At 38.8% G+C, this 144,179-nt stretch overlaps 1 protein-coding gene and 1 non-coding gene across 2 annotated transcripts; both read right to left on the bottom strand.

Annotated features, from left to right (window-relative positions):
• Positions 1-38,490: 38,490 nt before the first annotated feature.
• On the bottom strand, positions 38,491-112,648 carry LOC134534408 (caldesmon-like). The gene is made up of 8 exons (XM_063372873.1): positions 112,461-112,648; positions 92,476-92,860; positions 91,123-92,391; positions 90,646-91,035; positions 89,848-90,614; positions 69,690-69,860; positions 68,097-68,328; positions 38,491-38,886 (listed from the first exon to the last, which is right to left on the bottom strand). Exons 1-8 carry the CDS (start codon positions 112,646-112,648, stop codon positions 38,491-38,493), a joined length of 3,798 nt encoding a protein of 1,265 aa, XP_063228943.1.
• On the bottom strand, positions 57,799-57,871 carry Trnak-cuu (transfer RNA lysine (anticodon CUU)). The gene has a single exon. It is a non-coding gene; the product is annotated as a tRNA-Lys (tRNA).
• Positions 112,649-144,179: the final 31,531 nt, after the last annotated feature.

Genomic DNA, 144,179 nt, shown 5'->3' with positions numbered 1-144,179 from the left:
TACCACTGTTTTTTCCACTAAAAATATTTGACAACATAATGATATAATATAAGTTATTTATGTACAAACACATTATTATTTATATTTTGGCATTATGATATATCTAGGGTGCCAGGGAAAAAGAGTATAATTCAAAAATACACATTTTTCAGGAAACAAGTATTATTGATTATTTTGGTTAAATTTATAACAATAGCATTACTAACTGTATTAATAGCATTGTTTATAGGCCACATGATTGTACCTGCAATATATATTTTTACAGTTACATATTCTAATAGAAATGTGACTTGTACTGTTTGGACCATGTTCAGAGCACGACTTATACTACTTTTACCAACAATAATATGCACAATAAAAATACACGTACCATGCCACAAGACATATTATTCATAGGAAACAACTGTTTTTTAGTAACAATAAATGTTCTACCCGATAAACATTTCATATATTATTCAACACACGTTAACATTTACTACTCCCCGGGAAATTCATCTATGTCAGGATAGTTGTCTTTCGCAGCATCATTGGTTTTTAGTTCTTTATAAAATTTATGGAATACCGGTGGAATGAGTGGTAGTAATTCCAGTAGGTCCTTCTTCTTTGCTTTTGTGATTGCAAGAGGGCTATTGTAGCAATTTTTAGGCTTCAGATAAACACCTTCTTTCCCTCTACGAATGAAGCTTAATGCCTTAAATGGCTCATCCTCCTCAAGACTGTTCTTGTACAACACTGTCCCATATTCCTTTGTGAATCTAAACTATCTAACATTGTGCCAGTTGACTTGATTCCCTTCTGTGTCTTTCTTTCGAAGTTGCAAGGTATCTTTAAGCAAGCCTGCAAAATCCAAGAAGTCAGTATGTGACAGTTCTACAACTGTAAATTTATTTTTCTTGCCAACAGAACGTACTAGCTGATACCAGTCATGTGGATGTGTGACAGGAACTTGCATCTTCTTTTTTTGTTTTTCTATCATTCCATGATCAACATCACACCACTTACCAAGAATTTATGATCAACACTGTTCAAGTTCTTGTTTTCCTGCATGACAAATAGAAACATTGCAGCTACATGTGAATTTTTATTCTGTCCTCCGCATGTGTCAGAGTACAAAGTCACGTTTTTTACATTAAAAGGAAGTGATACCAGTTCTTTGAAAACACATGTTGCTATCTGATTTCCACCACGAGCACCCTCTGCCTCATGCCACATATAGCATGCCACGCGTCCTGTACTTGTTTCATGCATAGTCAAGTTGTATGTCCATAGAGACCGTTTATAAAATGACACTGAAGTGTTTAAATATGGTGTCGGAAGACATTGCTGTAAGTCAAATGTATAACATAGCATGGATTCATCTAAAGAAGAACATTTCTTATCTTTGTCTTTTTCAAGATATGCTTTATCTGCCTCCGCATGATGAGCCGCTAAAACATCATCAATGTCATCCTTTTCTGTGTTGATAGCTGCAAATTTCGATTTGGCTTGGAGAACATCACATTTGTGGTATGTGTCTACCTTTGGCTGTTTAAAAGAGAGGTTCATCTTATGGAATTCCCTTTCGTATATTCCTCTGGAAACTGGCCTTTCCTTACCTTCACAATACATGTTATACATAACTTGTAAGTTTAGGTAAGATGGCAAAAATATTCTGCTACTTTCTCTGCGTGTGTAATGTGATTTATAGTGAGGAAATGATGAAATATGATCTTTGATTTCTTGTAGTTTCTCCAGAGAATGTTTGTTACTTGGTGGTGTCTTTCCTCTCTTATCATCATATGATAATCCAGAAACATTTCCATGATGATTCATTAAAGCAAGTGTAATGTACATCTGAGATTCATCGAGGGTCTTCATGAAACATCTCCTACAAACTCTAAACCGTTCTCCATTTACTCGAAAATGGAATATATGTGTTACCATCCTGAATTTTTCCTTGTCCGGATCCACAGTTCTCTTCCTTGTTGTTGCTGGTGTCTTTGAATCAACTAGGCTGACTACATAGGCTACTCTTTTGTTCCGATCTCCAAGTGCCCAGTATTCGTTAAAAATTTTCTCCCTGACTGTATGCTGTTCGTCTATAATTTTGTCAAGTTTTTCCTTACATTTCATGCGACACATGCATATGGGTTTTGGAGTTATAGCTGCAACTTCCTTACCTTTTGCTGTGGTGTACGTTCGCCCCGTGTTTCGTTTGGATTTCCTTTCTGCCCTGGCTTTTCGAGAATGTGCACCAGTCCATGGAGAAGCACTGGCACGCTCCTTTTCAGTGGCAACTGTATTTTTCTTTGTTAAAGGTATCGCAACATTTGTTAACTTACACACATTTGTGCTTTCGTCTTCACTTGATTCACTTTCTTTTGGTTCATAGTCTTTATCAATGTCACTGTCATCGCCACTCATATTACTGTCACTATTCTCCTTAGTTATGTAATGTGGTACATCAGACATAGAACTAGCTGGTTTGTCATGGTTTCTGATTCCTAAGTTTCTTCATGGCCTGAAACACAAAAACAATTCACGCATTTAATGTATACTAAATATTATCCTCCACTCCATACCTTAAACACAAGAGCTACATTAATAAGTTACCTATTTCGTCAGTAGGCTCAGAAACATCTCGTTCATCAAGGTTATGTACTCTCTTTATTGGCAAAATTTCTTCAAGAACTGAAACACGTTAATTATTCACGCAATTAATGTATTATAAATATAACCTTCCCCCACACCTCAGACACAACAGCAAGGTACATTAATAAATCACATGTTTAGCCAGTTGTCACAATAACATTGCGTAAACATTGCGTTCGTCTAAGTTATAAGCTCTGTTTTTGTCCGAATTTCTTTATTAACTGAAACACAATAACAATTCACACGATTAATGTATGTTAGATACTATCCTCCACGCGATATAAATTAGACACAACTACATTAATAAGTTACCTTTTTCGTCAGTAGAAACAGAAACGTCTGGTTCATCTAGGTTATGTGCTCTTTTTTTGGTCCGAATTTCTTCATTAACTAGAACACAAAACATATTCGTGTAGTTAATGTAGGTATGCTAGAAATTATCTCCCCCTCTCATCATGTAAGAAACAACAGCATTAACTAGTTACCTGTTTTTTTTTGCCTTCTGTTAATGACTTCTTGGCAAGTTTCAGTATCTTCATTGATCTTGTAGACATCTTGAATGTTATTAACTGTACTTTTCAAATTGTCCTATGTCATTGCAATGAAATAAACAGTATAACAACAGAACATTATACAAGCCTGAAGTGTTGAGTAGATCTTACATATCCATAGAGTTTGAAGCTATGCATAGAGAGTGGAATAGTCCATTCATATTGCAATATATAGAAGTTAATTCATGTGAGTTTTTAATAAGTTGGATAATCTGATGCCATATTGAGTTTTAAATCTTTCTACCACTGTTTTATTTTTAATTGTTTGTATGTTTTTTCCAATATTATAAAGTATACCTACTTAAAGCTAACAAAAAAAAATTGTCCCAGTGAAAAAACATGTTTACATTAAATTCAGCTGTATAATTTGGCGATATTTCTGTTTTTTTTTTTTTTTTTTAGTTTGGCAAAGATAGTATAAGTTGACTTGCACTCTCATTTCAGTTTGGCATAAATAGCATAAGTTGACTTGTACTACTATTTCACTTTGGCACGGATAGTATAAGTTGACTTATACTGTTTTTCTCAAACTGTATACTCGTCAATTGACTTATACTCCTGAGATCAAAAGCAACACATTAGACGTTTTGCAGTGCTGACTTATACTACTTAGACCACATGTGCGGAACCTTCCTATGAGTAGCCTGCTGACTTATCTCATTTTCCCCAAAACGTGACTTATACTCTTTTTCCCTGGCACCCTAGATATATACAATATAAATGTATTATGTATAAAAATGTGCATAAATATAAATTATGTATTATATTATATATTATGTAGACATTAAGTTTAATATATATATAGTTATCTTTAGTTTATTGAGAACTTATTACTGGCACATACTCTTTACATACAGAGGTAGTGAAAAGTTTTTTTTATAAATAGGTTACATGATCTAGCACCAATTTATTCAACATCACGTTCAATCATTACAACATTTGTTATAAAACAGGAAGAGGTAATGTCCATATTTCCTTCTTAATATTATGTTTTTCATCATAGCCCATCAGTAGTATATAATAGGGCATCCGAGATCAGGCGCCAGGCGGTGGAGCCAGGAGCCGGTCAGCCATATTGGATGGTGTCGTCACGGCGGCCATCTTGGATGGTTGTGACCTTGACCTTTGACCTTGACCTTGACATTTGTCCTTCAAAACGTACCAAAAATGACCAAAATTTGGCAAAAATTGCCCAAAATTCCTCAAAAATCGCCAAAATTTACATTTCTGTGGGAAAAATTTCCGCCAAAAAATCTCAAAAAATTCCACAATCCAAAAATTAGGATTTCAAAAATCCTCAAATGTTAATTTGTCTTAGAAAACACCCAAATGCCTGAAAGCGGTTTTAAACTCCTAAGAGATAGCCGCTTATAAGCCGCCAACCTTGAAAAAAAGGATGTCAAGGCAGCCATTGTGAAATATGACGTCATAGTTGCAATTTCTGTTACGGCCGCCATCTTCAACTTTTCTATTTATTATCCGATTTTAATGAAATTTTTTTTAAAATTTTAAACAAAATTTAAATAATAAAATTTTAATAAATTATTTATAAAAAATTGTACTTTTACGACACGGAGTTCGGAGTCCGCGGTTCGAACCCGGTGAGGCCAAGAAAATTAAAAAATGGCGACCGAACCTTCCCCCGCGGTGGCTGCTGGCATACTGACCCCCACCACTTTTTTTTTCAAAGCATATATAACGTCAGGTAACATGATGTCACGTCCGCCATCTTGTCTTCGATGCTGGAAGCAATCATCATTGTACCGTCGGCGAGAGTGCGCTGATGACATTTAGTTTAGTTCTTATCCGCTAGAGTGCAGTAATCATTTATTACTGTGACACCCGCCATCTTGAAATTGGCCGCCATCTTGAAAATCCGTAATTATTTAGCTAGAAATTCGGGAAAAATTTCAAAATTCATTAAATAAATCACTCATTAATTTAAATATTGATTCGATTGATTCCTGTCCTCGTTTCGATACCCGATCGATGCAATAATGTTTAATTTTATGTAAAAAAAAATTAATAATTTCAATAAACCAAGTTTAACATTCGTAAAGAGACTTTAAATCCTCTACTACCATCATCTTATCAGACATCAAGACCACCATATTGGAAATTCGTAATTTTAATGCTAGAGATTCGGGAAAAAGTTTAAAATTCATTAAATAAATTTCCAATCAATATACTGATTGATAAGGTCGACTAAGGTCCTTGGTTCGATCCCTGGCCGATACAAAAAAAATTAAATATAACATCAATTTAACATAATAGTAACAGGTTCGAGGAATTAAACACCGCAAGTTCTTTTACAAACATAATATTTATTACATAATTTCTGTTCTACTACAGGATCACTTACGAAAGCTAGCATATTTATAATCAATAATTTAGTTCCGCATCGGTGTGAAATGACTAATTCTTAGCTCCAATCGGTTTATACTAGACAGAGTCCCACCAGAACCTTTACTGACATAGTTCTCCTCTTCTTGACAGAGTTTCCGGACACCGTGTTTAACAGTTTGCTTCACATCGTTAGAACTGTAAATTACTGCAGCCGATGTCTTGAATGCACACTTATTCACTTTGTCATCGAACGGATATGGCTTTCCATATAGACAGTAAACCACAAGTTATATTTTAATGGACCGTTTGTTGCTACGTCATCAGTAAGCTGATGGATTATGTCTTGTCTGATATCATCAAGAAAAGTACAAATGTCCTTCGACTCACCGAACGTATTTAGATAATAGTAGTCCTTCAATGTTCCACGAAACGCAGTCTGCGCCAAGTAGAAGCCATTATCGTTCACTTGAATAGTTCCAAACACAGTCTTAGGTTTAGGTCTATGTTCAGACGTCATAGCAATCGTTTGCTGCAGATCTGTTTTTTTGATTGTACGCTCACGAGCCTTCAATCTAAATCGAGGAGTCGAAATGTCTGCAGGTAGTTCAGCAGTAGGCACACGGACTTCACCTCTTCATATTTTCGCATGTCGTCGCAAACTATCAATTCGAGTAAACCATTCATGACAATCATCACATCAAAATTTATACGAGAAGGAATCTTTTTGCATTTGCTCCGCTCATGTCTTCGTGCATCATGCGAAAATGTGAACGACATATCACAGTAGCTGCAAGGATACCGTGCTGATGTAGACGAACCTTTCAGACCCGATCCAGATATGGACGTTGCAACAGTAGTACCATTTCCAGGCATACTCTTATGAACATCGATGCATCGCTGTTGCACCGAAACCTTTACTTTCTGCCGCACAGCAGGACCTTTACATGTCTTCATGTGCGTTTTCATATTATCTTTTCTGGCAAACTGCTTATGACATTTCTCACAAACAAACATTTTACGATATAGGTTCTTGGCACATTCTCTCTTCTCGTGACGTCGAGCATTGCTGCTGTTTGAGAAAATCTTGTCACAGTAAAAGCACCGATGTTCGTTAGTTGTTGTCGATTCGGCATCCGTTGAAGTCTCCATCGAGGGCGAAACGAAGTTCGTCGAGTTTTCCTGCACAGCCAGCACTACCGGCATTAAAGTCTCTTCTGCTGGTAGAATCGTGTCTGATGAAGTCTCCTCCAGTGTTGTCGCCATGGTTGTCAACGGAATCTGCTTCTTCTCCATCGTAGCTGTCGTCAAGGTTCCCGTAGACGATGGTACAACCTCCATCGAGTTCGACGTTAAAGTCGGTAAAGATGCCATCGAGTTCGTAAGAACAGGTAATTACGTGATTAATGCACAAGAAGAAACAAACTAGGTGATCCGTACACCGTCGTCGTCAGTTACAAACTGAGCGACCTGCTGTCTAGGACTCGCTTATATACATGCACCGGATGGAATAATACGCTAGTCAAATCAAGAAAAATTTATTATAATACTAGAGTCAAAACAACATTAAAAATAGAAGCACCTTTAACAAAAACGAAGCACATTCTGGAAGCACAATTAAAAAAAGGCAGCACATTTGGAAGCACCGACAACGAAATGACAGCACATTTGGAGCACCACCAACGAAAAGGCAGCACATTTGGAAGCACCGACAACGAAAAGGCAGCACATTTGGAAGCACCACCAACGAAAATGCAGCACATTTGGAAGCACCGACAACGAAAAGGCAGCACATTAGGAAGCACCGACAACATTAAGGCAGCACATTTGGAAGCACCGTCATCGAAAAGAGAGCACATTTAAAAGCACCGCCAACGAAAAGGCAGCACATTTGGAAGCACCGACAACGAAAAGGCAGCACATTTGGAAGCCCCGACAACGAAAAGGCAGCATATTTGGAAGCACCGACAACGAAAAGGCAGCACATTTGGAAACACCGACAACGAAAAAGCAGCACATTTGGAAGCACCGACAACGAAAAAGCAGCACATTTGGAAGCACCGACAACGAAAAGGCAGCACCATCAACGAAAATGCAGCACTATTGTCATTGACTCCAATATTCATTGGCTCCAATATTCATTGGCTCCAATATTCATTGGCTCCAATAATTCGCTCGCTCCAATATTACATTGGCTCCAATATTCATCGGCTCCAATATTCATGGGCTCCAATATTCATTGGCTCCATCAGTCATTGACACCAACAGTCTTTTGGTTCCAAAAGTCTTTTGGCTCAAAATATATTTGGCTAGAATACTTCGAGTCTAAGAGACTATGAGGCCACATGGCTTCGAGTCTTAAATGATCTAGCTGGTTACGAGTTATACATGGCTTGCGAGACTACAGAGCTACGAAGCCTCTAGTACACAAGTTTACGTGACTGCGAGGATAGAGGTCTACAAGTCTGCATGAGTACTTGACTACGAAGCTACTCGCCTAAAAGGCTCCAATTGCCGCATCTGTCTTCGTCGGAATTTTCTCTTTTGCTACATCTGCACCATCAGCATTATGTGATAAGATTACAAGGCTGCTTGCTTACGTAGCTTTAAGTCTACGAGGCTCCAATGCATAATAACTACGAGACTACGAGCAATGATATTACGAGACTATGCGATTGCAAGTCTTCAAGGTTACGTGATCGCGAGGCTATAGGACTACGAAGCTTCCAGAACGCATGGTTACGAGACTGCATTACTAATTGACCGCGTGGTTACGAAACTTCATGTCTCTAACTGACTACAATAGCACTATTCAGTGGTGAGAGTTAATTTATCTCATGCAAAGGTACTTGCTGCAAGTAGTTCCGCTTTTCAACATCAGATGACGTCAGTGTTGCTTGCAGGTAAATAATATTTATTTCTTTTATGCGGGATGCGGGATGCTCACTATCGAACGCATAAGAAGGATGGCTTCGATAGTCTCCAAGGAGAAAAAAGTTCCTCCTTCCTGCTAGTGCTTCTCAGATTTCTCACGGTCCGCCATCTTGGATTGCGACGTCATGGCGGCCATCTTGGATGGGTGTGATTTTGACCTTTGACCAAAACCGCAGGAATAATCGCAAGCACACGGATTTAACATCAAAATATTGATAAGAATAATTAGGAGCACACGGAGAAAACCATCATAATATTGGCAAGAATAATCAGGAGCACACGGAGGAAACCACCATAATATTGACAAGAATAATCAGAAGCACACGGAGAAAAACGACTAACGTTTTCTTTGATATTATAAAATTACAGGTAAAAAATATTTAAAAATAAAAATAATAAAAAAAATACATAAAATCCTGGCTTGTACTAGAACTCTTTCATTGCACAACAATGATAAGTTTACAAGCTAGCAGAATTAGTTCATGTATTTTTTTATTATTTTTTTTTAATTTTTTTTCCCTGTAATTTTATAATATCAAAGAAAACGTTAGTCGTTTTTCTCCGTGTGCTTCTGATTATTCTTGTCAATATTATGGTGGTTTTCTCCGTGTGCTCCTGATTATTCTTGCAAATATTATAATGGTTTTCTCCGTGTGCTCCTGATTATTCTTATCAATATTTTGATGGTAAATCCGTGTGATTGCGATCATTCCTGCGGTTTTGGTCAAACGTCAAGGTCACACCCATCCAAGATGGCCGCCGTGGCGTCGCAATCCAAGATGGCGGACCGTGAGAAATCTGAAAAGCACTAGCAGGAAGGAGGAACTTTTTTCTCCTTGGAGACTATCGAAGCCATCCTTCTTATGCGTTCGATAGTGAGCATCCCGCATCCCGCATAAAAGAAATAAATATTATTTACCTGCAAGCAACACTGACGTCATTTGATGTTGAAAAGCGGAACTACTTGCAGCAAGTACCTTTGCATGAGATAAATTAACTCTCACCACTGAATAGTGCTATTGTAGTCAGTTAGACACATGAAGTTTCGTAGCCACGCGGTCAATTAGTAATGCAGTCTCGTAACCATGCGTTCTGGAAGCTTCGTAGTCCTATAGCCTCGCGATCACGTAACCTTGAAGACTTGCAATCGCATAGTCTCGTAATATCATTGCTCGTAGTCTTGTAGTTATTATGCATTGGAGCCTCGTAGACTTGAAGCTACGTAAGCAAGCAGCCTTGTAATCTTATCACATAATGCTGATGGTGCAGATGTAGCAAAAGAGAAAATTCCGACGAAGACAGATGCGGCAATTGCAGCCTTTTAAGCGAGTAGCTTCGTAGTCAAGTACTCATGCAGACTTGTAGACCTCTATCCTCGCAGTCACGTAAACTTGTGTACTAGAGGCTTCGTAGCTCTGTAGTCTCGCAAGCCATGTAAAACTCGTAACCAGCTAGATCATTTAAGACTCGAAGCCATGTGGCCTCATAGTCTCTTAGACTCGAAGTATTCTAGCCAAATATATTTTGAGCCAAAAGACTTTTGGAACCAAAAGACTGTTGGTGTCAATGACTGATGGAGCCAATGAATATTGGAGCCAATGTAATATTGGAGCGAGCGAATTAATGGAGCCAATGAATATTGGAGTCAATGAATATTGGAGTCAATGACAAATGTGCTGCATTTTCGTTGATTGTGCTGCATTTTCGTTGTCGGTGCTTCCAAATGTGCTGCTTTTTCGTTGTCGGTGCTTCCAAATGTGCTGCCTTTTCGTTGTTGGTGCTTCCAAATGTGCTGCCTTTTCGTTGTCGGGGCTTCCAAATGTGCTGCCTTTTTGTTGTCAGTGCTTCCAAATGTGCTGCCTTTTCGATGTCGGTGCTTCCAAATGTGCTGCCTTTTCGTTTGCGGTGCTTCCAAATGTGCTGCCTTTTCGTTGTCGGTGCTTCCAAAAGTACTGCCTTTTCGTTGTCGGTGCTTCCAAATGTGCTGCCTTTTCGTTGTCGGTGCTTCCAAATGTGCTGCCTTTTCGTTGGTGGTGCTTCCAAATGTGCTGTCTTTTCGTTGTCGGTGCTTCCAAATGTGCTGCCTTTTTTTAGTTGTGCTTCCAGAATGTGCTTCCTTTTTGTTGATGGTGCTTTTTTTTTAATGTTGTTTTGACTCTAGTATTATAATAAATTGTTCTTGATTTGACTAGCGTATTATTCCATCCGGTGCACGTATATAAGCGAGTCCTAGACAGCAGGTGGCTCAGTTTGTAACTGACGACGACGGTGTATGGATCATCTAGTTTGTTTCTTCTTGTGCATTAATCACGTAATTACCTGTTCTTGCGAACTCGATGGCATCTTTACCGACTTTAACGTCGAACTCGATGGAGGTTGTACCATAGTCTACGGGAACCTTGACGAAAGCTACGATGGAGAAGGAGCAGAATACGTTGACAACCACGGCGACAACACTGGAGGAGACTTCATCAGACGCGATACCACCAGCAGAAGAGACTTTAATGCCGGTAGTGCTGGCTGTGCAGGAAAACTCGACGAACTTCGTTTCGCCCTCGATGGAGACTTCAACGGATGCCGAATCGACAACAACTAACGAACATCGGTGCTGTTACTGTGACAAGATTTTCTCAAACAGCAGCAATGCTCGACGGCATGAGAAGAGAGAATGTGCCAAGAACCTATATCGTAAAATGTTTGTTTGTGAGAAATGTCATAAGCAGTTTGCCAGAAAAGATAATATGAAAACGCACATGAAGACATGTAAAGGTCCTGCTGTGCGGCAGGAAGTAAAGGTTTCGGTGCAACAGCGATGCATCGATTATCATAAGAGTATGCCTGGAAATGGTACTACTGTTGCAACGTCCATATCTGGATCGGGTCTGAAAGGTTCGTCTACATCAGCACGGTATCCTTGCAGCTACTGTGATATGTCGTTCACATTTTCACATGATGCAGGAAGACATGAGCGGAGCAAATGCAAAAAGAATCCTTCTTGTATAAAGTTTCGATGTGATGATTGTCATGAATGGTTTACTCGAATTGATAGTTTGCGACGACATGCGAAAATATAGAAAGGTGAAGTCCGTGTGCCTACTGCTGAACTACCTGCAGACATTTCGACTCCTAGATTTAGATTGAAGGCTCGTGAGCGTACAATCAAAAAAACAGATGCGCAGCTACCGATTGCTATGACGTCTGAACATAGACCTAAACCTAAGACTGTGTTCGGAGCATTACAAGTGAACGATAATGGCTTCTACTTGGCGCAGACTGCGTTTCGTGGAACATTGAAGGACTACTATTATCTAAATACATTCGGTGAGTCGAAGGACATTTGTACTTTTCTTGATGATATCAGACAGGACATAATCAATCAGCTTACTGATGACGTAGCAACAAACGGTCCATTAAAATATAACTTGTGGTTGGACTGTCTATATGGAAAGCCATATCCGTTCGATGACAAAGTGGAAAAAGTGTGCATTTAAGACATCGGCTGCAGTAATTTACATTTCTAAAGATATGAAGCAAACTGTTAAACTCGGTGTCCGAAAACTCTGTCAAGAAGAGGAGAACTATGTCAGTAAAGGTTCTGGTTGGACTCTGTCTAGTATAAACCGATTGGAGCTAAGAATTAGTCATTTCACACCGATGCGGAACTAAATTATTGATTATAAATTTGCTAGCTTTCGTAAGTGATCCTGTAGTAGAATAGAAATTATGTAATAAATATTATGTTTGTAAAAGAACTTGCGGTGTTTAATTCCTCGAACCTGTTACTTTTATGTTAAATTGATGTTATATTTAATTTTTTTGTATCGGCCAGGGATCGAACCAAGGACCTTAGTCGACCTAATCAATCAGTATATTGATTGGAAATTTATTTAATGAATTTTTAACTTTTTCCCGAATCAATAGCATTAAAATTACGAATTTCCAATATGGTGGTCTTGATGTCTGAAAGGATGATGGTAGTAGAGGATTTAAAGTCTATTTTCGAATGTTAAACATGGTTTATTGAAATTATTATTTGTTTTACATAAAATTAAACATTATTGCATCGATCGGGTATCGAAATGAGGACAGGAATCGATCGAATCAATATTTAAATTAATGAGTGATTTATTTAATGAATTTTGAAATTTTTCCCGAATTTCTAGCTAAATAATTACAGATTTTCAAGATGGCGGCCAATTTTCAAGATGGCGGGTGTCACAGTAATAAATGATTACTGCACTCTAGCGGATAAGAACTAAACTAAATGTCATCAGCGCACTCTCGCCGACGGTACAATGATGATTGCTTCCAGCATCGAAGACAAGATGGTGGACGTGACATCATGTTACCTGACGTTATATATGCTTTGAAAAAAAAAGTGGTGGGAGTCAGTATGCCAGCAGCCACCGCGGGGGAAGGTTTGGTCGCTATTTATTAATTTTCTTGCCCTCACCGGGTTCGAACCGCGGACTCCGAACTCCGTGTCGTAAAAGTACAATTTTTTATAAATAATTTATTAAAAATTTTTTATTTAAATTTTGTTTAAAATTTTAAAAAAATTTCATTAAAATCGGATAATAAATAGAAAAGTTAAAGATGGCGGCCGTAACGGAAATTGCAACTATGACGTTATCTTTCAAAATTGCTGCCGTGACATCCTTATTTTCAAGGTTGGCGGCTTATAAGCGGCTATCTCTTAGGAGTTTAAAACCGCTTTCAGGCATTTGGGTGCTTTCTAAGACAAATTAACATTGGAGGATTTTTGAAATCCTAATTTTTGGATTGTGGAATTTTTTGAGATTTTTTGGCGGAAATTTTTTCCACAGAAATGTAAATGTTGGCGATTTTTGAGGAATTTTGGGCAATTTTTGCTCAATTTTGGTCATTTTTGGTACGTTTTGAAGGACAAATGTCAAGGTCAAGGTCAAAGGTCAAGGTCACAACCATCCAAGATGGCAGCCGTGACGGCACAATCCAATATGGCTGACCGGCTCCCGGCTCCACCGCCTGGCGCCTGATCTCGGATGCCCTATTATATACTACTCCCATCTTGCCATGTTGTAACTGGGAGATGAAGTCCCCAGTAAATATGGCTCCGGAGTTGTGAGCACTAAATCAATTAAGTTTGTTATGAGCTACACTGCTGCACTTCTCTTCACAGAAGAAAATGTCACTATATCAAGGTATCACATCCTGTCTGTGCACACATCTCTCAGTGGCATACACAGAAGTCTTCCAAGTGTTCGTTGACAGTACTCCCACAGTGGACGCGAGAAGGAGCAGTCATACACTCGATGTATCGCCGTGTCGCGATAGCTACAGAGTTCACACTTTTCGTCCTGGGTTAGCGCGATTCGTTTCCGTCGATATTTGGTGTGAGGTCGTTCACGAAAGCAAAGTCTATTTATGGAAATGACTGGGTAATTCTGGTTCGGAATTATTTTTTTCCATATTTGCTTCCACCGTAGTTTGAGGATCTTGGTCTGGATTGAAGGCATGCCGCTTGATGTCCGGGCCGGTGCAAGGTCAATTGGCGCCTTAGGCGAAAACCTTAATGCCCCCCCCCCCCCCCCAACCCACCACCGGTCACCCCAAAAAAATTTTCCTTGCCTCAAAATACATCACGTAAGCATAAGATTTTGTCAACAATCAAATGTAAGCAGGCTTGTGTTTTTTTTTTACTTTTTTACTTATTACAAATCATAAACAGGTCACCGTGGACTTTAAATAATTACTTATATCAATATAAACATTCCAAACTGTTACAAAAATCCATTTTTATCTAGTTTCAATAATCGTTAAACATATTATATCAGCTGTTATGTGTCGTGCTGCGCCGCTCCCAGCTACTTGGCGCCCTAGGCGGTTGCCTAGTTCGCCTATATGGACGCGCCTGCCCTGGCTCCTTCGATGAAAATCATAGAGATGACGAGTTGACTCTTTCGTTCCATCTGGGAGTTCTGAAATTATAGCACTCAGATTTTCGGCGGCTGTCCTGTAGTGCCGAGGGAACCTCCCTCCCCATTGCGCCTCCTGCTTCCCATGCTGCGGTGTACAAGATTGATGAACATCCACCCTTGGAGACACGCTGCATGATGGACTTCTGGAATAAAGCTCTTTTTTTCTCTGTCCTTGTTCTGTAAGCCCGAGACCCTCTTTAACGACAAGCATCGTTAGTTGATCCCTGCCGACCTTGAAAAGGAAGCCTTTCCAAATGAACCATCCTACGTATTGCCTGATACGAGCTGCTACTGCTGCTGGCATTGGGAACACTTGTGCCATATACCATAACTGGGATAGTGAGTAGATGTTGATAATAGTAGGTGTATTTGGTTCATATGGGGACAGGGGAGGGGGGAGGGGGATTCGGGGATTCGAGGCGGCCATCTTGGATGACGTCACTTCCAGCGGCCATCTTGGATGACGTCACTTCCGGCGGCCATCTTGGATTACTTCACTTCCGGCGGCCATCTTAGATTGCGTCACTTCCGGCGGCCATCTTAGATTGCGTCCCTTCCTGCGACCATCTTGGATTACGTCACTTCCGGCGACCATCTTGGATTACATCAAGTCCGGTGGCCATTTTGTTTTCTACAACATTCCTCTATTTTGAGTTTCGTCCGCCATCTTGAAAATCTTTATTTATTATCCGATTTTAATGAAAAAAATTTAAATTTTAAAAAATTAAATAATCAAAATTTTAAAATAAAATTAAAAAAATATTATTTAATAAAATTTTAATTAAAAACCTACATATCGAACACCCCACTCCTCTAAATTACAAGTACATCATCTAGCACCCCCACCCCTCTGTTACAATGGCATCGTCATCGAACACCCCACTCATTCATGTTACAATTTTTCGTGACATCCACCATCTTGGAAAATCATAATTATTAACTTAGAAAATCAGGGAAAAAAATATATACCATCGTTGTCTGCTGGAGGGACCATCTTATTTAGTGGAGACTGCCATCTTGATTTCATCTGATGGATGTCGTCATCGGCTGTAGGTTTATAAAGTATGTTAGTGTATGTAAGGTCGAGTTACAATTCTCTACCAACATTGTTATGAACCTTATAGACCAAAATCCACAGAATCCACAAAATCCACAAAATCCACAGTCATTTTGTTGTTGTAACCGACAGTTTTTTCTTAAAGTCTTATCACTTATAGGTTTTAACTAAAATATATGTTATCAATACTATCGTTGTAGATGCGTTAGTTAAAGTAATGATAATTTAAAAAAACATTTATTACTCCATCTTAGCTGGCCAAAAAATTTTCAGAGTCCTAACTCACAAGTAATAATCTCTTCTCATGTTTGCGTACACGTGTTTTAAAGCTGCATGGAAGCAGATATTTTTAATGTCTGCGTTCAATTTCACTTTTATAAACAAGTTCATGTTTGCGTACATGTGTTTAAAAGCTGCATGGAAGCAGATATTTTTAATGTCTGTGTTCAATTTCACTTTTATAAACAAGTTCATGTTTGCGTACTCGTGTTTTAAAGCTGCACGGAAGCAGATATTTGTAATGTCTGCGTTCAATTTCACTTTTATAAACAAGTTCATGTTTGCGTACTCGTGTTTTAAAAGCTGCATGGAAGCAGATATTTTAATGTTTGTGTATAATTACATTTCACCATTCTGTAAGACATTTATAAGTATCAGTACCTCGTGGGATATAGGTTCTATATTAAAAATAATAAACAATATGTAGGTAAAATTGTATTTATTAAATTAAGAACATATTTTACACAACAAAAATGGAGCAAAAACAAAAACTACACATAAAAAAACTGAAACTTTACAACAAAAATGGAAACTATAAATCAAAAACATAAACTGTACAGCAAAAACAGAAAAACTATACAACAAATGGAAACAACTACCAAACTGCCAAACTATTTAAATCAAAAACTATTTACAGAAAAAAAATTATTCGCCGCCTCCAACATATCCGTGGGGTACTGTGTGGATACCATCTTCGCAGATCAGCCGTTTGTCGTCCTCCCACGTTATGGCCAGCTTATTGCTGTACTCAGTATAGAGTATGTGCTGATGGGAGCGAATTGCTCTAACGCCTGCCCTCATTGTGCGGTGGTCTTGCAGGGCTTCCAGGTAGTCATCGAATGTTATGTGGTTTTTGACCACACATCGCTGGATGCCCTTGGCCTTTTTCTCGCTCTTACCACCACACCTGTAGGCGTAGAGTTTGGCCCGTAGGCTTACAAACTCCTCCATCACTTCTCCCCCACATTCATCTTTGAATTTACCGACAACTTTCTTGTTGATGGGGGAGAAGCATGGGTGGTCGGAAGGGTAGCAGCTGGTGTCGAATTTAGCCATCAGTGTAGGGTCGGCTTTGAGGTCTGAGTAAAAGTCTGTTGTCTGGATCTCATACACAAAACTGTCTGTATCCATATACATCAGGTGAATATTGTCATGGTAACGGGGTTTCATGGTATTGTAGTGGAAGTCGTACATGAGAGTCTTTGAAAGATCTAGTACGGCCAGTCCAGCATAGATCGGCTTGTCGAAAATGATGGTCTCGTGATTAAGGTGGACTAGAGACAAATTCGGTTCGTACATTGTACGGTCCTTGAAGGACGGACGACACACCAACTTCTTGAACCTCTTCTCAGAGCACACCAACTCCATTTTGAGCCTCCGCCTTTTATTTTCCATCAGTTTACCAAATGACGAGTTCACAGCGAGCTTAAAGAACTCCTTCTCGAACTCGTTGGCTGCTGCTTTCCGCTTGTTGGTATTCAGCCGAATATAGGGCTCCAACCATGCCGACTGCTCAAACTGCAGGACTCGATGTATCTTAGTCACTCTCAGCCCATGAGATACCGCTTGCTGGAGGTTTTTGTAGTGGACAATGTAGTGCTTTTTATTTTCAAGTGTTGTCATCAACTTTGATTGATTTGAGCCGGGCGGACACTGATTTATGGGGAGAAATGGCAGGTCTTTATGACTTTCATGGAGCTCGGGAGGGTACTCCACATCACACTCAATAATGTAGCCTGTAGGAGAATCATCTGGGACAGACACGACATCAATTGATGTGTCTGCCCATTGGAAATGCCGAATTGGAAGCGGCAGAGACATCGCCCACCCGTACAAATTATTTGCATCAATGTACTCCAGGAATGTGGATGGCTTGGATGCATCATATGTCTCAGGTATGTAGGAGTTATTGGCTACGCAATGACGTTTAATGCTTTGCGCTACTCCCCCCCTAATACCAGCCTCCACAAACATGTACATATCATAATCGGTAAGAAGCTCTAGCTGTACGCCTGTGGTTCGAAGCATCGCATCGAAAGCGAACCCTGGACAAGAAACATAGTGAGACGGATCTAGGCTGTATGTCTCCAAACATATGGAACGGAAATTCTCGAATACATCCGCCAAAATCAGGACATCTGTCTTTAGATACAAGTCAGCGTACTCCCCCAAAGTAGCACACTGAAACTTGTCCCAGACTTTCACTGCATGAGCGTACTCCATCTCTGAAATCATGGAATCAGTCAGACTATTGTAGAAATCATCGATGGATGGAAGACGAGTATCATCTAGTCGAGCAAAAGAATCCACAAAATCATACGGGAAGACACCCTTGCGGGTAACCAACTCCAACTCATCAGGCGCGAAAAACTCAGTAGTACTTATAAACTTGTCTGCAGGCAAGAACTCAGCGAGCGAAGCAAGACCCTGACTCATAAAACGGAACGTATCGACAAACTGAATGCTGAACTTATCATGTAACTTCTTGGAAAAAGTTATCAGCTTCTCCTCTGAATTCGGAATGATGAAGATGTCTTTACTATCATACCCCAACTTCCTGATAATGAAGTTCTGATCGTATGCCAGGTTGTGGAAGAACACAATTAACTTTTTCGGTCTGCGCCTGAGAAGGTTGCAGTCATTACATGCAGGCCCAATAAATTCGCCGGTGAAGTGATTGTGGTCACGAACTTTCTTTACAGTTCCTCCGAACTTTCCTCCACAGTAGCAACAACACCTTGCTTGCAGAAAAGCAGTGTTTTGTGCATGTGTGAGCGGAGTCATAGGAACAGACGTAGAAAATATTTTCTGTACGTCATGTCCAATCTCCACAATGCGGGATATGAACTTATCCTCTGCGTCACAACCGCGATACAATTCAGGCTCTGATGGAAGTGCTGAAGTGAGGTGTGCAGGAATGATGGTATTATCAGCTTTCACGTAAATACAGTAGCTGTATGCTTTATGCTTTTGGTACTGCAGCGTGTATGACTCATCAGTATTCGGGTGACATGTATGGATTTTCTCTAGAATAGCTTCAAAGTCGCAATATAACACGATGGGCATCTTATCACTGTGATGGAAGTTTTTGAACTTCAGAACAGGTGGCTGGCCGTTTTGATCGGGCGATGGCATCTCCATCCTAACAGCAGCATGCTGTTTGCAGAGCTCACGGTGTTTTTCCAAACACTGAAGACCAGTGAGCCCGCTAACCCTACCCCGATCATCGTAATGCTTGAAGCATCTTTTACAAACATGAATAGCATCATGATGTGTAGTGATTTGGGACCGAACCAGAGCAGAAAAATTAGTGATGTAGGTGAAATGGGATGAATCGTCATTGACCAAGAGCAGAAGATCGAAATGATGTTCTTTTTCTTCAGGAGCGACTCGTGCAGGAACAACATTCAGATTCTCGTCGATACTGTAGATGTTGATGGAGACTCCGGGGTTCTGTTTTTCAAACAGTGGTATTTGCTTGATTGGAGTAGGGAAGTCAGTGTTGTTGAAGTTGAACTTCCCCTCCAAGTCATGGTAGCGCTGGTTGACACGTTCAGGATGCTCACCTTCCACGTACTTCACAAGAATCGACCACTTAAAGCACATGTGGTCTTCGAGGTTTTGCGGATTTATCACTGCGTATTTGTCTTTGATGGAAGTAGGTAATTCGATGTAGGAGCTGGCACGGAGTGGATCGAGCTTGTTGATTCTCAACTGTAGTCGCTTAACGGCCGACAAAGTCCATCCGGACCCCTTACCCATGTAGTCTTCCTCCTCCTTGCAGATCTTAGAGATGGACTCGGTAACTGCCTCCTCCACCTCATGAACTGCGTAGAGGGGGACATTCATGGTTTTGAAGGCCCTCTTGTCTTCACAGGCATCTACGGGTTTTTTGTAGGCGCACTCGAGCACGATATTGAATTTGAGAGGTCCGTTCTCTTCAATCTCCTCCACAAGTTGGTTGATTATTTTGTTCTTGATGGAGTCCAGGTACGTACAAATATCCTTGGCAGAACTTGACGTATTTTCTGCCACGTACGTCTTCAAGTTACCCTTGAAACCCACTTCGGCGCTGATGAAGCCGTGGGTATTGGCCAAACCAGTCCCGGTCACCACCTTTGTTCGGCTGGTCGAAGGCTTGGGCGTAACTGCAGGCTTAACTGCTACCATCCTCTGCTTCTTTGTTGGAGGCGGAGCAGGCCCCTTGCATACCTTGATGTGGGCTTTTAACTTATCAGCCCTGGCGAACTCCTTAGCACAGTTGTCGCAGGTATGTGATATGCGGTTTGGGTTAAGACCGCAAGCCGACTTCTCATGGCGTCTTGCAAAATCAGCACGGGCGAAGGCCTTGTAGCAGAAGCTACACCGCATGCCTGATGTCGTAGCGACAGCTCCAGCACATGATGCAAGGTGCTGCTGCATCTTATCGCTGCGTGCGACCATCTTTCCACATAGGTGGCACTGTTGGTGGTCACGATGCTGGTTCTCAGCACACTGACGCTCGTGCCGGTAGCGGTTGTGGCCTGCCGTGAATGTAGCAGAGCAGAAACGGCATTTCTGAACGGTAGACGCCATCATCACGACACTCGGTAGACTGGTCTCAACGTACGGAACACACAACGGTAGCTCGACGCACGGAGAACTATAACAAAAGAATTAAGAATACAATGTAGCTAGATGTTAACACGAAAAAGTTGCAAACATAACCTCAAAACTCTATCCCTCAAGCTTATTAACCTAAACTGATAGCAATGTAACTAAATAAAAAAGTTACAAACATAACCTTAAAGCTCTAGCACTCAAGCTTACTAACCTAAACTACTAGTAATGTTACTAAATAAAAAAAGTTGCAAACATAACCTCAAAGCTATTCCTTCATGTACAATCCTAAAAATGGTAGAATATTTAAAGTACCTACTCATAAAAGTTAAAGCTGAAAAAGTATTCAATGTTAACTCAAAATGATTGATTACATAACCTCAAAACTACACTAATGCACAACTCAAAAATGCTAGAATATTTAAAGTACTGTTAAAAGTTTAAGCTAAACAATTCCTGGTTACCCATACATAAGTGTACAGAGAAAAAACTAGCTATCAGATAACCTACGAAAAAGCTGAGAAACATAAAAATATTAACGAAACATGTAGCATACCTCAGAAAACGATGAAGTGGAGCTGCAGAAGATGATGTATCGGTGGCGGTAGGAATCGTGGTAGCAGCGAAACTCACACACGAACTAGCTCACTCAAACTCCAAGAACACAATGAAGCTCCGACAGTTAATCCTGGCCTTTTATAGCCTCGGACCTGCCTGTTCTTGGAAAAACATTAGGAACAGAGTATTTCTGTTGTATCCGCCAATAGGAATGTAGTACATGGAAGTACCATTGTCTTCGGAAAAACACAGCATGACTCATGTGCATGTCGTAGCAGGTCTGTGAGTGGTGGTGGTAGAAATGTAACCTGACAGCCAAACATGGGAAACCACACTCGGGTAAAACCACGAATGACCTAGGTGATTAGAGATTAGGGCGCGAGGCACTGCCTGCATCGTGACTCATCACTCAGGAATGTCGTCTCACAGTGTCCAGGGGACCCAAACAATAGACTTGACCGTGCATGTCACAACTGGTACATTAGTCCGCGACTTTGTGGCGCCATGAGGCGCTCATGAATGTCTGAGCCTGCCACCAACAGCTCGTCAAAGTGTCATCACGAAGCACTCGAGCTGCAGTCATGACGCGCATGCTACAACAGGCCCGTTAGTCACCGACTTCGTGGCGCCAAGCTGACACTCGGGTAGACAGGTAGCTAAATGATAATACTAGTAATGCAAGGAAATAAAAAAAAATCGGGTATGTTTAATACATTTATTAAAAGTAAGAACACATTACAAAACTAAAACATTTACAATTTATTCTACATTTATTATGACCAACATTCGTTTATAAATTTTTAGCATTTCATTGCGAACAATCAGTTGAACATCCACAGAATGACACATTTTGCTGATGTTCCAGGAACAAACCCTTTTCACAAACATTTAAGGAGACTTACCTTAAGCTTTCTTTTCATTGGTCAAATAAAACATCTCCCTCTCTTCCCCTTTTACAATGATGCTGCTTCACCATTACGCTAAAATTCTGTAAGACCAAAAAAAAATATACTTCCCTTAAACCTTACGGTAGAAATTTCATCCTAGGATGCTGTTACTGCATCTAGAAATTAAAAATTATATTATCTCATACAGGTTTTATTTACATGTTAGACTTAACCATCCTACCACACACACACACACACACATGCGTGCGCATGCGTGCACTGAGATGAAATACATACTTGCCCAAATAATGTACTTTTATTTACAAAGGCAACATATTAAAACACATAATATTTAAATTTTGTGTAGATTGGATGGTACCAGAAACCATACTACAAAACGAGCGGACAACACTTGATTCTTTACTATGATTGGGCTGACGGATTGCCTCTGGAATGCCCTTGTTACCTTCAACGACTCAGAATTAATACTTTTATCCATCAAAAAACAGCAACAGTTTAACTAAGCAAACATACACCCCACACCCCTCAAAAAATTGTTATTACACAAGGCATTATTTACATGGTAGGAGACCGCACATACGAAGTGCGAAGCTTCAGGTTAGAAATATTGATTAAAATAACTACTAAAGATGCTAATTTGTTTATGAAAAAATTGCACATGAAATACAGACACTTGCTTATTTACACACACATACATACATACATACATACATACATACATACACCCTGCATGGCTTCAGAAGTAAGTACGATATTTTGAAAACCACTCAAGACTTACATCTGTTTATGAAAAGGAGCTAAATATTAAAAAAAATTCAAAGTTAATTTTAGAGATGAAATATCATGTGCAAGTCCTTGCATGCGAGAAGATTTTATTACGCAATTATCTTCATTTTCCCCAAACCATAGGTCTGATGTCTGGATACCACACAAATCCCACACCTAACATATGCAATACGAGATGACTGCACGCCAGTCCAAGCCCCTGCGCTTAGAGACGAATCTGCACTAGAAGCGTTAGCAAGCATTGCAATTATCTCGCTTCACTAATGCAGATTCACCTCTGACTAGGTAGACCTCCTGAAACAGTAAACATAGGACGGTGAAACACGTTAAAATAATGCATTTTAAAATAATTGAATAATATAAAACACTGCATATTTCACGAAAATCACCACGCAATTGACAGCCCTTTCAGTCACAATTCTGCGAATGCTATCACAGAATGCTAGATTTAGAAAGAAAGGATCATTCATTCCTTCATTATGGAACAAAGTAATACATCACATGAAGAGAAACAAAAAAGGCACACACTTCGTTCTTAGACTCGTGCCGCCTCCTTGACAGAGAGAAAAGATTGTACACATAAAATAGTATATATTTCATTTCCAGCGATGAAGCTGTACTAATATCACCTTGACAAGCTTAGATGATCTAGGGAGAGATAAAGTAAATATATTAACAAAAAAAGTCGACTAAAATTCATTTACAAACAAAATACTTAACATTCCTTCGATTACATATTTTTCTCAATTTAATAAATGAGAGAACACAAACATTTGCTTAAATCACTATTTATCAATTTTAAACTCTCTTGTACATCAGGAAAAAATATATTGTATCATTCATTATTAGTTGTAATGTAAAAAATGCAAAACAGTTTCTTTGTGGGATGTGGAATGCTCACTCACGATCGAAAAAAAGAGGGGCTTCGCTGTAACTCAAGGGGAGGGGGGGAAACCATCTTGAAAGTTGAAGTTTCTCATATATTTGGATGTAAAGTAATCAAGTAAGTAATAACATTTGGTGGTATAATATCCGTCTGATTAAAGTTTATTTGCTAACATGAATTCACAAATTAAACGAATCTCTGAGTACATTTGCTTATCTTTTTAAAAAAAAAAAAATGCACAGATTGATTGTTTTATCATGAATAACCAGGAGCACACTAAAAAAACAAACGAAATTCTCGCCAATAATAACCAACAGCACACAAACAATAAAAAAAAATCATGTGCTTCTGCTTTTTTTACCTGACGAGAATTTGATGATTTTCTCCGTGCACTTCAGCCTTTTTCATGTCAAGACTTTTTGGTATTCTACATGTACTGATGGTTATTCTTGACAATATTTTGGTGATTTTCTCCGCATGCTGCATGTTATTACTAACACATGATTTTTTTTTATTGTTTGTGTGCTGTTGGTTATTATTGGCGAGAATTTCGTTTGTTTTTTTAGTGTGCTCCTGGTTATTCATGATAAAACAATCAATCTGTGCATTTTTTTTTTTTAAAAAGATAAGCAAATGTACTCAGAGATTCGTTTAATTTGTGAATTCATGTTAGCAAATAAACTTTAATCAGACGGATATTATACCACCAAATGTTATTACTTACTTGATTACTTTACATCCAAATATATGAGAAACTTCAACTTTCAAGATGGTTTCCCCCCCTCCCCTTGAGTTACAGCGAAGCCCCTCTTTTTTTCGATCGTGAGTGAGCATTCCACATCCCACAAAGAAACTGTTTTGCATTTTTTACATTACAACTAATAATGAATGATACAATATATTTTTTCCTGATGTACAAGAGAGTTTAAAATTGATAAATAGTGATTTAAGCAAATGTTTGTGTTCTCTCATTTATTAAATTGAGAAAAATATGTAATCGAAGGAATGTTAAGTATTTTGTTTGTAAATGAATTTTAGTCGACTTTTTTTGTTAATATATTTACTTTATCTCTCCCTAGATCATCTAAGCTTGTCAAGGTGATATTAGTACAGCTTCATCGCTGGAAATGAAATATATACTATTTTATGTGTACAATCTTTTCTCTCTGTCAAGGAGGCGGCACGAGTCTAAGAACGAAGTGTGTGCCTTTTTTGTTTCTCTTCATGTGATGTATTACTTTGTTCCATAATGAAGGAATGAATGATCCTTTCTTTCTAAATCTAGCATTCTGTGATAGCATTCGCAGAATTGTGACTGAAAGGGCTGTCAATTGCGTGGTGATTTTCGTGAAATATGCAGTGTTTTATATTATTCAATTATTTTAAAATGCATTATTTTAACGTGTTTCACCGTCCTATGTTTACTGTTTCAGGAGGTCTACCTAGTCAGAGGTGAATCTGCATTAGTGAAGCGAGATAATTGCAATGCTTGCTAACGCTTCTAGTGCAGATTCGTCTCTAAGCGCAGGGGCTTGGACTGGCGTGCAGTCATCTCGTATTGCATATGTTAGGTGTGGGATTTGTGTGGTATCCAGACATCAGACCTATGGTTTGGGGAAAATGAAGATAATTGCGTAATAAAATCTTCTCGCATGCAAGGACTTGCACATGATATTTCATCTCTAAAATTAACTTTGAATTTTTTTTAATATTTAGCTCCTTTTCATAAACAGATGTAAGTCTTGAGTGGTTTTCAAAATATCGTACTTACTTCTGAAGCCATGCAGGGTGTATGTATGTATGTATGTATGTATGTATGTATGTGTGTGTAAATAAGCAAGTGTCTGTATTTCATGTGCAATTTTTTCATAAACAAATTAGCATCTTTAGTAGTTATTTTAATCAATATTTCTAACCTGAAGCTTCGCACTTCGTATGTGCGGTCTCCTACCATGTAAATAATGCCTTGTGTAATAACAATTTTTTGAGGGGTGTGGGGTGTATGTTTGCTTAGTTAAACTGTTGCTGTTTTTTGATGGATAAAAGTATTAATTCTGAGTCGTTGAAGGTAACAAGGGCATTCCAGAGGCAATCCGTCAGCCCAATCATAGTAAAGAATCAAGTGTTGTCCGCTCGTTTTGTAGTATGGTTTCTGGTACCATCCAATCTACACAAAATTTAAATATTATGTGTTTTAATATGTTGCCTTTGTAAATAAAAGTACATTATTTGGGCAAGTATGTATTTCATCTCAGTGCACGCATGCGCACGCATGTGTGTGTGTGTGTGTGTGGTAGGATGGTTAAGTCTAACATGTAAATAAAACCTGTATGAGATAATATAATTTTTAATTTCTAGATGCAGTAACAGCATCCTAGGATGAAATTTCTACCGTAAGGTTTAAGGGAAGTATATTTTTTTTTGGTCTTACAGAATTTTAGCGTAATGGTGAAGCAGCATCATTGTAAAAGGGGAAGAGAGGGAGATGTTTTATTTGACCAATGAAAAGAAAGCTTAAGGTAAGTCTCCTTAAATGTTTGTGAAAAGGGTTTGTTCCTGGAACATCAGCAAAATGTGTCATTCTGTGGATGTTCAACTGATTGTTCGCAATGAAATGCTAAAAATTTATAAACGAATGTTGGTCATAATAAATGTAGAATAAATTGTAAATGTTTTAGTTTTGTAATGTGTTCTTACTTTTAATAAATGTATTAAACATACCCGATTTTTTTTTATTTCCTTGCATTACTAGTATTATCATTTAGCTACCTGTCTACCCGAGTGTCAGCTTGGCGCCACGAAGTCGGTGACTAACGGGCCTGTTGTAGCATGCGCGTCATGACTGCAGCTCGAGTGCTTCGTGATGACACTTTGACGAGCTGTTGGTGGCAGGCTCAGACATTCATGAGCGCCTCATGGCGCCACAAAGTCGCGGACTAATGTACCAGTTGTGACATGCACGGTCAAGTCTATTGTTTGGGTCCCCTGGACACTGTGAGACGACATTCCTGAGTGATGAGTCACGATGCAGGCAGTGCCTCGCGCCCTAATCTCTAATCACCTAGGTCATTCGTGGTTTTACCCGAGTGTGGTTTCCCATGTTTGGCTGTCAGGTTACATTTCTACCACCACCACTCACAGACCTGCTACGACATGCACATGAGTCATGCTGTGTTTTTCCGAAGACAATGGTACTTCCATGTACTACATTCCTATTGGCGGATACAACAGAAATACTCTGTTCCTAATGTTTTTCCAAGAACAGGCAGGTCCGAGGCTATAAAAGGCCAGGATTAACTGTCGGAGCTTCATTGTGTTCTTGGAGTTTGAGTGAGCTAGTTCGTGTGTGAGTTTCGCTGCTACCACGATTCCTACCGCCACCGATACATCATCTTCTGCAGCTCCACTTCATCGTTTTCTGAGGTATGCTACATGTTTCGTTAATATTTTTATGTTTCTCAGCTTTTTCGTAGGTTATCTGATAGCTAGTTTTTTCTCTGTACACTTATGTATGGGTAACCAGGAATTGTTTAGCTTAAACTTTTAACAGTACTTTAAATATTCTAGCATTTTTGAGTTGTGCATTAGTGTAGTTTTGAGGTTATGTAATCAATCATTTTGAGTTAACATTGAATACTTTTTCAGCTTTAACTTTTATGAGTAGGTACTTTAAATATTCTACCATTTTTAGGATTGTACATGAAGGAATAGCTTTGAGGTTATGTTTGCAACTTTTTTTATTTAGTAACATTACTAGTAGTTTAGGTTAGTAAGCTTGAGTGCTAGAGCTTTAAGGTTATGTTTGTAACTTTTTTATTTAGTTACATTGCTATCAGTTTAGGTTAATAAGCTTGAGGGATAGAGTTTTGAGGTTATGTTTGCAACTTTTTCGTGTTAACATCTAGCTACATTGTATTCTTAATTCTTTTGTTATAGTTCTCCGTGCGTCGAGCTACCGTTGTGTGTTCCGTACGTTGAGACCAGTCTACCGAGTGTCGTGATGATGGCGTCTACCGTTCAGAAATGCCGTTTCTGCTCTGCTACATTCACGGCAGGCCACAACCGCTACCGGCACGAGCGTCAGTGTGCTGAGAACCAGCATCGTGACCACCAACAGTGCCACCTATGTGGAAAGATGGTCGCACGCAGCGATAAGATGCAGCAGCACCTTGCATCATGTGCTGGAGCTGTCGCTACGACATCAGGCATGCGGTGTAGCTTCTGCTACAAGGCCTTCGCCCGTGCTGATTTTGCAAGACGCCATGAGAAGTCGGCTTGCGGTCTTAACCCAAACCGCATATCACATACCTGCGACAACTGTGCTAAGGAGTTCGCCAGGGCTGATAAGTTAAAAGCCCACATCAAGGTATGCAAGGGGCCTGCTCCGCCTCCAACAAAGAAGCAGAGGATGGTAGCAGTTAAGCCTGCAGTTACGCCCAAGCCTTCGACCAGCCGAACAAAGGTGGTGACCGGGACTGGTTTGGCCAATACCCACGGCTTCATCAGCGCCGAAGTGGGTTTCAAGGGTAACTTGAAGACGTACGTGGCAGAAAATACGTCAAGTTCTGCCAAGGATATTTGTACGTACCTGGACTCCATCAAGAACAAAATAATCAACCAACTTGTGGAGGAGATTGAAGAGAACGGACCTCTCAAATTCAATATCGTGCTCGAGTGCGCCTACAAAAAACCCGTAGATGCCTGTGAAGACAAGAGGGCCTTCAAAACCATGAATGTCCCCCTCTACGCAGTTCATGAGGTGGAGGAGGCAGTTACCGAGTCCATCTCTAAGATCTGCAAGGAGGAGGAAGACTACATGGGTAAGGGGTCCGGATGGACTTTGTCGGCCGTTAAGCGACTACAGTTGAGAATCAACAAGCTCGATCCACTCCGTGCCAGCTCCTACATCGAATTACCTACTTCCATCAAAGACAAATACGCAGTGATAAATCCGCAAAACCTCGAAGACCACATGTGCTTTAAGTGGTCGATTCTTGTGAAGTACGTGGAAGGTGAGCATCCTGAACGTGTCAACCAGCGCTACCATGACTTGGAGGGGAAGTTCAACTTCAACAACACTGACTTCCCTACTCCAATCAAGCAAATACCACTGTTTGAAAAACAGAACCCCGGAGTCTCCATCAACATCTACAGTATCGACGAGAATCTGAATGTTGTTCCTGCACGAGTCGCTCCTGAAGAAAAAGAACATCATTTCGATCTTCTGCTCTTGGTCAATGACGATTCATCCCATTTCACCTACATCACTAATTTTTCTGCTCTGGTTCGGTCCCAAATCACTACACATCATGATGCTATTCATGTTTGTAAAAGATGCTTCAAGCATTACGATGATCGGGGTAGGGTTAGCGGGCTCACTGGTCTTCAGTGTTTGGAAAAACACCGTGAGCTCTGCAAACAGCATGCTGCTGTTAGGATGGAGATGCCATCGCCCGATCAAAACGGCCAGCCACCTGTTCTGAAGTTCAAAAACTTCCATCACAGTGATAAGATGCCCATCGTGGTATATTGCGACTTTAAAGCTATTCTAGAGAAAATCCATACATGTCACCCGAATACTGATGAGTCATACACGCTGCAGTACCAAAAGCATAAAGCATACAGCTACTGTATTTACGTGAAAGCTGATAATACCATCATTCCTGCACACCTCACTTCAGCACTTCCATCAGAGCCTGAATTGTATCGCGGTTGTGACGCAGAGGATAAGTTCATATCCCGCATTGTGGAGATTGGACATGACGTACAGAAAATATTTTCTACGTCTGTTCCTATGACTCCGCTCACACATGCACAAAACACTGCTTTTCTGCAAGCAAGGTGTTGTTGCTACTGTGGAGGAAAGTTCGGAGGAACTGTAAAGAAAGTTCGTGACCACAATCACTTCACCGGCGAATTTATTGGGCCTGCATGTAATGACTGCAACCTTCTCAGGCGCAGACCGAAAAAGTTAATTGTGTTCTTCCACAACCTGGCATACGATCAGAACTTCATTATCAGGAAGTTGGGGTATGATAGTAAAGACATCTTCATCATTCCGAATTCAGAGGAGAAGCTGATAACTTTTTCCAAGAAGTTACATGATAAGTTCAGCATTCAGTTTGTCGATACGTTCCGTTTTATGAGTCAGGGTCTTGCTTCGCTCGCTGAGTTCTTGCCTGCAGACAAGTTTATAAGTACTACTGAGTTTTTCGCGCCTGATGAGTTGGAGTTGGTTACCCGCAAGGGTGTCTTCCCGTATGATTTTGTGGATTCTTTTGCTCGACTAGATGATACTCGTCTTCCATCCATCGATGATTTCTACAATAGTCTGACTGATTCCATGATTTCAGAGATGGAGTACGCTCATGCAGTGAAAGTCTGGGACAAGTTTCAGTGTGCTACTTTGGGGGAGTACGCTGACTTGTATCTAAAGACAGATGTCCTGATTTTGGCGGATGTATTCGAGAATTTCCGTTCCATATGTTTGGAGACATACAGCCTAGATCCGTCTCACTATGTTTCTTGTCCAGGGTTCGCTTTCGATGCGATGCTTCGAACCACAGGCGTACAGCTAGAGCTTCTTACCGATTATGATATGTACATGTTTGTGGAGGCTGGTATTAGGGGGGGAGTAGCGCAAAGCATTAAACGTCATTGCGTAGCCAATAACTCCTACATACCTGAGACATATGATGCATCCAAGCCATCCACATTCCTGGAGTACATTGATGCAAATAATTTGTACGGGTGGGCGATGTCTCTGCCGCTTCCAATTCGGCATTTCCAATGGGCAGACACATCAATTGATGTCGTGTCTGTCCCAGATGATTCTCCTACAGGCTACATTATTGAGTGTGATGTGGAGTACCCTCCCGAGCTCCATGAAAGTCATAAAGACCTGCCATTTCTCCCCATAAATCAGTGTCCGCCCGGCTCAAATCAATCAAAGTTGATGACAACACTTGAAAATAAAGAGCACTACATTGTCCACTACAAAAACCTCCAGCAAGCGGTATCTCATGGGCTGAGAGTGACTAAGATACATCGAGTCCTGCAGTTTGAGCAGTCGGCATGGTTGGAGCCCTATATTCGGCTGAATACCAACAAGCGGAAAGCAGCAGCCAACGAGTTCGAGAAGGAGTTCTTTAAGCTCGCTGTGAACTCGTCATTTGGTAAACTGATGGAAAATAAAAGGCGGAGGCTCAAAATGGAGTTGGTGTGCTCTGAGAAGAGGTTCAAGAAGTTGGTGTGTCGTCCGTCCTTCAAGGACCGTACAATGTACGAACCGAATTTGTCTCTAGTCCACCTTAATCACGAGACCATCATTTTCGACAAGCCGATCTATGCTGGACTGGCCGTACTAGATCTTTCAAAGACTCTCATGTACGACTTCCACTACAATACCATGAAACCCCGTTACCATGACAATATTCACCTGATGTATATGGATACAGACAGTTTTGTGTATGAGATCCAGACAACAGACTTTTACTCAGACCTCAAAGCCGACCCTACACTGATGGCTAAATTCGACACCAGCTGCTACCCTTCCGACCACCCATGCTTCTCCCCCATCAACAAGAAAGTTGTCGGTAAATTCAAAGATGAATGTGGGGGAGAAGTGATGGAGGAGTTTGTAAGCCTACGGGCCAAACTCTACGCCTACAGGTGTGGTGGTAAGAGCGAGAAAAAGGCCAAGGGCATCCAGCGATGTGTGGTCAAAAACCACATAACATTCGATGACTACCTGGAAGCCCTGCAAGACCACCGCACAATGAGGGCAGGCGTTAGAGCAATTCGCTCCCATCAGCACATACTCTATACTGAGTACAGCAATAAGCTGGCCATAACGTGGGAGGACGACAAACGGCTGATCTGCGAAGATGGTATCCACACAGTACCCCACGGATATGTTGGAGGCGGCGAATAATTTTTTTTCTGTAAATAGTTTTTGATTTAAATAGTTTGGCAGTTTGGTAGTTGTTTCCATTTGTTGTATAGTTTTTCTGTTTTTGCTGTACAGTTTATGTTTTTGATTTATAGTTTCCATTTTTGTTGTAAAGTTTCAGTTTTTTTATGTGTAGTTTTTGTTTTTGCTCCATTTTTGTTGTGTAAAATATGTTCTTAATTTAATAAATACAATTTTACCTACATATTGTTTATTATTTTTAATATAGAACCTATATCCCACGAGGTACTGATACTTATAAATGTCTTACAGAATGGTGAAATGTAATTATACACAAACATTAAAATATCTGCTTCCATGCAGCTTTTAAAACACGAGTACGCAAACATGAACTTGTTTATAAAAGTGAAATTGAACGCAGACATTACAAATATCTGCTTCCGTGCAGCTTTAAAACACGAGTACGCAAACATGAACTTGTTTATAAAAGTGAAATTGAACACAGACATTAAAAATATCTGCTTCCATGCAGCTTTTAAACACATGTACGCAAACATGAACTTGTTTATAAAAGTGAAATTGAACGCAGACATTAAAAATATCTGCTTCCATGCAGCTTTAAAACACGTGTACGCAAACATGAGAAGAGATTATTACTTGTGAGTTAGGACTCTGAAAATTTTTTGGCCAGCTAAGATGGAGTAATAAATGTTTTTTTAAATTATCATTACTTTAACTAACGCATCTACAACGATAGTATTGATAACATATATTTTAGTTAAAACCTATAAGTGATAAGACTTTAAGAAAAAACTGTCGGTTACAACAACAAAATGACTGTGGATTTTGTGGATTTTGTGGATTCTGTGGATTTTGGTCTATAAGGTTCATAACAATGTTGGTAGAGAATTGTAACTCGACCTTACATACACTAACATACTTTATAAACCTACAGCCGATGACGACATCCATCAGATGAAATCAAGATGGCAGTCTCCACTAAATAAGATGGTCCCTCCAGCAGACAACGATGGTATATATTTTTTTCCCTGATTTTCTAAGTTAATAATTATGATTTTCCAAGATGGTGGATGTCACGAAAAATTGTAACATGAATGAGTGGGGTGTTCGATGACGATGCCATTGTAACAGAGGGGTGGGGGTGCTAGATGATGTACTTGTAATTTAGAGGAGTGGGGTGTTCGATACGTAGGTTTTTAATTAAAATTTTATTAAATAATATTTTTTAAATTTTATTTTAAAATTTTGATTATTTAATTTTTTAAAATTTAAATTTTTTTCATTAAAATCGGATAATAAATAAAGATTTTCAAGATGGCGGACGAAACTCAAAATAGAGGAATGTTGTAGAAAACAAAATGGCCACCGGACTTGATGTAATCCAAGATGGTCGCCGGAAGTGACGTAATCCAAGATGGTCGCAGGAAGGGACGCAATCTAAGATGGCCGCCGGAAGTGACGCAATCTAAGATGGCCGCCGGAAGTGAAGTAATCCAAGATGGCCGCCGGAAGTGACGTCATCCAAGATGGCCGCTGGAAGTGACGTCATCCAAGATGGCCGCCTCGAATCCCCGAATCCCCCTCCCCCCTCCCCTGTCCCCATATGAACCAAATACACCTACTGATAATGTATATTCTCAGAATAATGTCTAGGTTTCTGAGGTGTGATTCGAGCAGGCCACCACGTACCTTGTAAACAACTTTGCCCCAATTCTCTTGAATTTTTTGCTCGTTTTTCCTATTAAATATTATTCCAATTGTTCGTATCGCATCTGTGGATTCGATTGGGTGATCACGTCAGGTTATGCTTTCAAGTTAAGTAGTTTTAGTTTTTGTGAAGTTGGATTTCGCCTGCATTGCTTAGTGGTACGTGGGCAGACTATATATTATGAGCAACTATTATTTCCTGCTTACTATGCACAACATTGTCGGTGTAGCCAATGCATGTTAATTGGTTCCTATTAATACTGAGGCCTGAGAAAGTGGCATTAAAATTTATAATAAGGGTCTCAATGTATATTACTAAAAGCGTCATCGAAGGTCCTTGTCTGACCGCTAATAGGATAGGAAATTTGTCACCGAATCTGCCGTTGATCGACAACTTCAAAGTTATAATCCAACGGAACATACATAAGATGGCCAGGACCGGTTATGGAAAGCATATATACTCTAGCACCCCATACAGGAATGCCCAATTCACCCGGTTGAAGACATTGTCAAGATCAATGTTCAGAAAAGCCACAGCACCCTTTGTTTATTGTGCCATTATTTGTACGTCCCGAATTTCAGTGGTGCCATGTATTATAATGGATGTTCCCTGCACTGTACAGAGTTGATTACGACCGATGACATCCGAGAACACTTTTTAAAATTCGATCAGCATGCACACACAATTAGCTTCTAGTCAGCACAGAGGAATGTGTTCTCATTTAGTTCATGTTGCAAAAAGTTTTATGATTCGAAACTCGGACACGAAATTAAAAGTAGAATTCTTTAAAATAATGTCTAACATGATAAATATACTGATAAATAAAATATTCACTTTTCAAGAACTAAAATTTCTAGACGCATATCACACGCACACTTCTTGCGCTCGCAGCTAGAATTCGCTGCCTGAATCGCAAACGTTGCTTGACACCATCACCCGCAGATAGCAGCTAAGGATGCGCAAAATGGTTATTTTCCAGTAGACTACCAGTTGTGGAAGTTTAGGTTCCGATTGAATAACTGCTTATTTAGATAGTTAACATTATTAGTTATTGGGCATGAATTTTTTTTCGATCATAACACTATTCCAGTTACAAAGAGTGACTAAAAAATCATTACCGCCATAAATATTATGGCATCATTTTAACACTGGCATTGTAATTTTTTTCATTCAAAAGACAATAATATTTTTGGCGGTTCCAGATATAATTATTTATAATTTTATCCAAGCACCTTATTTCTTTTTCATAATTACGAATAAATTTCTCCTGACTGAATGAATGTCACATGTTATATAATTTAGCTCATATTTCGCTTAACTTTGACGTGCAGACACTATACCCTATTAAAATTCACTAAACATTTAATACTATAAAGTTTATGCACACGTTCGAATTTATACTTCTACAGCTTTACTAAAAAAAAATAACCTGAAACATTACAAAACTCATAACACCAAAGTGCCGCATTGTTTGTATATTTGTGTTTGCTTAAACGACTGAAATCAGTCTGATCAAACTTCCTAAACAAATTTTTATCTTTATTAAACTGAATCATAATTATTAAACTGTAATTAAAAATGATAAAAATAAATTTTCAAGTGACGAGATGTGAACCTCGCTCATTGGGATTAACAAGCGCGTGCTCTACTGCTGTGCTACTAAGCTCACTGGAATTTTGAAGGAGAATAGGTATTATAATCTGCGTAATTCCAGATTTCATAGGTACTTTAAACTTGTGATTTATTTTTACTATGACTATTTTAGGTGACCAAATACCTATATTCCCGCGAGTTTCACTGCCATAAAGTTTCATTTGACGCACCAAACGTTTGGTATGTACCCTGATGCTTACGAAAGCAATTATATACTGGTTTATGTTGCTACACGTAGCTTCGCCAACATTGTGTCACATTTACGTTCATCGAATTCCGTTCCATTTTCACGAAACTACTCCTACCAAATGCCGTATAGCGAGAGATAAGATGTTCACACATCAATAATGTCAGTTGACGCTATATTATAATCTCATAAAATCTCTCAAAGGGCGTTTTTTTGCCTTTTCAAAGTAAAATTTTCGGTATAAAAGATTTTAAAAAAATTTGTAGACAAAAATCTGTTGAAACCAAAATGCATGTTTCGGATCCTATCTCAATATTTAAATTTGAAAACAAATTTACCTGGTGACCAAATAAAAAAATGCTCATCCTTCCCGCCTGAAATCTTCGTGCACCACGACGACTGCTCATGACTCGAGAGTATTTCGAACCACGTGCGCGCCATGTTGTCCGGAAACAGAATGACGCAGCGCCTTCTTACTTCCCTGGATTCAGCTGCGGAACCACCCCCCCCCCCCCCCCCACGCTTAGAGGGCACGCAAGTGTTTTGTGGAACTGAGCCTCGGTTCGGTTCGAACTTCGCCTTACTCCCTCGCACTTCTTCCAAAAGCATATTTATTCCCACCATCGTCGGGTTCTGCTTTGTCTTCTGTCCCGGGCCATTGTTGGGCTTGTTTTATGCGCGCTATCTCGCCGCACAATGGGATTCCATCTGCCCGCGAAGGGAGGGGGAACTCCCCTCTTTCCCCTCCACTCGCCCCAACGGTCTGTGCCGCAGGCTGTCTGGGCGAGGCTTCTCGGTCGCGCCTCGCTCGTGTGTAGGCGCGCCGCATAGGAAGGCAACACAGCTTTGCTTGCAACGATTCCGCAAGCGTATTTAAACTTATTTCTTTATGATGAAGTACCGTTCATTTATCATTTATAAAGAATTACTCTTAACATACTTTTAGAATTTGGAGATTCCAAATATGGCCCTTTGAAGATCCCTAAAATCGTGAGGTACATCAAACACCACACTGCTTCCTCGTTCAAATAAAATATATATATATTATTCATTATAGTAAAGTAGATTTTTTTGTGTAAATTATGTGGCTATTTCAAAGGTACATAATTTATTGTATAGATAGACATAAGAAGTAATTGCTGTTATTGCCAAGCACAAAAATGACATGAAATATTTGTGTGATTTAACGAAGAAGAAATTTTGAATATGAAACTAAATATGTTACAATTTTATGTACAACTAAAATGTATAAACATAGAAAATGGGCTTAGTAGAGAATGAATTTGAAATAAATTGTAAAAATAAAATCGGGTGTGTATACGTATTTTCGCGCGTTAGAATTTATATTAACTTGACGTAGAAAAAAACTGACTTTATTTATGGATGAAAATTATTAACAGAAATAAAGTGATAATAGGACTCGAGTGATATTATAAAAAAGTTGTAAATTATCATATCAAGCAAATTAAAAAAAAAACAAGTATTCAATACTAATACAAAACATGTATAAAATTAATAAATTAATGAGCAAATTAAACAAAATATTATTAAAATTATAAATCATTAAATAGCAGAATGTTTACACTCATTAAATAATTTGAATTATTTATTTAAAATAACGTAAATATACATGATTTATATTTCAAATAAATTATACATTTGGGAACATAACCTCAAAAATGACAACGGCCTTGAGATTATTTAACCTTCTGCAGACACTCTCTGCAAGCGACAACCTAACATCGTCAGATATACGGGAACATAACCTCACTTAAATAAATACAATTAAAGAATTCATAAAAACTATTTTTATCTCTAATATTCACTTTAAATAAATGTTTATAATGATATGGATCAGTATTCAATATCATTATCTAAAGTATAAGATTCAAAAGCACATATATCTACTTTTTATTGTATAATAGGGCCTCAGGGGACAGGTTTTCAGGCTGAGGTGCCAAGGTGCCGACCGCCATATTGGATTGTGACGTCACGGCGGCCATCTTGGTTTTAAATTGCCTCAAAAATTTCTTAAAATTTCTAGAAATTTCCCTATTTCGAGGGAAATATTCTCGAATTTAGAGAAATTTACCATTTTTTCCCTCAAAAATTAAAAAATTTGGAATTCGAATTCCCTCAAAAGGCATTTGCCTTTGAAAAAAGGAAAATACCCCATGGAGGCTTATATTACCTATGGGTAAGCCTGCAATAAGCCTCAGGTGAGTAGGTTTGACCTTGACCTTGACCTTGAAATTGACCGTTAACATGAAATCTTTAATTTTCAACCAAGAAATTAAAAAAAAATCTTACTGCCAATATTTAGTTACTTAATCGATTTCGGGACTTTGGTTGGATTCCCGGTGCGAGTAAACATGTCATTTATTAGTAAAAAAATTAAAAAATCAAAATTACAATTTAATTTATATTAGAGAGAAATATTGTTTACTTCACACCCACCATCTTGAATTCGGGAAAGTTGTATTTTTTATTAAAAAACCGTAATTTTTATTCTAGTAAATCGGGAAATTTTTAATATATATAATAAATCAATAATAAAATTTAAATAAAAAATTAAAAAAAATTCTTGGTTCAAAATCACCGAGTTGAAGCGATTAAAAATGGCGATGGATACTTCTCTGGTAGCTACCAGCAGTGAGACCTTCTCGTAGTCCTGTAGCCTCGTATTTTCGTAGACTCGAAGGCTTGTAGTCTTGTAGCTTCGTAGACAAGATGCCTTGTAGCCAAATGTTGCATGAGCAGTTACGCCTAAAACTGCTTGAGCTGATGACTTCAGTGCCAAAGACTGTTGCAAGAATTGTATCATACCGCAGCAATAGTACCTATAGAAAAGCGGCTCCGAGCCCTTGCTTCTGCTTGAGGAGCAGGAGCCGACCGCCATCTTGGATTGTGTTGTCACGGGGGCAATCTTGGATGACCTTAGACCTTGACCATTTACATTGACATTGACCGTTGACCTTCACCTCCGGCGGCCATCTTGGATCCACCATCTTTAAATCAAGCGTCCAGCTCACCAATTTTACACATTTCCCAATGAACGTCATCTTTTATTGTGACATCATGACTGCCATCTAGGTTTTTCTGTTCTGCTGGAGGCCGCCATCTTGGATACCGACATCTTTATTTCTGTTGTTTGTTCCTAGAGAGCGCCAGCATCGATCTGTCTCATCACATACGGTCGATGTTCCATTAGCTGCCAGAGCTGTTATGGTCCTTATCGACATATTAAATAAAATGTATTATAATAATAAATAATAATATATAATAAAGTTTGGGCAACATATATGCTATGTCCGGGATAGGACACCAAAATCCGTTCCCTAAAAATAATGGACTGGCCGTTTCCTATCTAAGAGCTTATGAGCGATTATCCACTTTGAATACGGTTAGGTTATAAGTAGGTGTAACATATTCAGCAGATGAATACTTATTTTTGTGTCTTGCAATACAATACCGGCCCAAATATTATAGAAAATAATCTTGTACTATTTCTTCAGTTCTAGTGCCCTTTTTGTTTTTCATAGTTGGTAGGAAATAGTTTTGCATGTCGAGGACGCAAGACGTTCGGCCCGCTCCACACGCACGACTGGTAGCGCACCGCGCCGTTCTGCAGGCCGCGAACTGACACTGAGGTGCCGGCGGTACCTCGCAGCGCGCTGTCGTGTTGTGTCCTCGCGTGCACAAAGAACAGCTCCCGCTCTCGCGAGCTGACGGCGACGGGACACAGGATATCCCCGCTGGCCCAGTGGCTCACAATGGTGGCAGGGGGGGAGAGTGGACAAGCAGAAGCAGCTCGGAGCGGACAGGTCTGTGCTGGAGCCGCCAGGGCGGCGTGCTTCCCGACACAGCCGTCAATAGCAGTCAGTCCGGCCGCCGCCAGGAGGGGCGCGCACGGCTGCCAACAGAGCAGCCGGCCCCCTTTTCTTCCTTCCCCGCCCCTTCCGTGTAGCGCCCACCTGGCCGTCATCTCGACAGCCACCGGCTTTGTTTACCTGCCGGCTTACTTCTCCCTCGCCACACATTTCCTTCTCCGACGAACGCGACGCGAATGCATTGTACGATGCCGGGATCACAACAGTGCGATGGACTAACGACTAACCCAATCACACTCCACATATTGGCGACGACAGAGAGACTAATTCTGCTTGCAGGAGCGACTTCCCGATGGGAAAGTTTGTCTACTCCTTCCGCGGCGCAGACGCCAAGGGACTGTAATGAGCGTCAGAAATGTGTTTTCAAATAGTCGTTTAACTGGTGCAGTGGTAATATTTATTAAATATTTAGTACATTTCTGAAGATTTTTTTTACTCAATTAGATTGTCAAATATTTTAAATATCAAAGTTTACAACCTATTATTTACCTGACTAAATAACAAATAAGGATACTATTTTTTTCTCACTCATATCTATTAAAACCAACTTGTCAACACTGATTACATTCGTAAATGTGGTGCAACTATAATGGCAAACTAAGTTAGATTTATAGTTCAAAAGTTAAAAAAAACAAAAACGCTTTAATTGTTCTATGAACTAAAAAGCAAAAAAAAAAATTTAATTAATTTTTTCAACAGTGACAGAATTAACTACTCTATATACAGTATAACGAATTTTTTTAATATATAAGCTTAAAATAATAATCAAGTAATAAACCAAAAAATTAACTTTAGTAGAAAAAAAGCGTGAGGTGCTCTCTTCTTTCATTTTCTTAATGGTCCTGTCCTAACAAATATATATTAGTAGTATAAATTTTAAGACAACTGATATCAACCCACATGTTTTTGTATTAAAATTAATTGTTTGTTTATTACTTGATTATTATTTTAAGCTTATGTATTAAAAAATTTCATTATACAGAGTTGTAGTTGGTTCTGTTGCTGTTGAACAAATTACTTAAATATAAATATTATTTTCTACTCTTTAGTTCATACTACAATTAAAACGACATTTTTTAGTTTAATTTTTTTATTTTTAGTTCATATTAGGTTAACCTTTTTTTTTAATAAATTTCTTGAAATGCACTACAAAATCAATTTTCAAAGTTCTGAAAATTTCTGGGGCAATAGACTACCTCCAATCCCCCCCCCCCCCTCCTCAATCCTTCGTCCGAATGTCTAATGATGTCCGAAGGCCCAGGAAGCACGTAAAATTTAACTTACTTTAATTATCCCGACTTAAAAAAGATCGGGGATAAATGACATATCCTTATTTAGGGTTGGGGGGGGGGGGGAATTTGGTGGACCCTGAATGGCACGGAAACACTCCAAATCGAAGAGAAATTTTAAATTGTTGTTTTGACCCCTCTTCCACTCCTTGAGGGGGGCAATCGACTACGTGCGATTTCCCACCTTGCCCTGGACTCACGGATATTAAAAAATCATGGTCATTGCCCGTAAAACGAAAGTAGTGTTTTTGTTTTCTATGAGCCCCCTTTTTTTCTTTCTTCGCGTCAAAGTCATGAAATTGTTGTATGGTCATCGGAATTCCATATACTTGCAAAGTTTCAATTTGATACGACAATTAGATGTTGGTAGGTTAAAATCGACTTACAAGATTTTAATACATAGTTACAAGTAAAGCTTATAAAAATGTGTTAAAAAGACTTAATACTAATTGGTTCGTTTCGGTTTCTCATGAGGTTGAAAACAGCATAGCCTACCTACCTATTCACAATCATACGACGTTTTGCTGTAGCATAAAATACTTCACGTCGCGTCTGTTGCGCTAGAGTGATTCCAACATAAATTGAGGCTAATCGCAATTATCCTGAAGTTAACACCATGCTGTTAGTTAATTTTGAGTTTATCGACGTGCTGAGTGGTAGTTTGCAAAGGACAGAGTTTTCATAGGATGGAAGACGATCCAACTTTAACTTAAAGTAACGCAAGGAGAGGAGACCCAACCAAAACAAAGATTGTATTTGGCTCTTTTTGTTTTCTGGTTTTAGTTTCACACCTACCGATGCGATGTTTGCTGATGTTTAGAAGAATGGATGCAGAATGTTTAATTTTTTCTGGAAATACCTATGCATGGAGTATTTTTCCTGAATAAAATGCTGATTTCAAACACACTAAGAATGTAAACATTTGCCAAATACGTCGTGATAGTTAAAATACAGAGATGTTCAAAAAATCTCCGAAATGCACACAGCAATACTACGTGTGCTCGTATGTAATACATCATAAACAGGGGGCGAAGTGTGTTCATATTCGATGTGGAAAAAAAGGAAAAGTAAAAAAAAAGTTTTATTTTTTTTGACTGCAACATTTTCCTACGTATGTACAGTTTATAGAATGGATATTTACAGATTATAAAATTATTTTAAATATAATTTTTTTTACTCTTTTAAATTTCTTCGGAATAATTGTATAACAATATGACACATTACGGACTTTTAATACATCTTAAAGTTTAGTATAAGACAACAATAAGCAAACTTTTGGTTGATCCCAACAATCCTGCACTGTGTTTTGTAGGCAGGCTGTAGCTTTGCTAATGACTTCGCCGTCGACAAGTCAGAATATTTTTGGCTTCTTTGAAGGCGTTTTGGCCCTTTTAAGTTTCCTAAAAATACAGTTTAAAAACGAAATACAGAAACAGAATCACCCAACCTTCCTCGGCGTATTCTTAAGGCCCGATCTCATAGCGAATATACTTGTGGGGAAAATGGTACAAATTAAATTACTCATAGCACGCTGCAACAACACTTGAACACATCAATTTTATTTTATGAGTAAGAATATATTGACAAGAAGTGCACAAACAAAAATTTTAGCAGCTAGTAGCTACTATAAAAAACACAATAAGGTAAGAACGTTGGAAAATTAGCAAGTTTACATTTTAATATATATATATATATAATTATATATATACCTTTCAATACCTTTCATGGAAATCATATTATGATTTGAAATAGGATGGGATTTTGTATATTGGAAGAAAAGTATCACGTCAAAAGCAATGGAAAACTGTAATTTTCGTTCAGATTTGAACGAGCAAGTACCCCGACAGCTGTTCCCCCACCACTGACCAACTCCCACCCCTAACGCTATGGCTCCCTCCCCCGTCTCCAGACGAGAGATCGCGTCCCTTACCAGGAAAACAGTATCTCCCGCTGAGGGATTACCAGGCTGACCTCAAAGAGCAAGCGACCGCCGCACTCCTTGTGCTCAGATATAGTGCTACTGTCATTGATTTAAGCTAGAACCTGTGAAAAAACAAACTTATTTTAACGTTAAAAAATGTTAATTATAATTTGGAAGGTCTACAATCTCACTAAGTGGAAAGAAAAAGCAATGACTTTACAAATACTTGGAACGGACTGTTAAGAATGAACATACAGTAAGCCAGATGGGACCAAATGTGACACTTTCATTTATCTATTGCCAATAGTCACTAGATGAAAAATGTAATATTTTTATAAAAATAACGTATACAAATTTAAATAAGCGTGCTTGCGTTTATATCATGCCATTTTCATACATCAAAAAAAGCTTTCGGGTGTATGAATTGATTATTGCTGAATAAATTTAAGTCATGATAACAAATGAAAGCGTATGATTTTGGTTAAATAATGTCATTATTTATAAATGAACCATTGCAGAAATGTTCTATGAGATATCAAGTTTAAATTACTGCATGCCTTACATAGAGACAACGAGATTTTTAATTTGGTCTTTGTAGCCAACCTTCTGAAGGGTTTGCTGGATTGTCATTAATAAATGAAGTAGAACTATATGATACTTTTGACAGCACAGCGAAACAAATCCCATGATTGTATCACAGTGGGTGTTATCACACCCAGCATGACGTTTCAACGACCGCAGTCACGATTCCGCCCTGTTGCGACATCCGGAGGTGTCGAAATGGCTACGGCGAGGAGTGAGTTACGACGCGAAATTAAGGGTACTGAGAACCTGTAATCGAAGTGATAATTCACGTGAGTGGTTGCTCACAGCTATTTGCAGCCACGTAATGACAGTCACGAGCAGTAACTGTTACGAAAGTATAAATTTCCGCAGCCAAGGACAGGAGTAATGCATGTCTCTTTGATTTGGCGTTGCTTGCGCGTGGCTGCTCGAGGCGCGTGATTGGACGGGCGCTGGTTATCCCTGAGCTCGCCGCAGGCTTGCCAACGTCTCGCCAGGGGGATCTGTTCACAGATTACAGTGATCACACGCAGCTGGTGTCAAGGACACACAGCTGGTGAGGTGGCGCTCTGAATAACAGATCTGTACCATCTTGCATAGCTCGTTATTCAGAGACCCTGAATGAAAATTCTAACATATCAATAAAATACAATCTTTAAAACTACGTTTGTTCTTAAATATATATATTAATATTTGAATTAAATATAAGTATCAATAAAACATATTTAGGCGCAAAATACACTTAGAATGCAAAAATTGTGAGGGGAATAATAACCCCACTGTAATCAAGCATGCCTTTGTGAGAAAATTCATTCTCATGTCACATGACAGTCGTTATTTAGTAAGCCATTTAAAGTTTTAACATTTATTCAAAATTTATTTCTCCAATTTTCATTATTTTATTTTTATGAATATATTAAATTTAATTTTTTATGCTTCCATTTGATTTCAGATTTATGCTTTGGATCGATAATTTCTACTCTTTTCTTAGCGACCAGTCGCAAGTAAGCTTTATATTATTTATAATCTTATAATTTTATATTAATTTAGTCAGTTAGAGGTGTAATGCTTCTTTCAAAAAGTTTCTTTCGGTGCAGGATACGGTAGAATATATTTATTTGATAAAAAATTGCCATTTTCTTGAGTACTAATGGTGTTTTGAAATAAGTGATATTATGTTAGGAAACTTTTGATTGGCTGAGTACAATTTCCATGAGAGACGTATACCCAAGTACAGCTGTTTGGATGAAAGAGTTGAGTCCTAGCTACAGCGAGAGACAGTCGACATATGGACCTTGTCTCCTGATTTTGAAAAATTACTTGGAATGAAAATCCCTGAAACCTATTAAATAAGGAATTATAAGAGTGTCTACGCATTGGCTGAAATAATTAAGAGCAAAATTATATATTCAACGACATTTCATGGCATTAGCAACATAGACCTGCTTGAACATCGTACGCAAGAAATAACTATTCCGTACCCAGACATTATAGTCTTCCGTTGTGTGGAATAAGATTTATACGAAAATGAATTTGGGACTAGTAATATTATTTGGAGTTTGCAAGTTTTATACGTCGAAAGCCCATATTCTGTGATGCCGTGAAATAGTACTTTCAGAACAGACAGAACAGGATGTCTTCAAGATTTGTGTTTGTTTGTGTGTTTCATCATCGAGGACTGGCTGAGATCAGGGTGCGGGAACTTCAAGAGAGTTTGTGTGCTTCGGACATCGACATACATTTGTAATCCACCAGAGTCCAGAGCAAAATATATTGCTCTGAAGGATGTCTTACAGCCAGAAGTGTTTTTAATGTCTCAAATGATATGTAGTACATTTCCGGAACGGTATGTGTGTGTTAGTCTATTAGAGTGAAATTTAATTAGTATACACATGGTTATACTTTTAATTGATTATTATAAGCATTCTTACAATATAATCATTTCCGTTGAATATACACATATTTTCATAAGTATTTTGTGTTCTGTTATCTGTCAATACTAACATTTGTGTTAGATCTGTAATCCCAGCAGTCCAGTATAGTGGAGAGTATCTCGTATCGTTTACACGGACCAGTCGAAATTTTGTAGAAGATAGAAAACTATCGCAAACGGACATTTGATTTTTTTTATAACCACGCAATCATAACAACACAACTCAATTTGTGATGTGAAACTGCTTTAAAACACATTATTTATGTAAATTTCTAATTTTATAACCAGATTTTTTTTCCTTTCAATTATCCAACAAGGAATAAAATCATGCAATCTGGGGAAATACTCTTTCTTCTTATTAACTGGCTTGGAATTCAGTGTAAAAACAGTTTTTATCTGAAGGCTTACTCTGTTAAAACACGAGATATTGTGAACCTGCCTTAGTACATTAATGAATAAATAGCAGGAAACGTGGTTTTGCCCCGTGACATATATGGCGGCAGGGTGCGCAATCTACACCTACATGAACTCTATGGTCGTGACTGAGGTGGGCGTCGCCTCACATCTGTCCCCCGGGAGCCGGGACAGCTCGTGTCGCTGCTTCAAGGTCGCGCAGCTGACACGCCGGGCCAGGTGTTCCCTGTCTCAGGACAGCTGCAGCTGCTCTCGCTGGCCCGACCGTGCACCGTCTTCAAGCCATCACACACCCATCACGTCACTTAACAAGTCATTTAGATCCATCAACTGAAAAACACACAGCTAGAAATGTAATGACACAAAGAAATCACAACTTAAAAACTTTGTTTCTTAATTATAACTCAGACACTATCTTAACATTGAACTGTCATTGCTAAGAAGTATCATTACTTGAAAACACCCAACTCGGAACTATCACAGGCTAGAAACACACAACTTACAACTAGAAAATTTAGAACTACGTTACTAAAAACATTATATTCGTTAATTTAGAGTACTGATATTATTATTGTTTCGAAACGTTATTATACCACTTTGTGGATTCCTGTAATTTATAGTCCTGAAAAGTGTAAAAGGAGTAATTTTGGTTAATGATTAAAATTTAAAACCTCCGAAATTTCTTGACTGGAAGAAAACAAACACAAACCTTTATAATTTGCACAGAGAGTTAATTATTTTTTATTTTTCGAAATTATACCGCAATACGGCAAGTATGAGTTTGTATTCAAAAATAATATTTTGTAGGCAATGTAGGTGGGAAATAATATTGTAAACAATTATTACTGCAACGGTTGGGGATAAAAATGTTAAAGGAAAAATAATAATAACTCTTAAATAGATATACTATCAAATACGTTATAACTTACTCTAAAACTGATATAATCATTTAAAACTTTAGGTTGAAGCAAATGTTTAAAAGACATACTACTATCGTAAAAACAGGTGTTGAAATAAAATGTACCTATTCCTTAGTACTTACAATATCGAAATCTTTCAAATTTATTTGAAAACTTCTAAATATTATCTTAAATCATGCTTCAAAAAATTTTTTTATACCAACAACTATTAGTGCAAGATATGAAAATAGTTTGTGAAGGTTTAACAAATTCATACCTTGTAATTATTGAACTAAAACATAAGAAAATGTTTTCACTACATGTAATATGAAAAAAAAATGTTTAATCATTAATTTTGGAATATTTAAGAAAATATAGGATGCATGTACATGATGTATTAAAAATGATCAAGAAATTTATAGAGGTTTTTAGAAAATTTTCAGAAGAACTAGGTAGGCCTACTTCGCATTCTACCTACCCCTGTACGTATTACCAATAATATAGATTTTTTGTATTTTTGTAAGTGAATACACCTGTAAATTATTGTTAATAAAAACTATGTTATGGTTATGGTAATTTTTTTTTTTAATTTTTAATCTATGATTTAAAGAAGGAACATTTTCAAGATTAAATGCTAACAATTTAATGGCATAAAACTGCTGCAAGCATTATGGCGTGCCTCCTTAAATACTTGTGATGAAATAACCACCTCTTCCCTCCACCAGCAATGGGACAGGTTACCTCAACACTCCTCCTCAGGCAGACGTCGTGAATGAAGTCGGGCCGAAGAAAACACGAGCGGGTGCTGGCAAAGCGCTGAGGTGCGAGGCACAAAGAGTGCCGCGGGTAAGAAAAGCACAACCTTAAAGGGTGGGCCAGGGGAAGAAGTGCGGAGCGACAGAAGAGGTCGTGATTAATGCTGTGGGCGGAAGAAGAAGGGGGAATGTAATAAATTTTCACCCAGGAATTACCAACAAGCGGGTTGCGAAATATGGCAGTGTCATAAATTTCTTCAGGGAGGGTAGCGAAATTGGCTTGCACCGACGAGGATAAAAGATGTTACCACTGCGGGTTGGGGAGGGGGTGGAGGAGGAACGAGAAGACTTGGAAAAATGGAGGTAAGGCCGTCGTGCGAAGAGTCGGTTTACCAAACTTCGTCGCGTCGCGACACGCTGTTAGAATGATACGGAAACTAGAGTCTCCTTGAATTTCATCCGCGGTTTACAACGAATAGACAATCTTCCGAGACTGTCATAATCGCAGAACTTCCTCTCTCTCTATATCTCTCTCTCTTTCTCCTGCATTATAACACTGACAGTAAATACACAACCCTCCGGCAGTCTCCGACTTTGTTAAAAATTTGGCAGGTGCTTATTCGAGGCTATTATTAAAATATATTAAAATATAGATTTCCGATCGCATTACAAAATTAAAATTGGAATGAGATTGGTAAGATAAACAAATACTTCGGTACAGAGAAACGATCTACCGGCTAGTGCTTAAATGTTTAATCTATTATTTAAATAAGGAACATTTTCAATAATAAATGACAACAATGTAATGACATAAAAACTGCTGTAAGCACTATGGCGTACCTCCTTAATTACTTGTAATGAAATAACCACCTCTCCCTCCACCAGTATTGGGGTAGGTTACCTCAGACACTGTCTTCCTCCTCAGGCGGACGTCGTCATGAATGAAGTCGGGCCGAAGAAAACACAAGCGGGTGCTGGAAAAGCTTTGGGGTGCGAGGCCCAAGCAACACTGTCAACGTGCCCAGCCTCGGCTCTGCCCATGTGAGCGATTGGCGGGCGCTAGACAAATGCACTGTCACCTCACGACCGATAACACTTCATGATGCATCACGTCTGTGAGAAAGATTGCCTACTGGAATTTTGTGCACCTCACATATAACGTTTATGATAAAATCAGGAAATGTCATAGTTGCCGTGCGCTCAGAGGAGATACCGCGCTAGGAACACCAGCGAGCGTTGCACTTATGATCCCGTCTCACTAACTCAAATACACCTTTCTAGCGCGGTGTGGTCTCTATGCGCAAGGCTCTGAAGTGGCGCGCAGTCTTCTCGTCGTGCATGGGGCAACTAGGAGATTTTAGCGATTATCATAACATTATATGGCGGGGAAATGAAGATCAAGGTGAAGTGCAAGTCCCTTGAGTGCTTTCAAGAATCTCAACCAGAATTTCCATGCCTAAGTATTATTTTGAAAACAAACGTTTTAGCCATTTTCACTCTTCTAAATATTCCATTTTTTTAAACGAAATACGGATACGATTTTAGTAAGCAGACACCATTCTGCTATATTCAGCAATTTGAAAGTCTTTTTTTAAAAAAAGCTCTGCACACCGCATGTGTTAACTACGCAAGTAGGTGGGTCCCATAAGTGGTCGTTACTGTTATGCAAATGTTGAGTGATCAGTTAAATGAACTAATAATGTCGTTTGATAGTGGTATTTTTCTAGCGTTACGATGTGAGTTTGAAGTCTAGAGGGCCTGGACTGCTAAGGGTGACATTGGCTGGTAAATAAGATTCCGCATCGACTCTATGTGCAAGGAACTAACTGACTTTAGGTTCAGTTATAGGCAATAATCACTATCATTTTATTAACAAAGTAAATGTTTAACTTTTGTCCAACTTATTACTAGACTTTACATCAATTTTTTTTAGCTAAATTATTGTAAAGACATTTGTTTAGTCAACTTCAACTCTCAGAAAAGTACAATTTTAGGAACAAATATGAGCACATGCTCCAGCATTTCGACATCTTTAACATATGCTACCAAGAAAAATTTGAGCAGTTTTTTTTTAAAATGTTGTGTAATGTAATAACGCCCTCCACATATTCCGACGCTTCTAAATTAAGTGTAATACTTAAATATGCTGCAAACTTTTATTAAATGAAAGATCCGTGATCACATCACAACTGCCAAACCATTAATAGTTATGCTATTACCATCTGCATAGCTCGTTAAACATCTTCACCAAAAGTTTCGTATCTGGTAAGTATTTACAGAGATACAAGGTCTCAGTATCAACCCACCAGCCAAACAAAACAATCTTAGCGTCCCAGATATTTATTCACTTGGCCTCATGCTTATCAGCAGAAGGGTTATCACTAACCGTCGGAAATGCCACATTAATCTCTTCAGCTATTTGCCACATGAGTAACGTGCGGATGAAGGTTTCACTGTGCTCTGACCCTGACGTCAAATCAAATGATATATTGCTTATAAATTTTTTTTGCGCTGATAGTGATATCTCTTACAAATTATGTCAGTAACGGAACATTTCTTTTTACGAGGACAATGATCTCGAAGAGGTCCGTACAAATCATGGCGTGATATGACGTTTTTAGTTGTGTGAATTTCTAAGTTTAGAATCGTATCCATATCTACGACTCCTGTTTTCTGATAACAAATAGGCAGGGACTTTGTACTGCCTTGGTGGGACATGACAACACTGCAGTGGCAATACCATTTGATAATAACCATTTAATTCGCATTTTATTCTATTTTATTTTTTGGGGTTTTACTGTAACTGGACACTAAATGTTACTGAATGAAATATAGATTTTATTTTGAGATCAAATAGCTAAAGACACTGGGACTTCGCAGATCGAGTTGGTAGCAACGTGATGTGGAAACAAATATAGCCTGTATTTATTCGTTTTTCTTTAATGAATCGCCCTGTGTAATAAGTGCGCAGAACAAAGTTCTACATATGCATGTGCCCAAGAATGAACAAAAGGTTTAACCTTGAGCGGAACAAAGAAAATGGTGTGCGGTTGCCTGGTAATTTTGTCTCACGGTTGTGCACAGGGGCGTAAGGTGGCATGAACTCCAAGCTAATGGAACCACCTCTTGGATATCGCTAGGGTTGTCCCTTGTGGGAAAAAATGTGGCCCCCAGAATAATACTGTCCAGTTCCCCTGCACAAACGATCACGTCGGTAGCTGTGCTCAAGATGCGCGGAAGTGGAAAGAAAGGGAATGTCTGGTGGAGGGATAAACTGGATGGTACTCTCTAACAGCTTAGAGCATTTCGGCGTTGCTGGTTGTCCTCTCTGCGAGGTCTCGACCGAGTGGAGGGGGCGCGTGTTACCGGGCGTGCTGTCGTTGGTACCAACATCGAGTCCGAGAAGTGAAACTTGAGACATGGAGGCGCTTCGTGGAAACTTAAGGTAACAGGGATCCTTGGGGTCTGGTGTACAGGATTGCTGCCAAGAAACAGAGGTCGGTAACTCCCTTGCATGCCCTGAGATTGGGTACGGGGTACAGATTAATGTGGTTGAAAGTACAGCTGAGCTACTTAGGGTACTTCTTCCTGACGACTCTCTTGCAAGAGAAGGGCCTCAGCATGAGCATACCAGACTAAACGTGAGCATGCCATACGATGTGGAGCACACTCAGCCCTATAAGGGGGAGGAGCTTATGGACATTGTATACAAAGTAAAGAACAGAAAAACCCCAGAACACCATAAAATTACTGCTGAGGTGCTGAAGCATGTCTATACCAGAATTTCGGAGTACTTGTTGCACTGAGGGCAAATTTCCTACGATCTGGAAAGAAGGGTTGGAAAGGACTCTTTATAAGGGGGATGGAAAGAATCCAGGTCACGTAAAGTCCTACCGGCCTCTCACCCTCCTTCCGGTTCTGGGTAGTGTGCTCGAAGAGTTAATGAATGCACGACTCGCCGAACACCTTGAAGAAAAAACAGGGATTACATTTCCGTCAGTACGGCTTTCGGTCAGGTGTTGGAACCGAAACTGCCCTTCACGATCTCCTCAGCAGTGTTGGTGCAGTCAGGGAAAAATATTTGGTGGGGATGTTCTTGGATATTGCTGATGCAATTGATAATGCCTGGTGGTCGGGTGTCCTCAGCCGATTGTGCGAACTGGAGTGTCCTTGGAACCTCTATTACCTGGTGATGGTTACTTTCGCGATAGCAAACGAGTTTTGAAGTTGCATAATGCGAAATTTAAAAAGATCGAGTCCAAAGGCTGCCCCCAGAGCTCGGTTCTCGGTCCATCCTTTTCAATGGATTTCTCCCAACTCAACTTCCTGAGGGATGTGTGGTTCTCGGGTATGCTGATGACAGATTGATTCTGGTTCCGGGTTACTCACGCGCCGAAATTGAGCGGAGATGCGAGGTTATCACCCAGAGGTAATATCTTGGGCTGCATCGGTGAAGCATCGGTTTTCGTCGGGCAAGTCCAGATATATGATGCTGAAGGGCTGATTTAAGGGAGCCTAGGTATACTATCCACACATGTATCTGGGAGGAGAACGCCTTGAATTTGTAACCAGCATAAATTACCTGGGAGTCCTTTTTGATGACCGGCTTCATTTCCTTTCACACTTAGAGTACATGTCACGGAAGGCAGTAGAGCTTTTTTATTGACTCCGCAGACTCTCCCCGACAATCAGGGGTCTTTCTTCGGGGACTTTGCTGAGTCTGTATCGTGGAGTATTCATACCGGTCATGACCTATGGTGCGGTTGCATGGCATCATTGGTCTGGACTCGTACATATGAGGAGGAAGCTGCAGTCAGTGCAGTGTGCTGCCCTTCTTGCGGTAACCAAAACGGATAATTCTAATAATTCTCTACAGGTATTCTCTACTGGAATTGCTGGTTGCTTGAAAAGGGCAGTCTTCCAGCCCTCAAGGCTTCTGGCGACCTCAGATCTGAGGACCATAGGGTGCAGAGGGAGCTGACCATGGAGCAGTGGCAGTGAAACTGGGATGCCTCTGATAATGGGTGGTTCACTCACTTGGTTTTACCTAGTGTAAAATATTGGCTTCAGTGCAAGCATATTAAGTTGATGCATGCCACTGTTGGCTACTCTCTGGTCATGGAAATTTTAAGGCCAAACTCCGCCAGTTGGACCTGGTGGAGAATCCGGTATGTGGGTACTGCCATATGCCGGACGATGAGGATCATGTACTGCACCACTGCAATATGGTCGAGGACCTTCGGGAATAACTAAAGTGGAAAGTGGGTCGGGACTTTGCGAGGGGTGTCATGGATTGGTTGGAGGCATCGGATCTTCTTCTTCCTCTGGTTTGATCATAAAAAGGCTCCTGATTGGCTTAGTGATTTGCTCTGGGGAATTTAGATGCTTGAGCTGGTGCTGGGTTGCACACACCTAGTAACAAGGAGTTGTGGTCCGGTGACAGGCCCTCAACTAGAACACGGTCGCTGGTAATCGCATAGTGAGACCTGGAATATTAGTGTCAATCACCCTGGACGAAAGATCTTCCTTGTCACTCCACTTTAAATGGTGTACTTGGAAAGAGTGTGTAGTGCCTCATTCTGAGGTCGCTTGCGGCATCTGTCCAGTTGTGCTCTTATAGGACTGTCATTGGGAAGCGGGCTGTAGTGTCGATCACCCTGTTTGAAGAACTATCCTTTTCCTCCATTTTAAATGGTGTACTTGGAGAGGGTGTGTAGTGCCTATCATTTCTGGGGGCTTTCTTAACTAATTGTGGCTCAGTCTTGGGACTTAAGTTGGTTGGTGGAAGCCTAAATGGTGGTGAGATCGAAGGTGGTTCCAGATTCCGAAGGTGGGACATCGCAGTTCGTGGTGCCTCTAGTACGTTCTGGATAGGTCTGTGCCATCTGGTTGGGCGAAACATAATGCTGACTTCCTGTGAAGTTCTGTCCTTGACTCGCGTAGGCAGTAGGTGGTTCGTGAGTTAGACAGAGCGGAGGGGACCTATTTTCCAAGCCTGCTAGGTCCACATGATGGGCTCTGGATTTAGGCAGATCTGTAATTTGACTACTAAACTATGGAAGGTGGAAGGTGAGCCAGCCTTAGTGCCGGAAAACCGTGTTTAGTTCCGCTCGCTGATACTTGATGACAGTACGGATTATTTGCAATAACTTTTTTATATAGACTGTATAAAATATACATATTATTATTAATTTTTTAATAATATTACATTGTGACGGGTGGTCTCAGCTATCTCGTTACGATTTTTCACCGCGATGTACGAAGTATGTTTTGTCGCATCCCTGGAAGGATTAAACCCGCTGCACTTCCAGAGCAAAGACCCGTGGGTTAGGCGACCTGCAAAGCTTCAGCAAGGGTAAAAAAGAACGCTCTCCTTTATCTTACTAACATGATGCAGGAACTTCCGCCTTGTTCTTATGCAGCCTGCACAGCTTCGGCAGAGAAGAGAGAGACCGGCACCGACGCTCCAAGGCACCACACCGCCACAAGGAGAGAACCAACAAAGTTCTGCCGCCCGCCGCGCCGACCGAAGGATGTCTTCATCGGGGTAATCCCCGTCACTAGGAGGTGTGGGCATGACGTCACCAGTACCGATGGTCCCTCTTTCAAGTCCTGTGTGACGAGTGAATATTCGTTCAGTGAGTAACGATTAAAGAATCGTTGAAGAAAGGAGTAAATACCGAGCTAGAGTAAGTTGGCTGCAAGCGTGTGGCAGGAGGGCATACGTGGCAGGTTAGAGTCCCCGAGCGAGCGAGCAACACTCTTTCAGCGAGTACGAGTAACACAGCGAGTGGGAGCAAGCAGATGAGTCTGCAAGGGGCAAATGGCTTTATGCCTCAACGTTAGAGGATGAGTTGTTACGCCGCAGCACCAACAGCTAACGACACTCGCTCGCCCGGTGAGCAGCGGGTGGGAGACATCAGGGCTGGTTCGAGTCCCAGCGCGACTAGCTGCGGCCGCTCAGCTGGAAGGAAGAGGACGAGTGCTCCTGGTGTTGACGAGATGCGGGGGTCTTCCCAGAGCCGCGGCGAGCGGCGAGAGCGAGTTACTCGCCCTTTGGAGAAACCACGCGTGCCGCCAGTCGCTTGCGTGCGACCGCGGAACGAGGCGAGTAGCAACAGCGAAGATAGCAGATGGTTCTGAAATCATGTCAGTCAGAATTTTAAACATTTTTTCATCATTCATACTACATAGAGAATTAAGACTAAAAAACTTTCTCTTGCCAGAACCGTGTGATGTTTGGCTACTAACTCTTCTGGTTTAAAAAGAGCGTTAAGACCTGTTTTCACACAGCATTTTATTTATTTAATTTTTTATTGCTATTATGATAATAACGTTTTATTAAATACATCGCGATAGACTTCCGCATCAATTTTTGGTAAATAAATTGGTCATCGGATATTTAAACGTTATTTCCTACCATAATCGTTATTAGGAACATTTGTGCTAATTTTTAGAGCAAAAAAAAACACTTAATTTTGGTGATAAAATTTGGCACGAAAAAATTAAATGCAAGAAAGCTGTCGAGGTAACTTGACAGGAGTACCCCTTAAATAACATAAATGACAAGAAAATGAAACACAACACTGAAGCAGTTCTGGCATATAGCCATTGAATATATATAACATTATATATATTCAATGATATAGCTGAGGTCTTCTTGCATAAAGCAAGCACAGCTCTGAAGCAATATTGTGTGACAAACATAGCGTAACAGATACATATACATATAGGATAGTAGTAAATGCGTATTCTATAATCTATAAAATGTAATACAGTTCATGTCAAAAGTTTCACAAATATAAATATTGAAATAAAAACACGCTTTAGGAATGATAGTAAAGTAAATCAAAGTCCGATTACTACACTGTATTTTTTTGTAAAGGGAACTGAAATAATCATGTAAAATTACAGAAATTTTCGGATTTGTAAAATTTGCATGCTAGCAGAGTAGTAACCTACATATATAATAGTATGTCCTGGGACACGGGTTCTGGGTGTGGAGCTATGTGTACGTCAGCATCTTGGATTGAGATGTCACGGCAGCCATCTTCGATGACCTTGACCTTGGCGGCCATTTTGGATCCGCCATATTGAATGACGTCATCACCGCAATTTTGTTTTCTCGAACATTCCGCTATTTTGTTTTCCGCAATTTTGAATTATGACGTCACATTTGACATTTCCGTTATGGCCGCCATATTGAAAATCTTTATTTATTATAAGTTTTTAATGAAAAAAAATTAAAATTAATATAAAAATTAATTAAACAAACTTTGATTAAAATATGGAAACAATTCTTTTGCAATTTCCATTACGGCCACCATTTTGAGAACCCATACTGTTTATGTTAGAAAATCGGGAAAATTTTTAAAATTTATAAAAAAAATCATTAATCGAATTTAATAATAAATATTAAATAAATATTATTTAAAAAATATAAATCAAATGTACACTTACGTCATGGATCTCAGAGTCCTCGGTTCGATACCGAAGAGGTCAAAAAAATGATGGCGACAGGTCCTTCCCCCCTGGAGGCCACCAGCAGACTGAACCCTCACCACATTGACCAATGCATATATCTCCCATCCCTCCCCCTCCTCTCCTCCTCCACACTTACCCAAATTTTTTTCTTGGAATTTAAATCCCCCTTCCCTAAATATTAGTTTCTCGGAATTTCCTCCCCCCTCCACCCAGCTAATACAAATTTTTTCTTGGGAAATTTTTCCCCTTTCTCCCTAAAAATTTATTATTAATTCTTGCAAGGAAAACTCCGCCGCCACCACCACCACTTACCCCCAACCCTAATAATTAATGACTCCTCTACCACCTAACCCACATTTTAGCCTATATAACTGGCTGCCGGCCCCGGGAGCCTTCAGTTTACCAACGTTTGCTGCACCGGGTGAGATCGCAGTATATTCAGACATCACTAAAGTTGTGGAAATCGTCAGCACTAGGTCTTATTAAAAATGTTTGGACTTTACAGACATTTTAACTATGACCTTAAACTTTGACCTTGACCTTAAAGAACATCTTATATCCGCCATTTTGTATTCAGTACTCGCTACCAGGAACGATAGTTAACATATATCACCTGCTGGAGGACATTACTACCATCTTGTTTTCATCTGCTGGAGAACGCCATCTTGTGCGTGTACTTGTTTGATAGAGTGCATTACCATCATATTTGTTTAATTCTTACCCGCTAGAGTGCAGTAATCATTTATTTTTACTGTGACACCCACCAGCTTGACATTTGGGTGCCATCTTGTAATTGTGTAATTATTCAGCTAGAAATTCGGGAAAAATTCAAAAATTCACCAAAAAAATTACAATCAATTTACAAATTGATTTTGTTGAAAATCCTAAAAGAGGCTTAAAATAATTTACTACCAGCCTCCAGTAAGCCATTATGAACGTCATCTTGAAAATTTCTATTTATTAACTTATAAATTCGGGGAAATTCCAAAAGTCACCAAAAATATCACACATTAATTTACATATTGAATCGATTGTTCATGTCCTCGATTCAATTTTTGACCAGTGACAGGTGTAACTAAATATTAAATAAATTTAAAATTTAAAATTAATAAGACTGGTATATATGTCTACCATTGTTCATGACCCGGTCTCGCGGTCCGAAGACGTTTGGTCTATATGGTCTATATGTATTTGTACATGAACGGTTTAGAGGTTATTCTAAGTATCAACAAACTAGACTTACATGATAGGTAATGCGACAACGTATTTAATTCATCAGACGGGTTGTCTTAAGTTGTTTTTCGTAGAGTGAATTATTAATAAACTCCACGAAAGGTAATGGAAAACAGAATATTAAAACCGTTCATGTACAAATACATATAGACCATATAGACCAAACGTCTTCGAACCGCGAGACCGGGTCATGTACAATGGCAGACATATATACCAGTCTTATTCGAACCACATGACCTTATCCGATGTCAGCTAATTATTCAATTAAACCAACGTAAAATGCAGACCAAGAATTCCTGAAAAATGATTTATCAAGACAAAGAGGTTATGGACTAGTACCATTCAGAGATACTACAGATTTGAATTCGTGCATTTAACTAAACGTCACACATTTAACAAAAGAACACACTGAACATATAGTACACACAGTACACACAGGAAACGAAATGAACACGGTACACACAGACAACCAGTTGAACACAAAGTACAGACAGTACACACAGACAACGGAATGAACACACAGTACACGCAGTACACACAGGAAACGGAATGAACACACAGTACACACAGGGAACGTAACGAACACACAGTACACACAGGAAACGGAACGAACACACAGTAGGCCTACACACAGGAAACGGAATGAACACACAGTACATACAGTACACACAGGAATCGGAACAGTCATTAGCTCCATCAATCATTGGCTCCAATAGTCGTTAGCTCTAAAAGTCGTTCACTATAACAGTCATTGGCTCCAACATTCATTGGCTCCTACAATATTTAGGTTCCAATAGTCATTGGCTCCAATAGTCATGGGCTTCAATAGTATTTTGCTCCAAAAAGTCCTTGGTCTAGCTGCTATTTAGCTACTAGACTAGGAGGCTAAGAAGCTACGAGACTACATCACTACAGGATTACATGGCTTCAATTGGCTACGAGGCAGCCAGTCTACTAAAATTTGAGTTTTAAATATATTTTTTTGGAAGTAAGTTTAATATAATATAATAATTTTTTTATTTTTCAAGTAATCTTTATACGAAACAAATGTATTTACTTTTCTCTGACACAATGTAATTTTCACGTGATGTCATTCGGATAGTTTTTGTGTGTGTTTGGTATCACTTATGGAATTGAAGTAACTACAATTTATTATTGTTGAATTGAGAAGATTTTTACACTTTATGTTCACCTAAAAACATAGTTTTGAAAGGAGGAAGATAATTTTAAATACATAAATATTTTTGAGAGACAGAAATGATGGAATGTTTTCGTAATAATTGACATAAAAACAAGTGTTTGAATATTAATTATTTTACCATATGTTACAATTATCTGCATATTTATCACAAAAACTGGTCCCTACATAATATTGTAATTATTTTTTATACGCTATGGGAAGTTAATTAAAAGGAATGTTCAGTTTCCGCTACAAAAGATAATAGCCCAACGTGGGGCTCGAACCCACGACCCTGAGATTAAGAGTCTCATGCTCTACCGACTGAGCTAGCCGGGCGTTGCTTGACGAATAGCTTAAAACAATTAAAATATTCAAATAGTGGAGTGACTGTCATGTTGAAGAAAAGTTTTCTTTGAACGTTAACAAGCGAGCAAACTTAATTTATTAGTTAGCAAATTATTTCATTTCAAACTTGTTCAGAACTAATTGACAGAGCTAATCACATAAATCATTTAATGTTTAGACTCTTAAAGGAACACATTAAACAGCTATTGAACGATGGGATGGAAAGAAAACTACAAACCACTGACAGTTTCCCCCTATTTCCCACTCACAGTGTTGTAAGGACTGCTTTGTATTGCATGGAAGTGAGAAATGTTAACTGCGCGACCAAAACTTATTTGGAATAATAGTAAAGGGACAGTATCACATGCGTATGCAAAAGTTGACTTATTTTAGCCTAAATTAGTTTGTAGCACTCAAAGTTATTTACACAATTAAATTAAATAAAATAATAACATTGTGAATAAAGGCAGTAGCAAATCATGTGAAAAAGGCAACATTGATTGGCAAAACAACTCACTTTATATAATGGCCCAGCGCCAAGTAGAAAAGGTTGGAGCCAAGTGTTGGTTTTTGGCATTGTCGACCAACGTTGCGCTCCTGGACCTTGTTGAAGCGACATGTTGCGATGCGTACTCTCTTGTGATTACGAAGGACTAGTTTCTGCTTGCGGGAATACGAGTATTTTTTGCGGAATAAGGGAGAATATTGCCGAGCTTTTCAGAACATTAGCAACAGAAAGTTTGGTCGCGTTTTCATGTCCCATTACACCCCTTTCAGTTGCAATTCAGTGACTTAACTTGTCCGCTGAGGGTACCTAAATAGTGCTTGAAGCTACATTTTTTACACAACTTAAACAAATTCACAGTTATAGACAACTGCAATGTTAAAATGGTGGTGATGACGTCATCCAAGATGGCGGATACAAAATGGCCACCAAGGTGAAGTTCAAAGTTCAAGGTAATCTAAGATGACCGCCGTGTCGTCACAATCCAAGATGGCTGCCGTACACATAGCTCCAAACCCAGAACCCGTGTCCCAGACATAGTATTATATACCTACTACTTAGCAGCAATATCATTACAAAAAAGCATACAGTAATATTGTGGTTCCAGTACCTACATTTGTTAATGTGTTTCTAAACCGTTCCGAGAATAGCTTTCTAGTATTAATTGCTCACATTTATAAGCATGCTAAAACAAAATGTACCTACTTCAATTGTCTATTATGCTATTATATATTACAAGGTATAAGGTTTTAAGCTTGTATAAAACCAAATCCTAATTTTAAATTAAGCTCCAATTTTCGTAAGCACGGCAAGAAATATTCAGTTTTATTTCCAAAAACGTTTTTCATATATACAAAAATAACAACAGAAATGTGTTGTAAAAATGTATTTCTTGGCATATGGTTTCCAAAATAACCCTTTTTAAAAGCACAGAAAAAATAAATCTTCTGTGTAATATGCTTGTACAAACATGTAGCAATTTTTTTGTTCAAGTTTCAAACAGAGATCATGCAAACGAATCTTATTAGAATAACGTAGGCACCTTGGAGTATGATTGCCTGTGTACGCCTTATAAAGCGGTGCATAACGGGAAAGCAAAGAAAAACCCATTTTTCCTACGATATTTCATACTCGAGAATAGCGGCAAATAACCTCTTGCATCACTGAGCTGCTTTATGCTGGTCACAAACATGTAATCTCACCCAGAAGTCTGCTTATTTGTAAACAAAAAAAAAAGGGGGGGGGGGGCTGAAAACGACGAGGATTGGCGTATGCACAAGATTATAGACTAGGCCAACGTCATAGCCAAACTCGTTTCCAAAAGTGTAAGTTGTGGTTTGAGCTTGTGCAGATACTGACAGAGAAAGTACATAGTTGGCTCAGAAACACCTCGTCTCAGAATATTTCCCAAGGTTATTTCCGCAGTCTCTTGTGTTTTATTGATAGGTAGTCATATGTGTTTTTTGGCATGTACTATAAGGAGAAACCAATATTTTACCCTTAACTTGATTGCACATATTATTGAGTTACTGTAATTATGTTAATGCGAGTAAAGGGCACGACAAGGTACAAAAGGTAAATATATTTTATATCGGGATTCGCAACACTGTAATGACATGCCATCAAGTGCATAGCGCTGCCACGGCCGGTCGCTACTATCACCCCTGCGAGCTGAGTCCGATCGCAAAAGCGACATGCAACGAATGCTATCTAAACACTAGACGAATGTTGTAAGATGGCATACCATGCAATATACAAGTTTTATAATTTTTTTTAGGAAAGGTCTAGAATAACGAATCTTTATGACGCTCCCGTGTTTGACCACAAATATTCAATCTGCGTCACGAAGGAAAAATAAAATGATACTACGCATGTGAATGTCTTGAAGCGAGTTAAATAAGGAAATATGAAAGGCTGAGGCACTCAGAACGCGATATGCCTGGCGAGCTCTAGCGATCTAGTTGTACGTTGGAATACTACATTATTGAACTGTCCATGCCAACAGAACGTGATCCATCGCGGCGGTCCAGCCTGGGTCGAGGCGGGCAGCGATACGTTTGTACAAAATTAAAAACATTATCACGCAGTGGGAGCGATCAGTTCGGTGCAACGGGGAAAGAAACGGAGGCACTCATAATTTAATGTTCATCAAAAATTACTTCAATCTAGACGATTATTTAAAATGACATTAAAATTGATTACGGTAGCCATGTTTAAGTTAATGTCTTTTGAATCTTAGGATTTTCCGAGGAGCTTTTTCCAGCAACAGTATGACTGCATAGAAATTCTAGTTGGTAGATACAAAAGACAAAAACAATCTTTACAAAATTGATAGGGCTTAATCTTTCACGAAGGGAAAATTGAGTTATGAGCCTGGTGTCACTGTAAAAGAGCTACAAATTTCCATTTACACGAAGCTCTCGCATCTGGATGCTATTCTGTAACGGATAGAGGTTGAACTGGTTTCTATTTTCATATTTGGCGCCGGGTAGTGGGTAAGAGAATAGTGAGGACTCTTCGTATCTCGTCCATATCCAAATGAATAAAAATTCCAGTAATTTTCTCGGCGGCAAACTTATTGACACACCGGCCCGTCTGTCTTCACCTCGCGATGGCTGACATCTGCCCTTCTTGCAGCTGCTTGCGCGCCCGCGGACAGCTGGCCTGACTTCCTCGAGGAAGACACAGTGGCGCCACTGTTGCCAGATTTACCACCCAGCTAGTTAGCATTAACAATCTTATGATAAGTTTTAATATATTTTTAGTTTTTACTATTTGTTGATTAATCTAAGACCACAAATGTGTCTATTGACAGTATTATTACAGTTCAAGTCATTCTGAAATAAAAAAAAATCACTGCTAAACAACAATTATTATTTCATAGGAGAAAATATTTGTAGCAGCCGGCCAACTATTTACCCGTCAATGCATTCTATAAAATTATGCGCAGTGTTCAAACAGGTATTTCAGTTACATCTCCTAAGAAATAAGAATTTAATGTTATCAGATGTTGCTCTTGAGGGAATAGACTACAACAAGAAAATGTATTTCCAAAATTCTCATTTCAAATTTTACTTTACAAAATACAATGTTTCAGATACATTTAAAAAAATCAATTACATTTTAAAATTGTGTCTAGAACGTTGCGTTCTATGACGAATATCTGGCAACAGAGCACACTGAAACAAGGACAGCGCTAATAGCAGATGCCATGCTTTGGAAAGAGAGAGTAAATGCTCATAAATTGCGCATTAATAGGCGTATGCATATTTCGCGAAAAGATTTCGAGACTAGATGAAAGTTAAAACACTATAGCATCGTCGTTGTTTCGTGATAGGGCGAGTTTCTCCCAGGTGCAAATCGATTATAACAACACCAATCACAGTGATTCAGTTTGGAAGTAAATGCGCCCTGAGTGGCTCGGTCAGATAAGGCAACGTCTTCTCTCGCAGACGGCAGCCAATCACAAGAAAGAAACCACAGGTGCGGGTATACCTTGTTGCAGACTAATAAGTGTTCAGATCTTTTCACGATAAATGCCTGCCCCTACGCATCAAGGACGAGACACACCGCATCCACTCCTCAGAAACGACCTGGCCCGGACCGCTCTCGCACCAGATGTAACCAGAAGCATCGCACCGGGGTGCTCTGCGCCCCGCAAGCTTCTCCAGTTACTTGATTTGTAAGCCATTTGCCATTTCTTGCGCGTGATTAAAGCATTAACTTTACTTTACCTATAGGTGTGTCGTGGCGATGTTCTCGAAACAAGTTTTCGGTTGGTGAAACTCATGTAATCACTTACAACTGGTGATACATCAAGCGGACTTTCACGCGGATACCAAATCAGCATCGTTAAGAAAGTTGTCGGCGCAGGAGAGACACGGAGCTGAGGCAGTTAAGAGAGAGAGAGAGAGAGAGAGCGGCTCGTAAGTCAGGCGGGAAAAGCTAATTAAATGTTCCGCCTGGAACCAGTTGGGTCGACGCGCCGGCCGCCACGAAGCAGGGAAGAAGGGCGTGTGAGTGACCAATACGGGCTCATTTGTCATAAATCCTGGGCGATAAGTAACCGCGCGAGAGACAAGGACCCAGGCACGCCTCCAGCCGGGCAAGTCGGGCAACAGCCCAGGTACCGCCCCCGCCCTTTCCCGTTTTACTTTCCTCCGTTTATCTAGTTTACCGTGTGAATGGTAAAAAACGAGTATTCAATCATTATCAGCATGCAACTTAAGTGCTGGTCAATATATTTTATATTTAAAATGAGTTTTCATGATTCATTACAACAGACCTGCAAAATTTGCGGTTTCGATGGCCTTCAGGATAGACTGCACATACCCCTGTACACTCGGGCAAATAACGCAAGTTCATTGGCTGCCGACTTGTTAGTCGTCTCAGCTGGTTTGTCTGTGATTCTATCATTCTTTGGTTGAGGGTTTATAACTGGTTGAGATTAGTCCAGATGAACAGTAAGCCAATAACAAAATTATCTAAGAGGTATATGTGTTTGAATTCTAGCCTATCACCGAATGAATCCGCGAATTTTGCAGGTCTCTATTCATTACTATAAAAACTTTCAAAAATATATATTGTCTCATGTAATGACGCGAATTTACAGGAATTTTATCATTATCATTTATAAATCCAACTGGATTATAATATTAGGAAAGGATAATAAAATATCTTAATACATATTGACAAAACATAATCTCTGAAAATTAAGTTAGGATTCGTTTTGATTAATTATTTTCAATATGTTGTTCGTCAAATATCCTCCGGGGGGCTAGTGCAGACCTGCATTGAGGCCCGCCTCTGCCGCGCGGGTCGTGGTTCGAGTCCTGTGTCGGCTCGCCTGCCTCTCATCGCCGGCGCATTCTAACTCGAGCCGTCTTAACAAATTTGCTGGGACTAGAAAAGTAAACGATAAGTAGAGACAGGAAAAATTCGCGGATTCATTTCACAACAGCCTGAAATTCAAATAGTTATACCTCAGTGCTGCCTCTGCTATTGGCTCACAACTCACCTGGACGACTATGGGCCAGTGAGAAACACTCAACTGAAGTTGTATCGAATCACAGGCCGCTATGTTGGGACACCTCCACAAGACAGCAGCCAATGAGAGGGTGACATTTGACCGAGTGTACGTAGAACTATAAAGTTAATCCTAGAGTTAATTGAACCCGCGAATTTTTCCGGTCCCTAACGATAAGCTGCACAATCCTTTGTACATTCCGCTGAATTGTTAGTCTTCTCAACTGGTTTACCTGTGATACGATAATATGAGTATTTGGTTGAAGGTTTCTCATTGGACCAGAGTCTTTCAGATGAACGGTTAGAAAATATAATAACATATTATATATGTATATGAAACTTAGCTTATCGCAAATAAAATCCGCAAAATATTCCGATCCCTATCAATTCTTATTCCTAATCTGGCTCAGGTCGACTTATTTATTGACTCTGACACCAAGCATAATCGTATGCTTAGTTGACTACAGCAGAATATAAGGACAAAAGAGCGGGAGTAACGTAAATGTAAGTAGTTCATTAGTTCGACGAGATTAAGGGAAATACTAAAATTTACAAATAAATATAACAACAAAATAAAAATTATGAAGTGAAAGATGAAAATATAAAGTAAACTAGTAGATGAAAATGAAAATATATTATGGCTTGGTATACAATTTTTTTTATTAGACGGCAGCAGTTTTCATTTTTATTTTAATATGACTTTACACAAATATGAACTAGCTTAAAAAAAACTTGGTATTACAATTGCCTATGTTACAGTAGGTAGTTCCGGGAGAGATGGACCATGTTTTTTGTTTTATATATTATTCTGAATATTTGTGTTCAACTACATATATTATTAGTCCAAATGAAGCGCAGTGATGTTTCCTTTACGTTTTGGGACATAAATATGTTGATTCTGAATATTTTGTATAACTTTAAACCTTTTTAAAAAAAGGTTGCATGGTCCATCTATCCCACAGTCCTATTGGTGAGATGGTTCACATGGTATGGGTTAGATGGACCAGGAATTATAAAATTTTATTAGAAAGTCATATTTTTCTTAATACAACATTTCACTTTTTTAACTTTTTTAATACAATAAAGGCATTGCTAGGGACAGTAACAAAATATTAAATATGATTTTAAAACAATAGTAAAAATATTATTTTAGTAACTTATTTCAGCTGATAAGGAAAACGGCATTAAAATACAGTTAACTATCAATCAAACTAAAATCTAAATATTAAAATATTGTGCTTCCAAATGAAATATTCACTCTGCCCTACGCCTTCCTTTAAGTATTTTTTTTCCACATTCGTGACACACATTTTCATATTGACTGCAGCCTTCATGAAGACAATAATGACACATTACACACTGAAACCACACGTCGCACTTTTGTGTTTCGTTATAATCTGCTCCGCAACCAACACATTCATTTTCATTCCACTCTTCTGGTAGACCATCGTCACTTTCATCATCTAGAACTGGAGAGTCTTCACTTTCCGATGAATAAGGCAGGCTTGAATTTCCTTTATTTCTTCTTCCTCTTCTCGTAGAAAATTTGATTTTTCTCATCTTTTGTATGATGTGTCCTGATGTTAAATTTGGCTTGTTTTTTTTTTTTTTCTCTTTTTGTTCTTTTACTTGTTTGCATTTTTCTCGTTCCGCTCTTTTGTTCAATTTATTTTCTTGCTCTTCTTTTCGTGTTTGTTTTCTTCTCCTTTAACACTGCTACGTTTTTAGGAGAGTTGAGAATTTTGGCTATATGTGCTAGTTTACCTCTTCGTCGTACTAATTTAGCTTTCTTTACCAAGGGCACTGGAGAAATATCATACAACATTTTTCTGGGTGTTAACTCTTTCGACGAAATGATTTGCGGTATCTTTTCAGGTGTATCAACATTGCATCTTTTTACGTAAGCTGTCTCACTATCGGAAATCCCAAGGGACGGTGAAATGTTCTCTGTTGAGTTCCCTGGAAGAGAATTTTGAGAAGTCACAGGCAAATAGGAGAGGTTCTCTATCAAAATCCTGGAAGAGAACTTTGAGAAGTCCCTTGGAAAGACGAAATATTCTCTCCTGAATTTACTACAAAACATGTTCTAGAACTTTGTTCAGTCGGTGTATCAATATGTTCAGTTTCTGGTTGGGTCCCATCTGAAGTTAGTTTCTGCCCATTGGTGTTTGTAAGAAAAGCATGTTCTGGGATTACATTAGGGTTGAAAGGTATAATTCCTGTAGCTCTAAATGCAGAGATGCCATTTTCAACTGATGCTGACTTGTTCCAGGCAGCACTCAGCATTTCTCCGAACTGTAGCCTTGTTAGTTTTCTTGAAGGGTTGTTTGCCATGAAGTTTTTGCATGCCTTAAAGTAGTATGACTTCAGAGACTTAAAAAATACCCGGTCTAATGGTTGGAGCCAATGTGTTGTGTGGCTTGGGAGACTCAACAAAATTATTCCGTTGCTCTCTGCAAATTCGAGCATTTCTGTGTTGCTAGTGTGTGATATATGGCCATCCACTATTAGTAGAACATATCCTTGTGATTTTCTTGGGGTGAAATGGTTTCGAAGCCAATCAAAAAAATTTCAGAATTTACATAGGCTGATTATTGTGACATCTTAAGCACAGATCCCAGAGGCATTCCATCTGTGTACTCGTCTTGCCCTTGAAAATACAATATGGAGGAATAAATGAACCTTCTCCGCTCTATGTGGACTCTCCTTTGTCCATAGGCCTCGAGTAGAAATGCCTTTACGCTGGTAAAATGTGGGCATTATCCTGGGGGGAAAAAAGGACCCAAAAAATTAACTACTATAGTCTACTGATAAAACTAGTAAAAACAGCATGTCTCATGGTTTTAAGAAGACATATTTAAATAAAATACATTATTTAAATTATCACATAAGGATTTATTAGTGTACAATTTCCGAAGCAATGCGCCTAGCTGCTGTAACAACATTAAGGAAAACAAACCACGGTGCCCTAAGTATCACAATTATCTATATCTGTTAGTATAATTTTCCGACAAACGTTTTAAATTACTGTATTCATTTTTATTATAATTAAAAGAGTAAAATGTTTGCCGGAGAATCAAACGAGTTTTTTTTTAAAATAAGTTATCAATTATTAAAATAGCATATATTAAATTTTGATTTTGATTTTATGTATGTAGGCCAGTTATTTATATGTATATATATACAAAATTAAAATAAGTTATCAATTATTAAAATAGCATATATTAAATTTTTATTTTTATTTTATGTATGTAGGCCAGTTATTTATATACAAAATTCTTCTGCCACAACCGGCTTCCACAATAATTTTAAAATCTTTATCCACATATTATTTTTATAGGCTACTATTCCTTCAAAATACCCCGTTCACACTACACATATACGAGTATACCATGTACACCACTAAAATAAGTGGTCCGTCTATCCCTAAATGTGTCTGGTCCATCTATCCCAAAACTATGGGAGAGATGGACCAGTCAAAAAATACGGTATTCTTTGGAAAAAAAACTCCACGTAAACTTACAGTAAAGCAGAAAGTTAAAATATACCCTTTACAATGTGATTATAATAAAATCATGCATTAAAATAGTCAAAACATTAAAAGAACTGAATGCATTAAAAAGTTTTTCACCTACCTCGTTACAATAGGCACGTTTTACTTGTAAACTGGGTTACATAACATTCCAAAAACTTAATCACAATAGTTACGCGTCCACCATCATCGAACAAACTGTGTACAGCTGCATTATAGCGACTGGTTTATGAAATATTAGCAGTGGTCCGTCTCTCCCGGTGGTCCATCTATCCCGGTACTACCCTAATTAAAAACGTATACCCGATAGTAAACTAAACTTCTAACATCCCGTGGTACACGTCACAGGTTGAATAAAGTAATTTTTAAAGGTTCTGTATCTTGTTGACACGCTAGATGCGTGGCTCTGCTATCGGCGGCGCCCTGCTGGGTGCGGGAACCTTTTAGACAGATGGCCCTACAAGGCGCGAGGCCCTGATACTATCGGTGTAGTGCTATACGCGTGGCCCCCCTAGGCACTGCGTTGTCCTAGCGTGGGCCCTTGTAGGCGCGGGGCAGTGCTAGGCTAGGGTATCTGCTGTGTGCATAGCCCCGCTAGGCTCGGGAACCTGCTAGGTGCGTGGTCCCGGGCTGTTGGACGGCTTCCCTTGCTTTGGAGCCGCCCCTGCTTGGCACACACACAGCACAGTTTCGAACTCCTAGTGCAACTCCACTGCATTGAACGAACATAACAAACTACCATCTCATAAACTCCTCATCTTATAACCTGAACATCAGGCATCATTAGCATAGCTGATGGACGGCAGTCCGTAACTCGGGACTGTTCCGGGCCCGCGGTTATCTGGCAATGGGAACAACCGCTGCAAGCATCCCTATGCATAGAGACCGGAAAAATTCGCGGATTCCTTTCGAGATAGGCTGGAATCCAAAACTCGTTTGGCTTAATGCTGCGTCAGTGATTGGACCGCAATTTACCTGAATGACTCTGAGCCAACGGCAAACACTCAACAAAAGAAGTATCGAATCATAAGAATAGCAGTAAACAGGTGTCCCGAGTCGGTAGCCAATGACCAGGTGATAGTTGCCCGAGTACATGGAGAATCGTGGAGTCTATCCTAGTGGTCATTGAAACCGCGAATTTGTCCAGTCCCTACGGCTATGCATTGCGTGAAGCTGGTGCTTGCGCCACTGTGGCCCGGAGACGGTGAAGTGTTGTCAGCGGCGACGGCGGTGACGGAGGGTCTGGGCAGGCCCGCCACCGCCGCGGTATTCCTGTCGCCCGCGGACAGGACACAGCCCGGGTAATGGGGGAGTGTCCGGTCCAGCCGCTGACACGGCGAAGAGCGCGTCAGGGGGGCCGACATGACCCGGCGTTGCGAGCCGCTGCTTGAACGACGCACTCCGCGCTCATGTGCACGAATCAAGTTAGTCAGTGCCTCTTAACGTTAATTGAAAAAAATAAATAATCATTTTGACTAATATCTAACTTGTTTGTTTCCTCCCTATAAATAAAATGGCGTACATTAAGTTCCTGTTTTCGAGTTGACTTTTGTAAAAAGCGTTTTTTTTTCAGTTTGATATTTGATTGGAATAACCATTAAATACATTTGATATCTTAAATGAATATCCTTGTCGAGGCCTATTGGCGTTAAAAAACTAACTGGGCAATAGTTACTGTTCTACCAGACTCCAAAGAATCATTTTTATGTAAGGTAACTGCAATAAAATACGACAAAATTAGATACGTAATACCCACATAAAAGCCAAGAAATAAAATTTTAACATTTTTACAAACAAGAGACTTTAATACTAAATTGGCGTTTGTTGTGAGAATATCTTAGTTTAGTGCTATAGAAAAAATGACATTTTTGGGTTTCAGTGGCGAAGACTTTGGAAATATTGTTACAGGAATCCTGAAGCTGTTAGAAGTAGAATAGTTATTTTTTTGAATAAATGCATGTTTTAGATCAAAATATTTATTTATACATCACAAACCACGTTTGTAAAAGGTTAACTATACAGTTTCGTAAACATTTTTTCTAAAGTTCATGTATTTTTTATTGTTACGAGTGGTGAAAACGGGTTCGTAAGCATAGCCCAATTAATTTAATACAGTTTTATTTGTTACAAATATTTACATTACTAACAAAAAAAACCATACTTAATGTCTGTTCACAAATCTCTACATATCTGAAAAGTCTACAGATCGCAGCTCACTGCAGCTAGGCTCAACAGTGATGCTCGTCTTACCTCACAACTGTCCACACACAGTACCGCTCTAATTGGTGCCACACGCACCACTCTCCCTCTTCGCTGGACTCACACTTCACTTCACTTCCCTCTAGGAACCCCCACGGAGGCTGACATCGCCGCTTTTATACCAGTTGGCCGTCCTTCAGGAATGGACGTGTCGCGTGATCCCGGGCCGACCCGACGCCCGAAGCATCCAGAAACGCGCCGGGAGTCACGTCACTCCAAGCCCGCAGAGACCTCCAGAAAGCCGCGGGGTGGACAGCAATAGAAGAGCCGCGCGCTGCTGCCAAGTCGCCAGGGAGACACCGGCCAGGATGACCGATCAGCAGGCGCCTGGCTCGCACCGCAGCCTTGGTTCCGGCACGCTTCGTAACACTGTTATACCGTCGACAGTGTTGCATCCATATCAGGATGTTCCTTACAGTTGAAGGGCTGGTGTTACAACCTCCAGAAGCCAGGGCTAGCGTCCTGCTCATGCAACACACTAGTGTCACCACTGTTCCAACTGGCCTGGCGGGGTGACAGGCAGGACCACCCACACGCGAGCTCTCTGCTCCTCCACTGACAGACCAGCTGTGCAGTACCTGACTGCCCTCCCCCCCCCGCCCACCACTAGGCAGGCCTCGAGGGCGAGGAAGGTCCTCTGGTACTCGTGCCACCCCCGCCTGGCGAGTGGCGACCACACCTGCGCTGCGCTCCTACCAGCTGGGCACTTGAAACTCCCCGGGTAGAACTTCAGGGCTCAGTTCGCGCGAAGGTGAGCGATGTATTGTGGCCGAGAGAACTAAAAGTTGAGTGCGTGTGTTGGTTATAAAAATCACTTAAAGTTGATTACTTTTGACACTCTAATATTGAAATCACTCAATCGTAAAACATTTCATCTGATTATCGGTTAAATTTTACACGAACAGTTTAACCATACGCATAGTTAATAATTATTTGATAACAACTTTTTTCAATTATGTAACTGTATAACATATTTTATCTTGCCAATTTGTACAGAATTTTTATTTATTTTTTTTTTGGCTAAACGAATACTACACGTTATAAATAAATCGTCATTTAAATAACAAAACGTATATTGTAAACTTATAAAGAGTGGTTTGTCCCCAAAAAGTTTAATTAGGAATCCATACATATCGTTCATACAATCGCTTAAGTTAACTGCGCATGCGCGCTTCTTAAATCATACAATCGAAATAATGCATTGATGTTTTACATGGTAAATTTTTGTGATTCGTATTTGGGGCCCGTTTCCAGTAGTTGGGTTTAAATGCGCTACGCGATGTTTTCATTCTTCGTCTCGTCGCACGCCGATGTAAGCACGAAAGCTCCGGAGAGCGGCAAAAGGACCATGTCTGAAGACCCTGTCACACTGTCGAACATTGGCTGCTCCCTTCCAACTACGTTGGTCAAGTAATATTAGAGGATTATGATGACACCGAAGTCATTAGCGCAGTCATACGTATTTACATGTTAGATGAATCGATATTCCAGAAAATAGTTTATACATATGCCAGGTCAAAACATAAATGTTGTATTTTTTATAGATTAAGAAAATCAGAACCTTGTCCAGAAAAAGCGAAAATGGCGAACGTAATTATTACAAAAAAACATATAGATTGGTAGAAGACACATCGGATGTTAAAAAATTTATAATGAAATATTATTTTGATATGAACTTCGTAAGTAAAGTTATTTATTTTTAAAAAGCAAATAACTTGTTTATAACTTTTAAGGATCAAAGAAGACCTATTTAACAGCAGAAAGAGTATGATTATGATTTATTTTTACAATTTTTTTAAGGAAACTTTTTTTTTTAAATTTGTAATTTCTACACATATGTATGTAGCAGAAATTATTATAGTGTATTTTTCTAGTTAATTAAACTACATAAAGCAGTTCATTGTTCGTAGCTTTAGCTTATACTTTAAAAAAATCTTTAATTTTCTCACCCTTTAAACTGACTGAACTAACATAGTATGAAAAAACAAAGTTTAATTTGTTGGTCGAATTAATTGATCTCTCAACCATCATAAACAATGATATACCACAAATATATGATATAAACACATGACGATATGTTAAACTAGTGCCGTACAAAACATACCCCTAAGCGTGTGTGAATTTATTAAGTTTTTATGACTATGCATTTTGAACTTTTACAAATACTTGTTGCAAATTTACTTAAATGAATATTGTGCACTAAACAATAACGCAGTGTATATGTACAATTACAGCGTAGTGATCAACATTGACCTCTGATAATAAGTAAATGCATATTGATGAGTATTTTTACATATAATCCAATTTTATTTAGTTTAACAACTTAATTAATGTACTTAACCATGTGTTATTCTTTGTTTTGTACTTCAAACGAGACCTATTGTACGATTTGGTTTTCTAGCAAGGCTAAGTTAAACTACACAAATTATACTTCTTTAAAATATTACTCTAAAAAAATGAGGTATTACTAAAAATTTGCATATGTTATTTTTATTTTTTTCCAGTTAAAGTACTTATATGATATATTATTAAAAGCTTAAAAAGTGTTATCTGGGAAAGCTTATTAGCTATCGCTTGGTCGCGTCTGCTGTCGGAGAGATTAATTATTCTAGCAACTTACAGCTAAATTAAAACACTTTACTTTTATTGTAGCATATGTGGAATTTAATGTTCTGTTGTGCCTGCTAATTTTTATCGCTCCCTAAACGGTATGTTGATAATAGTTTATGTGATTGAATTTTTATTTTTATTGTCTGATTTGACGGATTCTGTAATTGGCGTATGCGCTCCAAAATATTAGACTACTTTTTCAATTATATTTCAGTTGATGTTAAATTAATTTAATCACTCTTGATGTTCACGTCTTCATAAAATCACACAAATACTGTCAGTGATTGTCGTTATGAATGATTGTAACGACGTAAAGGTTTGGCAACTGAAAATGCATTATGTATCAAAATGGTTTAACTAGTCGCGACAGGTTTCCACTAGCCATAAATGTTTGTGTTTATTTTGGCCCTAATAACACATTTAGTAAAATCCATATCCATATTAATGTCACTGACATTTACGATGCTCTGTTTCAAACTTTCTCCTCATCGTACACAGGGCCCAACTAAACAGTTTCATTATTTAATAAATAGTTCAGGATAAAGTATTTAGTTTCTGTTTGTCAACAAATATTTATTAAATTTTGTATTATAAAATATAAAAAATATCTAAAAAAAAAAACAATTTTTGTTCTAAATAGTCAATTAGAAAATGTTGGATTATTATTGTTCCAAAAATGTGTTCAAGCCTACACGAGTATTATTGGTATTTTTATAAATGTTCAAAACAACTTTGTTAAGTAGGGTTTTGAATTAAAGAATATGTTTGTAGAAATATATGTGTAATATTTTGATTTTTTTAATGTATAGGCTTTAAAAATAATATTTGCTAAATAACTTATTAGGTTGAACAAGTCTAATAATTGATAAATGGATTTAATTTTGCTTAGAACTGATAAAAATATATTCTAAAACTTCAACATTCTAGTGATTGTCAACACACTTTCAACAAAGTATACATTTAAGAGAGAAACACAAACAATGAAAACAGAATTTCACCAACTAAGATTAAAGAACGCCTATTATACAAGATTTTAATTAAATAGAAAAATTAAAACCAATTATTGATCAATGATTAAGCATTTATCTGTCAAGGCCCTAAATTACAAGATTTTCTTCCAACAAGGTTTAGTTAAAATGAAAAGTTTTTATAAATCCTGAATACACTAAAAACTTGTTTTACAAATACTCCTTAAAATAAGAACCTTATATTAGTTTACCTACAAATAAAAAAAACTTGTAGTGTGATTATAAAATGACAATCGAATTTCAGAAAACGTGGCTGGAACTGAAATTGTTTGATTTTTGTACAAGAACGTCTTTTATTTTACAAAAATCTAATTGGTAAATATTTACATTTAAAAACAAAATGTTTGTTCTTGATTTTTTAATCAATACATCTATTTAAAAATTGTCTCAGAAGTTAGATGAAATGATTGTCTGATAAGAAATCTAATGATGGGATTGAATTTGTTAAAGCTTTAGTATACCTATAAAACTAGTGACTTGCAAAACGTAAAGGCGGTGAAAAGTTGAATAACCGCAAAAACTAAATGTAAAATTTCTTCTGAACTAAAGAACTTTTACAAAAAAACAATTAAAAGTTTTTTTTGTTTATTTCAAACGATACTATTGATTACCAAAGATTGGCTACTAAGAAATGAGACACTTAGATTATACTCGTAAATCAAATTAATGGGATTTTTGAATTATCAGAATATATATCTTAACAGTATTCTAGTCCGCAGTACTATAACATAAAAATACTCATCTTTGCTGTAATAAAGCTAGTATTATTTGGTTTTAGCGGGGTTAAAAATGCAGGAAGTTTTTAAGTTGAGTATGGACTTCTTTTAATATTAAGGCGTTAAGCATACCACTGCAAACTTGTCTGTGGTGCTTTAATTTTGAGTATTTTATACGCGCCCATATTTATATCTATATTTATTTATGGTGTTGTGAGGCGCCATTGAACGCATAATGCATTTGTTCCGCTTTAGTAATTTTTGGTGTTTTGTTTATAGTTTTCTTATTTGTAATATTTTAAGCAAGGAGTATTTGGTAATCGCTCATTTGAAAAATTGTTAGTTTTTACGAGAGAGGTGTGCCATAACTGTAGGTTGTGAACGCTACCGGAACTGTGTACAGAAGGTACCACGTGTGCCATAACTGTAGGTTGTGAATGCTACAACAACTGTGTACAATAGGTACCACGTTTGCCATAACTGTAGGTTGTGAACGCTACCGGAACTGTGCACAGAAGGTACCACGTGTGCCATAACTGTAGGTTGTGAACGCTACCGGAACTGTGCACAGAAGGTACCACGTGTGCCATAACTGTAGGTTGCGAACACTACAGGGACTGTGTACAGGAGGTACCACGTGTGCCATCGCATGTTGTTGTTGCTGGGCGCATGCTCATTTTGTTAAGTTTTTAACATTTTTTTTTTGTGGCAAACTTGACTTCAATTTGCCTTTAATTGTTTTGAGTTCTTAGTTACTTTTTAATTTTTATTTACATAGGGTAATGTCTTTTTTTGTTCAAATGGTCATTAATTTACGATAATCACCAAGTAAGAATGCGTGAAGTGCCTCAATAAGTTAAAAATAAATTTTATTTGTTTGTGTTAAGGTAGAATAATATTTAATTTTTGGAAGATAAACTGAGGTCATAAGTTTTTTTAACCTGTTTTTCTAGACTTGTAGTCATATCTATGATCTTTATATTTTGTTGTAAGGTCACATTTTCCTTCCTCTTCAACTTTTTCAGCCATCATGTGAAAACCTAATTGAGATTGTGCTAAAGATATCTACTAGATTAATGTGGTAATTTAGGTGATTTACCGCCAAAAGTGATGCGTTTTGCAACAAATACCCTTGGGAACCAGTTTGGTTATTTATTTTAGACAAGGTCTCATTTTTTAATATAACTATGATCGTTTGTTTAGCAGTCACTTTGTTGATGTGATACATCCTGATAATGATTTACTGATATACCACCTCGTACCCTAAGGAGCGAGTCTTCTCCTTCTGCCGTTACTTCGGATACTGCCAACAACATTTCAGAAAAGTTTCTTCACTAAAATTGTATTCTTGGCATGAAGCATAAACTTGTGATCTCCCCTTGGAACATAAATTCGGCCATCGTAACCTCAAAATCCAAAAAAATATAATAAAATATTAAATTGTAACGACATCAACCTATAATATATAATATTCTTTGAAATGTAATTATTTTAATGATACGCTACTGTGTACATCCACAGATATATAAACGTTTTTCTAGTATTATGTGTTTTAAAGGTGTTAATTTCATTAATTTTATAAGTCTTTGCGCGGCCCCCCAAAACGAAACAATTATATATATATATATATATATATATATATATATATATATATATATATATATATATATACATACACATATACATACATATATATATATATATACACACATACACATATACATACATACATATATATATATATATATATATATATATATGTATATAGGTATGTGTTAAGTTCAAATCGTAACCAGTAATACTTTATCTTTATCATACTCACCTGTTCCTTGTGAATCTCTTATGTAATAAAATGATGTTATGAACTTAAAATATAATTGTTTTAATTAAAATTACATTTGTTTGTTACAATCCTGAATATCTTTCATCTAAACATTACATTATAACTTTAATCTGATTTAAATTGATTTTTTTGGAACCTTTCTTTGGTGAGGGCAATGTGGCGAACCAGTTGGGGCACCTGTTTTCATCTCTGATATTTTTCCTGCACTGCAAGACGAGAACCATTGTTGCAGGGGGTTGACCAATTAAGCTGTAGAATTTAAAAAAATTGTTATTTACTTACCATGCGCACTGTTTAATCCGTTTTGTTTTACTGTAAAACCTTAAATTAATATCTACAACTTTCGTCTAAAATAGTTTTTTATACGACGAACCATTACCGCAAGGGGTAGAATAAACAAGAATAGGAGGACAAAAAAATTCTCACAGATCGTGTGTTAATGTTTTAGTTTTTAACTAAAAATTTTATTCGAAACAAATCCTGATTAGGCTAACTATTACGCTGCAAGGTTTTGAATTAAAAAAAATAGAATTTAAAAAAATAGCATAACTCCCTTTGTAGGTACACTATCAAAACAGTTTGAATTGTTGGTAAATTTTAATTTTTTTATCTAAAACGTTTTTTCTGATACAATTTTTTATAGTACAAACAATTACTGCGGGGGTGGAAATAACAAGAATAGAAAAAACAATGTTATAACTTTTTTTAATACACATACTTTCATTTCTGGAACAATTTTTGGTGAAATGAACTATTACCGTAAAAATAAGAGCTGAAATAAAAAAAATTAACTTTCTTTGTATCAAATTCTTCGGAATTATTTAATAAACACCTTAATGTTACCTTAAACCTTTGTCCAAATAAAATTGATACGATCGCGTATTAGTGCAAGGGATAAAAATAGTGCTCGAAGATTAAACATAATTGCATGACTAGGCATACTAGGCATATTATGATATTCGTTAAAAAAATTCAGTGCTGGATGCATTAAGTTAAATAAACATTTAAAATATTTTTGCTGCGTGGAATATGAGAAAATGTTGAATACAGGATGTATCAAAATTCATGTTACAACGTTTGAGGGTAGAAAGCTCTTATTATTTGCAACCATTTTTGCCAGTAATCATGTTGCCAGAAACGCGTAGTTAAGCCCCTGTAGCCCCAGAAAGAGTCAGCGTAGGCAACTCGTTGGGCTTTGTGCGAGACAGACGATGCTGTGGTGAATTACGTGTTTACGACGCCGGGCAGCGCTCGATAGGACTGTACGATGTCGAATGCTGACCCCCGCCCCTTTTTACTTCCGTTGGTGGCGCCCTCACCTCTTTTATTCCGTTCGTGCCGTGCCATAGCACTGCGCAGCGTGACATCGCAGTGTCGAAGCGTGTTTTGATATTACTGGTGGTCTGTCGTTGACTGTTCTGTCGTACAAGCAAACTCGTGGTGTCAATTCTTTCACTGTGGTTCTGAAAAGGGCGACGTTTTAGTGGAGCTCAATGGAGTACACGTTTAGTGAGTACACGGACATGCTGCTTGTTTACGGGGAAGCTAGACAAAATGGACGAGCCACCCGTCGTCTGTACGAAGAAGGATATCCGGGTAGTAGGATTCCAACTCACACCATGTTTTCAAGACTTACTCAGCGAATACGTGATACTGGTACATGTGCCGTCACAAGACCAAATGCTGGTGCTTCACGCAGGGTTCGTACTCCCAGTTTTGAAGAAGATGTACTTCAGAGATTTGACGATAGTCCGGATACAAGCACAAGGGCAGAAGGTTCCGATATGGACGCTGACAAAATGGCTGTTTGGCGAGTTCTTCATGAGCAACTCTTGTACCCGTACCACCTTCAAAAAGTGCAACTCATGGGTCCGGCGGACTATCCTCTTCGCATGACCTTTTCTCGTTGGTACATTCGAAGAGTATTAAGGAACCCCAAGTTAGCGGTTTTATTCAGCGATGAAGCCAAGTTCACTTAAGACGCTATTCTCAATTCGCACAACAGTCATGTTTGGAATGATGTCAATCCGCATGCAACGTGTGTTACAGCTCGCCAGGAACGTTTTCAGTTAATGTGTGGGCCGGTATTGTTGACGGCGTACTCATCGGGCCTTTTTTTCTTCCGCGATGACTTATCGGCGCCGGATACCTCCACCTCCTTCAGAACGAACTACCAGGTCTTCTTGAAGAGGTTCCATTGCATGTCCGACGTGTGATGTGGTACCAACATGACAGGGCACCACCTCATTTTTCCCTGCAAGTGCGAGAGTATTTAAACCAAAAATTTCCAAACCGATGGATTGGACGAGCGGGCCCTGTCGCATGGCCGCCAAGGTCACCGGACCTAACCCCATTAGATTTCGTTCTGTGGGGTTACGTAAAAGGGCTTATCTACGCTACGCCAGTAGAAACGGTAGAAGAGCTTACACAGCGAACCATTGAAGCGTTAGAAATCATAAGGTCGACTCCACACATGCTCCAGCGTATCCGTGAAAACATGAATCGCCGTTGCCACCTCTGTGTCGCTCAAGGTGGGCGTGTTTTTGAGCTGTTGCTTTAGGCTGTCACGTTGTTAAAACGTATGCAACAATTTCAATGTTGTGAAACAAAGCCGAAGCTGCGATTGATTTCAGAGTGAAATTAAAATCTGTGCCACGATTAAAAAGGTTATTTCTCTACTCGAACGCCCGCACATCCACAACATAACACTCTACAACGGGTTGTCTACGCTGACTCTGTATAGGGCTACAGGGGCTTAACTACGCATTTCCGGCAACATGTTTATTGGCAAAAATTGTTGCAAATAATAAGAGCTTTCTACCCTCAAGCGTTGTAACATGAATATTGATACAGCCTGTATATATTTTTTTGAATATTGACGAACATATAGTAAGTTATGTCGGCTACATTAAGTTCTTAAAATGTTCCAGGAGTTTAAAAAAGTTTCCAAAATATTAAAAAATAGGGTACTTTGAAATCTACCTACGCCTGTAGGCTCTGCCGAAAAGGATTTATTTTTAATTTGAAAGAATAATACAAATAATCCATCACCTGATTGAGAAAAGCCCACCATTTTTTTTTCAATACATACTACCAGGAGCGATAGTCATCACATATTACCTACGAAAGAGTGCTGCCGCCATATTGTTAAAGTAATTGGTACAAGGAGCGCTTGTGTCACATAGTACACATTATATCTGCTAGAGTTTTTTGCCGCCATATTAGTATAATCTTTTCCCGCTAGGGTGCAGAAATCATTTATTTCCAGGACACCCACCATCTTTTATGCCGTCTTGACCGTCATATTGAAAATATGTAATTATTTAGCTAGAAATTCTGAAATAATTCCGAAAGTCATACATAGTAAAAAAAAACTCTAAAATATTCCTGTCCTCGGTTTGATCCCTGATCTGTACAAAATGGTAACTAAAAGTAATTAAAAGTGAAACGATGACCTCCAAGATGACGTGCGTAACGAAAAATGATTGGGGCGCTCATTTTAAGATGGCAGATTCAAGTTGACCACCGAGGTCAAGGTGAAAGGTCAAGGTCATCCAAGATGGCAGCCGTGATGTCGGGTGGTTGGTCATTGACCCCCTTCCCGCTCCTCAACCAGGAACCAGGCGTCGCACATACATACCTATAATACTGTAATAACATCGAACCTCCAATCAACTTGCAATCTTCCGATCTGGACTACCACACGACTGTAATGAACCAGCCTGCGATGGCAAGACGTTACCTTTCCGAAGTCGGGTGCTACTTATTTGAGGAATGGACCAAGTTTTCCTGATCACGCTCCTCTTTGCATTCCAATCAACATTCAGCAAGCAGCACAGAGTTCAGAGACCCGGTGGTTCATTTGGCATCAGGATAGAATTCAAACTCCTAGGTGTGCTCAACACATGTTTGCTTCTCCGTTAGCTGTTTTCTGTGCGAGAGCATTTATTTCGTTCATGTTGATTGCCACTACCAGATGAGCTTACTTCTCTCCTAGCTAGGCGTTGTTTTCTCAAGTTATAGAGAGGCAGTCTAATCATGAATACAGTTCAAGAGCATGAAGGTTTTGCATTCTAGATTGCGATCAAATCAATCTTCGAAGTTTCTGTATCCCTGAAAGTGCTCGAATCACAATTCACTCGAAGGCAGGACAGGTGTCGTGGTGAGAAATCTACCAATGGAAGAACACTCGAGGGTAGGACTGTAAAGTTCAGCCTGGCGCCAAATGAACCCGCAAAATGGCCTGGACTGTCATCCTTTGAATATATATACTGTATAGAAGTTGCGAGTGGATAGGATTTACTCTACGTTTTTCAGAAGCTTATGATGAGCAGCTTGGGAACTTCACCGCTGCAGTGCGCTGCCGTAACGCCCTGTATCGTCTTAGTTGTTATTTACACGTTAGAGCGCAGCGCTGTCGCCCGCTGTCATTCCCCGCTCCCCTCATCCATCATTCACTGCAGCTCAACGTCGTTCAACGGGAGGGGGAAGGGGTGTTTGAAGAGTTCGAGACTTGTCCGCTAGGGACCACCACAAGTCGATGCCCTAGAGATGGTGGCGATTGCGGCGGTGAATTAACCAACTACCTCAAAACCGTATTAGAAATTTTAACCTGGGCTGGCGACTTCTATACAGTATATATATTCAAAGCTGTCATCATAACGCAGGAAGTGGGGCGTAAAGAACCGGCGTATCCGCTGTCGACGCCGTCTAATGGCGGGCATTACTGCCGCGGTGACTCGGGGGTTACTGGAAGCCGTCTTTGTTCCCTCCTTCTCCACACTCTGACAACCCCCTTCATTCGTCACCCTCCCTCAGCTTCTACCAACCCCCCCCCCCCCTGCAACCACATGCTCCTGGCATAGAGAGCTGGCGCGACAGTCGGAGACACGGTCGACAGGAAACATCTGCGGGGCGTAAATACCGCCGCCGTTTACTGCCGCGTCCCATCACGCGCCGCCGACGCCACACTTCCCCCCTCCGCTCCCTCAGCAACTGCAGATCCCCTGTGAGTAGGTACCACAGCTGTGGGTTCCACCCACTCTCTGTAAGCGCTTCCGCTGAGGACGTCGCCGAGCCGATCATACGCGCTCATGCAGCGTAGACGTTTCGATGTCAATTCATCTTAACACGCAATGTTTATTTTCATTTTCTTATTTGCCCGTAATAATTATTTTTTGAGGGATATTCATGAAAGTTTAACACGACACCTTCAGTCAAAAACATTTTTAACACACATTCACTAAATATAATAATTGGTGTACAAATCGCGCAATTAACCATAATTACGAACCCTTGCGCGAATTTTAACAGTGACAGATGAAGTCGTTTAGCCGCCCCCAGGTACGAAATGAGAGAACAGAAGTATGTATATGGGTAGTTGGACGTGGCACGGTTGCGAACTGTCCAAGCCACTGGACAACCACGCCGAAGATCGCTCGCCACGTGATGCGCTAGAGTGGTAGCTGTGACCTTCTCATCGCCCGCCTCCTCGCTACAATGGCATGACTCCTGGAACCACTTCACAGGGTACTTATTTTGTGAATCTTATAAAAAGTTCGGGTATATACGACAAACGTTCAATGTTAGAGTACCGCTGGTGCCTGCCACAGTGTGTGCTATATGTGAGTTCCAGGAGTGTGACTCTTGACCTACAAGTCAACAGAATTACTTATTGTCAGCACCAACATTATCTCCAGCTTAGGTTGGCTACTTTAGCGGAATATAGTTAGCCCTAACGCATTTAGTTCTAACGATACTTGATTGAAATATTTTTTTTAAGTCGCCTGACGGAAATGTTATTCAAAAAATATTATTTTTGATTCGAATGACTATTAGATTTAAATTACTTAAAATATAGTTATGCAGTTTGATTACTATACCAAATGATTGGCACCCTGAAAGGTTTAATAAAAAACACATGTGGATAAACTGTCTTGGGCTTTCGGGCTGATCCGCGTCGAAATGGTCGCGTGTACCGACGCATAGCTCTGCCTAGCGGCGGACACCTTCAAAGCTCAGCAATCACATTCAGCTGCAATGCAGGACGAAACGACGTAATATTCTACCACTTCGACGAGGAAGAACCTCGAAAATCAATACTTTTATAAGACAGTGCACTGTTATAAATTACAGTAAATTAACGAATTTTACAACGAAAAATAAAATACTCAAATAAATCGTCATTTCAAATAACTGAATTTCCGTAGAAACTAAACTGTTTTTCGACTTCCGTGTTGATGTTTCGCATTAACAAAGGTGGGAAAAAAGCGTGTTCTTACTGTAGATTTAAGCTGTTTTTTGAATGTAGTGTAAAAATAAAATATAAAAACATTTTGGAGGCAAATTTCGTTAATTTACGAAAATAGCCGTTAATTGACGAATATCTCTGTATATTTTGTAACCAGCGTTCTTCGTTATTTGAAGGTAAAAATTTCCAACAGTGTAGCTGCAAAACTCCGCAATCTACTTTATATCTTTATGGTATCTGAAAACTAAAACATGGATTTAAATAAATGTAACTTCTATTTTTTTAAGTTATAGGCCTACTTCCTTAGGCGCGTTGTGGGTGATATGTTAGTATGAAAAGAAATGCACGCGCAGCATGGAAGAATTATAACAGGATGAAGTATAATGCGGCGGCGTGTTCTGTCTAGTTGTGTTCAAATGTAAAATATGAAACGTTGCACACAATTTATTTTCAAAAAGATAAAAAAATTGTTCACGTAACTTACGTTCATAAATATTTTTTTCACATTAAAAGTATAGAGAATATCTACTTATGCCTATTTTCTAATTCTAAAACCAACGAACAGTGTTTCTGCAGCTTTTTCTTCTTCAGATTGGATTATAACTATTTATTAACCGAGAAAATAGTGTTATAACAAAAATGACGTCAATTCTATATTCCCCTTTGTTGATTCTCTCTATTGTGACGAATGCTGAGCTATCTCTTCCGTTTGATGTTAAACAAATTCTTTTTTTTAATCATGACAAATATGTATAACGTCTAACGTGCGTACATAGTTACAGCTATTTTTATTCAAGGTGACTCTGAATTAGACCAAAGATTGGAACACTGAGCGTAAGGATTATGTTTAGTTGAATTAAGTTATAGGCCTACAACCACTAAACATTTTGTGGCTGTCGTGAAATCAATTCCGTGAAATAATTGGGGATAATAACATGTCACATAATAAAGTGGAAAAAAAATTGGTTGTCTGTAAAGTCGTTTTACGGACGATAGTTTAACGTGACAACGTCATAACTAAACATCTATGAAATGATTGCATATTTTTACGAATAAAATTTAATCATTTTTATTGAATTATTACTATTTTGTATGGATACAAAGGAGTGAAATGAAATCTACAATTTAAATTTTTAAATTTACTTTTATTTGCACTCATTAATTCAAATATGTTTATTACTTTAACGAAAAGATTATTTTAACTATAACTTTTATACATGTTTGCTATTTAACTGCTTCCCATCTGTGTTATTCTGTAAAGGATAGGACGATGATAGGAAAAGTAGGAAACGAATGGGAGCGTTTCAAGTTTAATGTGCCTCGAAAAAGTCAAATCGATGGTTGTTCCAATAGAGTGGAAGAGAGATAGATGCGGCGCAAGCGTACAATGAGCGTAACGGGACACAGCGTAACGGGACAATGTGCGTAACGGGACATTTTCTTGTGCGTGCAGCCGACGTTCATCGATTTGTTAGACGTTGTCACGCCAATAAAGTTGTTTACCCATATTAATTCATTGAAATGATTTCGCAACAGCGAATAAATTCGCGGTGATTGTAGAACTTTATTTATATAAATAGAAGCTAGACGCTCAGTGTATATGCCAGCTTTGGGAAGTATTTTAGACCATAAGTCAACTTGTTTCGTCGTGAGGAACCTAGAGCCGAAGTTTGTTAGTAGAATTCACACTCATTTTGTCCATGCATAATTTATTTCAGCTAATAACTGAAGACGGTTTGTACTTAAGTGTTGAAAGTTGCTAAACACTTGACGATATATAAAATGTGTTTTTAATCGAACGGGTTGTTTGACTGGACCAGCTTTTTAAAGATTCTTTCGTGTTCCTTTCGATTTAATTTAATCCGCTGTGGCTTGTCTGTGGGACGGTTTGCACAAGAAGAGCGTTATCATGGAATCGTATACTGCTCGCTCGACAACAGGCAGGTGGCGGACAGCAAATGCGGCTGACCCGACAAGCAAACAAATTGCGGCCGCCCATGTATAAATAACAGCTGTTGGAGGAGCTCCGCGTAAGAAGAAAAAAAAAAGGGTGGTATAAAATATGGTTTGCCTTCAAGAGCAATTTATACCCGCCGTGGCGAGAGGAACAACGTGCGAGGAATGATAAAACCGGCGTGTTTGGCACCGATGTGGGGGAATGTTTTAATCGCATTCGGCTGGCTGGTTCGCCGGCGGGCTACGGAGTGGACCACTTACTGAGCTGGCAAACCAGTTCCCCCGCGCGCCTGGTGCTGCAACCGCAGCAGCGCGAAGGAAGAAACATCCCGTTATTGTGAACACGCGGTTTTAATCACGCCACAAGCAGAAATAAAACAACTACATATGAAATGCTTCATGCCATTTCATTCATACCTCATATGCGACATACATAAATGATTACATGTTTGTTTTAATGGTCCTGTTAGTAATAAAAATCTATTAATCAAAAATCATTAAATAATTCGTAAAAATCATTACACGTCAACATATTTAAAAGATTTCATAAACAAATTATTTAAACATAAATTTAAAAAAAACATTAAATATAAATGTACTGCCTATGCACAAGTTCAACACTATTTCTAAAGCATATATATTTTATTCTCATAAGTACTCATTTAATTGCCTTCACGCCTGCTAAGCGATGGAAATATAAAAACTTTGTATTTGAGAAGTATGTTGTAACGTCATATGTATGATTCAGAAGTGATCGGTTACAAATATATTTTAATCGTGTAGCGTATCGTCGTGTCGTATGCGTCACGCTATCGTGGTTCCAGCGTTACCCGGCAAGCAACTGTTTGTTCTGAAACTACTTTCAAGACAATATTATTTGATCTAAGTTTTCCCATAAGGGTGGAGATAGCAACACTTAGATGCCAAATTATTATCTAAAATGCTTCTGCTTTAAAACTTTTTGTTTATAGTATATTATTGAATATGTGCCTCCATTAAAACAGAGATTACACATTATAAAAAAATTTCAAATATCGTAACATAATCTACATTCATGGTATTTTTACAGTTTTAGTCATTTTCAAAAAATATTTCAATTCTTAATGTCTATTACTTCGTGCAGGATGCTCTTTGTTGCATAAACTTCAGGCATTCAACTGTATTATAAGAAGCCTTCAGTTTACAAGAATAAGAGCCACAACCACAACCCGAACAGTTCAGAAGTTTACCTAAGCAACAGGTTGGGTTAATTTGGTTAGGTTTGGTCAGTGTAGTAGATAAAAGTTGTTTATTTTTTTCTCGGTAGGAGGTTGGGTTATCGTAACAAATATGAGAGGTCGGGTAGGTTATGTTAGCATTATTTAAAATGTATATGATCATGTGTGTATATATATCCTTAAATTACGGTGTTTGTTCACGCGCTATCGGCAAATTTAGATCTTTGGAACTGTTGGGGTGTGGCTTTCATCCCTGTTAGCTGTAGGCTTCCCCTGAATAGTGTAATATATTTGGAAAATTAAACTATAGCACATTTGTATCGCCTAAAATACTGCCGAAACCAATATTGTGTCTTTTGGTTCCATAAAGCTAGAGACCTGAAAAATTCGCGGGTTCATTTCGTGCTATGCTAAAATTCAAATAATTATACCTTAGTGCAGCTTCTGCCATTGGTCCATTGTTAATCTGGAGGACTGAGGGCCGATTAGAGACCCTCACTCATAGAAGTGTCGAATCACAGGCCACCCAGTCGAGACGACTCACAAGTCAGCAGCCCATGAACAGTTGGCTTTTGCCCGTGTGTGTACATAGAGGATATTGGAGTCTATCCTGGAGTTCATTGAACCCGCGAATTTTTCCGGTCTCTACATATAGCCTTCTTCATTGAGAATACAATGACTAGATGAGCCCGGATCACGAGGACGGCTATTGCAAACACTGCAGAGTGGTTCGTGGCACATCCTGCTCTGAGCGGTGCCACGCCCGTGGCTTGTAGGGGCTGCCCGTCTCAGGCGGAACTCCACTCGTGGATGAGCGTGTTTCATCAGCGGAGAGGCTTTCACCAAAAATTAATGATTCAAGCTTCTGCTGCCTGACAGATATTTTAACTTCGCTGAAAATTAGTGGCAGAGGAAAAGAAATCCAGTTCATTTGCTAACAAACCAATGAAACCCTGCCACATAAATGTTCAGAATGATTTGCCGGTTCCGATGCAGCAGTTTTAACACCTTTACAGACATATTTCTCTGAGATGTCACATATTCCAAATGAATGGAATGGTTACAGAACCACACATACATTTTCCCCCACTGTTAATTGTTTAAATGTCAACTGTGGAAAGTTATAACCTAAAGAAGCTGAGTTATCTCACTGGATGTTGCCCGAAGGCCGTAGCACTCGCACACACACACTCATTGCTCACTAACTGTGCAATGTGGTGACTCATTGCACACTTAGTGTGCAATGTGGTGGAGGGAGAGCCCCTTATAAAGGTCTAGTCTTTGTCCGGGACCCCAGGACCCGTTGACGTCACACTTGTTTACAAACACTGTTGACAGGAAAACACCGACAGTGGCAGAAAGTTACCTTAGAGAACTGTCCTATTTGAGACAAACTACAAAGGCACAGACAATATTATACTAACGCTTAACGTGACGCATATTAATTTCTTACAAGTTTGGTTTTCCAGATGTTTAGAAACCTTTATTTCTTTGAGGTCTCATCGCCCGAAATCTCTCCGTGCAAAACCACGCTACTCAAAATCATCTACCATAAGGCGCATGTATTAATCGAGAAGAAAAATCTGATCCTTCACTACTCTGCAGTTAGGTATGCCTGCTCTAGCAATGGTTCTCTTGTAAATGGCGGCCGTGTACAGGAGAAGCCACTGTCCTGTTTGGGCGGGCTAGTCACGGCGCGTTTGCTTCCGCAGCTGATGGCCACGATAAACTTGCAGTTAGTTGACATAAACCTGAAATAAACCCAGCCAACCACGAAACACAGTCAGTTACTAGAAAGATTTAAAACACAGCTGTTTTGAAAATCTTTACGCGACAAATATATGGCCATATCTAACATCTAATACGCTCTCTCTCTCTCTCTTAACTGTTGATGTAAATTTTGAATACAAAACTGCGCAATATAGTAGCGATAAGGGTGAAACTGGTGTGTCCTATCATTATCTCACCACCCCGATGTGCTAGACAATGACCATTTATTCTGGCTGTCTCGTCAGAACTTATGACTATGTCGCAGGTGGGATTCACGAAAATTATTATATAATAGGAACCTGTCCAGTGCGTGATATCAAACCATGAATTCCATGAAGCTGCGACACTGTTCTCGACGCAAGGGGCGGGCCCAGTTAGGTTGATGTAGGCTTGGGTTAAATGAGTAGACGTCCAGCAAATGGAATGTGGGAGTGATGTGTGCGCGACCACTGGCGCGAAGCGAAGCGAAGAGAAGAGAGGAGAAGCGAGGCGCCGCGACTAGGTGTCCGCCTACTGCCGAGAGACGAAGAGGCGAAGGCGGTCAAGCATACAGCAGGGATCTCTTGATTCGCGCTACTGCTTAGGGGAAAGTGAGGGAATAGGCACACCTTAAAGTAAAAGCCTACAATTTGGTTAAATAACAACATATTGAGCTGTAATTGCAGTAGTGTACCCTGCACTTTATTAATGCTATTCTTGTATGTAAAACTTGTACGGATTTTACAGTTAGTACTTCAGTGGCTGTTCAGAAACTATTCTTACCACAATAAGTCTTTTTACCCGCAACTTCTGGTAAAATGACACATTTCTGGCAATACGACGCATTACAAAAAATTGTTTAAAAGACACTAAATTTAATTATAGAAATAACGTTATTAATATTAAGTAAAGTTACGAATGTTCAATAATTTAAAGAGTGTTAAATGTAATAGGAAAGTTTTTCAATCCTTTATTCAATTATAATTTTTGGCGTTGTTTAAAAAAAATATTACTACAGGCTGATTGTGATTAAAAATTATATGTCATAATAACTGTTGCTCAGACTTAGCAAATATACATCAAATAGATGAAATTCCCAATAAAAACAATTATTATTCAAGAATAATACTAAAATCAAGTACAATATAGCATCATAAAAACATAATTTATTGGCAAGGGAAAATTATTTCATATCTTTACACACTAAAATATATAAACACGAAGTTTTACTAGAACTATTCTAGGGCAGACCATTTTAAAATGTATTAGAAAGTTTAAATACCTGCAGTTTAATAACAGATAACTGGCAAGTATTTATTGACGTTATACTTATTTAGACACGTAATGAAAAAAATATGACAGTGGATTTTTACGATTAGCGCTCACCATGCAACGAAATTTAAATAAGATGGAAAAAGACACAAACAAAAAAAAAAGGCTACTTCCAATTAAAAATTACATGTGTACCTTTATATCTTATATTTTAGTGATTGATATTGATTACTGATCCACATCATTTAAAAAAAAGTATTTATTTATTGTTAATATTAGTTATATAAATTGTGTTTATAAATTGTTTCAAGTGTATTTTCAAGTGTCTTTATGTAAGAGGTGTTAAGGTATATTTATTTAAGCGTGTTATGAAAAAAATTATGAAAATGAATATGTACGATGCGCGCTCAGCGTACAACAAAAATTGACGAGATAAAAAACGGCTACATACACATAAGAATTATGTTTGTGCTTTTAAACCATACAATTCAATGATTGATGACTTATTTAAATAAAAACTTTTATTTATTGTAATTATTAGAGATATATATTTTTTAAATAATTTTTTTTCAAATGTATTGACATAACAAATATTTAAGGTTATTTTTGCGGAAGGTTTTTATTTTACCTACTTTCAGAGACGTAAATTTAAAGAAATCCAATACAAATAAAGGTTTTTTATATGGTTATTCTGATACAAAATTAATACCCGCATTATTAGATAGCTGTTGTTTACCAAGGAGAGATCCATTCGTGCAGTTAAAAACACGTGTCTAAAACCGCACACGTACAACGCAGTGCCAGCCCGGTTCTAAGGCTCGTTCAAAACGTGGTGAAGGAACCTTCTATAGATCAGGTAGAAATGATTCCACCACAAACATAAGAAAGAACGACTCGGTTACCCTGATATGCTAAGACATGTTTTTGGGTAACTAGTACATACACAGCTTACGAGCAGGTGCACGACTGCCCTCACCCCCCTTGAGTAATACTGCCACATTCGATGGTTGACAGGCCTGACAATTATCTCCTCATGCAGGCTGACATCGCTACATAGATCGTAGATTTTACCTAAGCATGTAGCCTGTACACTGGAAATATATGTGTATTATTTATTTCTACTATCTCACGTCACTCATTTTATCCTTTTACTTAAATACACATGTATGTAAACTCTCAGTTTATTAATAATGCCAAAGAAGTATAACTTCTAACGCGTGTACATAAGTAAACAATTTTTTTAAATACTTAACCAATTTCCATTGCCAAATATTCCCTCTACCCTCGCATATGTATAAATATGCGTGTATGTGTTTTTTTGCTTAGTTTTTAGATTATTGTTTTAATATTTAAATAATATCCTTTTTGGCCTAGATATTTAAGACGTTTAGACATTGATATGGGGTTCCACTTGTATTGCAATTATTCATCATTTAACCTTTAGTTCTTTGTTCAGCGTTATTTCAGACTTAGATTGAGCCCTCTATCTTATTTTTTGTCTTTCCTTGCTGAATGTAATGTTTATTTTTTCTTCTTTTAGAATCGTTTGTAGTACAAATTTAATATTTTAGTGCTGATTTAATTAATTATTAATTTATAAGTAAATTTTATAAAGATGGGGGCTTGAAAAAAAAAATCGTGACCTTACATTATTCTACAGTGATTCGGAATCATGATGAAAAATCCTGAAAGAAAATCTCGGATTATTAAAATGGTTCCCTGTTAAAATTGAAACATTTCTACTGCTATAAATTAAAACTTTACTTGATTATTTCAAGGGATTCATCGTTTGTCCACAAAGATCGACTATCTTCACTTTATTTTACCATTTTTTTCATTTTTATACTGGTGGTATTTTCCGGATCATAGTGAATTCATGCACAATGTATAAATTGTTAATGGATTCTACTAAAGTATTCCATATAATCATGGAACATATAGGATGCATTGTGTCGCAGTGAAGGGCCGAACAGCCCCGAAAGTGTTCCGAGGATGCCGAGGATACCCAGTCGCGCCGCTTGCAACGCGCCTCGCCCTTCGCTGGTCCTCCCGACTGTTCTCCTCGCCTCGCCCTTCGCTGGTCCTCCAGACTGTTCTCCTAGCCTCGCCCTTCGCTGGTCCTCCTGACTGATCTCCTCGCCTCGCCCTTCGCTGGTCCTCCAGACTGTTCTCCTCGCCTCGCCCTTCGCTGGTCCTCCAGACTGTTCTCCTCGCCCCGCCCTTCGCTGGTCCTCCAGACCTCCTGGCCTCGCCTTTCGCTGGTCCTCCAGACTGTTCTCCTCGCCTCACCCTTCGCTGGTCCTCCAGACTGTTCTCCTCGCCCTGCCCTTCGCTGGTCCTCCAGACTGTTCTCCTCGCCTCGCCCTTCGCTGGTCCTCCTGACTGTTCTCCTCGCCTCGCCCTTCGCTGGTCCTCCAGACTGTTCTCCTCGCCTCGCCCTTCGCTGGTCCTCCAGACTGTTCTCCTCGCCTCGCCCTTCGCTGGTCCTCCAGACTGTTCTCCTCGCCTCGCCCTTCGCTGGTCCTCCTGACTGTTCTCCTCGCCTCGCCCTTCGCTGGTCCTCCAGACTGATCTCCTCGCCCTGCCCTTCGCTGGTCCTCCAGACTGTTCTCCTCGCCTCGCCCTTCGCTGGTCCTCCAGACTGTTCTCCTCGCCTCGCCCTTCGCTGGTCCTACAGACTGTTCTCCTCGCCTCGCCCTTCGCTGGTCCTCCAGACTGTTCTCCTCGCCTCGCCCTTCGCTGGTCCTCCAGACCTCCTGGCCTCGCCTTTCGCTGGTCCTCCAGACTGTTCTCCTCGCCTCACCCTTCGCTGGTCCTCCAGACTGTTCTCCTCGCCCTGCCCTTCGCTGGTCCTCCAGACTGTTCTCCTCGCCTCGCCCTTCGCTGGTCCTCCAGACTGTTCTCCTCGCCTCGCCCTTCGCTGGTCCTCCTGACTGTTCTCCTCGCCTCGCCCTTCGCTGGTCCTCCTGACTGTTCTCCTCGCCTCGCCCTTCGCTGGTCCTCCAGACTGTTCTCCTCGCCTCGCCCTTCGCTGGTCCTCCAGACTGTTCTCCTCGCCTCGCCCTTCGCTGGTCCTACAGACTGTTCTCCTCGCCTCGCCCTTCGCTGGTCCTCCAGACTGTTCTCCTCGCCTCGCCCTTCGCTGGTCCTCCAGACCTCCTGGCCTCGCCTTTCGCTGGTCCTCCAGACTGTTCTCCTCGCCTCACCCTTCGCTGGTCCTCCAGACTGTTCTCCTCGCCCTGCCCTTCGCTGGTCCTCCAGACTGTTCTCCTCGCCTCGCCCTTCGCTGGTCCTCCAGACTGTTCTCCTCGCCTCGCCCTTCGCTGGTCCTCCTGACTGTTCTCCTCGCCTCGCCCTTCGCTGGTCCTCCTGACTGTTCTCCTCGCCTCGCCCTTCGCTGGTCCTCCAGACTGTTCTCCTCGCCTCGCCCTTCGCTGGTCCTCCAGACTGTTCTCCTCGCCTCGCCCTTCGCTGGTCCTCCAGACCTCCTGGCCTCGCCTTTCGCTGGTCCTCCAGACTGTTCTCCTCGCCTCGCCCTTCGCTGGTCCTCCAGACTGTTCTCCTCGCCTCGCCCTTCGCTGGTCCTCCTGACTGTTCTCCTCGCCTCGCCCTTCGCTGGTCCTCCAGACTGTTCTCCTCGCCTCGCCCTTCGCTGGTCCTCCTGACTGTTCTCCTCGCCTCGCCCTTCGCTGGTCCTCCAGACTGTTCTCCTCGCCCCGCCCTTCGCTGGTCCTCCAGACCTCCTGGCCTCGCCTTTCGCTGGTCCTCCAGACAGTTCTCCTCGCCTCGCCCTTCGCTGGTCCTCCTGACTGTTCTCCTCGCCTAGCCCTTCGCTGGTCCTCCAGACTGTTCTCCTCGCCTCGCCCTTCGCTGGTCCTCCTGACTGTTCTCCTCGCCTCGCCCTTCGCTGGTCCTCCAGACTGTTCTCCTCGCCCCGCCCTTCGCTGGTCCTCCAGACCTCCTGGCCTCGCCTTTCGCTGGTCCTCCAGACTGTTCTCCTCGCCTCACCCTTCGCTGGTCCTCCAGACTGTTCTCCTCGCCTCGCCCTTCGCTGGTCCTCCAGACTGTTCTCCTCGCCTCGACCTTCGCTGGTCCTCCTGACTGTTCTCCTCGCCTCGCCCTTCGCTGGTCCTCCAGACTGTTCTCCTCGCCTCGCCCTTCGCTGGTCCTCCAGACTGTTCTCCTCGCCTCGCCCTTCGATGGTCCTCCAGACTGTTCTCCTCGCCTCGCCCTTCGCTGGTCCTCCAGACCTCCTGGCCTCGCCTTTCGCTGGTCCTCCAGACTGTTCTCCTCGCCTCACCCTTCGCTGGTCCTCCAGACTGTTCTCCTCGCCCTGCCCTTCGCTGGTCCTCCAGACTGTTCTCCTCGCCTCGCCCTTCGCTGGTCCTCCAGACTGTTCTCCTCGCCTCGCCCTTCGCTGGTCCTCCAGACTGTTCTCCTCGCCCCGCCCTTCGCTGGTCCTCCAGACTGTTCTCCTCGCCTCGCCCTTCGCTGGTCCTCCAGACTGTTCTCCTAGCCTAGCCCTTCGCTGGTCCTCCAGACTGTTCTCCTAGCCCCGCCCTTCGCTGGTCCTCCAGACTGTTCTCCTCGCCTCGCCCTTCGCTGGTCCTCCAGACTGTTCTCCTCGCCTCGCCCTTCGCTGGTCCTCCAGACTGTTCTCCTCGCCTCGCCCTTCGCTGGTCCTCCAGACTGTTCTCCTCGCCCTGCCCTTCGCTGGTCCTCCAGACTGTTCTCCTCGCCCCGCCCTTCGCTGGTCCTCCAGACTGTTCTCCTCGCCTCGCCCTTCGCTGGTCCTCCAGACTGTTCTCCTCGCCTCGCCCTTCGCTGGTCCTCCAGACTGTTCTCCTCGCCTCGCCCTTCGCTGGTCCTCCAGACTGTTCTCCTCGCCTCGCCCTTCGCTGGTCCTCCAGACTGTTCTCCTCGCCTCGCCCTTCGCTGGTCCTCCAGACTGTTCTCCTCGCCTCGCCCTTCGCTGGTCCTCCAGACTGTTCTCCTCGCCTCGCTTCGCTTCGCCCCGCCTGCAGTGGGCGTGTGTGACCTGCTATCGCGGAGTGATACACTGGACTGCATCACACAGGACCAAGTTTAGAAATATGGTGTCCTGAAATCGTCTGGGCCAATGATACGATATCGCCTGTCTACGTGTCATTGTCGATTTTTTCTGAATACCGCTGAAACGGGCAGTGAATTTCTGTCCCTACGAACTTAACTTTCAATGAGATGTTAATCTATATTAAAAAAAATCTTTTATTTGGTATTAAGTTCATGGTTACTTCTAGGATATTTTAAAGAATTATTTTTTTTAAATTAGACCTTATCTTATAGGTTGTTTGAATTATCTACAAACAAAAATCACAGTAAAAATTTTATTTTGTGACTATTATGCAGTTCATATAATTAAAAATTTTATGGTGAATATAGTTATTACCTTTTACAATCGAGAAAAAAATGTAAGCGTGGACTCCATGTGTGATAGACGTGAAACGTCTTGCATATTTGGTAAAGAGATAAATTATTAATATTTTTTTTATTTGCAAAGGGATAATAAATATGAATGGTACGTATGCGGGTATGATCTCAAATGGAATAATGCCTTTTCCGCGCCCTGTATTCTCGCATCCGTTCACTGGCAATTTTTGGGGCCTCTTTTGGCAGTTAAATCCCACGTTGCCTTTGATAATACCTCTTATCGACTTCTGCCTTTTTATTATTTTTAGGCATGATGTTAAATCAAAATCTCTATCTGAATAAAATGAAAGAACATAAAAAACTCTAATCGATCATAGATTACACTATTCTATCACTTTAGATATTTTAAGTCACTGTGTTCATACACTAAAAGTAAATTACACTTATAAAGTTAATCTTTAAGTCCATACATTTTTTAAAAATTTTCAATTAACTGTTTACATTAAAATAAATTATACTTATAAAGTTCATTCCACAAATATATAACACTTTTCCGCACAAATAAATACTTGGATAGATACTTTAAATAATATAAATATGGTAAAGTCAATCGTTAGCTGTTACGAAAACTGAGTAATACAGAAACACAAGCAGCGTTACGAGAATTCCGTAGCATCACTGCTGCGTCATTGGTAGTTCTCACCTGCCGTTCCCTCTTCTGGCCGTTACATCTCACATAAAGCATGCTCCGTTACAGTACCTTGCCATTTTCCCATTCGATTGCTATAGCATTCGTTGGAGTGGCTTCGCCGCTGACGCACTCACCTCGTATACCAGTTCCCCCACCACGTATCTAACTATTCCCCTCATGCGACCGGAATTTTCAAAACGCTCGAAAATTGAAGCCAAGAAGTTGTACTTAAAAATTTAGTTGTCACGTCAAAAATTGTAGAAAATGTCTCGTTACATAATTTGTATGAATGTATTGAAAATAAACAGCGATTTTAACATAACATTTGAGAGCATGCTATTTCTGGAGCATATTTCAGGCATTTGGTTCGTTGATGCACTCACCGCAGTGTTGAGAGAAGGCGATTTACAACTGCAGGCCGGCCATAAGGTGGTTCGTTTGAAACGCCTCTCAGCCCTAGCGTGTTGCCGACAGGGCGTGGGCGGGACTACCCGAGGGATTGGGGGGGGGGGGGGGGAGGGAGAGGTCATTACCGGTATTGCCGTGTTCATGTAGCCATGAAAACTCGGAGCGTATGTCGACCAGTCAGTTCAACTCGCCCCGACACCTCAATCAGCCGCCTTTATTGCCGACTGTGGCCCTGCGACCTGCTTTACACCACCACCTTTCACGGATCGCCTGGATGGCCACGACTTGGACTGCGCTCCATATCCCGCCTCACACGTTCACGTTCCCTGACCCGCTCGTGTGGAGACCGTCTAGTGTGTGAAGCACCGCACACCGTTAACTGTTGGCCTCAGTTCTTAAAGAAAACAACGTTTTTCAATATAACATTGTTTTTCTTAAAGTAGCTCTAAATGTAATTAAAATAACTCCATTTGTTTCTTTACTTACTCCTACATTAGTTGCATATCGATTTAAGCATCTTTCATCGATCTACTGCAGCTACGAACAAAATTAATTATATTGAAAAAAATATTGTCTTGAAAGGTGTCGAGATTATAACGTGCGCTCTGTAGCAAGATGTGCTTGCTTTTGTCTTTCAGTATAACCTCAGTAGTGTAATTATAGTGAGTCTGGTGCAATGTATTTCTTATGGGACTAAAAATTGATCGTTCGATGGCTTGTTGGCTTGCCAATTATGAGTCTTCGAATATGTATGGGCGTTTCTGTCGCTGTATGCCTATGATCGGAACCTCGGTGGCCATCTTGGATGACTTAACATCCAACATTTTAAAATCCACCATTTTGAAAATCTGTAATTATTTAGCTATAAATTCGGAAAAAAATCCAAAATTCATCAAGCAATTAGCTCATTAAAATAATTACTGTTTCGATTGAATTATGTCCTTGGTTCGAACCTTCATCCATGCAAAAATTGTAATTTCAGGCAAGGAAATAATATTTTTTAAATAAGATGTGGTGAAAAATCCTAAACAAAACCACGAAATAAACCAAAATTTTTGACTGTTTTCTTGGCTTATGTTGAGTAAACCGTTATATATATGTATCGAACTATGGTTTTTAAGACTTTAAATTGCATTGCGACATGGGCTCCAATATGGATAAGTCTCCTTAGTTCAAGAGAATGGTTTGCAAAGAAACGTTACACGATCCCATGAACGATGAGTGGGCCTACCACAACTAGTCAAAAAGGTGCCTCGCCTTCAGTTTTGACGTGCCCAGCAGAAGCACGCTACAAGAGACCGTGCCAGCACTAGCTGTCTCCGAGTGCTTGTTTGTCTCCTGACGGCTTCCGCTGGACAAACAGCGAGACAGCGGGACAGCGAGACACCGGGGGAAGACGGTAGGTGTTTGGAGTCGCCGTTTACGGCCGCGAGAGCGCGCGCTGTATTAATATTTGTCTCGGCGCGCGGCTGATATACTGCCTGGGAGGGCGGCGGGGTTGTTAGGTTGTTAGAGAGCTCTTGTGAAGGGGGAGGAGGTATGACGGCCTCCAAGTAAACTGCGCTTGTGTGCGTCTCCACGTGTCTCACTGCTCACACGTGGCGTGCGGCGAGGCGCTGCTGGACAATCAGAACTATTCGGTGTGCTTTAGTATCTTTGAAACATATCATTTAGAAACACACAAGATAGAGTTTTCTAACCTATGCCTGTGATAATTTGAGAGTTTTAAGTTGTGTGTTTCTAAGTTATATTATCTTTCTAAGTCGTATGTTTCTAAGCTGCGTGTTTCTAATTTACGATGTTTCTAAACTGTGCATTTCTAATTTATGATGTTTCTAAGTTGCGTATTGAAATGTTATGACGTTTATAGGTTATGTGGTTCGGCGTTGCATGTTTTTGAGTCTAAGTTATGTTCATTATCACTTGTGAAAGTTATACGTTATGTGAATTTTTTCGGGAATTTTATATTATAGGCCTAACTCTTTAAAGACGGTTGTTTGTAAGTTATAGGTTGAGCCTAAATAATTTAACAAAATAAAAAAAAAACCATTTGACATTCATTTTAATCTGAACGAAGTTGTGAATTTTTACCAGTACAATTCTTATTCTTACTCAAAGAAAATTTAATATATATCTATTTCATTTCCCCTTTAAAAAAATATAATTAAAATATACATATCATGTATTTTTTTGTGTTTTACCAATAAATAGAATTTATGAGACATAATAAAATGGAACGATGAGAAAATACAGATATTTGTTTTGTCGTGCAGAATAAGAATTATTCCGTGCTGATTTCAACTATACACAACCAGTTGCACTGTTTTCGGAAACTGTAATTTTACTTCTAACGGGAACTTTGAAAGAAACTAAATTTATTTATTGCACACCCTGCATGCCAGACATAAGCACATTGCCTCGATAGCTTCTCTGCGAGCCAATGTATTGTGCATACATCCTCATGACCAGTCGCACCAGCCATCGGCCAACGAGTCCTTCATTTTGGTCGCTATGGGGCTCGTGACGTCAACCCTAGCAGCCGGCCAGCATAGAATACGATCGATTCCAAAACCATAATCAATTAAACACTAAAAATGAATAAAATTTTCAATCTGAAATATTAATAACAAGAGATAATGTATATAAAAATTGATAGTGCGTAAATAATTTAAAAATTAAACAAAGCTTTAAAGTGAAAAATATAATATGATAGAGTTACCAACTATTATATTTCTATTATGGCCAGGTGGCACACCCGATAATTTTCTTTGTTCTCGAGAACTCCGGTGAAGTCATGGTCACAGGCATAACTCTAGAGAGTTACAAATGTATTACAAAATAAATATCTTTAACAGAAAAAGCGCATGTAGTCATGTGCACTGTGTGAGTTATATTCAAATATTCACTTAATTGTTTTAATTCATCGCTGGTAAAGCTCGCTGAAAATCTCATGACTGATCAGTTGGAAATCACCTTTTAAATGTTTCCAGATCAAACACAGTTTGAGTTACCTAAGAGCAAAGGAGTCTTCCCTTTGACTTTTTACAATCAATACAACAATTGCAGACCACCTCGCTACCTCTAAGAAAGCATTCCATAATGTAATGAGTGACCAGGAAGCGAGTTATCTGGACTACACTCACTCCCAATACTTATGGGGCATATTACATTAAACCACATTGAAAGAGCATGTAACTTACTTTGTTCTAAAAGTGGACACTTGTTTGCTGGCTGATATATTCGAGTCATTTCGTTCTGCTTGTTTACACTATTATTAATTAGATCCTGCACAATATATAACCACGCCCTCACTCGCATAGAATGGTCTTCTCAGTAAAATGAGTGCGCGACTTAGCTCATAACAAATCCAGACAAATTCTTCTTAGAGTCCACGGTATGTGGAGGTATAAAAAATGTAAGTCGTTGCCATGCGAATATTTACGTGTCCAATCACCACCCGAACATTATGCCCTCTTAAATTTATGTTATTTTGATGTAAATGCATTGTATGCTCACACAATTTTGGAAAAATTTCCTGTGAACAATTTCCAATGGATACTAAGAGATGAATATGCGAGTTGGGATTTCAGCACCATAGACATATAAAGTAATACATCTTCTTTCATTGAAGTGGATTTTTCCTTTCCTGATGATTGTCACGACTGCCCATCAGATCTGTCTCTGGCTCCCGAGAATGTCCTACCGCCAAATGGGTGTATGAGTAAACTACTTTTATTATCGGGTGCCACAGTAATAATTAATGATTACTGCACTCTTAAATGTAAAAATGAAACTAACATGGCGGCACTGCACTCTAGCAGACGATAATAAAATTGAGGCCTCCAGTAGACGATAACAAAATGGCATTCATGACGTCATACTAGCTTTCGATATATACCTTGGCATTAGTGGTGGGAGGTCAGTCTGCCGGCGATCTCTGTGGAGGAAGGATCCATCTTTTAATTTTCATTTTTGCCCTCACCTTGTTCGAAACGAGTACCAAAATGCGTTTTTTAAAGAGTTTATTATTATATATAATTTGATTAATGAAATCTTTAATATATTTTTAATTTTTTCCCGATTTTCTAGATAAATAATTACGAATTTGAAAGATGGCGTCCGTAACGAAAATTGCAGCGGTTACGTCATAATTCAAGATGTCAGGTGTAATGTAAGAAATGTTTATTACATTTGTTACTGTATATTAATAATAAATTACATGTTTACACTCGTCGGGAATTGAACCAAGGACCGAAATCGGTTAAGTAACTAAACATTAGAAATAAGAAATTTTGAAATTTTTTGAAATGTTTTCGTAATTTTTTGATAATAAATTAAAGAATTTTTATTTTATGGTTAAGGTAAAGGCCCTGTTATGAGCGACTTAGGGCGCCTTGACTTTAGGAGTCTTAAGCCAATTTTAGGAATTTTTGTTCTTTATAAGGCAAAAAGGTGTTTTAAGGTTTTTCGAATTACGATTTTTGAATTTTGGAATTTTTGAGGAATAAAACGGAAAATTTTCCCTGAAAACGCGAATTTTTACCTTGAAATAGAGAAATTTTTTATTTTTTCAAATTGTTTTAGATAATTTGGCTGATTTTTTTTTCTTAAAAAAACTGGACATTTTGGCGGATTTTGGGGAAATATTAGGGTGATTTGGGCAAATTTTGTCACATTTTGAAGTTCAAGGTCAAAGTCAAGGGTTAAGGTCATCCAAGATGGTCGCCGTGACGTCACAATACAAGATGGCGGTCGGCACCAACCGGCAATTCCTGCGGAAAGCCTTGACCCGGATTGTACACTACTCACCATTACGGATGTATGATCGCCAAGTTGTAAAAGGTAAAATCGTTAATAAACATAAATTTATAAATATGTTTTATACTTCTTAGAATTTACTTGACTATATTTATTTTGTTTATACGTTATATTGAATTTTAAGAAATTTCTCTTTTTAACTTTCATCTTTATAAAACTAAATTAATGTTTCTTAGGTTATATTTTATATATTTATTTCTCAGTTATTATGCATTTACAAATGTTTACAATCGTCAAAATACCGCATGTAATTTGAAGTGACTAGATGCACTCACATACAAGCTTGCTTTCGTGAGTGCTAAATTTCCTGGTTAATTGAGTGAATATTGTTAACGAATTGTAAAAAAGGGAAATAAATTATTATTATTATTTCGTTCATTGAAAATTATGTTCAAAACCGTAAGTGTTTTCTAGTAATTCTTTAGCAATCCCAAGTCCCAACACCAAAACGTTTCCACTCAGAATACTAAATTCCTACACACTTATATTGGTTTTATTAAATCCACTGAAGTAAGCATTTTGCGAAAACTGCCAACCATAATCGCAGTCGTGACAGTTTTCCGAGTCTCTTGGTCGCTGGGGGGAACTTCTGGCGTCATCGGACATAGCCATGACAGCGGCGACAAGTGGACTTAGGGCGGTATTCCAAGACGTTCGGGTGAGGTGCCTTGTTGGTATCCAACCGTAACCTAACTCGCGGGCCGTATTCCAGAACGTGTCTAAACCGAGTCCCAGTAAGGAATCGAATTAGCAACAATTTTAATGAACTTTGTCCTGTTTAGTGTAAATAGTGCAGTGCTTGAAGAGAAGAACAAAACTGTCACGTTGGCCAGCCTGCCTGAAAGTTGAGGAATTTTCGGTTATACAGGTGGTCCACCTGGCGCCCGGAAGTGACGTGTTTCTACAGTCAGTTTTTTTTTGTTGGTACCTAATGGTCGGTAAAACGTGTCATGTCGTTGCAGTGCAATCCGATTAAAATTGTGAAATCATTGGTGGTTAGTTTTGAATAATGCGCGCCATATTGTTGGTGAACGAACAGTGTCCTGCGCGAGGCTGTAAAATGATTTCAACGCATTCTAGCGGACGTTTTACAACCCTCGATAAAATTGTTACGGCAAAAATCCTAGAAATAGCAGCACCAGCGCACAAAAACAGAACCACCTATCTAATATTCTCACATAGGTACATTTTAAGTTGTGATTACTTCTTGTTATGACCACATACATGTCATGCAGGTCATTTAGGCACACTAACACGATTGGTACGTCCATCTATGATCCAAAAGGGAAAATATATTAGTTAATGACGCCATACGCGGGTCCGTCACCTGAACAAAATCAACGAAAAAGTAAGCCCTGCGCATGCGTGGAACTTAGGCAACAGATCGGCCACATGTAATTACACCAAAATCCGTTCCCTATAAATAAGGTACCTCCAGTGTCAGGAATACAGTTAGGGTAGAGTTGTAGCATGTTCAGCACCGGCCCTAGGGACCGGGCAGGCGGTCTGCCGCATGCCATCGGCTGGCTGGCGGGTGGAGCGGGGAGTCATTATTCACGGGATGTTGGCGCTATCTTTTTGTCCGCGATCACGCCGCCGCCGACGCGGTCGCCTCGCCTGCAGGCGGCTGCGAGTGGCGGCGGCTCGTAAACAAGTGACTGCCGGGGTCTGGCAGAGTAGCTTCTCCTCCCCCTGTCCACTCCCACACGCATGGGCTCTCGGCGGCGTCTAGGGCCGCGACCCATTCGCCTCAAGTGCACACTGCCAGTTCTTGTCCCCGGAGGGCTGTTCCAACTGCAGATCAGGTATGCGAGCATACAAGTAAACGCATGTGTTTACTTCGGGAAGCCTACCATCCACAAAGCCTTGTCAACACACGGGAAGCCTACGACTCACTCGTTCTTCTGGACATACCCGAATACTCACGTTGGCAATCCTTCTTTTCACAGACGAGAGAGCCAAACCCGAAGTTCATGCTCACTTTTCACAGCTATCCTAACGAAATCAACCGTCCACAATGTTTTAAAGTATTTATAATGTAGCTAACCTAACCTAATTGACCATTAGTTATCATGAGTTGTATATTTATTTACAATGAACAAAAAAAAACAACCGAAGATGCACGATCGGGCGTTAGGCTCCCTCGTCTGTTGAAAGAAGGCTTGCCAACGTGAGTATTACGGTATGTCCAGAAGGACGAGTGAATCGTAGGCTTCCCTCAACACACGCGATTTTTTTTTAACTTCGTGTATTTTTATTTCTGTGTGCCATCTTAGTTATTGGTATACTGCATTTGTTTGGTGAAATTCAGTGAAATTGAAGGAAGTCGCATGGACATAAAGGTGTACCCAAGTTGCTTCCGTCTGTGGGGGATGTCGTTTACGAAAGTTCACAATGCCAAAGGGAAACCTTATAGAATTAACTTTTTAGTGAATTTTAAAAAATGTGGAAAGTATTTTAATAAAATTCCTTGTCGAAATGCAGGTCCAAAGTCGATGTTTAGAATTTTTTTCAAGTATTTTTCATTTTCATCGAAGCCATTTCATTTCATTTAATAGTTATAAATTCCGATATGCAAATGGGATAACTCGATAGTCAACTTATCTGCTCCAGTAACGAATTCTAGTGGCGGGTACATGTGTGATTCTCTTTTAGAAATGTAGTTAAAAACACACTTTGCGCATATTCATCACGCTCGACATTATTTTAAATAATTCTACAGTTGTTACATATCATTATCGTGTACTGAAAGACCAGCTCACAAATTTTTTTAAGTTGAAAAAATATACAGGTAGGACTATAAATATTATAAACGAAAAAAAAATATTAAAATGAAAGTATGTCATATCACCTAAAACATGACGCTACGCGACAGTTTCTGAAGTCCCTGTTATTTCTGAGGCAATGTGCTTGCAAGCACACTAGGGCCCCACGCATGGCGGTGCCTGCGTTAATGTATAGGCGAACGTTAAAAAGGGCAATTACATGTAAGTTCAAAAAAGCCCAAGTTACACGAAGGGCTTTATATTTGGGCTTCTTGAAGAGCCATTGTGAGTTGTATGTCTTGCGTATTTTCAGTAAAGATACATTGCCATTTTGAAAAGCGTCTTGTAGGTTACATTTCTGTAAAATATTTAAGGTATTAATAGTTTCATAGTATAATGTTCTCTTTATATTTCACTGGGTTTTATAACTTACATAGAAATATCTACATATGCTTATAAGGATGCTTAACAAACTCACATACACACATATATTTTTTGATCGTAACAAAGTTATAATATTAAAGTGGGTTGTTAAAATTCGTGTCTTAAAGAATAAGTGTACAGAATTTCTTCTTTTTTTTGATAAACAAATTTATTGAAAGTACATCACACTAATATCATATATGCGAACTTTTGTAATTAAGTGTGTATATTTGTTAACCACACCCGAAGCGCTGAACGGATTTGGATGAGATTTGGCACACAGTTAGATCATAACCTGGGTTAACACATATGCCACATATTACTATGGATTTTATCCCTAATAAAGTCCAAAAGGGTTTTATTCATTTTTCTAATAGAAAATCATAGGTCATAGACATACAGTGTGTGTCATTTCTCTATGTCTGCCATACGGTCTTACATACAGTAAGGTCTGACCACTTCCTTTCCTTCTCCTTGGTGAGACCCGTCCACTTAGTGGAGCTGGCGGCGGCTAGCAAACTAACGGCGCTAATAACAGCTATCTCTTGCTCTAACAATTGATTTTGTATGGGTTTTAAATTAAGCTTATTTTGTTATTTATTGTAGGTTATATGTAATTGTTATTGGGAAACCTTCTTTTCACAGACGAGAGAGCCAAACGCCCGATCGTGCATCTTCGGTTGTTTTTTGTTCATTGTAAATAAATGTGGCGGTGTTGATAAAAGGAAAGACCATAAACAAGGCAACGGTATTTATTTGTATGCCGCCATATTTTTCGTTTGCCGTGTGTCCGTAAATGTTTATTTTGGACAACTCATAACTAATGGTCAATTAGGTTAGGTTAGCTACATTATAAATACTTTAAAACATTGTGGACGGTTGATTTAGTTAGGATAGCTACATTAAAGATACTGTGAAATCATGTAAACGGTTTACTAGCGCTGGATAGCTACATATTAAAAAGTTATTTGCTAAGCAACCATAAAATGATTCTACAGTATTTTTAATGTAGCGATACTTACCTAATATAACAAACCATCCACAATGTTTTAAAGTACTATTTATAATGTAGCTAACCTATCCTAATCGACCGCAAAATTTAATGCCACACCGGTTTATACAATGAGATATAACGGCGTATGACGTATGTGTAAGCTACATCCAAAAAAAAAAAAAACACCTTTTGTGGTACGGGAGAAAAAAAAGCGAGCATGAACTTCGGGGAACTTCGAGTGTGGCTCTCTCGTTTGTGAAATGAAGGCTTCCCAATGTTATAAGTGACTTGAATATATATATTTTTATCGTGATTCGACACATCAAGAGGGGTCACTTCATTCACAACAGAGAAGAATTAAGCAGGCGGTGAAAAAAAATTCTTAAAAACCATAGCAAGTCATATATATATATAAGTTCTAAGCAAATTGTTGATTAATATAGGCCGTAAAATAATTAAAAGTTATAACAGATTATGTCGTGCAATGCAATTAATTGACATTTTTTTAGTATTATTTAACTGACTGCAGGTGAAACCGCGGGGTGCAGCTATATATTTAATTAAACTAAAATTCAACAACCGGTACACGCCTGAGAAGCTGGAAGGTAAGTGAAGTATGCGGGGTCACACGTACATAACTGTAAACATTAATTAGACAACAGCTTAATTAACTCTATATTTCTCTTTCTTGCTATGATCGAATCTCACGTGTGGAGCATTTAAGTACATCTGAACATTGTAATATACTTTTTTTAAGACATTCATATCAAAAACAGCGGCACAGAATCATACTTGTATCATAGCCGTACCCCAACTGGCCGATCAGGTAGAAATAAATGGCCACGTGACACGATTTACTTTAATAAATTGTGACGTAATTAGTATCTTTGATTTTAATATTGTGGATACATTGAATGATACAATTGTTTAAAATACAAAATTACGAAATCACGACGTTGATTTTAACCTAGAATATAAAAAAAAATTATGAAAGTTTTTTTTCTGATTTTAAACTTATAATTAAGCGTCACCAAGAAAATAAAACAATAATTTGCATTTAAACGTAATACTTATGTTAAAAGTTATTTTCACGAATACTTCAATTAAATATTTTTCAGTGAAATTAAATATGTAGTTTGGTCTAAGGTACTTTTGAGGTAATTAATTTCCGTATTTAAAAATTACACTAGATTTTAAATAAAATCCAACGTTTATCTATTTTTAATGTTTTTTCAAACATTAGAGTTTTGTTGTGAATGCAAAACTTTTTAATGATGGATGAACTTGAACTTTACAGAATCGTAAATTAATAATCAATGATTGACCAAGAAAACAGGGTCTTAGTTAGAAGATGTACCCACTAAAGTTGACAACACGATAAAATAAGTGAATTCGTATTCATAAGTCTTACCGATTTAATGAAACTTGTTTAAACATCTTTATTCACCACTGTATGTCAATATGTACAGCAAAATAGCAGAACTAGGTTCATGGTTAGAGACAGTTAAGTTTTGTTAGAAGTGTTCTATAGTCACACCTTGCAATCACTTGAACACATTTTTGTAAATATGGCAAAGAATAATTTTTTAAAATAATAAAAATAATGGTTATTTTAAATATAGTTTAATGTTTTAAGCACAGCACTGCAAGTTTTTTTAAACAAATTCCTTAAAAAAAATTCTTTTCATTTTCAGTTACCTCGAAAATAAACGTTTTAATATAAAATCCCAACATTTAGGCCAAATTAACCAAAACATATAGAGTATGGTAACATAATTATATGTTTCTTTGTCTACACAATACTATTGTTTATTTTCGTGCGAGACTCCACACAGTCGAAGTGGTATTCTGTATATTTCATGATAAGTCACCTTTCCCTTGAACCTTGTAAGACTCCGTAACGGAGTTACTGTAACAGCAATACACAAGGCCACACTGAATGATTTTATCAAAACTTGTCCTAATCAGAAGTTAAATGTTTCTATTATTTATCAGTGTAGACGTTATCATCATAACATTGTGAATCATCCTTTCTGTGAGTCAACAAATAAATTTTAATTTAAAACTTTTTATGGATATAAACAATGCAATAGCGTGTGTCCATAAAAATGTTTGAAATCATTATTCTCTATTGTAAAAATCTTTCAAAGAAAACATAATTATATCAAACATTAAAGTATTATAAATTGTATATTATCTACTAAATATGCACAACACAGAACTGACTTTAGTTTTAGATTTTCAGCATACGCTTTAACACTTAATTATAAAAAAAAACACTTATAGCTTTTGATGCTGAACATAAGGCAGTGTAGGCAGGGGATGTTTCCCCTTCTTCCAAAATACTAAAAAAAAAAAAAATATCATTCAAACCAACAAATGGATAAATATTTGAAAGTAAACAGCGGGCAAAGTAATTCTTCCGATCCCCCTCCCCCCTGCCTTTCCACCACCCAACCATGAAAGTAAATTATGTGCACGCCTTTGAACAGTAGTGCAAAGTTTGGTAAGTTCTATATATGTTGAAAATCACAAAAAAAAATTGTTTGAAAAGTATGGAGGGGAAAGTAGATGGAGGTAATTCCCTTCAAAGACACCAAATTATTTTACAGCTGACATATTATTCAATGTTCTTTACTTATAAGAATGAATTAAGAAAGCAAATTGTTTTAGATATGAATGGGTAAACGTTAAATGAGCATCGGTGGTTTGATCATGCTAAGTATCTACATTAGGTCTTTTTTTTTTCATTGTTAAACTGTGTTTTTTATCAGTGCCAGGGTACATGATAGATAATTAGCATATTTTAAATTGTAGGAATTCCGCTCGAAAGACGTTATCCAGTACAGCGACATAACTCATAGAGGTGTTTGATTAAGATCTAATGAGATATTTATACAAAGTATACATTGCGATGGTGAAAGCTCTACAAGTTTGTTTTAAGCAATTTTTTTACTTCAGAAAATAAATAAATCATAAGCAAAGTTGTTAAAAAGAACTATTTTAAAAATGCGAGCCGAAAAGTAACATAGAATTTAATAAAATTCTGATAACTAGGAGTGAAGAAAGTGTGAACAAAATTTGCTTTCCTATTGTAAAATAACTTCGGAAGTATCAGAATAGTAACCTCATAGCCTTATTTGCGAGTAAGCTTACACTACTGTGAAAACACCTCACTGATGACCTATGAGGCTACAGCAAGAATTGTCACCATAACATTTAGAAAAATGTGTGTAAAAGTTTATCATTAATATTAAAGAATTTATGCACAGCTTAGCTTATTGTAATAGGTATATCATCATGCTTCTTAACACTAAACCACTTAATATTGGTTAAGGTAGAAGCTTTAGAAAAGAATCAAATATATTGTTACGATTTATAATGTGAGGAGAACTGGGTCCATAAGGGATAGTAGGTACAATTAAGTTTTTATTACAGTTTTATTGATTACTAATATTTACATCAATAATAAATAATTGTACTTTAAAATTTCCAATCACAAATAACCGGCACTTAAAAATGTATATTCAAGTCACTCAATGTCTGTCAAGTTCCGCAGTTCGCACTCCTCACTGAAGCTAGGCTCAACAGTGGTTCACTCCTTACCACGCACCTGTCCACACACACAGTCTCGCGTCACACAATTGCCGCACTCTCAAGATGCAGTTGAACTCCGCGTCGCGCTACTCTCAGTTGTTGAGTGGTGGGGGGGAGGGGGGGGGGCCCTCTCACCCTCTTCGCCGATGTCGCACCTTTCTTCGCTCGGAATCCGCTCGGAACTCAATCAGAACTCTCGCGGCACTCCTGCAGTACTCGTTGCGGGACTCACCGTCTCGGAATTCTGTCACCAAAAACGCCGCAGAGGCTGGCGTCACCGCTTAAGTAGTCTGTGGTGCCCTACTGGAACCCACGAGAGCAGCTGTCACGAGTCGCGTCATCCCGGAAAAACCCGACGTCCGAATCGTCAAGAATAGCGTCGCTTGCTCACGCCACTTCACGCGGCGGCCCGTGGACTTCCCAGGGCCACTCAGCAATAGATAGCAGCGTCGAGACAGGGCGTCGCGGTGGTGTGCAGCGGGAGAGGGGGCAGCGACGACCCCTGTAATCCGGCCAGGCACGCGTGGCATGCCTCATGTCAGTGAACGCCATAAGACATGCGCATGACGCCAGTGGGCGTGCAGGGCCGCCAGCCAGCTCCGAACCTGACGCGTATCGCGGTCCTGTCTGCGTTTGTAACATTATGCATAACTTGCATTCGTCGTTTCATTAACTTTCAACAAGACCACGTAGTTGTACACCAAAATGGAAATTTATTAATTTTTGCCAAAGTGAATAATTTGTCCTTTTTCGCTCTGTGTCGGTTGGGAAACAAACATACATCAGAAACACAAATTCTTTGCCGGAGCGACGCTGTGTCAAAAAAATTGGTGATAAGTTCGCGAAACTGCACAGTACACGGAAGTCTGGCCGTTTTCCGCGCGTTCTCCTTCAACCACGGGAGCGGTCATATAAAACACTTCGAATAGCTGGCGAGAATGTAGATAACACGTGACCCCCCTCCCTCCTTTTTCAACGTCCCTCAGGCGACGCAACCGCCGTCATAAAAATACTGGGAATGCCCGCGCTAGGCGGGGCCGCTCGCTATTGGGTCGTAAATCAGGCATAGCTGCGGGGAGGGCGTGGCCAGCACACGACATCAGCGGCCTAACAGCCCATTAGGGCGGCGGCGACGCGGCCGCTTATCGCAGACGACGGCGAATGGCAAAAACACTCCCTCGCGAGGCGACGCGACGACCACTCCAACACGCGCTTGTTGAGCGAACTCCATCGCCCGCCGGCTCCGATTCCAGCGCGGCTCCAGAGGAGGGGCGCAGGGGGCGATAGCCCCTTCCGAGCCCAAATATTACTTCTTATTTCTTTGTAGGGAATATTAATGTTAACTTAAATACTTTCGTTCATGTGCTAAACTCTTCTTTCAATCAAAATTTGTACGAAAATACTAAATTTCAGTATTTGGGACCATATATTTTGTGAATATCCCAAGGGCAATGTCATGATTATTAACTGCATCCTCCTGTGTGTGAGAGCCCTGCCCGTGAGGTCTTCCTGGAGCCGCCATTGCTCCGACTCTGCCACGTCGCAAGCCCTCACTCTCTCTTTCTAACACACGCCGTCTGCCGTTGGATCCGTCCTTGTTTCTGCGCGCGCCCACCCGGGCACACACACGCTGCGCAGAGCTTCAGGAAAACAACGCGATTTCAAAACTACTCGAGATATCCGAGTGAGGTCTGTTTACGAAAAGCATTTAAGAGTTCGCCGAAAGCCGAAAAGTGCTTTTGATTTCGGAAGAAGTATCTAAACTGTATTTGTAGAAGGGTTAAAATGGCTAAAACGCATATTTTAGGTGTAATAAAACCAGTACAGATTCCTGAAATCACTTAAGGGACTTTGCATTACGCCTTCTTCTTCATTTCTCTGCCATAAATGTTACGGTCACCGCTCAAATTTCACAATTATACTGTGACAACGAGAAGACTGCGCGTCAGTTCAGAGCCTTGCGCTTAGAGGCTAAACCGTGCTAGAAGCACCAGCGAGCGTCGCGCTTATCATCCCACCTCACTAACACATATACACCCCTGACGAGGCGGGCCCCTTAAAATTGTAATTTTTGGACAAAGCATTTTTTTTTGATATTCTACAGCATCTAAATATGCATTAGGTGATATATACTTTGCATACCTAATGCTATTTTCAATTTTCGAAAAAATATTTAAAAATCTTGACTTCTTCACTGTAAACCGTTTTGAAGTACAGTATTATAAACTGTATAAAATAAAAAAATATTAACTTATAGGTGTAATAAATTAAGATTTTTTGTTAATAAATTTATGATTAAGGACGCTACCTAATAAAGCTCAAGACAAAGTCTCTTCATATATATATATATATATATATATATATATATATATATATATATTAATACGCATTTATTGAGAAATTGACACATCAAAAAGTTTATCAGCGGCAACATTTTTTGCTATTAAAGTCAGATGGTGGTCGGAAACGTGAAAGATGTTCACTATGAACGGAGTTTGTTTTTAAAATCACCATCTCAGTTTCTCGTACAGTTTTTGTGTCCGTAGCTGTGAGCGTAAGAGCGCTCTGCAATTGGGATTAGCTCCAAATTGCTGTCGTAGGAGGAAATACAGCCGCGTGTTTGGAAAATTGAGGTTCTGTCTTGCAAGCGAGATCAAACATAAAGGCTTTCTTATACAGCTATTTCTTTCAACCAAAGCGTGATCTCTGGTGACTCGTTATAGCCAAAATTCAAACGGGTTATTTATTCACATATGAGATTCTATATTCTGCCTTTATGTTGATTACATAAATATAAACTATGTTAGGTGGAACACGAAAAAAAAAAAAAAAAAAAACTCAATTGCTAAGCTACGAGGGAGGGAGCGCAAGTTTTTGTTGAGAGTATTTGAGTATTTTTCATCAAACATGAGTGTGGACAATGCGATAAAGTATGTTTCCAAAGCAATCGGTTGTTTCGAACGAATCATTCACGCCCTTAGGACAGAACTCTGTATCATGCGCGTACCATAGGTACGCCTGGTTAAGTAAAACAGAAAGAAAAGGCAAACAGAAAAATTCTCTTAAATAAATTTTCGACAACATAGTACAGAGTGGGTTACGGTGGATCGTTAAAACTTTTTTGTTTGCCAACATTCCTCCCGCTTTAAATGTTATTCTATCGAAAATGAACATTGCCGATCACTGCCAAATTTCTCTCGTACTACCCCGTGTAGTTTCCTTCACGACATGGGTTTAAGTATTTAAGTAGAGGAAACAAAGCAGATTTTATAGAACAAGGCATAATTGGGTGGCGGCATACCTACTTGAGAGAAGTGTAAAGGTTTAGGGTTTTAGGAAGGCCTGTTATCCGTGCAGATAAGTTATGGCTAAATGTGGACTCATTGTAGAATAGACATGGAAAGTCTCAACAGCTCGACAGGCAGCCATTGTAGGCCTAAGTGTAATAATTAAACATCATACAGAACTTGGCGCACGTTTTGCATTAATGCATGCAGGTAATGAGGGCGGTTTTATTCAAAACGAAGAAATTACTTCAGATGGGTATGCAAAGTGGTTTGCCGAAAAACTTTGCCAAACACTCCAGAGGGATCTGTTATTGTTTTAGATAATGCGTCATGCGATAACAGGATGTGTGAACCTATTCCCGTGCAACGATGGCGTGTGGGGGATGCTAGACAGTGGCACACGGAGAAAATCTTTCTTATTATGTCAGTATGATTAACCAGGAATTGCCACAAATTATAAAATGAGAAAGACAGGAGTATAAAAAATACAAACTTGAAGAAATAGCCAAAAACTTAGGTCGAACTGCACTTTGCTTGTCCCTATATCATTGCGAGCTCAAATCCATTTAAATTATTTAGGCTTAAGTTAAATCGTTCGTAAGACTGCATAACACAACATTAAAGACGCATTATATAAAGTCATTAACAACTCAAGGTTATGACCACATATAAAAAAGAAAATTGGACAAATAATGTATAAAAAGTTTTAAAATAACCTGGAAGAAGTTCTGTGGAGAGCTGACGAACTTCAAGATGACGAGGAATGGTTTTTGATAAGTTTAGCCTCATCCAGTCCATCCCAGTCATCTCCATCGCCACAGCCACATTCTCCTGTTCAGCCCTGCGCTACTCTTGTGGAAGCGGTAAAAACTTTGCTGAGCGGTAGCGATAGTGATTAGAAGGTATGTTATATTATTAATTACTTTATAAAGTTCACGTTACGATTAATATATGAACGTGTGTGAACATTTTCTTGTTGAAATTTAAATATAAAAAAGAAGTAATTTATTAAAATTTATAAGCGAGATGGTAAAAAATATTATAAATTACGACATGAGTTCTTAAAATCTTCTTGCGCAATTCAGAATTCCAAATTAAAACACATATCCTGAAATGAGTAATTTGTTAGAGATTCGGAAACAGCACGTGCCATAAGCCGTTTACTGCAACCTAAGAGTAAGTCGTTTTGTAACAACGGCTACTGTTTATTATGAGTTATGTTCTAAGGTTTAAATTTCAGAGACACCACAGTGTTAATGTCAAAAATTTCTTAATGAATATATTCTGCCGAATCTTGTTTTATAGCAGAAAAATTCTGTGGGATTATTTGAAATTTTATCGTTTTATAGAAAATTGTGTGTTGACATTATACAAAATAAATTTATGTATCATACACTTTAAGACCAATAAAATAATAATAATGAAAGCAAATACATCAAACCTTGAAATATATGTGTAATAAAAAAATTAAAAATAAAGTTTCATTGAAGAATTTAATAATGTGACTTATTTTTCAAAACCCGTATTAATCTCCTTACCTACTTAATTTAGGGTTTTCGAAGGAAAAAAAAATATAAGCGCTTGTCTGAAACTAGATTTGATAATATTTCTAAAGTTTATTCAGCGAAAACCATTATGATACGTTAAAATAATTGGGGTCATTGATAAATTATATTTTGCAATAATCTCATTTTTTAAATTTATTTCTGTAAGTTAATATTTAAAAAAAATGTAAAAAAAGTAAATTGAATTCTTTTTAAATGCCTTCAGAGTGGGGACCAGTTGTTGCCGGTTCAGGAGACAAACATGCAGTTGTTCCCGGTCCAGGGGACAGACATGTAGTGGTTTCCTGACCAGGGGACAGACATGTAGTGGTTGCCTGACCAGGGGACAGACATGCAGTTGTTCCCGGTCCAGGGAACTCTCGCTTCCTCTCAGCCAGTGGCGTGACGCTTGGGATGAGAGAAACTCTAATTTGCTTGCTACTGTATCCACCTCTAACCTTTGGATTTATTTTACCGTAGCTTATTTTGATAGTTTCTGCCACCTAACATTTCTGTGTAAATGGACACTCTTTGTCGAGTTCGTTAAAGGGAAAACGGCAAAGGTTTTTGAAAATCACTATAACTCTCTTCAAAAGACAAAAAAATTTATATACTGTAATACTATTGGTTTGCAGCTATGGTTGGTTTCTCACAGCTGCTCCCACACATGGTATAGGCCTACTCGTCGGGGAAGTCGCGGAAGAACGCTCTCAGCAAGGGCGCGAAGTGTCCACTCAGCGGCGCCGAGTCTCGGCCGGCGATGATGAAGATGCTCTCGCCACACGACCTGCTCTGCGCTGACCACCAGGAGGCATCGCGCGATGAATTACAATCCCCCCTCCACACCCTCCTGGCCACCACCACATTCATCACGCGCGCTCAGGGGGCCTTCGCCATCCTCCCATCCTTCATTCTGATGTTATTACTCCATTCCGTTCCATTAAATATCACCCGTGCACGGGATCTTCTTCCTTTCTTCCCTTCTTCATAGCCCGCTTCCCTCCCCCCCCCTCCCGCGGTGAGGACACACCCGCCGACTACAGACAGTCGCGCGCCGGCGGTCTGTCACGCCTTCTTCAACGAGTGTTTCCATCACGGATTATTAGAACAGACTTATAATACAACTGTTCCAGGCAAGAAGTCTATACATGGGATTAATAAAAAAAAATTGGTTGTCTGTAAAGTCAGTTTACAGACGATAGTTTAACGTCACAACGTCATAATAAAACATCGATGAAATGATTGCATACTTTTATGAATAAAATTGAATAATTTTTATTTTAATAATAAAAGAATAAATACTTGAAATTATACTAGTAATCACATTTTTAAAATGCAAGAATAATTAACCTTTATTACCGAAATTGTTGTTGTAATAAGCAATGAAAACCACATTAACTTTTCACTTCACTTTATAAACAGTTGACGAAACAGTTCACGTGTAGATGTAAGTTGTGTGCTGCCGCTGTCGTTCTTCTCCTCGGACGCATAGGCCAATCGAGTGGAAGAGAGATAGATGCGGCGCAAGCGTACAATGAGCGTAAAGGGACACAGCGTAACGGAACAATGTGCGTAACGGGACACTTTTTCGTGCGTGCAGCCGGCGTTCATCGATTTATTAGACGTTGTCACGTCAAATAGTGCGCATTTAACTCAGTACATGTGATAGAAGTAAAATATATTTGGCAATTCTAACTTCGACTCGTAAATGTATCGTAAGGGTGAAACGGCAGAGACAAAAAGAGAAAAAAGATTTTTTTTTTTTTATCGAAATAAACATAAATCTTCAAATTATTCTCACTCAAAATAACTACTCAGGATAACAATAAATATTGTTCCATCCGACTTGCTGGCATCTAGTAAGAGTGTATTTGGGCAGAGGGCCACACAAAAGGAGTTGAGATTTTTTTGTGCAGCGTGATCTTTTAAGTAAGTATTATTTTAATAACTTGTGTAATCAGTATTGCTAAACAGTGTTATATGATAATTGTTTTAGGTGTGTAACAAAATATATTTTACTGGTATATTGCTTTTCACGCTCTAGTTTTCAGAGTAAATATTTGTCAATAAATATTATTTGATTATCTAAATCACACACCGTATTATAATTATGAGCCCACGAAAGTGTAAATATGTAATTCCAACTATGAATATGCTAGTTAAAAGAAACGTTTTTACAAATCCCGTGTGTGGAATATTAACTGCTATTATTTTCACTTTGTGGCAATATTGTTATAATGTAAATAATTACTGCAAGGTAGGTCCGAGCCGTCTAGTTTTCGCGTCACGTAGCAGCGGGCATGTTACTCATTGTCCATTCATTCGACGGCAGTACATTATCATTGCCTATGAATGCGTTGCAGTATGCCCATGTAGCCTATTGGCAGAATGTTGCACTATAACTCAATTAATAGGTGATATCTGCAGAACTACAAGCTGTGTCTATTAGAATATTCGATAACATCTAAATTATACATAATTTTAAATTAACTAAATAATTGATTTAGTATAATAAATCCTATCTTTGATATTAACTCTACAAATTTTTCTTTATCATGTGAGTAAATTTTTTTGTTAATCAATCAATATACATTGACCACTAATAACTGATATCCTGAGATATTAATTTAAGGACATTAATTATAATTTAATTTACGTTTATTAATTTATTTATATTTTAATCAAATTTCTTACAATTACCAAAATTTATTATTCTTAATCTTGATAAATGAATTAAATCCATAAAGCCCCACGCCGTATCTTGTTTTTAAATTGTATAAATGGTTTTGCTGAGTGATACTAAGTAATATTATAAAAGTGGTTGAGAATAAAATATATCCTAGTTGATTTGCTTTTTAAAATGTGTATAAATTATAGTTATAATTGTTTTCATGCTGTAGTTGGTGTCATGAAAATCTAAATTTAACAATTTTTTTGTGTGATTATTTCAACAGCGTGTAATATTTATTATGAATAATTATTAATTTATAAATAATTATTGATATACTGGGCGGTTATTTTTAAGTGAGAAATAATTTCATTAAATCATGTTTGTTTAGAAAATTTGTTTTCTTGTTCTCTTTTTCTCTCTCTGCTGGTTTATTCCTTATACTCACGAGTCGAGGTTTGAATAGCCAATAAGTAACAATTCTATCACATGTACTGTGTTACAGGTGCCTTTTTATTTTTGTTAGTACGGCCTTTGGCTAACTTAAATACAAGACTATGTATAATCAAATAATTCCACGCCTGGGGGAGTGATAAGGGATAAATATTTTTTTTGAGATGATTAATAATATTTCCGAAGTTATTCAAGCATAAGGAATATTTTGAGTACAAATAATAAGTATAACAAAACAATCAACCAAAATTTAACTATTTTTCGAAATTCCACATGTAAAGGGGTGAAAAAGGGATAACAATGATTTTAAGAAATAATTATTTTCTGAAACTAATCAACTTAAATAAAGTATATTAAATACCAATAATAAACAACCCAAAACAACTACTTTAAAAACTTGGCAAAATGCTGATCATAAGGGGTAAATAGGGGTAAATATTGTTTTAAGATAATTAACTATATCTCCGAATCTAACCAAACATAAACAAATATATTGGGTACTAATAATAAACACACAAAACAACCAACAAATATTGTTATTTTTTGGAATTCAACACCTAAGGGCGGGAAAAGGCGTAAATATCCAAATCTTACCTACCATGGAAATATATTGGTACGAATAATAAACATACCAAAACATCCAACAATAATTATACTATTTTTTTCTTCTAAATTTAATCCCTAAAAGGGTGAAACAGGTGTAATTGTGGTTTTAAAATTATTAACTATAACTTCGAATCTAACCAAGCGAAATAAAAGATTTTGGGTATCAATAATAAACACTTAAAAAACACTTACCAGAATTTTACAATTTGGCTAAATTCAACCTTTAAAGGGGGAAAAGGGGTGGTAATATTTTTATGATAAATAGTTACATCTTGGATATTTAAGCATAATAATTTATTGGGTACAATAATAAGCATATGTTTACTTTTAAAGAAAATTTTACCATTTTGCGGAATTCGACTTCTACGGGGTGAAAAACTGATAAAAATAGTTTTAGATAAATAATTAGGTCTCCGAATCTAATCAAGCTAACTAAATTTATTTTATACCAATAGTAAACATACAAAATCTAACAACAATTATTTTAAAATTTTGGCGACATTTCACCACTAGATAAGGGTTGAAATTAAATAAATATAATATCTATGAATCTAAACATGCATAAGAATTTATATATTAAGTACCATTAATAAATATTAAAAAACAACCAATAACAGTTTTACAATTTTGCTAAATTTCAACCCTAAGGGATGTAAAGAGATTAAGAACAGTTTTAAAACTAAAAATAATCGCCTCTGATTCAATTATAACTGTAGGTAATAAACTAAAAAAGAACAACTTGCATGGAGAGTTAGGTATTGTATTTTTTATTTATTTATCGATATCATGTTTTAAGGGAGTGAAAGGGGTACACATGATATATTTTAAGAAATTGTATCTACGAGACTAATTAAGTAAGACGTAAATTATTTAGTAAGAACCTCAAAAATAATACAGGATGCATTGTTATTTTAACATTTTACGATGTTCCGCCCCTAAGGGGTGTAAACGGCGTAAGTTTGGTTTCAGTCTACTAGATCTAAGGTTACGAAATTAGGAATGAACCAGCATATAAAGAAAAGAATTGTATTTATTAGTTTTTTTTGGAAAGAAAAAGTTTTAAGAAGGTGGGGGGGGGGGGGGGTGTAACACACCTGACACTGTCCTGGAGGTGGAGCAGGGAATAAGGTAGCTTTCTGACCAAACCAAGTGTGTGAGCTGATTTTTGAGGATGTCGTTTATAACATGTGTGCTCTTTTTATCAAGTGAAACTTCTATACAGCCTGGAATGTAAGTCAAGGCGATGACCCAAAGGGCGTAACGAATAGTGCAGCGCTCAGGAGTGTCACGCTTGACATTTTGCTTTATAACTTATCTAAGTTTATTGTGTTTATTAAACAAATATAATTTCAAAAAGAGTTATTTAAAAAAATATGTTTCACCCTTCATCGAGTTACTTTCCCTACACTACGTAGCTATCGATTGTGGCCGGAGTGTGTTCTGGTCGCACTAGCTCTTTGCTTGGTCTGTTGTCTCGGACACGACACGCGAGATGGCAGCACGAGACGCCTGCTTGTCGCATCGCGGGACTTACATCTGGTGATCCGACATGAGAGCACAGGTGTCGCAGCGAGTTGAAGGGAAAAGGTGAATCAATTCAAACCCCCTCGCATCGAGTGAAAGCGGTCTACTTCGAACGCCAACTTCTCCTGCACGGGACAACAGCAATCCTTCCACACCGATTATCATCTTTTTTGCTGTTAGTGGTATTTGATCCCATTTTTTGACTTGACAACGTCTAACAAATCGATGAACGCCGGCTGCACGCACGAAAAAGTGTCCCGTAAATCACATTGTCCCACTACGATGTGTCCCATTACGCTCATTGTACGCTTGCGCCGCATCTCTCTTCCACTCGATTGGAACAATCATCGATTTGACTTTTCAATCATGTTTTCGTCGTTTGAATTATTAATATTATATAATTTAACGAACGTCCACCGATTTCCAACACAATAGGTACGGTTATTTAAAATTAATGTTGAATTTTCAAATACGTTTTTGTACGAACAATGGTGTTTTACAGTTACACATAATAATTCAAATTACAACCGGGATATTATGCACAATGTTTTAAAAAATATTGTAACACATTATAAATAGGTTTGGTGTATTTGGGATGCGTATTTGTTATAAAATCGTATTATAAAAACGAAATAATATAATTCCCTTACGATGCTGTCATCTACGGTGACGGACGCGAACCGAACGAATCTCGCTGTCTATCCGCTTCCGCGACAACCAGGCACTCGTTAATACATATTTTTCTTTGTTTATCGCGAGGGGCGTTATTATTAATGAATTATAAATAAAATTTCGTGCCCGGGGCCACAATTGCATATCATTTTGAGCACTGGAAGACATAAAAACGTAAAATATTCTCGACGAATTTTAATATGTGGTTTTCATTGCTTATTACAACAAAAATTTCGTCAATAAAGGTTAATTATTCTTGCATTTTAAAAATCTGACTACTAGTATAATTTCAAGTATTTATTCTTTTATTATTAAAAATAGTAGCATCTGACGGCGAGTGCAGTAATAATAGGTTATGTTAAAATTGTCTAAAGAATTATGGTGATTCATATAATTGATGATAGATATTTGATTACAGTTTATTTATATGAAAACTTGTTCATATTTATATTTAAACTTTATATCTAAACGACAGTTTTTAAAATTTATTACAAGTCGTCTACACGTGAACTGTTTCGTCGACTGTTTATAAAGTTAAGTGAAAAGTTAATATGGTTTTCATTACTTATTAAACAATTTCGGCAATAAAGGTTAATTATTCTAGCATTTTAAAAATCTGATTACTAGTATAATTTCAAGTATTTATTATTTTATCATTAAAATAAAAATGATTCAATTTTATTCATAAAAGTATACAATCATTTCATCAATGTTTTGTTATGACGTCACGTTAAACTATCGTCCGTAAACCGACTTTACAGACAACCAATTTTTTATTTAAGCTAGAACTTGGCCACAATTTAAAACTATCAAACTTGTTGAAAAAGTTATCTTTCCTTTGAGCGCTACAATGCTATATTAATGGTGTATTCGTTTAACATATTTTAATTTCCAACAAAAAATTATATTAAACTGTCTGTAATAGTGGCTGTGGTAGGAAGTTTCACCCATTATATGGCGACACGCATTTTAAAACTGCGTTGTGTTGATGTGACTACAAGAACACTTTCCAACTTGGCCACATAACTATAGATATATATATTTTTTTCACTTATAAATTTTGTGCGGAAAATGGAAATGTTAATATTCCTGTAAGTATCTTTTGAAAACCTCTTCTCACACGTTACCACGAGTGCATTTTTGCTCACACTTATTTCAACACTCGGGAATATAAAAATGTATGTGTTTTTATGAACACATTTTTTAAGCCATACTAGATTTTAAAATTGCTGAAAAATATGTTTTAATTAGTAAGGAAGAAGTAGCAACACATTTTATTTATAGTCTTACGTCTAGATAAGCGAGTAATAATTTACAGCCAATGGAAATGCAGGTACTTCATGGAGGAAATGTACAAAAATGATCATTTTAATGTTAATTTATATGCTAAAAGTTTCATGGCATATTAGGCACATAGATACAAGTTCTGGTAGAACATTTTCATATTTTTTTGCCATTGATATGTGATTATGTATAGGTTTTTGAAAAAAAAAAAGATTAAAGTTTTACATGGATTAAGGATTTTTATTTTTTAAAAATTTGGGTCATTATTTTAATAAGACAGTGTGACTTTTTAATGGTATGTTTCTTTGAATAAACAATATTATTATATTTATATTGGTTGTCAGTTTTTTTAATGCCATTTAAAGTCTTTCGTTGTTTTGAAGAAAGTTTTACTATAGTTTTTGGGCTTTTTTTTGCGTAAGACAATTGGTATTAGGTGTTTCGGAGCATGTTTATTTAATGTAAATGTTATAGTAGTAAAGTAGTATTTTACAATGAAAATCTTTAACGGATATGTTTACTTCCAAGCACACTAAGGCCGAATTTTCTACAAATTATGATGTTATAAAACTCCACAAATCGTTGAGTACCCAAACATATAGCTAGTGAATAAACAAAGGGGGTGTAGTGGATACGGCGGCTGCCGAGAAGACCCGAGGTTCCCCGAGCACGGCCGAAGGGCGACCCCACGAAGCGTGGCGGGAGATGTTTGATGGCGGCCATTACGGCGGAGGCAGAAGGACCCCGACAGAGAGGAGCGGCCTTAAAACAGAATGTAAAGGATGCGGCGATATTTTATCCCCGCGAGCACTTTGAATTATTTATTATCCAGTTCAGCGACATCATTGGAGAGTATTATGTGCATGCAAACATGATGGCCGACAGCTCACGATAAATAAATGACGCTCAATTTATTCATATATATGTGTCTTAAATACAAGTTAGGATGATATAGGGTCAGATAGGATGGTTGGATAAGTCGCCTATGTACATTGTGATATCCGTTTCAACATCCATAAATTATAAAACTTTTTTCTCTTCGGAATTGCCTTGTATTGAATAATTTTATGGAATCCACTCGACAGTTCCTCGGAATGTCGAATTCCATTTAAACGTATCCACTTATGACAAATTTCGTCTAGGCAATAGGTAAATCGTGCACGAACTCTAGTATTGTGAAAAAAAAACACATTATTTCTAGCCTAAGCCATTTCAATTAAAAAGTAGCAACTAACCGAATAAGATTCTTACTTCACGTGATCTTCTGGAAGCATCTTAGGTAAACAAACAGCCATATATATGAAGAAAAAAAAAAATATAGATAAGAATCTACCAAAGTAATGAATATAGCGAGCTTGATACCGAAAAAAAACAGCTGCTAAGTTTAAACATTTAAGCAAATATTTCCAGGATTTTGTAATAATTTTATAGAATAGTGTCCTTACTAACAGCTAAAGTTTCAATCTGAAAAAATAAAAATAAATTTTAAACCTAAACTAAGTTTTCATGGTCTTTATTGTATAGGACGTTATTATGATCTTGCTCAAGTTCAATTTATTTAACACAATTTTGGTTTAAGAAAATGACGAACTGTTATTTTTAACTATTGTAAATTTTAAAACTAAGAAGTTTTTGCACAACAATCTTATAGAGTATATAGCTTATTTTTTTGAATAATTTTTTTTTTCCAAAAAAAAAAATGAAGTCTTTATATTAGGCATTATTTTCATTATTGTCAAAAATGAGCTAAGAGCATTAAACAATTCTTTATCTCATAACGCACATTGCTTGCTAAAATGACTTTTGTCTCACCGTAAGTGTGGCTGCAACAACGAATTTGTTTTCATTAATTTCTTAAACTCCTACTCTTTAAGAACCAGGGCGTTCAAGGAATTCTCTGCTTATATGTAGGTAGGTAAGGTTTCATAATTATGACAATTCAGTTCATTCATGCATGCATTCTTTCAAATAAATTGCAACCTAAACCATAAAACAATAAAAACAACTTTTTGAACTCTTATGGCCAAAGTATTTTAAGGTTTATAGAAAATTCTAATTGTTTGTTAAAATATCAAATTATTTAGTAATCAATAAAATATAAACTATTTTTTTAATACGTGATATAGTTTATGGCATAATAAACAGCTGTCAAATTCTTATTGAGGCCAAATACATTTTGGTATTTAAAATTTCTCAGTTTTGATGTATACCTAGGTAAGTATAGTGCAATTTATGGCATTGAAAATAAATAAAAAATAGAATGCTGAACATGATATCTACATAAAACACTGAAATAATTCAAATAGCCGGTAAAGAGAACATTCTTTAGATATAAACTGGTCACATACATCTACAACATTCAACCTTGTAACCACTATTAAAACATTTTTAAATTTTTTCGCTATAGCCATAATTTAACTTGGGTAAAAGTTTCCCGTAAAAGTATTGACCTAATAGGAAGATACACATCTTTCTTTCGTAGGCTATAAAGTTTCGAAAAACAATATAATCTGTTAAAAAATTCTAACTATTTACATTAAGGTTACTACAGGAGTTTTTTTCGGTTTTTTTTTACCGATACGTAGTTAGCCATAGAGCCAAATATGTAACGAACATTTGGGATAAGATTAATATATTTTACCATTTTTCTGAAGGGGCAGAGATAAAAATGGAATAACATCTTGGTTTTAACATATTTTTTGTCGATACAATTTTTTAACCAAACCATTCAAAAAATTTGGCTTCTGTAAAGTAAGTGTAGGTATATTTGAATGAAATGCTAGTGTTCATATTGTGTGGTTGCTTATAAATGAACTGCCCCTGTGAAGTTCATTGTCATCTAATATTACATTTATTTTTGGGCATAACTAAAAATATAATAAACAATAATATAAATATAAACAATGCAATTATATTTCAAAATTTTTTTAAGAGTGATCTCGACTTAACGAAAGAAGATATTGAATATCTAGAAAAAAAAATTGTAATGTTATAAAATAGGTTTAAGCCAATATGGCAACTTTCGGTGCCTATTTTTTTTACTCCATTAACGTAGCTGGTATGCTGAGCTGTAGCGGTGTTATTTAATATTATTTAACTGGAGAAAGTACCAGTACTGGTAAATGAATGCGCACTTTATCGCCACGGAGTGGAGTGAGAAGGTACATGCCCGCGGGGCGTGGCTATCGCGCTGCTCCCGGCTAGCGTAGCGCCAGGTCACGTTTTATTAAAACGGGAGTGAGATATTCGCGGCCGGCGGGTGCTATTTATCGCCGGCAAACCCCCGCCCCTCCCCCAGGCGAGGCAAGAGGAAGATGGATGACCGAACTCGCGACTCGCAACCTCCCTCCTTCCGAGTCGGAAATAAATTTCCCCCGAAGAGGATGAATGGTTCTTGAAGAAAACAAGCGGCCGGGCACACCAACACCCCGTCGGTGCTTTTCTTCTGGCTGGTTCCTTTCCTACCATCCCTCTTCTTCCTCTTTCATCTTTACTTCGCCCTCTTAGTCTTCGTCCTGCACCCTCGACCCCTTCGACCAGCCGTGTGTTCCTTCCGCTCTCCTTCCACGCGAGGTCGCCACAGCCAGCATGGACACCGTCTTCTTCAAGTCCACCTCACTCCCCACCTGTCGAGACGACTGCCAGGCTCCTGGGCGGCAGTACGGTCCCTGATGGGCGAGATGAGTCCACCAGACTCCCCACCTGTCGAGACGACTGCCAGGCTCCTGGGCGACAGTGCGGTCCCTGATGGGCGAGATGAGTCCACCAGACTGCCCACCTGCCGAGACGACTGCCAGGCTCCTGGGCGACAGTGCGGTCCCTGATGGGCGAGAATACTCCACCAGACTGCCCACCTGCCGAGACGACTGCCAGGCTCCTGGGCGACAGTGCGGTCCCTGATGGGCGATATGAGTCCACCAGACTGCCCACCTGCCGAGACGACTGCCAGGCTCCTGGGCGACAGTGCGGTCCCTGATGGGCGAGCTGAGTCCACCAGACTGCCCACCTGCCGAGACGACTGCCAGGCTCCTGGGCGACAGTGCGGTCCCTGATGGGCGAGATGAGTCCACCAGACTGCCCACCTGCCGAGACGACTGCCAGGCTCCTGGGCGACAGTGCGGTCCCTGATGGGCGAGATGAGTCCACCAGACTGCCCACCTGCCGAGACGACTGCCAGGCTCCTGGGCGACAGTGCGGTCCCTGATGGGCGAGATGAGTCCACCAGACTGCCCACCTGCCGAGACGACTGCCAGGCTCCTGGGCGACAGTGCGGTCCCTGATGGGCGAGATGAGTCCACCAGACTGCCCACCTGCCGAGACGACTGCCAGGCTCCTGGGCGACAGTGCGGTCCCTGATGGGCGAGATGAGTCCACCAGACTGCCCACCTGCCGAGACGACTGCCAGGCTCCTGGGCGACAGTGCGGTCCCTGATGGGCGAGATGAGTCCACCAGACTGCCCATCTGCCGAGACGACTGCCAGGCTCCTGGGCGACAGTGCGGTCCCTGATGGGCGAGATGAGTCCACCAGACTGCCCAACTGCCGAGACGACTGCCAGGCTCCTGGGCGACAGTGCGGTCCCTGATGGGCGATATGAGTCCACCAGACTGCCCACCTGCCGAGACGACTGCCAGGCTCCTGGGCGACAGTGCGGTCCCTGATGGGCGAGCTGAGTCCACCAGACTGCCCACCTGCCGAGACGTCTGCCAGGCTCCTGGGCGACAGTGCGGTCCCTGATGGGCGATATGAGTCCACCAGACTGCCCACCTGCCGAGACGACTGCCAGGCTCCTGGGCGACAGTGCGGTCCCTGATGGGCGAGATGAGTCCACCAGACTGCCCACCTGCCGAGACGACTGCCAGGCTCCTGGGCGACAGTGCGGACCCTGATGGGCGAGAATAGTCCACCAGACTGCCCACCTGCCGAGACGACTGCCAGGCTCCTGGGCGACAGTGCGGTCCCTGATGGGCGAGCTGTGTCCTCCTACCTAAAAACGTACTTGCCTTCCTTGCTCAGCTTGTTACTACTACATTATTAGTGTATATCCGTATGAAACCTGATTATTTTTATACACTTTATTAAATAGTGTTAAGTCATTAATAACAACTATTTAAATAAACTGAGGTCAACCAAGACTTAATAAGTAAAGAATTAAGTTTAATTGTATTTTTAATAATACATTTCTCAATTAAGTTAAATTATTTGTGTACATTAATTTTACTAGTGACGCATGTGGGAATTTTGTCACAATAAGATGCATAACATATATCAGGTTAATGGACCATAACATTAACGAGAATATTCTTGTTTTTAATATCTTTTTATTAGCAGTTTTTCCATATTAAACAATAGTACATTTTTTAACTGAAAAATAAATATATTTATCTATTTTGAAAGACACTGTTAAAATAATTTACAAATAAATGACGGAAAATTGGTTTTTAATATTTTAAAGCAGATGTAATATATTATAATTTTATAATACTTTTACGAGTGGGAAAAGAATTTTGAAAATAAAACTAGTGTTTTGTTTCATAGCTGATGAATACACTATTGATTTTAATTATTGCACTCAAAAGGGATGTTCACAAATTATTCACTCTGTCATTATGTCCACAATTTACTCTCCCCACTGGAGCTCGGCTCGATAGTGGCTCTCTCTACTGCTCGTCTCTTACCGCTCACCTCTGTCCATACGCACTGCATCGCACCACTCATTCGTCCACCGCACACACAACACCCGGATGCTCCAGTACCCGGTGCACCAACCTTCTAACACTAAGCTCGTCGCTCGTCGTCCACTTTCACTCACCTGGGGGTCGCTCGCCCTCTTCACTTCACTGTCCTCGCAGGTCAGTCTCTCTAGGAACTCTTTCCCTGGGAAGGTCTAGTAGCCTACGGCAGTATCGCTTCATCAGAAGCCCGGACTTAAGATTCGAAAGTGCGAGAACAATGGCGTCCTAGTTACGGTGCTCTCGGGACGCACATAAAGCACCAGGAGAGGCAGTAAGGCGCTCGGTCTAGTTGAAAAAGAGTTGGGGAGGGGAAGGGGCAGCTTCTTGCAGCGGGGTTTCCCCAGGGATATACGCGTGCCAGCACGCTGCTCCAGCCGTCGTAGCAATATTATGAAACTTCCTGTATTTATTTAATTACTTTTCCTAACATATTTATAATGTATATTTTTTTTTAGGAAGATCCGGGTTATGGAGGCACCTAGGTGCGTCTCATGCTGAAGCATGAACACTGCCGAAGTTAAACGAAGCGTTTTTAAAATCTTTAACATTGAAGATCAAAAATACTCTTTCCGTTTTGCACTTGGATATCATTACATTTTGGACCTTTACTTTAAAGTATGTATACGCCAAAAATTATTAATAATATACTACTATATTTAGAAGTTAACAGAATTAAAATAAATCTTATACTATTGGGATTTCAAATAAAAAATATATACTTTCACAGCTAGTTTTTCTTCTTCTATTACTTGATTTGATTTTTATTTATTGGCATTTCCGCGAAAATAAAACAATATTTGCGCTAAATTTTAGATCCTTAACCCCTAAAGCAATAAAATATTTAATAATGATACAATTAACGGAAAATTTTATAAATGCACAGAAAAGTTAATGTAATTTTTTAGAAAACTCTAATAACGTTTCTCCACTCTTACATAACGTAATGCTGGAATTTGTGTAATAGAATATTCTATAGCAAAAATGTAATCCTAAATAAAAAAAACACAAACAACCATTTATTGTATGAAACACTAGCTTGTTTAAGTTTGCAAGTCGTGCTAGGCTTGCTCGTGACTGTACACTCGCGCATCTTGTTACCACCGCAGTGTAGGGGCATGCTGGGCTAACAATGAGCAAGCGTGTAGTCTTGTCATGTGCAGAACTGTACCTACAGCGAAGCGGCTGTCACTTCAGGCGGGCGGCACAGCGTGTAGCTCGGCTCACATCAGCCCACCAGCCATTAATGCTACAAAAAATATGTTTTTTTTTTTTTTTTTAAGTTTAAAGATTTGCTAGTATGTGTAATGAGCCTCTAAAGAGTTCACGAAGTAGAATTATGTTTCTCGCAAAGCAGGGTGCATTTTGGAGATTAACTGTAATGCTATACTAATAAGCAAGATAGTAGCCCAACTAGCGATTCTTGTAACGTTGTACTTCGTTAGGAGTATAGGCATATTATGAGTAGCACACTAATCTTGAGTCACTGATAAAGAAAATAAAATATGAACAAAAATTTTGGTATTCCACTCCGTGCTCTTAAACTAATGTTACTAATGTAAAGTAATTCTGATAAAATCATTGGATCAGTGTCCCTAGTTACCTGATGACACTAATTGTGCGAGCGATATTACGCTAACATTTTAGTTTGCACAAGCTGGAGTCTATATTTGCTCTTCTGCGTCTATACTTGGTTCTGTGGCAGGATGGCTGTTTCCTTTCCGACACGTCGTCCTCAACACGCCATCCCTACTTGCCCCCCCCCCTCTCCATCCTTTTACAACAACCAACGGCCTCGTGGCACGCCCTTCTCGTTCAACAACCTCCCCCCCTCCTCCACAACAGCGGCCCACGCATGATTTACGGGCGAATTTGAAAGAGCTACTTTATGGCCTGCGCTATTTCAACTTTTATCGCCGCGCGCCTGTCTGTCCCGCACAGCTTTAGATAACCAACATGGCCGCCGGGCGCGGGCAGACATAACCTTCTCCCCTCTTCCAATCCTTCTTCGCCTACCGCCATCCCCCCTTCGTTCGTCGGGCCTGTTATGACAGCTTGTCCTACAAGTGACGAGGCGCGGTCAAGGCGCCTCCTTCCACTCGCTCTCTTCATCCTTCTCTTCACTGCTCTTCACTGCTCTTCACTCCTCCGGCCGCTTGCGTCACACGCGCCTATCTTCGCCCCCTTGTCTAATTGACTGTAATTTCGTGATTCAAAGGCAGGTTCTTTGATGTGCGGCTTGGCCGCCTCTACCCTCGAACACACACACACACACACACACCAACACACACACACACACACACTGCCGCGTCGGCGCGTGTAAATTTGGAACTGCCGCGGTTAATGGAAGGAGCTCTTTTCGGCTTGTCGCAATTTATAAGACCGTCGTGTTTCTGCTATCTCTCTTCTATCTCTCCCCCGTTTCTTCTTCTTTACGGGTGGTCTGGCTCGCTCTTCCTGTGGAAGGACTGAGATGTGATCAACATAGCAGAAAATAAGACAACAATTTTTTTTTAACCTATCTATGTCAAAGTTTACTCGCTGCCAAATGTGCACTGCGTCTAAATTTTAAATTTACATACAAATGGTAAGTCAGTGTTTAAAAATTTTATTATAAAGGGAAACCATGTAATGCAGTTTATGAAAGAGAAAAAAGTAGGGTATTATTTTTAACATATTGTTGTTTTATTAATTATATATACCTATTATTATAAAATTGATGTACTGATAATATTAAATAAACGATCACATTGATGTACCCTACAAAAAGGGTTTTCAACATTTTAATTGGTATTTGATGAACCAAATGTCAAAACACGTAAAACATTACAGAGGTAAAATTTAAACAATTAATGATTTCCATACCATGTAGCTACACTATTAAATCCGGTCTGTTTCTATTGCAAAACCTTATATTATTGTGTACAAGATTCGTCTGAAATAACTTTTTTTATAACAAATCATTATTGCAAAGGGTTAAATAAACAGGGGTTGAATGACAAAATAAATGCATCTTAGTAAGTAAACTATCAAAACCGTTCAAATTGTTAGAAAATCTAATCATTTTTAGCTTAAATATTTGTCTGAAACAATTTATGATAAAACAAACCATTACTCCAAGAGAATGAAATAAATATAGTTTAAAAAACTAAAGAAACATGCTTTTAAAGATTATCAAACTAAAAAGTAAAAAATAATTTTAAAATTTAATTTATGACAATAGTATATAAGCAATACTAGTATAAATGAGAAAAAAGCTTGAGGCGCTTTGTGCCATATTTTTTGTATATTAAGCGCCCCATGCTTTTTTCTCATTTATACTGGTATTGCTTATATACTATTGTCATAAATTAAATTCTAAAATTATTTTTTACTTTTTATTTTGATAATCTTTAAAAGCATGTTTCTTTAGTTTTTTAAACTATATTTATTTTTAACTTTTTAGTTTGATATTCTTTAAAAGCATGTTTTTTTTAGTTTTTTAAACTATATTTATTTTTAACTTTTTAGTTTGATATTCTTTAAAAGCATGTTTTTTTAGTTTTTTAAACTATACTTATGTATAATTATCATAGGGAAATGAGTTACCGACACTACCTTTTACCATCTGAGATAACTATTTGGAGTTGCAACGTCACAAATAAATGGTAAAGTCTCTCCGAATCATTTACAGTTAGATGTATGGATATAATCCTAGAATTTACCGGAAAAAGAAAACATTTTTTTTTCCGGCGTGGCCGGGAGTAGAACCCACGATCGCTGAATACGAAAACTAACGTCACAGAAGTCGCGCGCCTTAGACCGCTCGGCTAACGAACGTAATGAAATTGGTAGGACATTTTACAGTGATGGGCCACTCACTCTTAGTCGAAAGAGTTACAGACGGACAGACAAACAAACATACAGGTGAAGCTAATATAAAGCATGTAAAAAGAGGGCTAGAATTTAAAAAAATTCATAACCCCCAAGTAAGTACAAAAATCAAATCCAATAAAATTGTTTGTAAATCTTATAATTTTTATCTAAAACAGTTTATGATAATACACACAATTATTGCAATGAGTTTAAAAATCCTGGGTTTGAAATAAGAAAATAAACATAAATACCCTACCATGTACTCTACCGAATTAATGCTTATTTTAAACTTATATAACAAACAATTACTGCGCGGATGAAAAAACAAGGTTACAGAGACAAAATTCATTACTTTTATATATATATATATATATACTATAAAATCCGTTATAATTTATTGTAAAACTCCCAAATTTTATCTAAAATCTTTGGCTGAAACAATTTTTGATGGAATGAACTTTTACAGTAAAAACAGGGGTTGAAATTATATATATATATATATATATATATATATATATATATATATATATATATATATATATATATATATAACTTCCTTACTATCAAAATCGTCGGGATTTTTTAAACCATCTCTATTATCCCTTAAAACTTTTCCCCAAAAAATGTTATACGATCATGTATTGTGCAAAGGATTAAAATAAATGTTTGACAGTCCAAAATAATTTCATCACTATCTTAGTAGACATAATATGAAATTCGTTAAGACATTCAATGCTGGATCCAAAGAGTTAAAAATATTCAAAATATTTCCGCTGCTTTGAACATGAGAAAATGTTTAATCGATATTTTTTTTTACTATTGGCGAACATATAGGTTGTTATTTTTATGTTCCAGGAGTTTATACTAGTGTCCAAACATTTTAATAGGGTGCTTCGAAATCTACCTAAGCCTGTAGGCTGTGCTCAAAGGGATTTTTTTTATTCAGTTTTGTAACCAAATTCACTGACAGAAAGTATCTCAGGTGATTCAAGGTGATTAAACAAAAATTTTCAAATGAAGTCATATCTCTGAAAAGAGATAACTCTACATATACGTATTAACCACAATTTGTTTTTGTGAAAAAAGTTTTATTATTTTTTTTAATTATTCAAAATGTTTTAAATACTCAATAGAAATAAACTTTTGGCATTTAATTGGCGTAAAAACCAACTTGTTGGTTGTTAGGCAAATAAACATGCTTCAAGTTGCCTAAACCATTTAATCGACACTGTAAAACATATCAGTTTAAATTACATTTTTCACTAATTTACTGTCTATGGTCTATAAGTATAAGAAACATGGTCCTCTGGGTGAAATATCTCATCAAAACTTCCGAGTGTTCTATGGGTTCCATTCCCACCACTCACTTTTGGACGACCACTGTTCAAAACCCCCATTCAGACGGTGTTATACCTTATGCCTGCCATGAAAGATCCGATTACCAATGTAAAGATATTTATCCATCTTGATTTTTATTATGGTTTATTATGATTTGACATATTTTTAAGTATTGAAATTTTAGTGCTAAGATTAATTAATATGGTTTAGTAAATCATTTATATAATAAATTAAAGAATTGAAATATAATATATTTACATTATTAAATATTAAATTGCAAATTATAATCAATTTGTACCAGCCAGAGCGTTCGTAGCTGAAGTATCTAATTCTTCTAGTAATCATTTCTTTATCTTTTACTTTTTAGGTGTTAATCTTTTGGGTTTTCTCACCCTATCTAGCTTTGGGAATTTCCCTCTTAGGCGTCTTTGTTCCAGCCTGTTAGACTGATCACCTTTCAGAGCTTGGACAAACTGGTCCTATGTTAAGTTAATAAATGTAGATTCTGGGACCGATGTGTTTCTTTCGCTCTTTATTCAGCAAGTATTCAATTTTCATTTGGACTTCTCCAGTTCCAGAAAGTGCCGACTAAGTCCCTATGCCTTTCTATGATTTTTTTTGTAAAGACGCGTGTACAGAGGTACGATACCCATATTTTTCATACACAGGAGTGTACATTCCCCAATTTTACTTTGAGACCTCAAGGACACAATTTCATTACTCCCTTGGTGGTTTTCAGCTTACCTCATAGTGCCCATTTGGTGAATCTACACAAAATCGAACATCAGTTAAAACTTTCTTTATTTTCACCTGAGCTATAATGTATTCTCTTATTATCTACACTTAAGATTTCTCATATTTAAGTTTATTAAATTAACATAGATACACTTTCCTATTGACTAGAGCCTATGCTCCACATTTCAGCAGGGGAGTATGTGCCAAAAATGAAGGATTTCCTTGGCACACTTTTACACTTTTCATTTATTAATGTTTTTGATGAGCATCAAGAGGCTCATTTTTAATTTTCTTAAATTTATGTACTCCATGGATTCCTTATAATTTAAAATGTAATGTTTAACCAGTTGGTCAGGCCACTGCGGCCAGACGCATCATGCCACCCTTGCCGCATTATCACGTACGACCCTAAGCATCTGGTGCAGGTGCTGCAGCTTTAGTTAAATACGGGCTCCCATTCCCATCCTGCCAGACACGCGCGCCAGCGCTGCGCATCCGGCCTGTGTAAGCATGGTTCAAAGTATCGCCAGCACCCCCCTCGCCCCTCACCCAGGATGTCGGCATGATTCCCCTCTCGTCTCTCTGGGCCTTAGTGTCATCCGCCATTTTGTCGCTAGCCAATCCCCCTCCCCAACAACAAAGGTCTGGAGGCCTCGAGGCTCCTGTTGGTGCCATCTAGTGGCAAGGACTAGGAACTAAGGCCCTTCTAGGCAAGTTTAACTACGCTTGTTCCCTTACGAAACAGGCAGTGGTTCTTGGGACGGTCTCCACTACACTTCGTCTGTGCACGAGTTGATCTAAGTCTTGTTTGATCGGTAAATTCCTACGGGATGTAGTTCTCAAACGAACGGAAGAACACCCAGACTTTGCTACTTTCTAAGTATCTAGTGTACTGCATCTCTTTTTCTAAACCGGGATTATCTTTCACCATACTTGGCATCTCCACCGTCGTCATGGTGTCACGATGGACCTTTTCACAGTATTGTGGGTGCCAGCTTTCCCTCGTCGTCTTCGGACCATTCTGTACCATTTCTATCTTCCGGTTTCGGCATCCGCCGTTAGATCATATTTCGATGGGCGGCTCTCCCAACATTTTCGCTTGCGCGTCCAGCTTAAGTCAGCTACTGGCCTGCATTATTTACAACCACAGATAAGGAGAGACAGCTTTTTATTATTATGAATCATCTGAAAGACAGAAAATCTAAATGGTTTTATTAAAAGTAAAATTGTATAAGTCTAAAATGTATTTGTTTTGCAAGTATAACTATTATTGTTTAGGAGTCCCTCTCCTTAAATTACTTAATGTTTATTTAAATCTTCATAAATAAGTGCATAAACTTTTGATCAATGTAAATCATATAAAATTAATCAATTAATTAATTATCAGTTTGTTTATTTTTGAAACTGTGAAATTATTGTAATAATTTAGAAAATAATAAACAAAACTATCTCCCAGGGTATATGTATATATATATATTAATTGAAGTTCCATCCAAATATAGTAATTCTCTAATAAAGGTAAGATATACCATCAAAGGCAATTCAGCCCTTGCAATAAGTAATGTTGAAATAACAGATATTAAAATCATTCATAATTAATTAGACATACCTAAACCCTCTGTGGCCTATATATTTTATACTTAAGTAGTAAATCTATTTATTTAAGCACGTAAACACTTTCTTAAAACTTGAATACAACATTACTAAATAACGTACATGCTTAACTAAATTACAGGAGGAATGAAGTCATAAATACTCACATTATATATAACTAAGGCTAATGTGTATTCACAAACACAACAAAGATGTTTAAAATTTTCAAAATTAATTTGCCTGTGTTTGTATGGTAAAATTATTGGCATAAAGAAGTGCAATATTTTTTTATGAACATGTGAGTTGTCGCTCTAATGAACGCGTTAAAAATATGGCTAACATTTTTCTTCTAAACGAATGTTCTTTCCAGCAGATAGGGTAGGTCCAGGCAACGACGCCAACAAAGCTAACGAAATGTGTGTTGAAGTTAAAGATTTTTTTTAAATACAAAAATAAGTTTTAGGCCAATACAATATGGACAATTAAGTGACTTGGGCATACCTTTTGATTTTCGATGATAAATTTAAGAAAACATTATGCGTGTACTTATAAAACGGTGTTGGAAACTATACATCTTTGGTATGATTAAATAAAGAATAGATTTACATAAAATCAAAAATAAAGGAAAGCACATTTTCGTCATATTAAAGGTAACTTTGATTTGGGTAAATTATATCGACGTCATGTTTATTCCAATACAATTTTTTCAGTTTGAAAACGAACATGAAGAACACCAAATGGCAAAAAATGAATTTCGTTTGTTTACAATATGTAATAAAGTTAGAAACTAGTAATTTTAGTTATTAGTTTAATAATAAACATGTATATATGTTTATTAATTTGTTTTAACATGAATATATTTTTTTCTTTTTACGGAATTATTGCACAGCAATTTAGTGTTTTGTGCACGTGTCTCAAATGTGTCAGTTCTTGAAAGTAGTGTCTAGTAGTGTCTGTGGTAACGCGACTCAGGCTGTAGTTGACTCATGCGCTGGCGTCCCACATGGGCGATAGCTGCAGGCAGGCTGGCTCCTCGCGGGAACGAGGTAGTTCCGCCAGGTATACGCGACAGGAAAAGTAATCGCCGACGACAGAGGACGAGGACGAGGTGAACTCCAGGGACGCGTGTTTCCGGGCTGACGCCTCGGGCGGATGGAGGCGGCGTTTCTTTGAGACCCGGGCGTCACTTCGCTGCTCGCGACGTCGCGCCTTCTCCCGGCTACCGACAGTTGTCGCAGCTGTCCGGAGCTGTTCCCTTTGTCGCCTCGCCGCGCGCGCCCAGGCGTGACGGCGGTCGTGTCACAGCTGGTTTGCTGCCTCGTGGATTTTTGCTTCTTCTCTCTCCCACTCCCGTCTCTTCGCTCGTCAACCCGGGAGGGGGAGGAAGCGGTCGTGACGTCCTAGTTCCCCGGCACACCGCAACGCCGCGCCACGCTCATCTTCGCCTCGTGACGGTTCCCCGGGATGACGGCTCTTAAAACACGCCGCAATTAGTACTGACGTGCCGCCATATTAAATTCGTTCCGGGAGCTTGACGTGCAAGCTGATATCAGTCAGAATTCCCCCCTTCCGTAATGAGATAAAAAAAAAAGGGGGAAGAAGAATAAAAGCCATGGCATCGAGAGTGGAAGGGTTGGTGGCAAGAACAAAAGAATGAGTTCACTAGGGAGAGGTGGGGGTTGCTCGTTGAAGATGCAGCCTTCCAGCAGTTTCGAAGTGTCATTCCGTTTTTGTCTCGTGGATAGAACGAAGTTGTATCTGCGTTGTGTGCTATCTCTTTCGATTAAACACAGGAAAGAATAACGTGTCACTTGTTCCGAGAAAACATAAACCAATTCTTATTGCGATGGAAGAACAAACTTCTCATTTTTCGTAAGTACTCTTGAAATGGAGCGCAAAGAAATGAAAAAGGGTCACTATGTCGGTCGGTGTGCCGCTCCACGACCGAGCGTAATCATAGCAAAAATCGTTACTTGCCAGTGAACAATCAGCATCATATAAATACTTCATTATTTTGTATCCAGGACTCCTGATTCCAAAACCTACATTAATATTATGCCAAGTAAATAACAGATATCACTAATGAGTAAAAATTGACTAGAAAAATATTATTGGTACAAAACTATTTTAGAAATAGAAAGTTATTAAAATCCGCATGATGTTAAGTTAAACACGACTTGAAAATATTTTAAAATAAGTACCTCATTCAGGTAATACTTTACTCAAAGGTCGGTCCCATCTTACCCAAGCAAGCACTGCAAGCAAGAATCTAATTACTTAAGCTTTTCACACTCAAACTTTCTTGCCCAAATAGGGCATGTGAACTTCAAAACCAGTAAAGGAAATACCCATGTCAACACATTTTGAGGGGTGGCTGATTATCAACAACAACATAAAATGGTTTCTTGTTTTTATTTTTTATATTTTCTTTTATCGAAAAAATATTACTTACTTTAAAAATAATATATTTATCTCTGTCATCAAAAACCTCTGGTACATATGATTTAAATATTTATTACACACAAAGATGTATTTTACTAAACAATTTATGCAAAATTAAAGGCTGTGTTAGCAATCTCACAACACTCAAAATAATTTTTTCAGCAGCCTGATACAAATAATCATAGAAAAATACTTTCATCATACCACAAGAAAGAAAAATTAAGGTAAGTTATCATTACAACTAAATTAAAAATCAAAATTTGAAACATTACTGGCCATCATAGAAAATTAAACAAATTACGACTGGGAAAACAGGTCTGAAAATAATAGCCAAAATAATCGAATAGGTTTTATTATCTGCCCATATTTACACTATTGATTAAGATAAAACAATTTAATTTTCTGTCCAGAAATTATTCTCTCTTAAAGTCCACAATTTACTCTCCCCACTGGAGCTCAGCTCAACAGTGGCTCTCCCTGCTGCTCCTCTCTTACCGCGCACCTCTGTCACAATGCACTGTCTCGCACTACTGACACGTCCGCCGCACATACAACATCCGGATGCTCCAGTACCCGATGCACCACAAAGCCATCGCTCACAGTATTGCTTCAAGTAGTTACTCACCGTCTTCACTTCGGGCTCTCGCAAGTCATCCTCCCGTCTATACACCTCTCAGATCCGCCCTTGGTAGGTATCGTAGTCCTTTGGAGTGTCGCGTCATCATAATATCCGACTTAACACTGGAAGCTTCGAGAACATTGAAGTCCTAGTTATGCCTCTGACACGCAGGTTGGATTCTAGGAGCGTGCTGAATCCTCGAGAGACGCAGAGAACCTTTGGGCTCAATGGAAAAGCGCGCGGGAAGGAGAAGGGGACGTGTAGTGGAAATGGAGGAATGTACGCTAAATTATTTCGCGCCATACCGCAGGCAGGCGCACGAGGTGGCTGGCCAGTCTCATCGCCAGAGACCTCGTAACAAACAAACTAAGCCCACCGGACAAAAAAATTATTCAACCTACTGCGCACGCATAGACGGATCGTTAAACCTGTACAAACGATGCAGCGAACAAGACCCGTTCTCAATGCACTCGCACAGCCTCTACATGTGCTCTTAGCAGTAGCAATGAGTCAGACATTGATGTTTCAAGCGGACAGTGTAATTCAACATGGGTAGATGTAAGGATGTCTACAAGCAGTGGTTGTTATACACGTGGCCACAAAACAAGACTTCAGAATTGTGGTCGGGATAACGATTCTGACTGAGAGGGACTGGAGACGTGTTTCACGGCTTGTGAATCTAAAATCGCTTCCAAACCCGACATGAATTACTGCAGTCAGTGAATGAAGATCCATCCCAACCTGTTAGTGAGAGAATATTGCGACGGGAGCTGCATGCAATGCCTTTTTGGAATCGGTCACCTCGCGAGAGGCCATTGCTCATACAGGCAAATAAAGCTGTTCGTCTTCAATGGGCTAGAAATCATTGAACGTGGACAGTAGCTGACTGACGAAACGTAATGTGGTCTGATGAATCACGGTTTTTGTCTGTATTCCAATGACACACGTCGTTGAGTTCACCGAAGGCTAAATGAAGCATTTCATCCTGGATGTGTGCAAGGTCAAGTTCAAACTGGAGGTGGGTCTTTTTTTTTTTGAGGAGGAGGGGGGTTCCTACCATGTATTGGGCCCACTCACTGCGGTGACCACTAATGTGAACCAGTATGTTTAATTAAACATTCTGGATGATCAGGTGTTGCCTTCCAGTCAACATCTGCAAGATTAGTATACCCCGATTTTTCTAGAAGACACAGCAAAGTTCATTGGGCTGGACGCATACCTATGTGACTGGTTTTATGAAAACTTCTCTACCCTATTACATCCCGATTGGCCTGCAAAATCATTCGACTAGAATCCCATTGAAAATCCGTGGGACGAGTTGGAACAGCGGGTAAAACGCCGACACCAGCAACCCCTGAATTTGGTGGAATTACGTAGCCAAATTCTCAGCGAGTGGCTTAACCTGGATGCGACGTAACTGCATAGCCTTGTGGACTCACATCCTAATTGAGTCTAGGCGTTTATCAATTCCAGAGGGGAGTTACACGGTATTAAATGATACTTATTATGATTTCTCCAGGGGTAATTAATTTTTTGTCCGGTGAGCGTATAGTACTCAGCGCTCCTTACGTAGACTCTCTTTCTACCTCTCTTCTTGCCGTCTCTCGTGTATTCGTATAATGATTCACTCTCTTAGCAGCTAAATTCTCCGTATATGCATAGCCAACATTCCATCCCCTTCCATCCCATTACCTTCAAAACTGATGGGAATTCTGAACATCCCAGATGGAACTAAACCATTCTTGAAACTTTTTCATTAGTCAGAAATATACCACGAACAATCGATTCAGAGTGAGACATCCTCTTTTTATTCTTCTTATTCCCAAGCTCTCGATCTGTCCGGTTGGTACCCCTGAGTTCTTCCTATTGATGAAATCAATATAGCTCACTCCACCCATTTATCCATTCTATCCTATGCTGTATGTTTTTTTCTACAGCGTACAGCAGTTGTCCTATATATAATTTGTTAATGAATGTTTGTTTCTCCCACGCATTAACTGGAACGGTTATTTATAAGTAATATTTATCACTTTATCCTTCACCATATTTCAGTTGGTATACATAAAAACGAAATAATCTTTCGTGACTTTACACACGGTCACAACTTTTAAATAAAAAAATAACATATATAATTTTTAATATTGTAACATTAAAATTTTCGAGAACTAATGAGTCTCAATAGACCAACATTAAATCAGTGTGTACTGTTGGCACCCAGCTTCAAATGTAATGCAGTTCGAAATATTTAATGTGAAATAAAATATTAATTTTGCCGACAATACAATATCATTTTAAATTACCGAATAATATTAGGCGCCTACACGTTGACGCTTAATTCTGGCTTACAATAAAATCTCACTCGCAGTTATGTGTTTTTCAGATATAATTCCAGAAATTACCGGAGTGAAATCGATATGTTTGGAGCATTATTTATGAAATGCCTACTGTCAATAGAATAGACGTAAGTCATGCATACTCTCGGATGAACCTCTAAATAATTAAATAAAATACTTTTTTAATATGGTATTTTCTTTGTTTTCTTCTAATCGTAGCTAACAGAGAGTGCGGCAGTTTTCGAAAACGTTATGATGGTTGAAAAACTTTCAGATATCGTTAAGATTTTCAAACTTAGGTAATTTTAATTTGGTTTTGACTGTCGTAAACATTTCTCCTAATGAAGATTAAAAATACTACAAAACAATACGTTACAAACCCCTAGCAACGATTATCACCCGGAAATGATTATGTTATGAAGCAATTTTTTGGAGCATAATTTTCTTCATCTTTCTTTTAGAGTAGGCCTACCCATGTGTTTAAAAAAAAAAGGATTTTGAGATATTCTTTTCGAATAAGCTCCATCACTGTGGGAACTAAGGGCGGCTATTTCAAGTACTAATGAGGTCAGGAGTGTTTCATTTCCTAATCTATGCCGACTCTCTGAAACACTCTTCCGCCAAGAAAGCGGTCAGATTGCCGCGATACCGCAGGAAGTCAGCGGTATCCGGGGAGTGTAAGACGAACGAAGGAGGTAGGAACATAAGAACCGCTGAAATCTTGGCCCACTCCAGGGCGGGAATTATATCGTTTGGTCGGCTTGCGGCTCTCTGACACGCCTCTCACTTCCGCTGCTGAATAGTCCTCCTTCTTCACCCCTTGTCGTGTTTCTTAACGTGCTGTCTTCTCTTTTCTTCAGGTTCCCCTGCCCCCTCCTGCGCGGGAGGGGAGTAGCGTGCCCGAGAGAGACGAAGAGAAGGCGTACAGAGGAGAAGAGATTTATTGGCAACAGGCGGGCGAGGGATGAGAGTTTCCCTCCCCCCCTCCCCCCTCCTCAGGCAGCCGACCCTAATCAAGTGTTGCACACACGACTGGGGAACACTTGTGTGTCGGTGTAAGGAAGGGACGGTGATGAATAAATAAAGCTATCTGGAGTGCAATTTATCATCCGTGCGTGCGAGTGTGCGTGCAAGAGCGCGCGGCCTGATCTCAGCCACCATAAATTTCTTGTTCGCTGGGGAGGACGCGACCCGCGCTTGCGCCCGCAGGCGGCGTTGCCGGCTCTCGCCCGCGCGCGACGTTGCCAAGTCGCACCGAGGTGATCACAACTCTTCTGCGGCCTGATTTAGTTCACAGTTGTGAAATTAGCGACTTTGTACCAATTATTATGTGCTGGTTACAATAATAACACATGTCTGAAAACCAGTAGGAGAACCTAGTACCTACAACTTATCTTACAAAAAAAAGCTTTAAATTTAATTTAAACTTGATCCATGGTTTAAAGTAAGGAAACATCTCAGCAATTGCCTGGAGTGATCCGGAAAACCGTAGGAAACAGAAATCATAATGGAAGTGGCGAGATTTTAACCCACTTCCGGTGCTCCACCGTAACGCAGTTTCACATGGTGCATATGTCCGCGGTTGAACACGATACAGAATTTGTGTCATCATTTGTTTGATTAAACCATTAAAACATTTTGTTTTAAATACGTAAGAAAAAATTTATTTTTCAAGTCGTGTTTCACAAATTTTTTTTACAAACAACTGCATTGCACTGATTGTCAATTATTTAACGAAAAATACTTCAATACATGAAACATAGGGATCTGAAAAAAATCATTATGAGCCACAGCTATCAAATATATCCGATAGTTATTAACATAATGATTTCTGCTCTTACGACATGAACGTTTAGTAATAATAACGATAAGAATGCTACTTTACTTCTCCTTACATGACTTTTTAATCATTTATTAGAAATGAAGTTTTTAAAAGTGATTTAGAACATAGTATAAATGTTTTATTTTTAAATTAAATTATTTAATTTATATTCAAAATTTGTTGTATTTGCAATTCAACAAATTTATATATTATTTCCATATCTATGGAGTACCCAAAAAAGTCATAAACAGCTCAGAATACGGTCATATAAAACACGGCCTGTGATTTTGAAATAAATTAAAAAAAATTCAGGGGAAGGAAGAAGTGAATTGAATATGGTGGAAAAAATGCTTATATGCTAAATAGCTTTATTATGTTATTTGTTACACCAGATACTTATTTTTTTGTAGTACAATCTCACCTTTTAAAGTCTCATTTTCACATTCCTCTCAGCTGTTGCTTTAAGGCACGGTTTCCCTCCAGGCAAAATAGTAACAATTGGCACAAAAAAAACTAGCCAGTTACATGTTATCTTTTGCTAAAACATTTACTGTTAGTATGTCGGTGAAGTGTGTTGAAATATGGAATTCCATTCTCAATAACAATAGCATAGCAGCACCTTCTCCTGCCCTAAGATGATTTATGTTAGAATTCAAAGCCGGTTCAAAGCCGGCTGTTATCATGGGAAAGAGTTGGACGTTGCTCCTGGCCCATCGATTTTATTGGAGTTGTCTCTGGTTTCTGGAAAAGGATCAAATTCCACACATTTCCTGACACAAATACAGAAATACAACAGTTGCTTTAAAATGACTTAATTTGGTACAAAAAATGTGGTTTGTGACATTTTAATGCTCACTTTCAAGGTAATTGTAAAACTATTATTATTACAAGTATTATTATTTATTAACCTTTACAGTTTCAAAGTCAAATATATCATTTAGTAGGTCCGTTATTGTCACTGTAAAATAAAGACAATACATTTTTACAGATTTATTTTAGAGTCATTCACCACAAGAAGTAGATCAGCGTTGTGCACACAACATTTCGGTGAAAAGACCAATAATTGTGGGACAAATACAGAAATTTTTTTTCATCAAAACAATTAATTGATTGCATTGTTAAAAACCGCTCTAGACCACATGCCAGCTGATAATCACAAAATTCTAATCAGAGTCGATCAGACACCTGCCGGAGAACACGCAAAAACTTTCAATGCGCCAACAATTGATGATGTCGCATGTTGGTGAAAATATGGAACCCCGTGATATCGTTCTACATCGGTGGAACAATTAGCTGCAGCATGTGTACGAAATGCACCGATCATATCCCATGATATTTTGGCAATGTGAAATATTTATCATTTCTCGATCAAGATAATACATCTACTTATGGGTGAGTAACAAATCTATATTTTTCTAATAGAATAAATATAATAAGAGTAGTTATTTTAATTGACATAAAAATTTATTTACAGATACTGCAACGAACAAGAGAGTGAGTTCAATGATCTATTATTCATATCGACTAATCGTTCGTGAATATTATGACAATCACATCTTGAAATGTCAGGGTTTATTTCACCAATATGCTGTCGATATGCATTTTAAATTGAAACTGAGCGATTGACATTCATCAGATTGAACCAGACAAAACTCCGTTCCAAAAAGTATATCCACCTTCGAGATGCCAGCAATGCTGACGGAAACGCACAGAATGTCGGCAGAATGACAATTCTCCAGAAATGTATGTCGGAAGTCCACGACATATGTATGAATACACTCAAGATTCCATATGACGTATGTTCGTCATTATGGAACACCAGATTTGTTTACAACGCTCACGTGCAAGCCACAGTGGATAGAAATTCGACAAAAGTTGACCTTGACCTCGTCCATAAGGCCTGGACTGAGTACAAGAACAACCACACCAGATGGTAAACCAACATTCATCTTGGACGAATGTTATCAGCATAAAGTGTTGTTTCCAGCAGCTTTAAAAACAATGTATACAAAGAAATTACGAAGACAAAAACATGCAGGAACCTAATTGACAATCCTAAAGGGTCATTGATGGGTCCCATCAAACTAAATTCGTTATAAAATATCAGCGTATGAAGTTTTTTTGACTCCTAATTACTTTCTTCAAGAACTAGTAACTTATAACCATACCCCTTGATGTGCTACAGACGTCTGTTAATGAAATTTTATTCTGCTCACTACGCATTAAATGTTATAATCTGTGTGCACCATGATTTCCTTTTGCATGTGTTTTAGTCAGTGAAAACCTTTATTCTATAACTTTAGAGGTCTTAAAATTTTAAGGATGCTATTTACACAGTGAGTTTACATTAAAAAAGTTATGGAGTACATTTAATATGTGTAACAATTCGAAAAGATCGATTCCCAATCGTGGATTGGGAAAAATTCGCATATTTTAAAATCGCAGAAGCAAATCATTAAGACCAGAGGTTGTAAGTAAAACGACTGCAATAAACCGATGCAAAGAAGTGCTGTTTGCGTTGTTTTGCAAAGTGTGTTTCAGCTTCAATGACAGTTGCGTAAAAATTCCTGCTTATGTTCTATGTTTGTACAGCTCGTACATGTCACTGTTATTGCACTTCACATAACGGTTCCCAAATATATATAGTGTCTATGACATATAATTAAAAAAAAATTATGATATTTCTCAAATCCTGTCATAACCACTGTTACCAGGACACTGTAGACAGATCCTGAAAGAGACATTTTCAGCTGCACAGTTTATGATGTGGTTACACTTCGAATGATGATATTTACAGGCTCAGGTCAAAATAACTTGCATATATGCACGCAGAGCTTCGAGAGAATTATAATAAAATTTTTCTCTGTAAATAAAACAATTTTATTCATTAATAAAGGAATAAATTGCAATATTTATATGTATATTAATCTAAATGAATAACAAACTAAAGCTACTTAGTAAACTTAAAAAAAAAACATGAAATTTTAAATTCTAAATAATAACCTTTTCATTTGCATATACAGTAGAACTTCGTTTATCCGTGACCCGATCAAACAGGCGTTCGATTAACAGGGCACTCAATTAAAAAATTAAACTTTTGGGGGGGGGGGGGGAGGCAAAGCCTGCGAAGTGTAATTGCACGTTTTTATGCATATCAACTTGTAAATATAATTCACATTTTTCATTGAAACGGTTTAGTTTAAGTCATTACAAATAACTTTATTCATACATCCTATTTTTAAAAATTAAATTTAGTGTGAGTAATGCTTGAACAATTTGTTTGTATACGAAATTTTGTTGTATTGTATAACTTATATGCATTATAATTCGACTTGCGTGATTTTCGCTTATCCATGCTGTCCTCCACCAATTACCAAGGTTAATAAAAGTTCTACTAGTTAAATAATAAACAATCCAGTAAATATTTTAACTATAATGAAGAGCGTGGCTCATCGTGATGTAGTTTGTGAAATTTATAAATAAATGAGACGGCAAACATAGCAACCATTCTCGAACACGAGAAAGAAATTTTTTACTAGAAAAATATCTTTGGCTTGCCAGCAGGTACTCGTGACCGCAACATTGCAGGACCCACTATGTCATTGGTCAAGCGACTGGGCAAGCAAGCATTATAAATACTGTATTAAATATAATGTGTTCTATTATACAACTCGAAGGAGGGATGTGGGTTGATTTTCATGCCATTATTTTGTTTTAAAGTTATCTTACTACACAATTATTTCATATGATGTTTCGTTGGTCTGCTGTATAGTTGTAAAAATATCAGTCAAATATTCGTACTTAGAGAGTTTTGAATGAATAGTTGCATCAGTGTCGCTTGCTAGAACTTCAATGCCTAACACTCCACTGATGAGAACTCTAGTAAAATTAAATGAATAGATTATTTCCCCACGAAAATAAGGAACTAGTAAAATGGCGGATGAGGATGAACGGCTATTGCTAATGATTTCTTTGTGACACTAGGGTGTTTGATGGGACAGGAAACATTCTAGTAATGAGAAGGCTTGCCAACAGGTGTCACTTAGTGACCATTATCCACGGCACAGGTGGGCATCCACCCACACCCAACCCAACCCAAGAGCACTCACGTGCTTGGGGACAGGGAGGTGAGGTGGTTCACGACACCGAGTCGGTGCCCGTGACGTCACCTGGTGCCTGCACCTACATCCACCACCTGCACCCTGCTCATTAAGCGACGCATTCGAGTGTAGTTCGTGCACCTGCCGCCAGGAGGCATGGATCCTAGTCCACCTCCCACATCAAACGACACTAATTTAATAGCCACACCTGCCGCTACATACCGACTCACTTATTCAACAACTCAAACTGAACGAGAAGGCTTAGCCGGTGATGGTTCTATCCCAGCCTATGATTGGAACATCATTTGACCTTCGGTGACTCTTTCTTCGATCCTCTCGATCTCACCAAGGCTCTGATGGCCGAAGGTAACACAATTTAGAGCTTACGGTTTTTGGCCTATAGTGCTTTTCGCTCTTTTCTTTCAAGAATGTTTTAAATCTTTCGCCACAAACATATATATGCACCTACACACCGCAATAAATCAATCTAAGATTATTCTTTTTCATGTTTGAATATCGAAATATGGAACTTTTGTTGCACATCAACACACCTTAAATGATTACTTAAGATACCAAGATCTGGCTCCACCAGTTCGCAACAGGAGGCATCCTTACTCTCAAGAGTG

Source organism: Bacillus rossius, chromosome 7 (genome assembly GCF_032445375.1).
Source record: "Bacillus rossius redtenbacheri isolate Brsri chromosome 7, Brsri_v3, whole genome shotgun sequence".
NCBI classification, from domain to species: domain Eukaryota; kingdom Metazoa; phylum Arthropoda; class Insecta; order Phasmatodea; family Bacillidae; genus Bacillus; species Bacillus rossius.
Note: the sequence above shows the minus strand (reverse complement) of the source record. Positions and strands in the feature narration are given on the sequence as shown.

Coding starts and splice junctions, on each gene's coding strand:
- LOC134534408 (XM_063372873.1), bottom strand. CDS start 112,648: ATGAATGTGGTGGTGGCCAGGAGGGTGTGGAGGGGGGATTGTAATTCA. Junction 92,861..112,460: donor TTCCGCGACTTCCCCGACGA/GTAGGCCTATAC, acceptor CGCCCACTGCAG/GCGGGGCGAAGCGAAGCGAG. Junction 92,392..92,475: donor GTCTGGAGGACCAGCGAAGG/GCGAGGCGAGGA, acceptor GGGCGGGGCTAG/GAGAACAGTCTGGAGGACCA.